Consider the following 139,017-nt stretch of genomic DNA (forward strand, 5'->3'; position numbering starts at 1 on the left):
ATTTGCGATTTTCATGAATAGTTAACTAACTAGGCTATAATTACGCTCCCGGATACGGGATTGCTCGTCGCAAAAGGTTAAGGATATGAGTTCAGGGGGTACCTGGGATAATGGGTATTCACGTGTTTGAGTTGTTGATGGTGAGGGCTGTTGTGGGGAGGTTTAGAAATATGTAACTTTCACACATTAACAAGTCCAATACAGCAAATGAAAGATAATCATCTTGTTAATCTACCCATCATGTTTGATTTCAAAAATGCTTTACAGCTAAAGCACAACATATGACTTTGTTAGATCACCGCCAAGTTGAAAAAACACAGTCATTTTTCCAGCCAAAGATAGGAGACACAAAAAGCAGAAATGTAGATCAAATTAATCACTTGATGATCTTCATCAGATGACACTCATAGGACATCATGTTACACAATACACGTATGTTTTGTTCGATAATGTGCATATTTATATCCAAAAATCTCAGTTTACATTGGCGAGTTACGTGCAGTAATGTTTTGATTCCAAAACATCCGGTTCTTTTGCAGAAATACTCATAATAAACATTGATAAAAGATACTTGTGTTATTCACAGAATTAAAGACTTCTCCTTAATCCAACCGCTGTGTCAGATTTCAAAAGAACTTTACGGAATTAGCATAAACTGAGAACGGCGCTCAGAGCCCAAAACAGCCAGAGGAATGTCCGCCATTTTGGTATCAACAAAGTTAGAAACAACACCATAAATATTCCCTCACCTTTGATCATCTTCATCAGAAGGCACTCCCAGGAATCCCAGTTCGACAATAAATTACTGATTTGTTCCATAAGTTCCATCATTTATGTCCAAATAGCCACTTGTTGTTAACGTGTTCAGCCCAGTAATCCATCTTCATGAGGTGCGAGCATTTCATCCAGACAAAAACTCGAAAAATTCCATTAATCAATCGTTAGGATGTTTTTAACATAAAACTTAAATAATGTTCCAACCAGGGAATTCCTTTGTCTTCAGAAAAAGCACTGGAACGTGAGGTAACTCTGTCGGGAGCGCACATCATGAAACCAAGGCTCTCTGCCAGACCACTGACTCTTTAAGAAATGTATTTCTTCTTGCCACTCTTCCATAAAGGCCAGATTTGTGCAATATACGACTGATTGTTGTCCTATGGACAGAGTTTCCCACCTCAGCTGTGGATCTCTGCAGTTCATCCAGAGTGATCATGGGCCTCTTGGCTGCATCTCTGATCAGTCTTCTCCTTGTATGAGCTGAAAGTTTAGAGGGACAGCTAGGTCTTGGTAGATTTGCAGTGGTCTAATACTCCTTCCATTTCAATATTATCGCTTGCACAGTGCTCCTTGGGATGTTTAAAGCTTGGGAAATATTTTTGTATCCAAATCCGGCTTTAAACTTCTTCACAACAGTATCTCGGACCTGCCTGGTGTGTTCCTTGTTCTTCATGATGCTCTCTGCGCTTTTAACGGACCTCTGAGACTATCACAGTGCAGGTGCATTTATACGGAGACTTGATTACACACAGGTGGATTGTATTTATCATCATTAGTCATTTGGGTCAACATTGGATCATTCAGAGATCCTCACTGAACTTCTGGAGAGAGTTTGCTGCACTGAAAGTAAAGGGGCTGAATAATTTTGCACGCCCAATTTTTCAGTTTTTGATTTGTTAAAAAAGTTTTAAATATCCAATAAATGTCGTTCCACTTCATGATTGTGTCCCACTTGTTGTTGATTCTTCACAAAAAAATACAGTTTTATATCTTTATGTTTGAAGCCTGAAATGTGGCAAAAGGTCGCAAAGTTCAAGGGGGCCGAATACTTTCGCAAGGCACAGTATGTAAGGAATCTCAAGTTTAGTTAAATTCTTCAGGGCAAATTCATTGACGTTTTTTACTTTATCGATTCAAAGAGAGTGTCTAGGTCTTCTGCCTTACATGAATTGACATGCAAGCCTCTTCAGAGGGGGGCGGCAGGGTAGCCTAGTGGTTAGAGCGTTGGACTAGTAACCGGAAGGTTGCGAGTTCAAACCCCCGAGCTGACAAGGTACAAATCTGTCGTTCTGCCCCTGAACAGGCAGTTAACCCACTGTTCCCAGGCCGTCATTGAAAATAAGAATTTGTTCTTAACTGACTTGCCTGGTTAAATAAAGGTATAAAAATAAAAAAAGAGAGGTTTTCATCTACATTGAGAAATCTCTTTTGGCCAAAGACCTCTCTCTTCAAAGCAGAGCGCTCCCCACCTGATACCAATCAAAGAGCAATAGAGAGAAGAGTCATTTGTTCCTGGAGGGACTGGCTTCAGGAGGTGGAAGGTTAGATGCAAAACCATGATCATTGAAGTAACATGGCCCACATCAGTAAAATATCACCTAATCACTCCCAACTGTGGGACAACATTTTATAGCCTTATTCTTCCATGGGCCCCCTAAGAATGCAATAGATAAATTAAATCACAAACTACTTTCACTTAGAGTATTGTGTTCTGCAATAAGTGTTACTTATGGACTTTAATGTCCCCCCCTTCCCTTTTTTCAGGGGCGAACACATTCCCTTTAACCATGGAGAAGGTGTTCATTTTCACTTCGGGGGATTTAGCATTCCTAGGCTGGGAGCCACAGCTACAGTTCTCTCTGCTATCGCAAGGCAAGCGGTACCAGAGCGCCATGTCTAGGTGCAAGAGGCTTCAAAAGAGATTCTACCCCAAAGCCATATGACTACTGAACATCTAAGCAAATGGCTACCCAGACTATTTGCTGCTACTCTATCTATGCATAGTCACTTTAATATCTCTACCTAGAGTACATGTATATATCAACTCAACTAACCGGTGCCCCCGCACATTCTCTGTACCGGTATCCCCTGGCAGTCTGTGCATATTTGTAAACAGCTGGTGCACGAAATTTAAGGAAGTCTCTAGATTTTGCTCGCCTGAAGTAGAGTATATAGGGATAAACTGCAGGCTACACTACTTGCCTAGAGAGTTCTCAGCTATACTTTTCGTAGCTGTTTATTTACCACCACAGACAGATGCTGGCACTAAGACCGCACTCAGTCAGCTGTATAAGGAAATAAGCAAACAGGAATCCACTCACCCAGAGGCGGCGCTCCTAGTGGCCGGAGACATTAATTCAGGGAAACTTAAATCAGTTCTACCAAATCTCTATCAACATGTGAAATGTGCAACCAGAGGGAAAACAATTATAGATCACCTGTACTCCACACACAGAGACGCGTACAAAGCATTCCCTCGCCCTCCATTTGGTAAATCCGACCACAACTCTATCCTCCTGATTCCTGCTTAGAAGGAAAAAATTAAAGCAGGAAGCACCAGTGACTCGGGCTATAAAAAAAGGGGTCAGATGAAGCAGATGCTAAACTACAGGACTGTTTTGCTATCACAGACTGGAACATGTTCCGGGATTCTTCCGATGACATTGAGGAATACACCACATCAATCACTGGCTTTATCAATAAGTGCATTGAGGATGTTGTCCCCACAGTGACTATACATACATACCCCAACCAGAAGCCATGGATTACAGGCAACATTTGCATTGAGATAAAGGGTAGAGCTGCCGCTTTCAAGGTGCGGGACTCTAACCCGGAAGCTTACAAGAAATCCCGATATGCCCTGTGACGAACCATCAAACAGGCAAAGAGTCAATACAGGGCTAAGATTGACACGCTCGTCGGATGTGGCAGGGCTTGCAAACTATTACAGACTACAAAGGGAAGCACAGCCGCAAGCTGCCCAGTGACACGAGCCTACTAGATGAGCTAAATCACTTCTATGCTCGCTTCGAGGCAAGCAACACTGAGGCATGCATGAGAGGATCAGCTGTTCCGGACGACTGTGTGATCACGCTCTCCGTAGCCAACATGAGTAAGACCTTTAAACAGGTCAACATACACAAGGCTGCGGGGTCAGACGGATTACTGTTGTCTACTTTTAATTAGGACGCTGCCACAACTGGAGGTCTGCTAGTTGAATTATTTTTATTTGCTCTGCACACGAAGAGACAACACACAATTGGCCTTGGCGCAGTCATAGCTCTCAGGCATTTTGCTATGCCGAAGGTCAGGCAAAAGAGAACGTCAAAAGGAAATAACAGGTGCTGCGTGCACACATTCAGTGCACAACAGCACACCATTACAATACAAGTAAAATGATACAGAATATAATTCAGACAAAAGAAAAGACACATGAAGAGACAATACACAATATGTTAGCCCTTGGCGCAGTCATAGCTCTCAGGCACCTGCACAAGCACATGGACACTCACTCAAACACTGTCCCATGTACTCACAAGTTACAATAGATACCCTAGTTAGCGAGCTTGGTGAAACTTGTTAACATAAATCTAAATCTTGTCCACATTGTAACAAACTTATGGTTGCATAACAGCACATTGTGTAACATTACCAAGGACAACATACCTTGCTATGCCGAAGGTCAGGCAAAAGAGAACAATAGGGGGGTATGGAAATACAGATAACCCGCGCTGGGCCAAACCAAAATATACAAAACTTTTACAATCACATGTATGTACAATATTGACTTGAAAAAGTGTTTGTACACCAAAGAATAACATTAGCTATGCAGCTGTAATTAAATAAAAAACACACTGAATTATAATTATAAAATTATTAACATCCCCTCTTGACCTGGCCTATTTGAATTTGGTCATTGTGTGCAACTTGGTGCATAATCTAGGGGAACAACATCACACTGCTTCATTAGCAAGGGTTTTACAAGGTTGTCACTAGCCAAATTTGCTTTATGTGAGCTTTTCAGTGTCTTCATGCTAATTGCGAGCTAGTGCGGCTAACGCTAGCATTGAAATGACAGCCAGTCAGGCTGAAGAAGTTGCCTACCTTCAGCTGTTGTTTTTCTTAAATACAATATTTTGGGCTAAACATATAACTTAAAAACATGTCCTGCTTCAGTACTAGCCGATAAGTCACATTTAGGTAGCTTGTCTTCCTTTAGTCAAAGATAAAGCAAAATAAAGACAATAGGCCAAACATTGAGAACTGCCAGGATGTTGAGCATCTCCATTGTCTAATCTATGTATGCCTAGCCCTGCATTCAAGCAACACAATTAGCATATTAAAGAACGAGTAAAATTAGCGTGTGTATATTTAGCAGCTGTAGGCTTAATTTGAAGTGTACTGGACCGCTTGTAGCCGTTTATTTAGCACATGTTGGGCCACCTGCAAGCACATTTGCACGCGCTTTTTTGACGCGTGTAGGCATTAATTTAACGCGTGAAGACTTAATTTAATGCGCGAACGCGTTAATTTAGCACCTGCCCCTGTTTACGTTACACTTGTAGCATTAAAAAGATTGCGTGCTTTAAGACCCAAATAGCGTTTCAGACATTTTTCTCTCATGCCGTCATGGCTGAAGCCAGCGCAAATTCCTACTATTTATGTGTCTCATAAACAAACGGTGCGTTAAATTCAAGGTTATTGCATCATTTTCAGATCTATTAGAAGCTATTTAATAGACGAAACAACAATGTAATTTAACCAATTGACTGGCCAAAGATCAGAGTATTCATCAGCCAAGACGCAGTTGCAAGCCGATAATATTTTGGACAAACAAATTGAAGTCAAAATGATTAATGAAATCTAAGTGTGTCAACTGTATGGTGATTTGCAATTTATAACTTACATTTTACTGGTACTAACAGTAGTAGTAGGCCAACTGACAACACCACTACAGAAAGAGTTTGAACAGAATTTGCGCCGCCGAGAACAGCTAGCATGTCCAGCAAAGTACTGTACATCGCCAGTGGCACGCACACACTTTGTGCAGATCAGCAGGTAGGGAGATTTTCATGGCAGCCAGACGAGACACTCGAAGGAGGATGTGGTGAATTTAGTCATGCTTGTGGTGGTGAATTTAGTCATTTAGTCATGCTTGCTCTATATCGATTGATGCTTCTAATTGTGCATGTTATAAACAACATTATTTTATTTTGATGATGATAGGTTATACTCTATAGCTAGATTTATGTATTTTATCCAATGCTACATTAATTTGGCAGACCTAACTTGATTGACCCTCTTTCTACAAGGCCTAGTCTATGAGAGGCCTAATCATGTTTGTATGAATATTTTGTTAACGCCTAGGCTATAGAGATGCATTCAGGTAATGAACTCATTATTATGCATCCATATTTTAATTTCAATACAATTATTTATTGTCAATCATTCTTGAATTTGTTAGGCTATACAATTAAGTAAATTAATGAATTGATAATACATTCATAACTTTTTCCCCTTTGTATTAATATGATAGAAAATTGCATTCTATTATACATCCTATGTGAATAATGTTCATTAATGTTAATTTCTGATTTATTAATAAATATTATAATCTGAAAATCAGTCTGAAATTGAATATTTCTCCTATTGTTCATGTCCAATGTATTTTTATTTTTTTGCTCGCTCGCCTAACTTTTCTTGGCGGAAATCCATTAAACAGTGAATCAATTTTGTCTGGCCTAAGTACATTTTACTCAAAGTACAGTTGAAGTCGGAAGTTTACATACACCTTAGCCAAATACATTTAAACTCAGTTTGACAATTCCTGACATTTTAATCCTAGTAAAAATTCCCTGTCTTACATGACATTCCCAGTGGGTCAGAAGTTTACATACACTCAATTAGTATTTGGTAGTATTCCCTTTAAATTGTTTAACTTGGTTCAAACATTTTGGGTAGCCTCCCACAAGCTTCCCAGAATAAGTTGGGTGGATTTTGGCACATTCCTCCTGACAGAGCTGGTGTAACTGAGTCAGGTTTGTAAGGCCTCCTTGCTCACACACGCTTTAACAGTTGTGCCCACAATTTTTCTATAGGATTGAGGTCACTCCAATACCTTGAGTTGTTGTCCTTAAAGCCATTTTGCCACAACTTTGGAAGTATACTTGGGGTCATTGTCCATTTGGAAGAACATTTGCGACCAAGCTTTAAGTTCCTGATGTCTGAGATGTTGCTTCAATATATACACATAATTGTCCTCCCTCATGTGTGAAGTGCACTAGTCCCTCCTGCAGCAAAGCATCCCCACAACATGATGCTGCCACCCCCGTGCTTCACGGTTGTGATGGTGTTCTTCGGCTTGCAAGCATCCCCCTTTTTCCTCCAAACATAACGATGTTCATTATGGCCAAACAGTTCTATTTTTGTTTCATCAGACCAGAGGACATTTTTCCAAAAAGTACAATCTTTGTCCCCATGTGTAGTTGCAAACCGTAGTCTGGCTTGTTTATGGCGGTTTTGGAGCAGTAGCTTCTTCCTTGCTGAGCGGCCTTTCAGGTTATGTCGATATATTTGACTCGTTTTACTGTGGATATAGATACTTTTGTACTTGTTTCCTCCAGCATATTCACAAGGTCCTTTGCGGTTGTTCTGGGATTGATTTGCACATTTCGCACCAAAACACATTCATCTCTAGGACACAGAACGCGTCTCCTTCCTGAGCGGTATGTCAGCTACGTGGTTCCATGGTGTTTATACTTGCGTATTATTATTTGTACAGATGAACGTGGTACCATCAGGTGTTTGGAAATTTCTCCCATGAATGAACCAGACTTGTGGAGGTCTACAATTTTTTTGTCTTGGCTGATTTCTTTTGATTTTCCCATGATGTCAATCAAAGAGGCACTGAGTTGAATGTAGGCCTTGAAATACATCCACAGGTACACTTCCAATTGACTCAAATTATGTCAATTAGCCTATCAGAAGCTTCTAAAGACATGACATAATTTTCTGGAATTTTCCAAGCTGTTTAAAGGCACTTAGTGTATGTAAACTTCTGACCCACTGGAATTGTGATACAGTGAATTATAACTGAAATAATCTATCTGTAAACAATTGTTGTAAAAATTACTTGTCATGCACAAAGTAGATGTCCTAACCGACTTGCCAAAACTATAGTTTGATAACAAGATATTTGTGGAGTGGTTGAAATATGATTTTTAATGACTCCAACCTAAAATGTATGTAAACTTCCGACTTCAGTTGTAGCTATCAGAAAAGTCAGAGCTAGTAAAGGGGGAAAAATGCAAGTGCAATTGTTAGTTCACGAAAAGGAGAGGGTGCGGGGGTGCTTTGGGATTATTTAAGATACTCTTTGAAGAGGTACGGTTTCAGATGTTTTTAGAAGATGGACAGGGACTCCCTTAGTGCAGTCGACTGTGGTATTTTGTATGCAGTAGTTACACTTCCAAAATACTGCAGTAAAAAAAAAAAAAATGGGACACAGCATTTACAGCATCCTGCAGTTATACAGTATTTGTCATATCCGAGTGAGATCCGAGTGAGCGTTTCGTGGTCAGTCTCTGTTATCTCTCCACCCCACAAAATGGGAGGCTGTGGCATTGTGAGGTGCTGAAATAATTGTTTTTGGGAAGCGCACAGGCATAGTTGGTTGGATTTACCAGATGGTCTACTAAAGTGTGACTTTGTCCTCGTGTTTCTTGGCTATTTACATCGTTTTGTTCATATGCTAGGTTGTTTTTTTATGTTGATTTTAATGCAACTGCTAATTTAGCCAAGAGGCATCTGAGATTCTCCACCTTTACCACAGCAACTTCCCGACCTTAAAGGGGCAGCTGAACATATTTGAGGGTACATTGGGCTTGATTAAGCGTGGAACACTCCAAAAACGTTTTATTCCTGAACTTTTATTAATTTCTTATCATTATAGGGGTGGCAGGTAGCCTAGTGGTTAGAATGTTGGGCCAGTAACCGAAAGGTTGCTGGATTGAATCCCAGAGCTGACGAGGTTAACAATCTGTCGTTCTGCCCTTGAACAAGGCAAACCCACTGTTCCTAAGCCGTCATTGTAAATAAGAATTTGTTCTTAACTGACTTGCCTAGTTAAATAACAATAAAAAAACACTTCCTCAAACACTTTAATTGTGCTTATGTACTCCTTGTAAAAATGTCAACACCTAGCAATGTATATGAGATGTGAGACAGGATTTGTTTTTTACTTTTCTTTATGCACCTCTATAGAACAACTTGTCAGATGCAGGTGCATTATAGACTGATGTATTTCTGTCTGACATTACATGTCATGATGAACCTTAAACTCAGACCTATGAGCCCAACTCCCCCCCACCCCAGGAAACTATTTTCAAATGTGTATTACAGTATGTACTTGTTATTCTCTGAAAATAATCAAATGTTCTAACACTTTTTCGCGCATTTCTGTGCAAATTATTTTGGGGAGCCCTCACCAGTTTGTATCCCTGAACAATACAGAATTCACTTGAGATTGTCACGTTCTGACCCTAGTTATTGTGTTTATTGTTTGTTTTAGTTGGTCAGGACGTGAGTTGGGTGGGCATTCTATGTTTTGTGTCTAGGTGTTTTTTCTGTGTTCGGCCTAGTATGGTTCTCAATCAGAGGCAGGTGTCGTTAGTTGTCTCTGATTGAGAATCATTCTTAGATAGCCTGGGTTTCACTGTTGTTTTGTGGGTGATTATTTCTGTGTCTGTGTTTTACACCACACGGTACTGTTTTCGGTTTTCGCATTTGTTGTTTTTTGTAAATTGAAGTGTTCAGTTTGGATTTATTATTAAATAAGATGAACACTAACCACGCTGCGCTTTGGTCCTCTCTTTCAACGGAAGAAAACCGTTACAGAGATTCTTAGTTCATTTCTATTTTATTTGTTTTACATTTGTTTTTTTCTGACTCTTTTAGAACAAATTAGTTTCCTTTCCAATAACCAAACCTTACCCTGACCTCTGTTAGCACGATGGCAGACATTTTAAGATTAAGATGGCCATAAGGAACATTATTTCTATTTGGTAGGATATTATTTCATTTATAAAGATCTGAGAATATTTCATAAGCATAGGTGCCACAATTAAGAATGCTGTTCCCTTTATCTGTTTAAGCTAAGTGAGGTGATTCCTCCCCCCCCCCAAAAAATAAACTCTGCCAACCGATGCTGAAAGAAATCATAGGGTTAACACTGTAGCCGTAATGAATGCATGACCACCTCAAAAATGAGCACCAGTATGTGATTTATGTGCTGGTATAGAGGCTCTCACTCATTAACCTTTTGTTTGCCTCTAATGCAAATCTCACTTCATTCTGCGTTGTGAATTGATGGAACTCTAACACAGAACGAGATGATCTTCAAGCGGCTGCACCTGGGGACAGTGTCCTATGGGACGGACACCATGGACGAGATCCAGAGCCATATAGTGCAGTCATATGCACAGCTGATCATACTCTAGGGTCTCATTCTTAGTATTGTCCTAAATGGTTCACTGAATTTGAGTAGCCTCAGTAAACATGTGCAAACATCACTTGTCAATTATAGGAATTAGCAGCAGAAAGATTAGCTATTGATCTCTTTGCTTTATTAACTTTCCAAGATCAGGAGAGATCATGGCTCACAACTCCTCATAAAGAGTCATTGCGTTAAACCTCTCTCTCCGCTACTTCTCCTCTTGGCCTTTTCATTGTTCATTCATGCTCAGTCCTTAAGCGTTACACCGACATACTTTCAAGACCAGCATTTCCTCTAGGTGGTTGAGTTTGATCTGTAGCTGAAGTCATGAAAGAATTATATTGTTCACACTCAGGCAGGCCGCTAACAGCTGTGCTGAGGATGGAACCGTCTGCCTGCACTCTGTTTAAGCTCTGCTAATGAAAGATGAGTCTTTTTAGCACACTACTCGTCAGCAGCTAACGCTTCAGCCCTAATGATTTGTAATGCTGGTGTGTTTCATGTTCCTTTTATTACAGAGATGACAGAGCGTGACAGAGATGGATTGTAACGCTACATTAAAATCTATCATAACCTCATTATAGGTCCCTGCATGACATGGTTTGTGAGGAACAAAGGGCATATAGATAGATATCAATGTGTGAAATTGTAGGCATCTGTAAACATGATGTAATTCATAGGAATAAATACATTTTAATATCACGTGCAGAGCTATGGTGATGCCATTGTTACGTTGAATGTACAGTATAGAGTTGCACAGATCTGCCAACTCAGGGGAAGTAATCTATTAAATGCAGAATTCAAGGTAGACATATATTAATATTTATAGAGGTTTAACCCTCAAAGGAGACCAAGCATTTACCCACCTCGGTGTAAGGGATTAAAACAGAGAAAATGAGAATGTAGCAGTGAAGGGTAGTCTGAAAGGAGGGTGAGATGAAGCATGAAGTTAAGGGCAGCTGGCAATAGAAGGAGCTCTCATAACTTGACTGGCTACCACTCCCATTTTTCATAGTGAAGTGAGCGCTCTGTTGTAGGCTATTCAATTCATATCTAAGGATCGCTAATCCCCCTCATATAGTACAGTGTTCCGGGCCACTGAGGTGTTTTTCACCCATGGAACAATGATTTTGTGAGGCCTTTGTGAAACTTACCTTGGCTTGCACTAGGCTCGAGCCCAGCCCAGACTAGAAGTCAAAATGAAGATGATAAGGTAACAAAAAGATGTATAGCTCGGTTTCCCTTTTTGTTTGCTCTGGAAATGCCTGCCTGCTCGTCCATCCTGTCTCACCTTGATGTGTATATTTATTTCCCTTTACACTTGGAGCTATCTAACTCTATTGTCTGGCACTGCTTGGATTGATCAATATTACATTTGCTCTGAGAGACAATAAGAGGGGTATGTGGTTGTTCAGTCCCCCCACCACCCCTATCTGTCGCCCTCTCTCTTTTCTGCTCCATCTCTCCCTCACATATGACTCTCTCTCACTCACTATTTTTCCTCCCCACTGTCTTTTATATTGGATAGAAAAGGTGGACCACAATGGGAGTACCAGGCAAAGGAACAATTTGTTTGGCTTGTTGAGTATTATCACTTGCGAAAGTATTCGGCCCCCTTGAACTTTGCGACCTTTTGCCACATTTCAGGCTTCAAACATAAAGATATAAAACTGTATTTTTTTGTGAAGAATCAACAACAAGTGGGACACAATCATGAAGTGGAACGACATTTATTGGATATTTCAAACTTTGTTAACAAATCAAAAACTGAAAAATTGGGCGTGCAAAATTATTCAGCCCCTTTACTTTCAGTGCAGCAAACTCTCTCCAGAAGTTCAGTGAGGATCTCTGAATGATCCAATGTTGACCTAAATGACTAATGATGCTAAATACAATCCACCTGTGTGTAATCAAGTCTCCGTATAAATGCACCTGCACTGTGATAGTCTCAGAGGTCCGTTAAAAGCGCAGAGAGCATCATGAAGAACAAGGAACACACCAGGCAGGTCCGAGATACTGTTGTGAAGAAGTTTAAAGCCGGATTTGGATACAAAAAGATTTCCCAAGCTTTAGACATCCCAAGGAGCACTGTGCAAGCGATAATATTGAAATGGAAGGAGTATCAGACCACTGCAAATCTACCAAGACCTGGCCGTCCCTCTAAACTTTCAGCTCATACAAGGAGAAGACTGATCAGAGATGCAGCCAAGAGGCCCATGATCACTCTGGATGAACTGTAGAGATCTACAGCTGAGGTGGGAGACTCTGTCCATAGGACAACAATCAGTCGTATATTGCACAAATCTGGCATTTATGGAAGAGTGGCAAGAAGAAAGCCATTTCTTAAAGATATCCATAAAAACTGTCGTTTAAAGTTTGCCACAAGCCACCTGGGAAACATGTGGAAGAAGGTGCTCTGGTCAGATGAAACCAAAATTGAACTTTTTGGCAACATTGCAAAACGTTATGTTTGGCGTAAAAGCAACACCCTGAACACACCATCCCCACTGTCAAACATGGTGGTGGCAGCATCATGGTTTGGGCCTGCTTTTCTACAGCTGTAATCGCAGCAAAAGGTGGCGCTACAAAGTATTAACTTAAGGGGGCTGAATAATTTTGCACGCCCAATTTTTCAGTTTTTGATTTGTTAAAAAAGTTTGAAATATCCAATAAATGTCGTTCCACTTCATGATTGTGTCCCACTTGTTGTTGATTCTTCACAAAAAAATACAGTTTTATATCTTTATGTTTGAAGCCTGAAATGTGGCAAAAGGTCGCAAAGTTCAAGGGGGCCGAATACTTTCGCAAGTGATAATACTCAACAAGCCAAACAAATTGTTCCTTTGCCTGGTACTCCCATTGTGGTCCACCTTTTCTATCCAATATAAAAGACAGTGGGGAGGAAAAATAGTGAGTGAGAGAGAGTCATATGTGAGGGAGAGATGGAGCAGAAAAGAGAGAGGGCGACAGATAGGGGTGGTGGGGGGACTGAACAACCACATACCCCTCTTATTGTCTCTCAGAGCAAATGTAATATTGATCAATCCAAGCAGTGCCAGACAATAGAGTTAGATAGCTCCAAGTGTAAAGGGAAATAAATATACACATCAAGGTGAGACAGGATGGACGAGCAGGCAGGCATTTCCAGAGCAAACAAAAAGGGAAACCGAGCTATACATCTTTTTGTTACCTTATCATCTTCATTTTGACTTCTAGTCTGGGCTGGGCTCGAGCCTAGTGCAAGCCAAGGTAAGTTTCACAAAGGCCTCACAAAATCATTGTTCCATGGGTGAAAAACACCTCAGTGGCCCGGAACACTGTACTATATGAGGGGGATTAGCGATCCTTAGATATGAATTGAATAGCCTACAACAGAGCGCTCACTTCACTATGAAAAATGGGAGTGGTAGCCAGTCAAGTTATGAGAGCTCCTTCTATTGCCAGCTGCCCTTAACTTCATGCTTCATCTCACCCTCCTTTCAGACTACCCTTCACTGCTACATTCTCATTTTCTCTGTTTTAATCCCTTACACCGAGGTGGGTAAATGCTTGGTCTCCTTTGAGGGTTAAACCTCTATAAATATTAATATATGTCTACCTTGAATTCTGCATTTAATAGATTACTTCCCCTGAGTTGGCAGATCTGTGCAACTCTATACTGTACATTCAACGTAACAATGGCATCACCATAGCTCTGCACGTGATATTAAAATGTATTTATTCCTATGAATTACATCATGTTTACAGATGCCTACAATTTCACACATTGATATCTATCTATATGCCCTTTGTTCCTCACAAACCATGTCATGCAGGGACCTATAATGAGGTTATGATAGATTTTAATGTAGCGTTACAATCCATCTCTGTCACGCTCTGTCATCTCTGTAATAAAAGGAACATGAAACACACCAGCATTACAAATCATTAGGGCTGAAGCGTTAGCTGCTGACGAGTAGTGTGCTAAAAAGACTCATCTTTCATTAGCAGAGCTTAAACAGAGTGCAGGCAGACGGTTCCATCCTCAGCACAGCTGTTAGCGGCCTGCCTGAGTGTGAACAATATAATTCTTTCATGACTTCAGCTACAGATCAAACTCAACCACCTAGAGGAAATGCTGGTCTTGAAAGTATGTCGGTGTAACGCTTAAGGACTGAGCATGAATGAACAATGAAAAGGCCAAGAGGAGAAGTAGCGGAGAGAGAGGTTTAACGCAATGACTCTTTGTTGACCACCCTAAATCAATTTTAGAAAATAATGTTTAGCAAGTGCTTTTAAAATCCTAGTTTTGATTGGTAATGACATAGTTGGAAGAATTGAGCTATTACAGATCCATTTTCATCATGAAATGCTTAGATGCTGTTCATTTCATTTTGATATACATGATCACTAGAATGTTGGGAATTGTATTCAAATGATTGATTGGGTAGTTTAAACTGGTCTGCCATTGTCGTTGCTGGGATCGGCTAAACTTTGAACATTGAGATATTAAATAAATGATAGAGAAAAAGCCTTGAATAGAAAGAGTTTGTAAAAAGCCAGAAGGCTTTGGAATGTGTTTTGATGGAAGAGAGGAGAGTGATGTGTTGATATAGGGAAGACAGATGGATATCTCTGGGTCAGGAGGTGAGGGGTGAGGTCAGTTCCCCTTAAGGGAGTAATCAGGGTTGTTATCTGGTTACCTTCTTTCCTGTGGAGCCATAAACTGTAAGGAAGAGAGAGGAGTGTCTTAAGTAGGATGCATATAAACTGTGATGTCTGAAATGTTTAGCTGCCTGTTTTCAGCTGTACAGAACCTTTGAGGAATGATTAAACTTGGATAAAGTTTATATTTTGTCCGTGAATTATTTACTCTGAAAAATAAGAACATAACATCTTAAAGTAGTCACGGGTAGTCTCTTAAATTCCTTATGTAACAGATGATTCACATACAGTTTGTATCAAAGTTGAAATGGCTTTAAATAGTTCCCAATGGAGCTGATAAACTAGATTGAGAAGGTAGGTATTAGATCCTGACTGTGTGCGCGCGCGCATACACACGTTCTTGCCACAGATGTGTATAAAGTACATATAGCCAGCCTAGCACGGACCTCAAAGGGGAACCAGAAAAAAATTGTGGGGTATTTAGCAATCAGTTCCTTTTTGTAACACAGGAGTATACAGTAATATCAACCTTTTGAGTGAGCAAATAAAAAATGAGGGCGTGGAGAATTGAGTCGTGTAGCTGAACTTGGTGGGAGGGAAAAGACAAATAGAAAAACACTCCTCTGTTTGTGAATGAACTGTGTCCAGACTCCAGAGATAAAGCACTTAGACCATTGTATACATAGTATTTGTAAGGCAACGAACTATCAATATTATGACAGTGGATGATGATTCAGGACTTTGGGTTATATCCAGTAAAGTGATGTACTGCGTGACAATTGTGTACTAAACACCATTTTGAAGCTGCGGTTGAGTGTATGCCCTATTATTATTGGGGGAAGGGACACGCACGCTAGCACACCCAAACCACAAAGATCCCCATTCATTATGATAAACCTCTTAGTTCAGTTACATGCAGAAACGCTCCGCCATTTCCTGGTTGCAAAATGTATATTAGTTTGCCTAATTTCAGTTTATGTGAATCAAAACAAGCAAAGTATAGTGCAGATAATCAATGTACCATCTAAACTGCTGTGAAATATTGTTTCAATAACAAAAAATATTGTATTTTCAGCTGTTTGAAGCTTGTGTCCAAAACCGAAAGTAAAAAAAAAAACAAGATCGGGAAGCATAGAAATAGCACACATAGAACATATTTACCACTTCTTAGACTTGCTTTCATTGAGAATGACCGATTCATATCGGGTCACTCAAAACATTACATATTGCCGCTTTAAGTGGAAGCCAGTTTTAGCACATGCCTTTCTGTTTCAATTATTGACCATGCATTTTGACCACAAGCGCTACTTAGGGTCATTTTATATAGATTATTGGACAAACAAATGATCAAAATGTGCATATTTTTCTGCTTATCTAGCATCGTAATGATCCTGCATAACACATTTGACAAATTGCAGTAGTGTACTTCCTGACATGAGTTTCCCCCTTGGAAACTGTCTATATATGTTATTGTCATTGGTAGGTATATTATTTTATATATATTACAGTAGGTATATTGGTTTTGGTCCCTTCACCATATGTCGTAATCTAAAGCATAGCCTATGACTTCAGGATTATTCACCATTCTGCTCCTTCTATTGTGTAATAATTGGCCACTGAGTTATAGTTAGTCCTTCTGTTACTATGAGGCTAACAACCTCGTTCTGTGTCTCATTGTATTCCCTCTCAGCTGTGAATGATACTTAACAATGAACCAGTTAATTTAATGTGTTGGATTTGTTTCAGGGCGATCAGGAAGTTGACCCTGTGAGCATACACAGAGCCCCTACCCTTGACCTGTGAAACCTCTATGTGGACCCATAGCCAGCCCCTAATGATAGGAGCAGAGTGCTTGGGTCTGTGTAGTAGTGCGGGTGTGTTCCTGACCTTACTGTGTGTGCGCTGTTCCTCTTTAGGTGGCACTGGTGCGGTGGACTGAGAGCGTAGGCCTGACTGGTGACTAGGGACCTGAACTCCCTGCTGCTGAAGACCCCAGCAGGACAAATCCTAACCTACTACATCCTGCAGACCTTCACCTCCAAGAGCAAGAGGATGGTCATCATCGTCAGGGTATGGACTTAGTTTTGGTGACCATTACATGTTTGGTAACTATGTGTGTGTGTTAGTCAGACCTGGGTTTAAATACTATTTGAAATCATTTAAAATACTTAAGCTGTGCTTGATTGAGCTATCCTGTTGCAATGGAATCAATAGAAAAGTCAGAAAAGTGCAAACCCCATCTAGGCAGGTTAACACAAACATTCAACTCATTTGAAGGATTTAAAGTAGTATTTTAATTCAGGTCTGTTGTTAGTATGATATGGCACTGAAATGCTTTTTATATGGTTAAACATCTAGAATTTTTTTCATACTTTGCTCTAGGAGGAGACCACAGGTGACATCACATGTTTATTAAGGGCACTGATGTTGCCATGGCGAGTATCGTGCAGTACAATCAGTGGCTGGAGGAGTAGGTAAGGCTGTATTATATGAAAAAAATGAATCTAACACATGCAGGCTAATTACCTCAATTGTTAACCACGACATTCATCACAAGATCAACAGGCCCACCCATGACTGGGTGTGGAGTACTGTATGTTCATAATTATATTGGCAGTATTGAGTCATTTATGACCAGAGGCTGTTTTCAATTTAATTAGTGACCTACATGAATTGCATTCCTTTTCTAGGAGCCATTAGTGTCTGCCTCCCAAATTGTGCCCTGTTCCTTATTTAGTGTACTATTTTTGACCAAGGCTGTGGTTTAATATAAATTTGTTCACTATATAGGGAATAAGGTGCCATTTGGGACACATCCAGTATGTCGTATTCCTAACAATAGTGTTAATGATGTTCCATTGACTGTAATATCCCGTAGACTGTCCAAGCAGTATGGGTACCATGTCAATAAGCAATCAGCGTGTCAGTTTCAGCTCATTGGCGTTTCATATAAAAAATAAACCGCCATCTGTGGATTTTGTGTCCTCTGAATTTAGCCCCTAGGTGGCTTTATTCCCCATTGATTTCTGTCGTTGTTGGTTGACTGTTCTGATGCAGCTGACTCTCAATTCGGCCCCCATATGACATTTGTTAAAACGTATTGTTTGTTGAATGAAAAATATCTGCCTGGAATATAGAGATTGAGTTGGTGTCCCTACAATTGTTCAGTAATTAATATTTTCATCATCTCTCCTAACAATCCCCTTTTTTGTTCTCAGAGTGGGAACATGGCCAGGGAAGGGCTTAGGACGGTGGCTAATAAATGCCTATCCAAGGAGCAGTAAATAGACTTTGAGGTACAAAACATAATGTCCCTGATTAACCCACTTGAGATGATTTCTGAGGTTCCACGGAAATCTAATTAGCATAATAATAAAACATTTGTCTGTTTAAGTTAGAGCTATCTGCATGGGCTGCATCCCAATCCACCACATCTGAGGTGAAAGGTTCAATAAAATGTATATATGTATATTGCTGCACTGAATGTAAAGGGGCTGAATAATTTTGCACGCCCAATTTTTCAGTTTTTGATTTGTTAAAAAAGTTTGAAATATCCAATAAAAGTCGTTCCACTTCATGATTGTGTCCCACTTGTTGTTGATTTTTCACAAAAAAATACAGTTTTATATCTTTATGTTTGAAGCCTGAAATGTGGCAAAAGGTCGCAAAGTTCAAGGGGGCCGAATACTTTCGCAAGGCACTGTAAGTAGTTTAGTGCCTAAAGGAAAGGGTTAAATGTGTGTGTAAAAAAAATGAATTGTTTCCTGATCTTTTTTTCTGTTTATCCATGTATGAATCTGTTATTCAATGTGTTTCTATGGGCTAATAGCAGTAAATCCAAATTCAATGCTTTGTCAAATAATGTTTTTATATACAGTACCAGTCAAAAGTTTGGACACACCTACACATTCTATTTTTTTCTACATTGCAGAATAATAATGAAGACATCAAAATTATGAAATAAAACATGGAATCATATAGTAACCAAAAAAGTGTTAAACAAATCAAAATATATTTTATATTTGTCATCTGTGCTCCCTCCGGCCTCTAGGTCACCATGCTGCTCGTTATGGCGCACACCTGTCACCATCGTTACGTGCACCTGCGCGTCATCAGACTCACCTAGACTCCATCACTTCCCTGATTACCTTCCCTATATACAGTTGAAGTCGGAAGTTTACATACACCTTAGCCAAATACATTTAAACTCGTAATAATTCCCTGTTTTAGGTCAGCTGGAATCACCACTTTATTTTAAGAATGTGAAATGTCAGAATAATAGTAGAGAGAATTATTTATTTCAGCTTTTATTTCTTTCATCACATTCCCAGTGGGTCAGAAGTTTACATACACTCAATTAGTATTTGGTAGCATTGCCTTTAAATTGTTTAACTTGGGTCAAACGTTTCGGGTAACCTCCCACAAGCTTCCCACAATAAGTTGGGTGAATTTTGGCCTATTCCTCCTGACAGAGCTGGTGTAACTGAGTCAGGTTTGTAGGCCTCCTTGCTCGCACATGCTTTTTTAGTTCTTCACACAACATTTCTATAGGATTGAGATCAGGGCTTTGTGATGGCCACTCCAATACCTTGACTTTGTGTGCAACAACCTAAAATGGCGCCGGAAGACATGGCAGCAGTTTTACGGGCGCTCAACCAATTGTGCTATTATGTGGGTGTTTTTCACGATATTTGTGAATTATTTTGTACATAATGTTTCTGCAACAGTATCTTATGACAGAAAAGAGCTTCTGGATATCAGGACAGCGATCACTCACCTCGAATTAGACAAAGATTTTTTCAACAACAAGCAAGACTCACATGATATTCTCCAAACAACCGGCAGGGCCAGCATCCCAGTTTTTCGTAAGAGGAAGCGACGCAGGTACAGAGGACGGATGCCTCGTCAGGACCCACAGAAGGCGAGTAGCTGCCGTTACCGTCAATATTACTCGCCAACGTGCAATCATTGAACAATAAATTAGATGAGGTACGATCACGAATATCCTACCAACGGTACATCAAAAACTGTAATATCCTATGTTTCACGGAATCGTGGCTGAATGACGACATGGATATTCAGCTAGCGGGATATACGCTGCACCAGCAGGATAGAACAGCACACTCCGGTAAGATGAGGGGAGGCGGTCTGTGCATATTTGTAAACAGCTGGTGCACGAAATCTAAGGAAGTCTCTAGATTTTGCTCGCCTGAAGTATATTGTGATAAATTGCAGGCTACACTACTTGCCTAGAGAGTTCTCAGCTATACTTTTCGTGGCTGTTTATTTACCACCACAAACAGATGCTGGCACTAAGACTGCACTCAGTCAGCTGTATAAGGAAATAAGCAAACAGGAAACCACTCACCCAGAGGTGGCGCTACTAGTGGCCGGAGACTTTAATGCAGGGAAACTTAAGTCAGTTCTACCAAATCTCTATCAACATGTTAAATGTGCAACCAGAGGGGAAAAAATTATAGATCACCTGTACTCCACACACAGAGACGCGTACCAAGCTCTCCCTCGCCCTCCATTTGGTAAATCCGACCGCAACTCTATCCTGATTCCTGCTTACAAGCAAAAATTAAAGCAGGAAGCACCAGTGACTCGGTCAATAAAAAAGTGGTCAGATGAAGCAGATGCTAAACTACAGGACTGTTTTGATATCACAGACTGGAACATGTTCCGGAATTCTTCCAATGACATTGAGGAATTCACCACATTCACCACAGTCACTGGCTTTATCAATAAGTGCATTGAGGACGCCATCCCCACAGGTACTGTACGTACATACCCCAACCAGAAGCCATGGATAATAGGCAACATTCGCACTGAGCTAAAGGGTAGAGCTGCTGCTTTCAAGGTGTGGGACTCGGAAGCTTACAAGAAATCCCACTATGCCCTGCGACGAACCATCAAACAGGCAACGCGTCAGTACAGAGCTAAATTCAATCATACTACACCGGCTCCGACGCTCGTCGGATGTGGCAGGGCTCGCAAACTATTACAGGCTACAAAGGGAAGCACAGCCGCGAGCTGCCCAGTGACACGGGCCTACCAGATGAGCTAAATCACTTCTATGCTCGCTTTGAGGCAAGCAACATTGAGGCATGCATGAGAGCATCAGCTGTTCCAGACGACTGTGTGATCACGCAGATGTGAGTAAGACCTTTAAACAGGTCAACATACTGCTGCTTGGCCAGACGGGTTACCAGGATGTGTGCTCCGGGCATGTGCAGACCAGCTGGCAGGTGCCTTCACTGACATTTTCAACCTCTCCCTGTCTGAGTCTGTAACACCAACATGTTTCGAGCAGACCACCATAGTCCTTGTGCCCAAGAACACAAAGGCAACCTGCCTAAATGACTACGTAGCACTCACGTCCGTAGCCATGAAGTGCTTTGAAAGGCTGGTAATGGCTCAAATCAACACCAATTTCCAATTTGCATACCGCCCAAACAGATCCACAGATGATGCAATCTCTACTGCACTCCACACTGCCCTTTCCCACCTGGACAAAAGGAACACCTATGTGAGAATGCTATTCATTGACTACAGCTCAGCGTTTAACACCATAGTACCCTGAATGCTCATCACTAAGCTAAGGAACCTGGGACTAAACTCCTCCCTCTGCAACTGGATCCTGGACTTCCTGACGGGCCGCCCCCAGGTGGTGAGGGTCAGTAGCAACACATATGCCACTCTTATCCTCAACAATGGAGCTCCCCAGGGGTGCGTGCTCAGTCCCCTCCTGTACTCCGTGTTCACCCACAACTGCATGGCCAGGCACGACTCCAACACCATCATTAAGTTTGCAGACGACACAACAGTGGTAGTCCTGATCATTGACAACGAAGAGACAGCCTATAGGGAGGAGGTCAGAGACCTGGCCGGGTGGTGCCATAATAACAACCTATCCCTCAACGTAACCAAGACTAAGGAGATGATTGTGGACTACAGGAAAAGGAGCACCGAGCACGCCCCCATTCTCATCGACGGGGCTGTAGTGGAGCAGATTGAGAGCTTCAAGTTCCTTGGTGTTCACATCAACAACAAACTAGAATGGTCCAAACACACCAAGACAGTCCTATAGAGGGCACGACAAAGCCTATTTTCCCTCAGGAAACTAAAAAGATTTGGCATGGGTCCTGAGATCCTCAAAAGGTTCTACAGCTGCAACATTGAGAACATCCTGACCGGTTGCATCACTGCCTTATATGGCAATTGCTCGGCCTCGACCGTAAAGCACTTCAGAGGGTAGTGTGTACGGCCCAGTACATCACTGGGGCAAAGCTGCCTGCCATCCAGGACCTCTACACCAGGCGGTGTCAGAGGAAGGCCCTAAAAATTGTCAAAGACCCCAGTCACCCCAGTCATAGACTGTTCTCTCTACTACCGCATGGCAAGCGGTACCGGAGTGCCAAGTCTAGGACCAAAAGGCTTCTCAACAGTTTTTACCCCCAAGCCATAAGACTCAAATGGTTACCCGGACTATTTGCAGGTAGAAACGTAGTTCACTCCCCAGATTTTGAAGTCAACACAGTCGCTACAGTCCCATTAGTTTTCTTTGCAGGCTCGTTTGAATTTAGCTTTTTTTTCGCACTATTGGTTAGAGCCTGTAAGTAAGCATTTCACTGTTGTTGCACATGACAAATAAACTTTGATTTGATTTGTTGTCCTTAAGCCATTTTTCCACAACTTTGGAAGTATGCTTGAGGTCATTGTTCATTTGGAAGACCCATTTGTGACCAAGCTTTAACTTCCTGACTGATGTCTTCAGATGTTGCTTCAATGTATCCACATCATTTTCCCTCCTCATGTTGCCATCTATTTTGTGAAGTGCACCAGTCCCCCCTGCAGCGAAGCACCCCCACAACATGATGGGCATTGAGTTTGAAGGTAGGCCTTGAAACACATCCACGGGTACACCTCCAATTGACTCAAAGATATCAATTACCCTATCAGAAGCTTCTGAAGCCATGACATAATTTTCTGGAATTTTCCAAGCTGTTTAAAGGCACAGTCAACTTAGTATACGTAAACTTCTTACCCACTGGAATTGTGATACAGTGAAATAATCTGTCTGTAAACAATTGTTGTAAAAATTACTTGTCATGCACAAAGTAGATGTCCTAACCGACTTGCCAAAACTATAGTTTGTTAACAAGAAATTTGTGGAGTGGTTTTTTATTTTCTTTGATTTATTTCACCTTTATTTAACCAGGTAGGCAAGTTGAGAACAAGTTCTCATTTACAATTGCGACCTGGCCAAGATAAAGCAAAGCAGTTCGACACATACAACAACACAGAGTTACACATGGAGTAAAACAAACATACAGTCAATAATACAGTATAAACAAGTCTATATACGATGTGAGCAAATGAGGTGAGATAAGGGAGGTAAAGGCAAAAAAAGGCCATGGTGGCAAAGTAAATACAATATAGCAAGTAAAACACTGGAATGGTAGATTTGCAGTGGAAGAATGTGCAAAGTAGAAATAAAAATAATGGGGTGCAAAGGAGCAAAATAAATAAATAAATCAAATAAATACAGTAGGGAAAGAGGTTGGTTGAAAAACAAGTTTAATGACTTCAACCTTAGTGTATGTAAACTTCCGACTTCAACTGTATGTCACTCCCTGTGGTTCCTTCCCCAGACATTATTTGTTTCTGTTCCTGTGTCATGTTTGTGCGTTGTTCGTGTTTCTTATTTTGTGTTTATTTATTAATTAAAACACTCACTCCCTGAACTTTCTTCCCGACTCTCAGCCCACTTCGTTATAATATTTGAGATTCTTCAACGTAGCCACCCTTTGCCTTGATGACAACTTTGCATTCTCTCAACCAGCTTTTAAATTAACAGGTGTACCTTTAAAAGTTCATTTGTGGATTTTCTTTTTTTCCTTAATGCGTTTGTGCCAATCAGTTGTGTTGTGACAAGTTAGGGGTGGGATACAGAAGATAGCCCTATTTGGTAAAGACCAAGTCCATATTTTGGCAAGAACAGCTCAAATAAATAAACTAAGAGCAATGTCCATCATTACTTTAAAACATGGTCAGTCAATCATTTGCAGTTACAAAAACCATCAAGCGCTATGATGAAACTGGCTGTCATGAGGACAGCCACAGGAAAGGAAGACCCAGAGTTAAATCTTCTGCAGAGAATACTTTCATTAGCGTTACCAGCTTCAGAAATTGCAGCCCAAATAAATGCTGCAGGGTTCAAGTAACAGACACATCTCAACATCAACTGTTCAGAGGAGACTGCGTTATTCAGGCCTTCATGGTCGAATTGCTTCAAATAAACAACTACTAAAGGACACCAATAAGAAAAAGAGACTTGCTTGTACCAAGAAACATGAGCAATGGACATTAGACTGATGGAAATCTGTCCTTTGGTCTGATGAGCCCAAATTTGACATTTCTGGTTCCAACTGCCGTGTCTTTGTGTGACACAGAGTGGGTGAACGGATGATCTCCGTATGTGTGGTTCCCACCATGAAGCATGGAGGAGGATGTGTGATGGTGTGGGGGGTGCTTTGCAGGTGACACTGTCTGTGATTTATTTAGAATTCAAGGCACACTTAACCAGCATGGATACCACAGCATTCTGCAGCGATACGCCCTCCCATCTGGTTTGCGCTTAGTGGGACTATCATTTGTTTTTCAACAGGACAATGACCCAAAACACACCTCCAGGCTGTGTAAGGGCTATTTGACCAAGGAGAGTGGAGTGCTGGATGAGATGACCTGGCCTCCACCCGACCTCAACCCAATTGAGATGGTTTGGGATGAGTTGGACTGCAGAGTGAAGGAAAAGCAGCCAACAAGTGTTCAGCATATGTGGGAACTCCTTCTAGACTGTTGGAAAAGTATTCCTCATAAAGCTGGTTGAGAGAATGCCAAGAGTGTGCAAAGCTGTTATCAAGGGTGGCTACTTTGAAGAATCTAAAATATATTTAGATTAGTTTAACCCTTTTTTAGTTACTACATCATTCCATGTGTGTTATTTCATAGTTTTAATATAAGGTGAAAGAAAAAACATTGAATGAATAGGTCCAAACTTTTGACTGGTACTGTATATTTTTACCTAAAGGAGTCTTAAAATGCAAAGTCAAATATTTAAATGAGTATGCATGACCGGGCTCTGAAGGTGTCAGCAGTGGTAGAAAGTCTGGAGAGGGAGATGGAGCTTCTGTGTTTGACTGGGGTTGAGGTCGACATCAGGCCAACCCTGGAGCTCCTCAGCAATGCTGGAATCAAACTGTGAACGTACTGTTCATGTTGGCTGCATTTATATTGTGCTGTTGTTTCCATGTACAGTATAATGTTAGCTGTGAAAAAGAGGCACTCCATAGAATTTGACTGGTCCTTGTATAATATGAAATACTGCAAGATGGTCCTTTGCGGATACTCTGTCCCTGATTCCTTGTCATGGTTTTGTTTTCTGTTCAGATATGGATGCTTTACTGGGGATAAGCTGGAGACAGCTACTTGTATCGCTTAAAGCTCCCATTTGGTGTCCAGGAGTGAAGATTGGTATGTTTCTCTTTCTTTTTAATGTTAAAATAATAATCTTTCACTTTATGAGTGTTTAAAGGGATGAGGAAATGGTCTTGTATCTGTCCTTCCACTGATTGTGTTGCCGGGCTCTCGAGCAGGTCTCCAACGGTGGAGAGGCCCATCTGGAGCTCAATGCCTTCAGAAGGAAACACGACTGTGCTCTGGTCATCTCTGGAGACTCCTTGGCGGTACTACAACACAACACACTTCTCACAAGCCTCTCAAGATGGTACTGTAGATGCAGCCAAAAATATTCTGGTGTCAAAACTAAAACCTTTTGAGTCCAAAACCGCAAGAAGAGCAACAAAGCACATCAGTTATGATTTTAGAAGCAAAACAAACTACATTTTATCACTGTTGATCTGAAGAGATGGTACAGTAAGTAATATGTGAATGTGCTTGTGGGTCCAGATGTGTTTGCATTTTCCAAATCCATATGTTTATCTTCCCACATAGTCTGCGGGACTATGAGCATGAGTTTGTGGAACTGGCGTGTCAGTGTCCAGCGGTAGTCTGCTGTCGCTGCTCCCCCACTCAGAAAGCCCAGATCGTCCACCTGTTTAAGCAGCACACAGCCAACAGAACCTGCTCCACCTATGGCACAGGTTTTGTAACAACTAACCACTCTCATCCTTTGAGACACAGACCTGCTACAATGATCTGTGTACAATGAATGCCAAATTATAAAATAGATTGTAGAAAATGCCTACCAGTAATATACCTGTATCTCACTATTGACTACTTTGTTTTGAAAATGAAGAAACTAGACCCAGTATGAGAAGGTACACCCCTATTATGTCCACAATCAAAGAGCATAAGCATCTCTGTTAACATTGTTTTGTCCTGGGGCATAAGCCTTATCTCCATATTGCTCTTTTACATGCTATTATTGAACCTGTGGCTGACATGTGGCTCTCTTTCTCTCCCATGTGATGGAGGTAATGATGTCAATATGATCTAGGCAGCAGACTGTGGTATTGGTATTGAAGGAAAGGTTAATAATCCATATTACGCCTCTTACCCAATCCATTTATTATTACATGAAATAGTAAAAACATGATTTTTTTTTACAAAAATGCAAAACCTGTTACCCCATATTTAGTCTGATATGGGGTGTGTCCTTTCCTAGAATATGCTCTTATGCTTTTCCCATGCAGGAGGAGAAGCAGGCACCCCTGACTGAAGATTTTTTCATCACTCAGTTTTTAAGCACATTGGTCTGCTGCTCGTGGTCCACGGCAGGAACAGCTACAAGCGCTCAGCAGCCCTGGGCCAGTTTGACAAGCACAGAGGCATTTGTTAATCAGTATTTACCAGAGGGTTGACAGGATACTCCTGTAGCTTTCTGAGTTAGATTTCCTTAACACAGTTCTAATGATGAATACTAACACACAGGGAAGGGTGCTAAGAAACATAATGGATATTAGGAATATAACAGGTGTTGGCCAGGTGCACAAACTCTTATATCCAAAGGATCCATCCGCACAGTATGGCAGCTTTCCTGAAAGCAATCTGAATGACGCGCAGCATAGTGGCTAAACCACATTTTTATTACTCACTGTTTGTCCAGGCAACACACTTCTATTTCATCATTTTTACTATGTGCAAAACTTCAGTCCACTGTCCCCTGACTCTCAGACAGTCCTGTTTCTCAGTAGCTTAGGTTACCAAGAGTCATCCACTGTTACATCCAGACTTTTGTCTGTTCTGTAAATCAATATTTCTGTAATCACTAAGCCATGCAGCGTGTTGAAAAAGATCTTATGTTCCTACTGAAGTGTACCTTCCTGACAGCTTTCGTTTTTTAATTAAAGGCCTAATACCAATGAAAAACAGGCCACGATCGTCAGTTTTAATTTATCATCTAGTTTAACTCTCAGCAATGCACTGTATGTAGACTGGATGGAAAAGGCAATTATGTGATCAGTTATAGGCAATTAAGCTCAATTCGCGAGCATTATGATTAAATGATATGCACAACCATAGAATAGATGAATGAGTGTCAAGCTACAGTACTCAGAGGGGTTTACCTGGGTGGGTTCGGGATACACTAGGAGACATTGTGTCTGTTCACCCTCATAAATAATATGATTGAGTCAAACCCCGTGTCTCCAGACTTACTGGACTGTCTGGTGTCTCAATGAATAACAGACTTTCAGTGAGCATTGAAGGGGCTAGGTATCCCTCTTTCCCCATTGGGGATCAAAGTAACTTAAAATAAATAAACCAAAATGAAGGCAAAATGTACATATTTCATCCCCTAAAAGAATAAACCAATTCATTGTATTTTTAGGTCTTATCATCATTAACTAGAAACAAATTGATTTTAGTTGATTACTAGAATACATTCTAGTTGAACCATTCTCTAGTTTCTTTCTCAAGCTGATTAAACAGTTACTCAACCGCTACTACGTCAATAACACTTCTTTTGAGGCATCCCCAGGTGGCATCCTGATGTACGGTGCACTGCTGTTGTTTGAGTCGGAGCTTGTACACGTGGTGGCCATCTCCTTCACTGCGCTGATCCTCACCGAGCTGCTCATGGTGGCGCTCAACATTTGTACCTGGCTCATGGTGCTAGCAGAGTTCCTCAGTCTAGGCTTCTACATAGCCTCGCTTGCCTTCCACAACGAGTACTTAGGTAAGCAAATATTCTTTACCTGAGGAGAAAAACAACTAAATTCAACTTTCTTTATCCCCCTTTATTTTTTTATTATGCTGTTTGCTATTGTGCTCAGAAGGGGAAATAATAGTTTTGTTATGTTGCTTTTTGTTATGTCGAAGGCAGGTTTGCCGAACACTTGTAGTAACAATATCACCCTTTGCACTACACTACACTGCAGCTTTTGTGTTTTAGTTTGATGCACTTTGCACTTATGTTTATGAGTTAACCCAATTAAACCTTGGAGGTTTGTGCTTTGCTTTGCTCTAACAATTTTTTCAGAATGGCACAAATTCCCCGATATCAGGGTACTCATGTCAACATGTTTGCTTTCAGAGCATATTTGATCCCAAATTATAAGGGGGAGAGATACCTCGGTGTGATACCTTGTTTCCACGAAATAATTTGAAAGACATTTACAATGGGGGAAAAAAAAAAAAAAAACTAGCTCTTGACAAATATTAAATAAAGATCACATGTCTTCTGTCTCTCTCTCTCGCTCCCTGTTTTCTCTCTCTCATGCTGGCACTCACCTTGAAAGTATGTGGACACCTGCTTGTCTAACATCTAATTCCAAAATCATGGGCATTAATATGGAGATGGTCCCCCATTTGCTGCTATAACTCTTCTGGGAAGGCTTTCTACTAGATGTTGGAACATTGCTGTGGAGACTTCCATTCAGCCACATGAGCATTAGTGAGGTTGTCACTGATGCTGCCCGTTTAGGCCTGGCTTGCAGTGGGAATTCCAATTGATCCCAAAGATGTTTAATGGAGTTGAGGTCAGGGCTCTGTGCAGGCCAGGCAAGTTCTTCCACACCGATCTTCAACAAACCATTTCTGTATGGACCTCGCTTTGTGCACATTGTCATGCTGAAACAGGACAGGGCCTTCCCCAAATTGTTGCCACAAAGTTGGAAGCACAGAATCGTCTAGATTGTCATTGTATGCTGTAGTGTTAAGATTTCCCTTGACTGGAACTAATGGGCCCGAGCCATGAAAAACAGCCCCAGACCATTAGCCCTCCTTCACCAAACTTTACAGTTGGCAATATGCATTCGAGCAGGTAGTGTTCTCCTGGCATCCGCCAAACCCAGATTTGTCCTTCGGCCTGCCAGATGTTGAAGTGTTATTCATCACTCCAGAGAACACATTTCCACTGCTCCAGAGTCCAATGGCGGCAAGCTTTACACCACTCCAGCCAACGCTTGGCATTGCGCATTGTGATCTTAGGCTTGTGTGTGGCTGCTCGGTCAAGGAAACCCATTTCATGAAGCTCCCGATGAACAGTTCTTGTGCTGACCTTGCTTCCAGAGGTAGTTTGGAACTCGGTAGTGAGTGTTGCAATTGAGGACAGACTATTTTTATGCACTTCAGCACTTGGCGGTCCCGTTCTGTGAGTTTGTGTGGCCTACTAGTTCACGGCTGAGCTGTTGTTTCTCCTAGACGTTTCCACTTCACAATAACAGCACTTACAGTTGACCAGGGCAGAAATTTTATGAACCTACTTGTTGGAAATGTGGCATCCTATGATGGTGTCACATTGAAAGTCGCTGAGCTCTCAGTAAAGCCATTCTACCAGTGGTGTAAAGTACTAAAGTAAAAATACTTTATACCACTACTTAAGATGTTTTTGGGGGTATCTTTACTTTACTATTTATATTTAAATTTCAATTTACTAAAGAAAATAATTTTTACTTCTTACATTTTCCCTGACACAAAAAAGTACTCGTTACATTTTTAAGGTAAAAAATAGTCCAATTCACTCACTTATCAAGAGAACATCCCTGGTCATCCCTACTGCCTCTATTCTGGCAGACCCACTAAACACAAATGCTTAGTTTGTAAATTTTGTCTGCGTGTTGAGACTGGAGTGCCCCTGGCTATTCGTAAACAATTTACAACAAGAAAATTGTGCTGTCTGGTTTGCTTAATACAAGCAATTTGAAATTACTTTTACTTTTGAAACTTAAGTATATTTAAAATCAAATACTTTTAGACTTTTACTCAAGTAGTATTTTACTGTGTGACTTTTACTTGAGTAATTTTTTATTAAGGTATCTTTACTTTTACTCAAGTATGACAATTGGCTACTTTTTCCACTGCGTTCTACTGCCAATGTTTGTCTATGGAGATTTCATGGCTGTGTGCTCGCTTTTATACACCTGTCAGCAACGGGTATGGCTGAAATAGCTGAGTCCGCTAATTTGAATGGCACACCAGTCTCAATGTCAACAGTGAAGAGGCGACTCCGGGATGCTGGCCTTCTAGGCAGAGTTCCTCTGTCCAGTGTCTGTGTTCTTTTGCCCATCTTAATATTTTATTGTTATTGGCCATTCTGAGATATTGCTTTTTCTTTGCAACTCTGCCTAGAAGGCCAGCATCCCGGAGTCGCCTCTTCACTGTTGACTTTGAGACTGGTGTTTTGCGAGTACTATTTAATGAAGCTGCCAGTTGAAGACTTGTGAGGCGTCTGTTTCTCAAACTAGACACTCTAATGTACTTGTCTTCTTGCACAGTTGTGCACCGGGGCCTCACACTCCTCTTTCTATTCTTGTTAGAGCCAGTTTGCTCTGTTCTGTGAAGGGAGTAGGTCACAGCGTTATACGAGATCTTCAGTATCTTGGCAATTTCTCGCATGGAATAGCCTTCATTTCTCAGAACAAGAATAGACTGACGAGTTTCAGAAGAAAGTTCTTTGTTTCTGGCCATTTTGAGCCTGTAATCGAACCCACAAATGCTGATGCTCCAGATACTCAACTAGTCTAAAGGAGGTCAGTTTTATTGCTTCTTTAATCAGAACAACAGTTTTCAGCTGTGCTAACATAATTGCAAAAGGCTTTTCTAATGATCAATTAGCCTTTTAAATTGATAAACTTGGATTAGCTAACACAATATTCCATTGGAACACAGGAGGGATGGTTGCTGATAATGGTCCTCTGTACACCTATGCAGATATTCCATGAAGAAATCAGACGTTTCCAGCTACGACAGTCATTTACAACATTAACAATGTCTACACTGTATTTCTGATCAATTTTCTGTTATTTTGATGGACAAAAAATGTGTATTTCTTTCAATAACAAGGACATTTCTAAGTGACCACAAACTTTTGAACGGTATTGTAAGTTATAACAAAATAATGTATATCAACATGTTAGTGTCTGTCACATATTGAATGTGCTGATATTTGGACAGATTTCTAACCTGTGTTGTTTTTTCACCCAGACCTGGCCTTCATCACAACGCCAGCCTTCCTGTGGAAGCTGTCAGTGATCCCCGTCGTCAGCTGTCTTCCTCTCTATATCATCAAATACCTGAAGCGCAAGTTCTCACCACCCAGCTACTCTAAGCTGTCCTCATAGCCATTTTAAGCTCTGTCCTACTTACACGCTTCCTCAAATTATTTTTCTTAGTCTCTCTACAATCCTTCTTTTCAGCGCTTCTTTCTGATCCACAGTAAAGGGAAACTAAAGAGGTCAAGGAACCACTAGAAGCAAAAACATGATGAGAAAATGTTCTGAATTTGTCACTGGAATGTGGTAATACTTGAAATGACTGTGTAAGCACAAAACCAAATTTAACTTTTTGTATGTTTTTTTTTATTACATTGAACATTACTGAGTAGAGATACTAGTATGATGGTTTAATTTGGATTTCTATTTGTGTTGTGATTCCCAAGCACTGTAAATACCAACATAACATGTACAGCGTTTTACTACTGTACCCTGACACTTAACTGTACTTACCTAGGGAAAAGTCCATGACTGGAACGAATTGCAAAAATCTCTGAAGCTGGAGACTCACATCTCCCTCACTAGCGTTAAGCACCAGCTGTCAGAGCAGCTTACAGATCACTGCACCTGGACATAGCCCGTCTGTAAACAGCCCATCTACCTACCTCATCCCCATACTGGTATTTATTTATTTATTTATTTTGCTCCTTTGCACCCCAGTATCTCTACTTGCAAATTCATCTTCTGCCGATCTACCTTTCCAGTGTTTAATTGCTATATTATAATTACTTCGCCACCATGGCCTATTTACTTCCTTAACTTACCTAATTTGCACTCACTGTATATTGACTTTTTGTTTTCTTTTGTTCTACTGTATTATTGACTGTGTGTTTTTGTTTATTCCACGTGTAACTCTGTGTTGTTGTATGTGTAAAATTGCTACGCTTTATCTTGGCCAGGTCGCAGTTGCAAATGAGAACTTGTTCTCAACTAGCCTAGCTGGTAAAACATTTTTTTTTAAGTACATTAACCAAAATTAGCTACATTTCCCAAATCATTTGTTCTGGGAACAACACCCAACTGGCGTAGGATGTTCCATCTTTGTACAACAAGTCCTTTACATTAAGTAAAATAAGTTGAATATCATATAAACTACCTCATAGTATGAAACCAGCATTCCATAGTTACTTTGATTTCGGCAATTGTGTTCTGTGCATCCTGTTCTTGAGCGGTGTATTATGCCATAGTGCTTTTGTGCCTCATTGTTTTGATTGTTGCGTTTTGATATCGTCTCTCATAAATCCTGATGTCAATCAGAGGATTAGCTGGTTTGTCCTGTCTTTTATTTGGAAGATCTCCTGGGCCAGCAGTTTGACCACAGGGGATCTACCTTGCTGTAACCACTCACTTCTGACAATGTTTTACAATGACAATACTGTTCTCTCTCAATCACAAACAACCACGGAATATTAAGGCTGTAGTTTTGTAGTCATCCTCTGACAATTACTAATATGACAGTTTCTTTATTAAGCTCTGATCATGTCTTCTGGGCTTGAGATGAAACTACCTATGGATGCAAAGACGAAACCTGACAGCGGTTTGTAGGAATAAGTTGTATCATCCTTGCCATGTGAGTTTGCGTTTAGATATAGGTTCCTAGTCCAAACACAATTTAATAAATGTATCATCATGCTCACACATCTCTTTTCCTGATTGTTTTTGTCTGTACAGTAAGTTGAACTCAGGTAAATCATTCCTGAATAATCTGAATAGAAATGTGGCAACCATATGTACTGTACATGGCAATGCTGCATGAGGCAGACATGGCTGTTATGTTTATTTATGAAGGACGAATGGACATGGCTGTGTCACTTTAATAGAAGGTGGTAACTTGATCCCAATCGTCTGACAATGTGTTTTCTGTTGATACTTGTGCTCTGTTTGTATGGTGTTATACGTGTTTAATCTGTTGAGGACTTGCGTTCCATGCCACAGACTGCAATTTCTAAAAGTATGACTAATTATGGTATATCCATTGATTAATGCAATAAACTGACATTTTACCAAATAATAGTATCATATGTTGTGATTGCTTAAAAAGGATTCCCCAAAGGCATGCTCAAGGAACTAAGTAGGTGTTTTATAGTTCAGTAATCTCTTCTGGTTAAATTGTTTCTGATTTGAGTGGTAAATGTTATATCAGAGTTTAGAAAGTACAGTAGCTAGGTTGTCTTTGTTTATAATACTGGTAACCCCCAGTATTGTTTGTATTCATGCAGCGGGAGAATAATTGTTGACCACAAGATGGTGGCAAAGACCTGACACTGAATATTTGATTAATTCAGGTAATAGTTACAAGGGAGAGGAATGAGCCAATTGGAAGCTGGGGATGATGATGAGGTGGACATTCACCAGGACAGCGGGGTTAACACCCCTACTCTTATGACGAGTACCATGGGATCTTTAGTGACCACAGAGAGTTAGGACACCCGTTTAAAGTTCCAGCTGAAGACTGCACCCTACACAGGGTAATGGCCTCAATCGCTGCCTGGGGCATTGGGATATATATTTTTAGACCAGAGGAAAGAGTGCCTCCTACTGGCCCTCCAAACCACAGCAGCATCTGCTCTCCCATCCAGGGACTGAGCAGGATCCACCCTGCTTAGCTTCAGCCAGCAGCGGGATGCAGGGTGGTATGCTGAATCTAAGAAGGTTGGTTAAGAATCAAGTCTTGTAGAGTATATTCGTTTGATTACACATTTGAAGTGTTTGCTTCGTCCTGCAACGAGCCATTCTAAACCATGGCTTGTGGGATGAAGCAATTGAAAATGAAAATTAGTGGTGGAGTATAAGTTCTGCAACTATCTTTGTGGTATGGGCCTATCAGGTTGCCTCATGTTAGTCTGTGGGCTCATCTATTCCTCCTTAGGTTCCTCCAGATAATCTGACTAACCTTCATCAATAAGTGCATCGATGATGTCGTCCATACAGTGACCATATGTACATCTCCCAACCAGCAGCCATCGATTACAGGCAACATTCGCACTGAGCTAAAGGCTAGAGCTGCCATTTTCAAGGAGCGGGATACGCATAGTCACTTACCTACATGTACATACTACCTCAATAAGCCTGACTAACCGGTGTCTGTATATAGCCTTGCTACTGTTATTTTCTTTTAATTAGCCTTGCTACTGTTATTTTCTTTTTACTGTTGTTTTATTTCTTTACACACACACACACGCGCGCGCACACACACACACACACACACACACACACACACACCTTTTTTTTGCACTATTGGTTAGAGCCTGTAAGTAAGCATTTCACTGTAAGGTGAATACCTGTTGTATTCGGTGCACGTGACAAATAAACTTTGATTTTATTTGATTAACCTGGACACTTATAAGAAATCCCGCTATGCCCTCACGATTCATCAAACAGTCAAAGCGTCAATACAAGACTAAGATTGAGTCCTACTACACTGGTTCTGACGCGTGTTGGATGTGGCAGGGCTTGGAAACTATTACAGACCACAAAGGGAAACCGAGCTGCCCAGTGGCACGAGCCTACCAACGAGCTAAATGCCATTTATGCTCGCTTCGAGGCAAGCAACACTGAAGCATGCATGAGAGCACCAGCTGTTCCGGACGACTGTGTGATCAAGCTCTCCGTAGCCAGCCGATGTGAGCAAGACCTTAAAACAGGTCAACATTCACAAGGCCGCGGGGCCAGACGGATTACCAGGATGTGTACTGGTCAACCTCTCCAAGACAAAGTCTGTAATACGTACGTGTTTCAAGCAGACCACCATAGTCCCTGTGCTCAAGAAAGTGAAAGTAGTCTGCCTAAATGACTACCACCCCGAAGTGCTTTGAAAGGCTGGTCATCGCTCATCATTCCGGAAACCCTAGACCCACTCCAATTCGCATACCAACCCAAAAGATCCACAGATGACGCAAACTCAATCGCACTCCACACTGCTCCACACTGCCCACACTGCTTAATGTAAGTCTGGAAGAAGAGTTTACAGTCTAATCAAACACCTAGCTATTTGTAAATGTCCACATATTCTAAGTTAGAACCGCACAGAGTAGTGATGCTGGACGGGCGGGAGGGTGAGGGCAGCGATCGGTTGAAGAGCATGCATTTAGTTTTACTTGCATTTAAGAGCAGTTGGAGGCCACGGAAGGAGAGTTGTAAGGCATTGAAGCTCGTCTGGAGGTTACTTAACACAGTGTCCAAAGAAGGGCCAGAAGTATACAGAATAGTGTCATCTGGTTTGAGGTGGATCAGAGAATCACCAGCAGCAAGAGCGACAACATTGATGTATACAGAGAAAAGAGTCGGCCCGAGAATTGAACACTGTGGCACCCTCTTAAAGACTGCCAGAGTTCCGGACAACAGTCCCTTCGATTTGACACACTGAACTCTGTCTTAGAAGTAATTGGTGAACCAGACGAGGCAGTCATTTAAGAAACCAAGGCGGTTGAGTCTGCTGATAAGAATGTGGTGATTGACAGAGTTGAAAGCCTTCGCCAAGTCGATGAATATGGCTGCACAGTACTGTCTTTTATCGATGGCGGTTATGATATTGTTTAGTACCTTGAGCGTGGCTGAGGTGCACCCATGACCAGCTTGGAAACAGATTGCATAGCGGAGAAGGTACGGTGGGATTCGAAATGGTCGGTGATCTGTTTGTTAACTTGGCTTTCGAAGACCTTAGAAAGGCAGGTTAGGATAGATATAGGTCTGTAACAGTTTGGGTCTAGAGTGTCTCCCCCTTTGAAGAGGGGAATGACCGCGGCAGCTTTCCAATCTTTGGGGATCTCAGACGATACGAAAGAGAGGTTGAACAGGCTAGTAATAGGGCTTGCAACAATTGCGGTGGATCATTTTAGAAAGTGGGTCCAGATTGTCTAGCCCAGCTGATTTATAGGGGCCCAGATTTTGCAGCTCTTTCAGAACATCAGCTATCTGGATTTGGGTGAAAAAGAAATGGGGGAGTTTTGGGCAAGTTGCTGTGGGGGTGCAGGGCTGTTGACCAGGGTAGGGGTGGCCAGGTGGAAAGCATGGGTAGGGGTGGCCAGGTGGAAAGCATGGCCAGCCGTAGAAAAATGCTTATTGAAATTCTCAATCATCCTCGATTTATAGGTGGTGACAGTGTTTCCTAGCCTCAGTGCAGTGGTCAGCTGGGAGGAGGTGCTCTTATTCTCTATGGACTTTACAGTGTCACAGAACTTTTTGGAGTTTGTGCTGCATGATGCAACTTTCTGTTTGAAAAAGCTAACCTTTGCTTTCCTAACTGCCTGTGTAAATTGGTTCATAACTTCCTGAAAAGTTTCATATCACGGGGCTATTCGATGCTAAAGCAGTACGCCACAGGAAGTGTTTGTGCTTGTCAAGGGCAGTCAGGTCTGGAGTGAACCAAGGGCTATATCTGTTCCTGGTTCTAAAACTAAGCTAAGGACCCTGGGACTAAACACCTCCCTTTGCAACTGGATCTTGGACTTCCTGATGACCGCCCCAGGTGGTAAGGGTAGGCAACAACACATCTGCCACTCTTATCCTCAACACGGGGGCCCCTCAGGGGTGTGTGCTTAGTCCACTCCAGTACTCCCTTTTCACCCACAACTGCGTGGCCAAGCACACCTCCAACACCATCTTTAAGTTTGCTGACCACACAACAACAACGATGAGACAGCCTATAGGGATTTAAGATCACCCATGTGGTGCCAGGACAACGACCTCTCCCTCAACGTGAGCAAGACAAAGGAGATGATCGTGGACTACAGAAAAAGGGGGGCTGAACATGCCCTCATTCACATCGATGGGGTTGTAGTCGAGTGGGTTGAGAGTTTCAAGTTCCTTGGTGTCCACATCACCAACAAACTATAATGGTCTAGTCACACTAAGACATTCATGAAGAAGGCACGAAGGCATATTTTCCCCTCAGGAGACTGAACATTTTTGCATGTGTCCCCAAATCCATAAAAAGTTATACAGCCTCACCATCGAGAGCATCCTGACCGGTTGCATCACTGCCTGGTATGGCAACTGCTCATCATCCAAATGTACGGCACTACAGAGGGTAGTGTGTACGGCCCAGTACATCACTTGGGCCAAGCTTCCTGCCATCCAGGATCTATATACTAGGTGGTGTCAGAGGAAGGCCCCAAAAATTGCCAAAGACGCCAGTCATCCAAGTCATAGACTGTTCTCTCTGCTACCACACGGCAAGCGGTACCGGAGTGCAAAGTCTAGGTCCAAAAGGCTTCTTAACAGCTTCTACCCCCAAGCCATAAAACTGCTGAACAATTAATCAAATGGCCACGTGGACTATTTACACTGCTACTACTCAGTGTTTATTATCTATGCAAAGTCACTTTACCACTACCTACATGTACAAATTACCTCGACTAACCTGTACCCCCGCACATTGACTCGGTACCGGAAAATATTTACTAAATAAATAATAAAATAAATAAAAAGTAACACAATAAAATAACAATACCGAGGCTATATACAGGGGGTATATAGCCTCGGTATTGTTATTTTATTGTGTTACTTTTTATTTATTTTATTATTTATTTAGTAAATATTTTCCTAACTCTATTCATTGAACTGCATTGTTGGTTAAGGGCTTTTAAATAAGCATTTCACCTGTTGTATTCGGCGCATGTGACAAATAAAATGATTTGTGTTGTGGAAAATCTACACAGGTGAGTGCCCTATGTCAAAGCTACTGTAAGCCCATTACACCCAATAATAGAGTTACCTTCATTAGAATGAAATAGAAGATCCTCCTATCAGTAATTGGTCAGCACAGACTAAAAGGGAGCATTGGAGCAATTTATCAAAGAGCTGTAATAAGTGTCAAAATCAGATTTGACATTAAATTCACGTAATCAATATGTCAGGTCTATTTTCTGTATGATGGTTGTGAATGAGATCATTTTAAATGCTGCAGGATCATGTATCTATTTGACATTTCTTGACAAAATTATGTTAGCCATCCCCTGGGTGGAACACTAAAGCATTTATATCGCAGAAATGTTAGCTGTGTGGAAGAACATTTTGTCATTTGTATTTTCTACAACATTTTCAGATTTGTATATGTGTTGGAAAGACCTACCATTTTGCTATTATGCTACTGTATCTTGTTAATAAATGGCCAAACGGCTTTTCTAGCCTAATTACATTTGACTGGGTTTGTTCTGGAATTCCAGTGCACCCTGTTTAAGTAGGAGTGACCAATGCAAATGAAATGACCAGCCATAATGGCCGGGCTTCTGGTTTAAAGATGTCTCCACAGTATTTCCACTATACTCTGTGCTCAAGGAAGATCTGCAAACACATAATAAAATGCTCACGCATGCTCTGTGTTTAGTGGAGATTGTTTTTGGTGCCACGTTAGCAAACTGTTGGTCAGTGTTGAGTTTGGGCTTCATGCTGGCTTTGGGGCCCATTAGCCCTATAAGCTGAACCCCACTCACTATGAGTGCTCTCTCAGCCTTGGGGGAATCGCTGCTTTAGGAAACTCCATCTCCACTGGAGGCCTGCCTTCGTTACCTGGCAACTGCCACACACAACAGGAAACAGACTGGGGGACTCTGTTACAACGCCAGAGAAAAAAGGAGCACATTGATGATGGGAGACAGGAAGGCTGAGTGGTAGGGAGGATAGAGTGTGGGTGGTGCACGGCTGGCCCTTAAATGTACACAAAGAGCTAACATAAATGACATGCATATCATTCTCTCCTGGGTCAAAGTAGAGGAGAGATTGACATCATCACTACTTGTCCTTGTGGTAGGCATGTTGAAAGCAACAAGCTGTCTGATTAAATGACTAGCACACAGCTCAGACACCCATGCATACCCCACAAGATATGCCAACAAGGGTCTCTTCACAGTCCCAAAAACCAGAACACATTTTCAAATGTTGTGAAGAAGGCTTCAGGGCACCCAAGAAAGTCCAGCAAGCACCAGGACCATCTCCTAAAGTTGATTCCGCTGCTGGATCGGGGCACCACCAGTACAGAGCTTGCTCAGGAAGTGAGGCAAATACTTTTGGAGGATGGCCTGGTGTCAAGAAGGGCAGGAAAGAAGCCACTTCTCTCCAGGAAAAACATCAGGGACAGACTGATATTCTGCATAAGGTACAGGGATTGGACTGCTGAGGACTGGGGTAAAGTCATTTTCTCTGATGAATCCCCTTTCCGATTGTTTGGGGCATCCGGCGCAAAAAGCTTGTCTGGAGAAGACAAGGTGAGCGCTACCATCGGTTCTGTGTCATGCCAACAGTAAAGCATCCTGAGACTGTTCAAGTGTGGGGTTGCTTCTCAGCCAAGGGAGTGGGCTCACTCACCATTTTGCCTAAGAACACAGCCATGAATAAAGAATGGTACCAACACATCTTCCCGAGAGCAACTTATCCCAACCATCCAGGAACAGTTTGGTGACAAACAATGCCTTTTCCAGCATGATGGAGCACCTTGCCATAAGGCAAAAGTGATAACTAAGTTGCTTGGGGAACAAAACATAGATATTTTGGTTCCATGGCTAGGAAACTCCCCAGACCTTAATCCCATTGAGAACTTGTGGTCAATCCTCAAGAGGGCGGGTGGACAAACAAAAATCCACAAATTCTGACAAACTCCAAGCATTGATTAAGTAACAATGGGCTGCCATCAGTCAGGATGTGGCCCAGAAATTAATTGACAGCATGCCAGGGCTGATTGCAGAGGTCTTGAAAAAGAAGGGTCAACACAGCAAATATTGACTCTTTGCATCAACTTCATGTAATTGTCAATTGTCAATGGTAGGCTTGATTACCAACAACGACGAGACGGCCTACAGGGAGGTGGTGAGGGCCCTCGGAGTGTGGTGTCAGGAAAATAACCTCACACTCAACGTCAACAAAATTAAGGAGATGATTGTGGACTTCAGGAAACAGCAGAGGGAACACCCCCCTATCCACATCGATGGAACAGTAGTGGAGAGGGTAGCAAGTTTTAAGTTCCTCGGCATACACATCACAGACAAACTGAATTGGTCCACTCACACAGACAGCATCGTGAAGAGGGCGCAGCAGCGCCTCTTCAACCTCAGGAGGCTGAAGAAATTCGGCTTGTCACCAAAAGCACTCACAAACTTCTACAGATGCACAATCGAGAGCATCCTGGCGGGCTGTATCACCGCCTGGTATGGCAACTGCACCGCCCTCAACCGTAAGGCTCTCCAGAGGGTAGTGAGGTCTGCACAACGCATCACCGGGGGCAAACTACCTGCCCTCCAGGACACCTACACCACCCGATGTCACAGGAAGGCCATAAAGATCATCAAGGACATCAACCACCCGAGCCACTGCCTGTTCACCCCGCTATCATCCAGAAGGCGAGGTCAGTACAGGTGCATCAAAGCTGGGACCGAGAGACTGAAAAACAGCTTCTATCTCAAGGCCATCAGACTGTTAAACAGCCACCACTAACACTGAGTGGCTGCTGCCAACACACTGACACTGACTCAACTCCAGCCACTTTAATAATGGGAATTGATGGGAAATGATGTAAATATATCACTAGCCACTTTAAACAATGCTACCTTATATAATGTTACTTACCCTACATTATTCATCTCATATGCATATGTATATACCGTACTCTATATCATCGACTGTATCCTTATGTAATACATGTATCACTAGCCACTTTAAACTATGCCACTTTGTTTACATACTCATCTCATTTGTACATACTGTACTCGATACCATCTACTGTATCTTGCCTATGCTGCTCTGTACCATCACTCATTCATATATCCTTATGTACATATTCTTTATCCCCTTACACTGTGTACAAGACAGTAGTTTTGGAATTGTTAGTTAGATTACTTGTTATTACTGCATTGTCGGAACTAGAAGCACAAGCATTTCGCTACACTCGCATTAACATCTGCTAACCATGTGTATGTGACAAATAAAATTTGATTTGATTTGATTTGAAAAGCCTTTGACACGTATGAAATACTTGTAATTATACTTCAGTATTCCATAGTAACATCTGACACAAATATATAGACACTGAAGCAGCAAACTTTGTGGAAATTAATATTTGTGTCATTCTCAACACTTTTGGCCACGACTGTACACAGAGCCATTACTACATGGAACTCTATTCCACATTAAGTAACTCAGGCAAGCAGTAAAATTAGATTAACCCCCCCCAGATAAAACTACACCTCATGGAACAATGCAAACTGTAAAGAGACACCCACACAGGCAGATATGTAGTGGTGTAATGATGGTATACACTCAAAAAATTAGGGGTTCAACAAGGGTTCTTCTTAGACCCTCAAAGATCTCCACGAAATATTCTTTCAAGAACCCATAGGAGGTGGAGTTCATCGAGGAACCTCGTTAGTTGGTGTGGGTACTTGCAGGAACTTCATTTCCCAACTAAAACATTTGGATTTGAAAGGACAGCAGGGGCAGGCACTTAACTGAACAATGTAAAGATCTCCTCAATTTAAGGTAAGGTTTGTCCCTTGTATGATCTACATTTATATTGTTTTCTGATGACACCATCTATCTTTTCGTATTTGTGCGAAACTTTCTAAAACAGAAAATGGACACAATTCAATGGATATCATTCAACAAAGAGGTAAGAATATGTTGAAGGCTAGCTTTATTGGTGCAGATGACAGAACTGCTCACGTTTGTGTATGTGTCTGCAGGTATAAAGACAAGGAGGCATACAAATTGGTATTGGTATGTAATGCAGATCAGATTTACCATCCTCCTCCCTTACCTCGTCAGTGAATTTACCCTACCGGTCAAAAGTTTTAGAACACCTACTCATTCAAGGGTTTGAATGAAATAACACATATGGAATCATGTAGTAACCAAAAAAGGGTTAAACAAATCAAAATATATTTTATATTTGAGGTTCTTCAAAAAGCCACCCTTTGCCTCTATGATAGCTTTGCACAGTATTGGCATTCTCTCAAGTAGCTTCACCTGGAATGCAGTCTTGAAGGAATTCCCACATATGCTGAGCACTTGTTGGCTGCTTTTCCTTCATTATGCGGCCCGAATCATCCCAAACCATCTCAATTTGGTTGAGGTGGGTCTTCCAATCCTGTGGCAGTCCTCACGAGCGCCAGTTTCATCATAGCGCTTGATGGTTTTTGTAACTGCACTTGAAAAAACTTTCAGAGTTCTTGAAATGTTCCGTATTGACTGAACTTCATGTCTTAAACTAATGATGAACTGTAGTTTCTCTTTGCTTATTTGAGCTGTTCTTAACATAATATGGACTTGGTCTTTTGCCAAAAAGGGCTATCTTCTGTAAACCCCTCCTACCTTGTCACAACACAACTGATTGGCTCAAACACATTGCAAAGGAAAGAAATTCCACAAATTAACTTTTATGAAGGCTCACCTTGTCACGCCCTGGCCATAGAGAGGCACCCTAGAGAATAAAATTATCTGTTTTGGGTATGCCAGGGTGTGACTAGGGTGGGCATTCTAGTTTCTTTATTTATATGCTTTCTGTTTCTGTGTTTTAGCCGGGTATGGTTCTCAATCAGGGACAGCTGTCTATCGTTGTCTCTGACTGGGAATCACACTTAGGCAGCCTTTTTTCCTTTGTATTTTGTGGGTAGTTGACTTTGTTAGTGGCACTATAGCCCTACTAAGCTTCACGGTTGTTTCTTTGTTTCTTGTTTTGTTGGTGACATTTATATAAATTAAAGGAAATTGTGTGCTCACACGCCGCACCTTGGTCCGGTCATTTCCACGACGACGTCCGTGACACACCTGTTAATTTAAATGCATTCCAGGTAACTACCTCATGAAGCTGGTTAAGAGAATGCCAAGAGTGTGCAAAGCTATCACCTAGGCAAAGGGTGGCTATTTGAAGAATCTCAAATTTAAAATATATTTTAAAAATGTAACCCTTTTTTGGTTACTACATTATTCTACATTGTAGAAAATAGTACAAGTAAAGGAAAAACCCTTGAATGAGTAGATGTTCTAAAACGTTTGACCGGTACTGTATTTATTACATTTTTTATTAAACCTTTATTTAACTAGGCAAGTCAGATAAGAACAAATTCTTATTTACAATGATGGCCTACCCCGGCCAAACACTAACCCGGACGATGCTGGGCCAATTGTGCACCGCCCTATGAGACTCCCAGTCATGGCCAGTTGTGATACAGCCTGGAATCGAACCAGGGTCTGTAGTGACACTGAGATGCAGTGCCTTAAACTGCTGCTCATCCCATAGGCTTCTACATTATTCACATTGACCACATTAACCAAGGTATGAATACTGTTGTGTGCATGTTTTGTTGATCATCTGTGTAACTACTATTTTTTTGGTTCACAGACTTTACCCTATCTACACTGAATATAACAGGAAAGCTGTTTGATCACCATGCACCCCAAAAATCATTCTGGCTATGGATTGGGAGAACATCAACACATTAACATCAACATGTCAGAGGATATACACATTGGAGTTGGGGCTCTGCTGGGTGTTTACCTCAAATTTGGTTTTTAATTCTGCTTTGCCACTAAAATCATAATAAACACTGAAAACTAAAATAGTGTGTTATTGTTATGCATATTATTATTAATAATAATAGGGGGGGTAGTAAAAATGTTCCCCAAAAGGTTCTTCAAAAGGTTAGGTTCTTTGAGGAGCTATTAAAAGGGGTTATTTGAAGAACATATAGGGGTCCCCCCACAGTTTCAATTTGAAGAACCCCTAAGGATACTCCAGGAAGCTTTAATATTTAGATTATAATTTTTTTGTAAATATGATTTTTTTGATAGGCCTTAATGTGTTTGAACCCCAGGAAGAGTAATAGGGATCCCAAAAAATACAAATACAAATGGCATATCCATTATCTGATCTTCCTTCTCATGCTCTTTACATGTAAATATTGCATTTCATTTTCCACTAGCCTGCAGCGCTCTCTGAACAGCAACTGTCGCTGCCAGCTCAGCTAATCAACCACGTGTGGAAGTAGCTGAAAACCCAGTGAGTGGAGTGAATCTCAATTAAACGTATCTGCTGGTCAGACATGGAGATGCATCACTGTCCAAGGGGCGGTGCGCTTGCGCTGAAGGTGATCCCGGGTTTATATTCGCCAAGGAGCTCTCTGCAACACATGCCCAGACCAGCTAGGATCCCCTTCCACAAAATCAATCAAGTATCACAAATCAGTCGCTCAAATAATATTTACTCTCCATGGGAATCACACATTGAATCCCGTCCCTGCGTTTTATTTCTTTACTCTATTCAATTGTATCACTCTGCAGATACGATTTGTATTTTTCTACGAGTCGCTTTTAAAATAATCTACATTCATTTTTTCTTTCTCATTAAACAGATTTGCCATAGTTTCGAAGTTTTGTTAGAATATAGCGAGAGCGCCTCAACATAATCATTAGAGTCCTAAAGCGAAGCTTTATGGCTATTGGATAACGCAGACCTGTGGCTGTCTTCAAAGTTCGATTTCGGACGTGCGGTTTCCTCGTCTGTAGGACAAAAATGAAATCTGCTGAAGAGGGTGAGTAGGCTTTTACTTTTGAATGTCAGCCTGCGTTTTAGAGTAATATTGCATTCATAAACGATAATTCCATCGACATGGATGATTTTGCGTGTTGGATAGCTGCCTGTCTTGTCTAGTGCTGCACTTTCTCTTCGGGTGTCTGTGAATGGGTTTCTCCTCTGTTTCGATGGCCTACTATTATAAATGTATGACAATGTAGAAGCCTACTGAATACTGAGATGATTATACGATATGTTAACAATAATGACAGCTTAATTTACCCGATCAAAAATATAAACGCAACATACTACAATTTCAAGTTATAGTTCATATAAGTAAATCAGTCAATTGGAATAAATTCATTAGGTCCTAATCTGTGGATATCACATGACTGACAATACATTCATGTGAATTGAAATTGAATTTAAAAAATAGGTAGGAGCATGGATCAGAAAACCAGTCAGTATCTGGTGTGAACCCCATTCGTGACACGTCTCTTTCACATAGAGTTGATCAGGCTGTTGATTGTGGCCTGTGGAATGTTCACCCACTCCTCTTCAATGGTTGTGCAAAGTTGCTGGACATTGTCAGGAACTGGAACACGCTGTAGTACTCGTCGAACCAGACCATCCCAAACATGTTCAATGGATGATATGTCTGGTGAGAATGCATGCCATGCTGAAACATGAGGTGATAGCGGTGGATAAATGGTACAACAATGGGCCTCCAGGATCTCGTTACGGTATCTCAGTGCATTCAAATTGCCGTCAATAAAATGCAATTGTGATTGTTGTCCGTAGCGCATTCCTGCCCATACCATAACCCCACCCCCACCATTGGGCACTCTTGATAACGTTGGCATCAGCAAATTTCTGGCCCACACGACCCCATACACGCTGTCTGCCATCTGCCCGGTACAGTTGAAACCGGGGTTCATCCATGAAGAGCACACTTCTCCAGCTTGCCAGTGGCCACTGAAGGTGAGCATTTGCCCACTGAAGTGGGTTAAGACACCGAACTGCAGTCAGGTCAAGACCCTGGTGAGGACAACAAGCATGCAGATGAGCTTCCCTGAGACGGTTTCTGACAGTTTGTGTGGAAATTCTTTGATTGTGCTAACCCACTGTCATCAGCTGCCTGGGTGGCTGGTCTAAGATGATCCCGCAGGTGAAGAAGCTGGATGTGGAGGTCCTTGGCTGGCATGGTTACACGTGGTCTGCGGTTATGAGGCCGGTTGGACGAACTTGGCCAAATTTTCAAAAATTAAGTTGGAGGTGGTTTATGGTAAAGAAATTAACATAACATTATCTGGCAAAAGCTCTGGTGGACATGCCTGCAGTCAGCATGCCAATTGCACACTCCCTCAACATCTGTTGCATTGTGTTGTGAGACTGCACATTTTAGAGTGGTGTTTTGTTGTCCGTCCCCAACACAAGGTGTACCTGTGTAATGATCATGCTGTTTAATCAGATTCTTGACAATCATCACCTGTCAGATGGATGGATTACCTTGGCAAAGGAGAAATGCTCACTAACAGGGATGTAAATAAATGTGTGCACAATTTGAGCTAAGTAATATTTTTGTGTGTGAAAAAAAAATCATGGATCTTTTATTTCAGCTCATGAAACATGGGACCAACACTTCACATGTTGCGTGTATATTTTTGTTCAGTATATATCCATGGTAGCTACTTACGTTATGAAATAATTATTTGGTTTCATCAAAAGGTTTATATAGTACCCATTAAAATTGTATGTATTGAGGGGAAAAATGGTTTATACTGTACATATTGGGGATATGTTTATATTGCCTTAAGGAATGATGAACTTTGAAACACATGGGTCTTTATTATGAGAGCTACATTACATTATGAGGCACCCCTCCTATGAGTAGGGAGTGGTGGGTGTGGCAGCGGTGGCACAAAAGCTCTCATTCAGGATGGTTTACTCAAATTGGTAATCCATGCCTCTGTCTTTTCTTGCATGAGTAAACATTTGAAGAGAAATTGACCCAAAATGTACAGTGTTTCAGTGTGTAAGTCTAGATTTAATACAATTCAGTCAGAGAGCTGAATTGACATGGAAACATTGCAAAGCTGTGACACCACTGTGATGTTAAGGTTATTACATTGTGATTATGTTGTGGGAGTCATGTGGTGGTGCACTGATGTCATGTCTTTATGGTTGCCTCAGTAGTCTCTTAATTCACAGCAGACAGGAGCTCTGGCGACTGCATGCTGTCTGAGACTGGACTGGTCTTAAGAGCTGACTAGTAAGATTACTCAGGTCCGTGTACCCTTAACCACCTCTTCCCCCATTTTCCTCTGTCTGTGCCACATGGGTAGTCAGTCTGGCTCTTATTCCCTCATACCCAGTAAGGGAGCTGGCATCTTGAACCTCCCCTGTTGGGTACAGATTGCACCTTTAGTCATGCAAACTAGCCATGTGGCACCCCATCATGAGCAACACCATCACAGCAGCTTTCTTTGTAATTAACTGGCAACTACAGTATGTCTTTCAGTGTGTGAGCCAATGAGAGTATTTATGGACCCTAATTCTAACTCATTCTATGTATTTGCTTTTCAGATGCATACAGCCACACCCCCAACACCAGTCTCTCCCTGGGCAAATCCTGCCTGCCCTCCCAGTACCACAGTCTCCATTCTGGCCCCACCATCTCAGTGTCCATCAGCCAGCCTCCCAGCTACAGTGCCCAGAACGACACGAGGACAGTGGGTTACTACTCATCCTCTAGCATCCATCCAACCGAGGCCCCGGTCCTCGAGAGCCCTCGTATTGAGATCACAGCCTATGGGCAGTTTCCTGAGGAGGAGGTGGAAGAGAGCAACAACCTTCCTGTACCTAAACAGGTCAACTCCATTGTGACCCTGACATTGCCCAACGCAGATGGCTACCGTGACCCCAGCTGCCTCAGCCCGGCCAGCAGTGTGTCGTCACGCAGCTGTCACTCCGAGGCCTCGTCCTACGAGTCGGGCTTCTCCTACAACTACGAAAACTCACCCCAGAACTCGCCCTGGCAGTCGCCCTGCGTCTCTCCCAAGGGCTCCTTCTCTCTCGCCCTGCCGGGTGAAGCTTGCACCCATGCGGGCTCCCCACATAACTCCCCCTCTACCTCCCCCCTTTCTAGTGTCATGGATGACAGCTGGATGGGCAAGCGGGGCTCCAGGCCCAACTCCCCTTGTGGTGGGAAGAGAAAATACAGCTTCAACGGAACCACAACCTCCAAGTTCCTATACTCCCCCAACCACTCCCCTGGGCCTTCCCCTCACACCTCCCCACGCCTCAGTGTCACAGACGAGTCCTGGATGCCTAACAACACCAACCAGTACACCAACTCAGCCATAGTTGCAGCCATCAATGCTCTGACCACAGACGGTGTGGCAGACCTGGGTGAGGGCATCCCTCTGAAGGCCCGGAAGACCAGCCTGGAGCCTGAGGCAGTTTGCCTGAAGGTCGAGCCTGGACGAGAGGATCTCAGCCCTGGGGAGCTTTGTCAGGATGAGTACTCCTCCTCCTGCCTGCCCTTAAAGAAGGAGAACTACTGTGGGGGGTTACTGGATGTGCCATCGCACCCATACTCATGGTCCAAGCCAAAGCAATATGTCAGGTAAGCTGAAGAAGACTTTGCCTGACTGAAATAATATTCATTATAAGGTTGACAGCTCCAGACAGCTAATCTTTATTGAGGTCAATATAAGTCAATTCAGAAATATCCATTATGAGGAAACATCCCAGCAAAGCACTGACAATCTACAGTTGTGTCTTGTTACATAGCAAACTTTAAATGTACCTTCTCCATCTTAGCCCATCTCTGCCAGCCCTTGACTGGCAGCTGCCATCCAGCTCCGGGCCATACAGCTTGCAGATCGAGGTGCAGCCCAAATCTCACCACCGTGCCCACTACGAGACTGAAGGGAGCAGAGGGGCAGTCAAGGCTCTGGCAGGAGGACACCCTGTGGTGCAGGTCTGCTATCCTCCTTATACTAACATACCGTACTGTAAACTAGAGTAGTCTACATGTAATACCATTAGCCCTATCACTTCTCGGGTTTACCACGTTCTCCAACTTATTTCTACGATTACGTTCTCTCCAACTTATTTATATCTCCAGCCCTTACATAGGTTAGTGGGTATGTGTTTTTTACATTTAAAAAAAATGATTACAAGTCTATAATGTTATTCGAAAGACGTCATAGTTCTGAATGAAATACCATAGGTATGCTATTAGACAGACCAGTCTGCTCAGTCAGTTCCTGTCCAGACGAGGGTGACTCAAACTTTTCCATTATGTCTCAAGTGCAGGCAGACAGTTGCAAAGCGAGGTAATGTGACCAGTAAAGCTTAGTCATGAGATTAAACCACAGTGACTTTGGTGGTCGAATCAGAAGTATTGAGTAATAGTAATTATTGGACTACAAGGCCGGTCTTCCCAATCATTTCACCACATCACTGACTTGACTTCAACTTCTGAATAAACCACCGAATCTACTGTGAGAAGGGAGTCATCAAAGGTGTCTGCAGGCAAAGTTAGAATGTGTAGAGTGGTATCTACACAGTTGAACATCTCTCATATTCTTGTGCGGTGACACCCCAACGTTTGCGACCACCTTGAGATTCCAACCAGTAGGCTACAGTGGGGCTGAATGGGAACCTGGGTGACGTAGCTAGCTAAGTATATTGAACAATCCCATGTGTCTAAACACCAGCATGCACATCTGTGCTGGGTAGTTTTTCTCTGTGGTTAGGTGCTAATGTTTTAATGACATGGGGTCTAGTTTACTCTCATCATGAAATAGAGAGTGTGCTCTTTTGAAAACCTCCACCTCCCTCCTCTTCCCTCCCTCCCCCAGCTTCTGACCAAACACACAGACTTCCCTTTGTTTAGGAAAGTTCCCGTCTGTAATGCTGACATCATCCACAGTGGCGTCCTATGGAGACAGCCTGACGAGGCCAGGCTCAAACCACACGTTTCTGGCAGTCTGATGGAGATGTTAGAGGAAACCTCAGACAAGGCCGCTCAATCTCCCTACACTCTTAGAAAAAATGGTTCCAAAAGGGTTCTTCAGCTGTCCCCATTAGGATAACACTTTTTGGTTGCAGGTAGAACCGTTTTATGTTCCATATAGAATCCACTATGGAAAGGGTTTTTACTTGGAACCCAAACGGGTTCTACCTGAAACCAAAAAAGGTTATCCTATGGGGACAGCCGAAGAACCCTTTTACGTTCTAAATATAGCCTCTTTCTAAAAGTGTATCTTCCTGATTACATGGTACATGGTACTCTGTGGGCTGTGGACACTGGCTGACTGGTTCTTCTTGCTGGCCTATGAGTCAAACCTTGACCAAACTGTGCAGAGTTTGTTCTGGAAGCTGCTTCAGTTCCCTCCTTGTCGAGCACAGCTTTCTGTTCTTTTCGAATGCCACGGCTGCTGCTGCAAGTCACATGCGCCATTTCGCAGATGGCAGACAGAGTAATGCTCTTTTTATGGTGAAAATCATTAAGTGATGTAAAATATAGTGAGTGAAAATATCTAGAACTGGCCAAAGATAATACTGTAAATGAGGATGTGTATTGTGTAACCATCCCTTGGAGCTGGAGGGGTGGAGAGAGAAATAGAGGGTTGCCCTCTTCCCTCTCTCCTTATTTTCCTCCCTCTCTGGTGCCATGAGCGGCCAGTCTTGACATTCCTCTAGTGGGTGATAATACGATCGAGGGAGGGGAGACTGCACTGCCAGTGCCAAAACGATCTACCTCTAACTCCATCACACACTCCCTACAGCCTAAATAAACAGCATTGCTAGGCAGCAACCCATTTCCGTACACAAATATACATAGCGTTTGCAGGCTCTTAACTTTCAAAGGGATGACATGTTTTGCTTATTGCTTTCCCAACCTAAGCTTAAGCTTGCTATAGACCACCTTCTGCCCCCAGTTGTGCCCTGGACACCATATGTGAATTGATTGCCCCCCATCCATCTTCAGAGCTCATGCTGTTAGGTGACCTAAACTGAACCTACCAGGTACAACCCCAAATCTGTAAACACAGGCACCCCCATAGATATCATCCTAACCAACCTGCCCTACAAACACCTCTGCTGTCTTTAACCAGGATCTCAGCAATCATTGCCTCATTGCTTGCGTCCGTAATGGGTCTGCGGTCAAACGACCACCCCTCATCACTGTCAAATGCTCCCTAAAACACAACAGAGAGCAGGCCTTTCTAATCGACCTGGCCCGGGTATCCTGGAAGGATATTGACCTTATTCCCTCAGTAGAGGATGCCTGGTTAATTCTTCAAAAGTGCTTTCCTCACAATCTTAAATAGGCATGCCCCATTCAAATTTAGAACCAGGAACAGATACAGCCCGTGGTTCATTCCAGACCTGACTGCCCTTGACCGGCACAAAATCATCCTGTGGCGTACTGCATTAACATCGAATAACCCCCTCGATATGAAACTTTTCAGGGAAGTTAGGAACCAACATACACAGGCAGTTAGGAAAGGGAAGGCTAGCTTTTTCAAACAGAAATTTGCATCTTGCAGCACAAACTCCAAAAAGTTCTGGGACACTGTAAAGTCCATGGAGAATGAGAGCACCTCCTCCCAGCTGCTCACTGCACTGAGGCTAGGAAACACTGTCACCTCCGATAACGCATTTTTCTATGGATGGACATACTTTCCACCTGGCCACCCCTGCCCTGGTCAACAGCCCTGCACCCCCCCACAGCAACTTGCCCAAGCCTCCCCCATTTCTCCTTCACCCCAATCCAAATAGCTGATGTTCTGAAAGAGCTGCAAATTCTGGATCCCTACAAATCAGCAGGGCTAGAGAATCTGGACCCTCTCTTTCTAAAATGATCAGCCAAAATTGTTGCAACCCCTATTACTACCCTGTTCAACCTCATTTTTTTTTGGGATCATCTGAGATCCCCAAAGATTGGAAAGCTGCCGCAGTCATCCCCCTTTTCAAAGGGGGAGACACTCTAGACCCAGACTTCCACAGACCTACAGTGCCTTGCGAAAGTATTCGGCCCCCTTGAACTTTGCGACCTTTTGCCACATTTCAGGCTTCAAACATAAATATATAAAACTGTATTTTTTTGTGAAGAATCAACATCAAGTGGGACACAATCATGAAGTGGAACGACATTTATGGGATATTTCAAACTTTTTTAACAAATCAAAAACTGAAAAATTGGTCTTGCAAAATTATTCAGCCCCTTTACTTTCAGTGCAACAAACTCTCTCCAGAAGTTCAGTTCTGAATGATCCAATGTTGACCTAAATGACTAATGATGATAAATACAATCCACCTGTGTGTAATCAAGTCTCCGTATAAATGCACCTGCACTGTGATAGTCTCAGAGGTCCGTTAAAAGCGCAGAGAGCATCATGAAGAACAAGGAACACACCAGGCAGGTCCGAGATACTGTTGTGAAGAAGTTTAAAGCCGGATTTGGATACAAAAAGATTTCCCAAGCTTTAAACATCCCAAGGAGCACTGTGCAAGCGATAATATTGAAATGGAAGGAGTATCAGACCACTGCAAATCTACCAAGACCTGGCCGTCCCTCTAAACTTTCAGCTCATACAAGGAGAAGACTGATCAGAGATGCAGCCAAGAGGCCCATGAGCACTCTGGATGAACTGCAGAGATCTACAGCTGAGGTGGGAGACTCTGTCCATAGGACAACAATCAGTCGTATATTGCACAAATCTGGCCTTTATGGAAGAGTGGCAAGAAGAAAGCCATTTCTTAAAGATATCCATAAAAAGTGTCGTTTAAAGTTTGCCACAAGCCACCTGGGAGACACACCAAACATGTGGAAGAAGGTGCTCTGGTCAGATGAAACCAAAATTGAACTTTTTGGCAACAATGCAAAACGTTATGTTTGGCGTAAAAGCAACACAGCTGAACACAACATCCCCAATGTCAAACATGGTGGTGGCAGCATCATGGTTTGGGCCTGCTTTTCTTCAGCAGGGACAGGGAAGATGGTTAAAATTGATGGGAAGATGGATGGAGCCAAATACAGGACCATTCTGGAAGATAACCTGATGGAGTCTGCAAAAGACCTGAGACTGGGACGGAGATTTGTCTTCCAACAAGACAATGATCCAAAACATAAAGCAAAATCTACAATGGAATGGTTCAAAAATAAACATATCCAGGTGTTAGAATGGCCAAGTCAAAGTCCAGACCTGATTCCAATCGAGAATCTGTGGAAAGAACTGAAAACTGCTGTTCACAAATGCTCTCCATCCAACCTCACTGAGCTCGAGCTGTTTTGCAAGGAGGAATGGGAAAAAAATTCAGTCTCTCGATGTGCAAAACTGATAGAGACATACCCCAAGCGACTTACAGCTGTAATCGCAGCAAAAGGTGGCGCTACAAAGTATTAACTTAAGGGGGCTGAATAATTTTGCACGCCCAATTTTTCAGTTTTTGATTTGTTAAAAAAGTTTTAAATATCCAATAAATGTTGTTCCACTTCATGATTGTGTCCCACTTGTTGTTGATTCTTCACAAAAAAATACAGTTTTATATCTTTAGGTTTGAAGCCTGAAATGTGGCAAAAGGTCGCAAAGTTCAAGGGGGCCGAATACTTTCGCAAGGCACTGTATATATATCCTACCCTGCCTTTCTAAGGTCTTCGAAAGCCAAGTTGACAAACAGATCACTGACCATTTTGAATCCCACCGTACCTTCTCCGCTATGCCATCTGTTTTCTGAGCTGGTCAGCCACTCTCAAGGTCCAAAACGATATCATAACCTCCATTGATCATCGATAAGAGACAGCACTGTGCAGCTGTATTCATAGACCTGGCCAAGGCTTTTTCGACTCTGTCAATCACCACATTCTTATCAGCAGACTCAACAGCCTTGGTCACTCAAATGACTGCCTCGTCTGGTTCACCAACTACTTATCAGACAGAGTTCAGTGTGACAAAATCGAAGGGCCTGTTGTCTTGACCTCTGGCAGTCTCTATGGGGGTGCCACAGGGTTAAATTCTCGGGTCGACTCTTTTCGCTGTATACATCAATGATGTCACTCTTGCTGCTGGTGATTCTTTGTCCAACTCTACGCAGACGATACCATTCTGTACACCTCTGGCCCTTCTTTGGACACTGTGTTCTCCAGGCAATCTTCAATGCCATACGACGCTCCTTCCATGACCTCCAACTGCTCTTAAATGCAAGTAAAACTAAATGCATGCTCTTCAACCGATCGCTACCAGCACCTGCCCGTCCGTCCAGCATCACTACTCTGGACAGTTCTGACTTAGAATATGTGGACATCTATAAATACCTAAGTGTCTGGTTAGACTGTAAACTCTCCTTCCAGACACATTACACATCTCCAATCCATAGTTAAATCTAGATTAGGCTTCCTATTTTGCAAAAAAAGCATCCTTCCCTCATGCTGCCAAACATACCCTTGTAAAACTGACTATCCTACCGATCCTTGACTTTGGCGATGTCATTTACAAAATAGCCTCCAACACTCTACTCAGCAAATTGGATGCAGTCTATCACCGTGCCATCTTTTTTTGTCACCAAAGCCCCATATACTACCCACCACTGCGACCTGTATGCTCTCGTTGGCTGGCCCCCGCTTCACATTCGTCACCAAACCCACTGGCTCCAGGTCATCTATAAGTCTTTGCTAGATAAAGCCCTGCCTTATGTCAGCTCACTGGTCACCATAGCAGCACCCACCCATAGCACGCGCTCCAGCAGGTATATTTCACTGGTCACCCCCAAAGCCATTTCCTCCTTTGGCCACCTTTCCTTCCAGTTCTCTGCAGCCAATGACTAGAACGAATTGCAAAAATCACTGAAGCTGGAGACTCATATCTCCGTCACTAACTTTAAGCATCAGCTGACAGAGAAGCTCACAGGTCACTGCACCTGTACATAGCCCATCTGCAAATAGCCCATCCAACTACCTCATCCCAATACTGTTTTTTTTTTCTTCTCCTTTGCACCCAGTATCTCTACTTGCACATTCATCTTCTGCACATCTATCACTCCAGTGTTTAATTGCAACATTTGACTTATATCGCCACTATGGCTTTTTTATTGCCTTACCTCCCTTTATCTTACCTCCTTTGCACACACTGTGTGTATATATATTTTTTTCACCTATTATGTTATTGAGTATGTTTTTTTTATTCCATGTGTAACTCTGTGTGTTTGTGTCGCTTTGCTTTATCTTGGCCAGGTCGCAGTTGTTAATGAGAACCTGTTCTCAACTAGCCTACCTTGTTAAATAAAGGTGAAATAAAAAATGAAATAAATATGGATACCCCCGCTGTTTTCAAATCAGGTAGAGGGCTTGGGCTATCACGTATAAACAAACAATTTTTAATGTCAAAGATCAACCTTCTTGATATCTGGGTGCATGAGCTTGGCTAAATAGCTCGATTTCGGATAAGGACATTGGCATTGCTGATTACAACATCTTCAGGTGTGACTGACTGAACATCGGTGGCTATATATATGTGTATATGTGAAACGAACCCAGCAAAAAAAGAAACATCCTCTCACTCTCAATTGCGTTTATTTTCAGCAAACTTGTGTATGAACATAAGATTCATCAACTGCGACATAAACTGAACAAGTTCCACAGACATGTGACTAACACAAATGGGATAATGTGTCCATGAACAAAGGGGGGAGCAAAATCAAAAGTAAGTCAGTATCAGGTGTGGCCACCAGTACTAAGTACAGCAGTGCATCTCCTCTTCCTAGACTGCACCGGATTTGCCCGTTCTTGCTGTGAGATGTTAACCCAGTCTTCCACCAAGGCACCTGCAAGTTCCCAGACATTTCTGTGGCGAATGGCCCTATCCGTCACGATCAAGCAGGTCCCAGACGTGCTCAATGGGATTGAGATCCGGGCTCTTTGCTGGCCATGGCAGAACACTGACATTCCTGTCTTGCAGGAAATCACGCACATAATGAGCAGTATGGCTGGTGGCATTGTCATGCTGGAAGGTCATGTCAGGATGAGCCTGCAGGAATGGTACCACTTGAGGGAGAAGGATGTGCTCCCTGTAACGCACAGCGTTGATATTGCCTGAAATGATGGACCCTCCACCTCCAAATTGATCCCGCTCCAGAGTACAGGCCTCGGTGTAATGCTCATTCCTTTGACAATAAACTCATCTGACATTTCACCCCTGGTGAGACAAAACCGTGACTCGTCAGAGAAGAGCACTTTTTGCCAGTCCTGTCTGGTCCAGCGACGGTGGGTTTGTGCCCATAGGTGACTTTGTGGCCGTTGATGTCTGGTGAGGACCTGCCTTATCACAAGCCCTCAGTCCAGCCTCTCAGCCTATTCCGGACAGTCTGAGCACTGATGGAAGGATTGTGCATTCCTGGTGTAACTCGGGCAGTGGTTGTTGCCATCCTGTACCTGTCCCGCAGGTGTGATGTTTGGATGTACCGATCCTGTTCAGGTGTTGTTACACGTGGTCTGCTCTGCGAGGACGATCGGCTGTCCATCCTGTCTCTCTGTAACGCGGTCTTAAGCGTCTCACAGTACGGACATTGCAATTTATTGCCCTGGCCACATCTGCAGTCCTTATGCCTCCTTGCAGCATTCCTAAGGCACGTTCACGCAGATGAGCAGGGACCCAGGGTATCTTTTGATGTTTTTCAGAGTCACTAGAAAGGCATTTTTAGGTTCCCTAGTTTTCATAACTGTTACCTTAATTGCCTACAGTCTGTAAGCTGTTTGTGTCTTAGCGACCGTTCCAATGTGCATGTTCATTAATTGTTTATAGCTCATTGAACACGCATGGGAAACCAGGGTTTAAACCCTCTTACAATGAACATCTGAAGTTATTTGGATTTTTACTAATTATATTTGAAGGACAGGGTCCTGGACAAGGGACCTTTCATTTTTTCTGAGGTTATATAGACACCCATGGGGGGGGGGGGGGGGGGGGTGGAATATGTGAAAGCAACACTTGTGGCATCACGTTCTCTAAATATCACCCTCCCAATTTTTTGGTTGTGCTTTTGGTTATAGAGTGCTTACATAAAGTATTCATAACTATGGACTTTGTTGTATTTCAGCCTGAATTCAAAATTGATCCGTTTCACCTGTCTTTGTGCTTGTCTCCACCCACCTCCAGGTGTTGCCCATCTTCCTAATTATCCCCAGTGTATTTATACCTGTGTTCTCCGTCTGTTGCCAGTTCATTTTGTTCATCAAGGCTACCAGTATTTTTCCCCTTGCTCCCGTCTTTGTTCTAGTTCCTGTTTTCAAGGTTTTGACAATTCTGCCTACCCTGAGTGTGCCTGCCGTTTCTGTACTTGTCACACCACCCTGGATTATTGACTTCTGCCTTCCCTGACCCCGAGACTGCCTGCCGTTCTGTACCTTTTGGACTCCCTTTTGGACTTTTGTCTGCCCACTGTTCTAGTAAATAACTTTTGTTACTTTGACACTGTCTGCATCTGGGTCTTCCCTAATATTTGAAATATAGACACACTATCTCATAATGACAAAGTAAATACATTTTTTTTTAGAAATCCTTGCATATTTTTTGTAAATGAAGTACATAACTATCTAATTTATGTAAGTATTCACAACCCTAGAAACACCTTTGGCAGCAATTAGAGCTGTGCGAATTTCTGGTTAAGTCTCTGAGCTTTGCACAATATTTGCACATTATTCTTTTAACAATTCTTCAAGCTCTGTGAAGTTGGTTGTTGATCATTGCTAGACATCCATTTTCAAGGCTTACCATAGCTTTTCAAGACGATTTGTCAGAACTAGGACGTGTACTCCAAGCATGAGCTGACCATCTGGCAAGTGTCTTCACTGTCCTTTTCAACCACTCCCTGTCTGAGTTTGTAATACCAACATGTTTCAATCAGACCACCATAGTCCCTGTGCCCAAGAACACTAAGGTAACCTGCCTGAATGATGACCGACCTATAGCACTCATGTCTGTAGCAATGAAGTGCTTTGAAAGGCTGGTCATGGCTCACATCAGCAGCAGCATCCCGGATTCCCTAGACCCATTCCAATTTGCGTACCGCCCAAACTGATCCACAGATGATGCAATCTCTATTGCGCTCCACACTGCCCTTTCACACCTGGACAAAGGGGACATCTATGTGAGAATGCTATTCATTGACAACAGCTCAGCGTTCAACACCATAGTGCCCTCAAAGCTCATCACTTAGCTAAGGACCCTGGACTAAACACCTCCCTCTGCAGCTGGACCCTGGACTTCTTGACGGGCAGCCCCCAGGGGGCAAGGGTAGGTAACAACACAACCGCCACGCTGATCCTCAACACGGGGGCCCCTCGGGTGCGTGCTCAGTCCCCTCCTGTACTCCCTGTTCACTCATGACTGCATAGCCAGGCACGACTCCAACACCATCATTAAGTTTGCCGATGACACAACCGTGGTAGGCCTGATCACCGACAATGACGAGACAGCCTATAGGGAGGAGCGGACAACAACCTCTCCCTCAACGTGATCAAGACAAAGGAGAGGATTGTGCACAACAGGAAAAGGAGGACCGAGCACGCCCCCATTATCATTGGCGGGGCTATAGGGGAGCAGGTTGAGAGCTTCAAGTTCTCTGGCGTCCACATCGCCAACAAACTAACATGGTCCAAGCCGATCAAGACAGTCTTGAAGAGGGCACGACAAAACCTATTTGGTGTGGGTCCTCAGATCCTCAATAGGTTCTACAGCTGCTCCATCAAGCGCATCCTGATGGGTTGCATCACATCCTAGTATGGCAACTGCTCAGCCGTCCGACCGCAAGGCAGTACTGAGGGTAATGCGTACGGCCCATTACATCACCGGGGCCAAGCTTCCTGCCTTCCAGGACCTCTATACCAGACTGTGTCAGAGGAAGGCCCTAAAAATTGTCAAGGACTCCAGCCACCTTAGTCATAGACTGTTCTCTCTGCTACCGCAAGGCAAGCGGTACCGGAGTGCCAGTCTAGGTCCAAGAGGCTTCTAAACAGCTTCTACCACCAAGCCATAAGACTCCTGAACATCTAATAACATTGCTACCCCAGACTATTTGCATTGCCCCCCCCTCCCCCCTTTTACGCTGCTGCTACTCTGTTTTATCTATGCATAGTCACTTTTAATCTAACTACATGTACATATCACCTCAATTACCTCGACTAACCAGTGCCCCACACTTTGACTCTGTACTTGTACCCCCTGTATATAGCCTCACTGTTGTTATTTTACTGCTGCTCTTTAATTATTTGTTACTTTTATTTCGTACTTAACCAACAATGCAATTTAAAAAAAAAATTTACCTCTTGAACCTCTGGGGGCAGTATTTCATTTTTGGATGAAAAACGCTCCCGTTTTAAGCGCAATATTTTGTCACGAAAAGATGGGCTTTACTTACAGTAAGCATTTCACTGTGAGGTCTACTACATTTGTTGTATTTGTGACGAATATGACGAATAAAATGTGTGACAAATAAAATGTGATTTGATTTTGATTAGTATTTTTGTAGTGACTGGCTGTATTGATACACCATTCAAAGTGTAATTAACTTCACCATGCTCAAGGATGATTTTGGGGGGCTTATTGACTCATGGCATGTCAGCTTTTTTAAATGATTTGTTAAAATTTCTTAACATAATTCCACTGAGACATTAAGGTGGTATTGTGTGTTGGCCAGTGAGACAACATGTCAATTTAATACATTTTACATGGTTTTTCCCCTCTTAAATTGCTTGTAAATATTGCGTGCTTTTATTGCGGTGTAATTGTAATATTGTGAATTTGTATGATTCTGTGCAGGGCTCCTTTGAAAAAGAGGCCTTGGTCTCCATGGGATTCCCTGTTTTAAATACATTTAAATAAAATAAAGTAAATAATGAAATGCATGAATAATTAAATAAATAAAAGTAGCCCTCTATTTCCTATATACAGTAGTGCACTACTTTATTTTATTTAACCTTTATTTACCTAGACAAGTCAGTTAAGAACTAATTCTTATTTACAATGACGGCCTACCCTGGCCAAACCCGGACAACACTGGGCCAATTGTGCACCGCCCTATGGGACTCCCGATCACGGCCGGTTGTGATACAGCTCGGGATCGAAACAGGGCCTATAGTGACGCCTCTAGCACTGAGATGCAGTGCCTTAGACCACTGTGCCACTTGGGAGCCTAAAAGGGCTCTGGTCAAAAGAAGTGCACTATGTAGGGAATAGGATTCCATTTGGGACGTAAGCGTAACCTTTAGTACACTGTAACCCAGGCTTAGTCCTGTCAGTGAAATACCAGGGTTGTTTGTCTCAGCTGGTTAACTGGCTCTTGGGCAGACAGTGGGACCCTGGTGATGGAGATGTGCCTCAGCCCATCAATACAGACAGGAACTGATATTAATGGAGGAAATCTGTGAATGGGTTGTTGGCCTTGGATAAAGATTCCTCAGAAAAATGTCAACTGTGTTTGAAAGGTATTTCTGGGTTTTTTAACCCGTTGTCAACAGTTTGTGTGTGTGTGTGTGGGGATACTTCGTTTTTGACTAGACATAAGTACTGGAGGAACAAATTCCTATCAACCATTGTTGATTGGCAATACATTTTTTAAATGTAATTATATGTCTTCCTTCCAGCTCCACGGCTACATGGAGACCAAGCCCCTGATCTTGCAGCTATTCATTGGCACGGCAGACGATCGTCTCTTGCGGCCCCATGCCTTCTACCAGGTCCACCGCATCACTGGCAAGACTGTCTCCACCCCCAGCCATGAGGGCCTGCAGTCTAACACCAAGGTGCTGGAGATTCCACTGCTGCCCGAGAACAACATGCGCGCCATGTGAGTACTGTGTGTGTGTGTGTGTGTGTGTATTTCTTTAGCCTTTGTCTGTTTTTTTTGTTGTGCAGTCAGTTAGACATTTAAGCTCCTCCTCAAGCAACTCAAATGATGAGTGAACATCTGTAGAGTTTTGTCCATGACGGCTGACGAGTACCAGCTGGATAGTGTGTGTGTGTGTGTGTGTGTGTGTGTGTGAGTGTGAGGCACCAATGCTGACATCTTAATTTGACTCAATTAGAGATCCATTCAACATGTGACAGCCCTCTTCCAATGTTTTTGTTACCAATGAGCGAATACACTCAAAAGCCAAACACTCTTTTTCTCCTGAGATTTGCATTGTGTTGATTCCTTGGCACAGCTGACTGAGACTTTATCTGTGTCCCAAATGGCATCCTAGTCCTTATATAGTGCACTACTTTTGACCAGAGCCTGGAGGGAGGGCTAACCAGCTGGGAATCCTTAGCCTCAAAACCTGATTGCCTCACCAGCGGCGCATCCCCCAGTGTCTGACAAAGACATTTCGGGAGTGTTCAGTTAGTGAAACAATTGACATTAACTCCTTTATAAGCAATGCAGCGTCGAGGAGCACAGCCATGGAAAAACTTTGGTTGGAAAGGCTAATGCCATAAAAGTCTGACATGTTAGAAGTGAGTGCACAGCATAGATGGTAGGGGGTGAGAAATTAGATATTTATAAAGTCTGACGAAGACTCTGTAAAAAGCATAGCTACAGCCAATAGGTTAGCTGGTAGAGCCGTAGAGGGATCAAGGCTAGACCAGTATCCCATGGGTGTTCTCTTTTGGTCCATTTAAAAAGCTATTTATGAAACTATTAACATTCACAGCATTTGAGCTGCTGGATGGTTGGGATTAGACCTGTAAGCAGTAGTTGCTGAGTACACAGGAAACCTTTCATTGGGGATACGTGTGATAATCTTCTGCTGAAATACTGTTGTCTGATGACTATAGCCATTATATACTGAAATCCCTTTGTGGTGCTAGAGAGAACTTAATAAGCTGAGTGTCTATGTATGTGGTAACTGTCACAGGGATAATGATTTGAGATCTCAATAATGATGGTGTCTATCGAATGTGTTTGTCTATGAGCCTCTCTAACGTTTAACTAAGTTTCTTCTGTTTAATGTAGAATTGACTGCTCCGGCATCCTGAAACTTCGCAACTCGGACATCGAGCTGCGGAAGGGCGAGACAGACATCGGGCGTAAAAACACACGTGTGAGGATGGTGTTCCGGGTTCACATCAACCAGTCCACAGGTAGAACATTGTCCCTGCAGACTGCAACCAACCCCATGGAGTGCTGTGAGTACACCTTCACTATCAGGCCTGGGGGTGGGGGTGGTTTAACATGGCAGATCATTTTGACTTTGGTAGATAAGCACACATTGCACCAAAGCGCTAGATAGAAATCTGAGCAGATCTGCTAATTTAATGGGTTTCTGGCTGGAATCACACCACAAAGATCAAGTGCTATGAGGAAAATGAGCAATGTGGTTAAACCATGATCTCAGCTCTTAAGAATAGATCATTGTTGGTCGCTGATACACTGCCACAAAACTGTTATTGACCAAGCCTCTTTTTTTTCATTGTCAAGGGTAATTGTCAGAAACATTCTTTGCCAGATCTATTTTTCATTTGTAAACATCTGAGTTTTATTAAAGAATATCACACACTTTACGGCGGTTGAAGTTAACCAGGAGGTGATAGCCAAGAATGATATTTTGTAAAAACAATAATTTGAGAAAATTATACAATAACAAATACTGAATGGATCCATTCCCTCACCGTTAGGTCAGAGGAATAATATGTCTCTAGAGCTAATGGCTCTTGGCATTGTTAGTGGTGAGGATTCTTTAAGAGTTGTCAAGCTCATGAAAATGACTTTGTCTGGATGGTCGGGGCTGAAGGGAGAGTGGGTTTGTAATGATTCTGTAGTGAAGACAGTGCTGTCCCCCTCCTGCAGCCCAGAGATCAGCCCAGGAGTTGCCCCTAGTGGATAAGCAGACTCTGCAGACGTGCCCTGCTGCTGGGGGAGAGAAGATGCTCCTCAGCGGACACAACTTCCAGCACGACTCCAAAGTGGTGTTCATGGAGAAAGCCCAAGGTAGGAGCTGAAGCCAGAGCTGGAGCTGGATGCAGATGTGTGTGGCTTAGTGTGCATATTTATGTGCGTGTGTGTGTTTGGTTTTACTATCCTTGTGGGGCCCAGAAGTCCTCACAAGGATAGTAAAACAAGGAAAAAGGCTATTTTAGGCTTAGGGATTAAATTTAGGGTTACAATTACGGTTAGAGCTAGATTCAGGTTAAGGGTTAGGGGTTAGAGAAAATAGGATTTTGAATCAATTATTTTGATCCCCACAAGGATAGGAAAACGAGTGTGTGGGTGTGTGTGTTTGTGCTCTAACTTTCTCTCCCTCTTTGCCCCCCTGGGTTTGAGAAACCCCAGGGCTACTCCCTCCCTCCACTTCCCCAGCCATCAAAATATCCCCCATCCTGCCAGAGTGCCACATGTGGTGCACATTAATGCGCTGTATTTTTAACCCAGCAGATTTACATTTGCAGAAGTTTCCATTGCCTGTTCAGAATAGGAATGGATCACAAATGCACTATGTGCCATGTAGGCTGCTGTGCTGTCCCTCACAGTTCAGTATTTGTTTCCTCTCTTCTCTCTAAGCCCTCTCAGTTGGGAAGGAGGGAGGAACTGCTCCCAGATGTTGATGCTTAGGGTTTACTAACAGCAATTTCCTTGATTAGCTTTAGAAAAGCAACATGAGGTATGGTTTGGGCCAAGGTTGTGCAATGTAAACACATCTGATCATATGGTTCATGAGTCACTCAGATCAGAGGGGAACCTGTTGCCATTGTGTGAGGAGAGGAATTCTACGTGGGTTGGGTGGGGGCTCAAGCACCATTATCATACAATAGTAGTGTGAGAGCTTTGCTATATCTCTTTCTACATCTCTTGATTTCTCCTAATCTCTATTGCTATTAATTTATGTATGTGAAATTCTAATTATTTTCAATATTTACCTTGCCCAGAATTCTAGATAACTCTCTTTTTGGTTTATAGTTTTGTGTGGCGCAGCGGTCTAAGACACTGCGTCTCAGTCCAAGAGGTGTCACACTGCAGTCCCTGGTTTGAATCTAGGCTGCATCACATCTGTCCATGTTTGGGAGTCCCATGGGGCGGTGCACAACTTGGCCCATTGTTGTCCTGGTTTGTTCGGGGTAGGCCGTCATTATAAATAAGAATTTGTTCTTAACTGACTTGCCTAGTTAAATAAAGGTTAAATGTAAAAAAATATATATTTTTAAATTTGTGTCAGTTTGAAGAAGATCAGTAGCCCCCTCAGATCTGTTGAAGCTAAGAAGACTGTCTTTAGGTCCTGGGGTGGTGTTGATGCTCCCATGGAAACACCCTTCAGCCAGCCTTAAGAAATGACGGAGCAATTTCTGCCTAGTGCATCTTTAATTGTAATGTTTTTTTTATTATTGTTTTGTCCATGCCAAGGCCGAGGTCTAAAAACGGTTTAACAATCCTTCTCATAAATCCTGAATAGGGGATTCTGTTGCCACAGAAGGTTTACCCATTTTACCAATGGATAATTTTCCAAAAAACAACTCCCAGATTTTTGAGACTCCTACACTTGAGAATAACTAGTGTGTATAACTTTGTGTATGTCAGTACGCATGTGTGTGCACACATTCGTGTGTGTGTGTGTGTACACAGGGGTAAGAGAGTGTTGTACTCAGTGACTCATAGCCTCCAACACTCTACTCAGCAAACTGGATGTAGTCTATCACAGTGCCATCCGTTTTGTCACCAAAGCCCCATATACTACCCACCACTGCGACCTGTATGCTCTCGTTGGCTGGCCCACACTACATATTCGTCGCCAAACACACTGGCTCCAGGTCATCTATAAGTCTTTGCTAGATAAAGCCCCGCCTTATCTCAGCTCACTGGTCACCCCAAAATAAAAAAAAACTCATACAGGAGGAATCCCTGTGTCCCTGTAGTGATGTACACTGACATTCACCTGCTTCTCAGAACCAGTCCAGCCCCATAAGCAGCACCTCATTATGACGACACAGTCCTGCCTCAGATCTCCTGTCCAGTCTGTTGCAGCACAGTTAGAGGGAGCAGAGAGAACATCAATGCAGTTGTCACCCGTGGTTACAGTGTAGAGTAGTGATGTTCAATCTTCTGGATCCAAGATGGCGTAGCAGTAGGACGTGTTGTTGTGTCGTGTCCCTTGTATATATCGTTTGTTTTCGTTTTTTTTCTTCACATATCTTTAAAACTTTTTGCTGAACCTCAACTTCTTCTAAATACTCTCCTGCAACCCGCCTCACCCAACGTAGCTATTTTTCCTAAAGTATTTATATTTACTTCGGATCTGGAACCCCTCAACTGAAGCTAGCCAACTAACTACCAGCTTCAGCAAAACATTGCTAGCGGTCTTCAGCTAACCGGTCATCAGCTAACCTTTAGCTCGGAAAGCTCTCGCCAGTTCGAACAACGCGACTCTAACCAGAGCATAACGGACCTATTTATTATTTTATTTTTATTTTTCATCCCCGGATTCCCATCGCAAACGGAACATTTTGAGCTCCTGGGCTACAATATCCAGACCCACGACCGGTCCATCGATGTCACCGCATGAAGAGGAATAAACAGACTCCCCCCATCGCGACGTCCCCAAAGGCTAACTCTCTAGCCCTTGCTATCTCCTTGCTTGCAAATTCGGCCTGCTAACTGCTAGCTTGTTTAGCCCGGTCCGCTAACTGCTACCGTGTTTAGCACCGTCTACTAACTGTTAGCTTGTTAGCACAGGCCTGCTAACCGTCTGAATCGCCGCGTCCCAAACACTCACTGAACCCATATTTACTTTCTATCCCTTTTCGATTTTTAATTTGTTTATACCTTCCGGTATCCTGCCTCACCCAATGTGATACGGAACCGCTATTATCTTTACATTTTTAGAACACACTCAAGAACCTCCAGAAGCTAACCAGCTAACTGGCTACAAGCTATTTAGTCATTGTTAGTTTTCTAACCTGGATAACACTCGCCAGTCCAGCTTCCCTGCCCCATCCACCGCTGCCCCTTGGACACTGATCACTTGGCTACATAGCTGATGCATGCTGGACTGTCCATTAATCACGGTAATCCATTCTGCTTGTTTATGTTTTATCTGTCGGCCCCAGCCGCACTTAGGCTCTGTGTGTAGTTAATCCGACCCTCTCTGCCTAATCAATCGCCATTCTACCTGCTGTTGTTGTGCTAGCTGATTAGCTGTTGTTGTCTCACCTACTGTTTTAGCTAGCTCTCCCAATTCAACACCTGTGATTACTGTATGCCTCGCTGTATGTCTCTCTCAAATGTCAATATGCCTTGTATACTGTTGTGCAGGTTAGTTATCATTGTTTTAGTTTACAATGGAGCCCCTAGTTCCACTCTTTATACCCCTGATACCTCCTTTGTCCCACCCCCCACACATGCGGTGACCTCACCCATTACAACCAGCATGTCCAGAGATACAACCTCTCTCATCATCACCCAGTGCCTGGGCTTACCTCCGCTGTACCCGCACCCCACCATACCCCTGTTTGCGCATTATGCCCTGAATATATTCTACCATGCCCAGAAACCTGCTCCTCTTATTCTCTGTCCCCAACGCCCTAGGCGACCAGTTTTGATAGCCTTCAGCCGCACCCTCATACTACTCCTTCTCTGTTCCGCGGGTGATGTGGAGGTAAACCCAGGCCCTGCATGTCCCCAGGCACCCTCATTTGTTGACTTCTGTGATCGAAAAAGCCTTGGTTTCATGCATGTCAACATCAGAAGCCTCCTCCCTAAGTTTGTCTTACTCACTGCTCTAGCACACTCTGCTAACCCTGATGTCCTTGCCGTGTCTGAATCCTGGCTCAGGAAGGCCACCAAAAATTCTGAGATTTCCATACCCAACTATAACATCTTCCGTCAAGATAGAACTGCCAAAGGGGGAGGAGTTGCAGTCTACTGCAGAGATAGCCTGCAAAGTAATGTCATACTTTCCAGGCCCATACCCAAACAGTTCGAACTACTAATTTTGAAAATTACTCTATCCAGAAATAAGTCTCTCACTGTTGCCGCCTGCTACCGACCCCCCTCAGCTCCCAGCTGTGCCCTGGACACCATTTGTGAATTGATCGCCCCCCATCTAGCTTCAGAGTTTGTTCTGTTAGGTGACCTAAACTGGGATATGCTTAACACCCCGGCAGTCCTACAATCTAAGCTAGATGCCCTCAATCTCACTCAAATCATCAAGGAACCCACCAGGTACAACCCTAACTCTGTAAACAAGGGCACCCTCATTGACGTCATCCTGACCAACTGGCCCTCCAAATACACCTCCGCTGTCTTCAACCAGGATCTCAGCGATCACTGCCTCATTGCCTGTATCCGCTACGGAGCCGCAGTCAAACGACCACCCCTCATCACTGTCAAACGCTCCCTAAAACACTTCTGTGAGCAGGCCTTTCTAATCGACCTGGCCCGGGTATCCTGGAAGGACATTGACCTCATCCCGTCAGTTGAGGATGCCTGGTCTTTCTTTAAAAGTAACTTCCTCACCATTTTAGATAAGCATGCTCCGTTCAAAAAATGCAGAACTAAGAACAGATATAGCCCCTGGTTCACTCCAGACCTGACTGCCCTCGACCAGCACAAAAACATCCTGTGGCGGACTGCACTAACATCGAATAGTCCCCGCGATATGCAACTGTTCAGGGAAGTCAGGAACCAATACACACAGTCAGTCAGGAAAGCTAAAGCCAACTTCTTCAGGCAGAAGTTTGCATCCTGTAGCTCCAACTCCAAAAAGTTCTGGGACACTGTGAAGTCCATGGAGAACAAGAGCACCTCCTCCCAGCTGCCCACTGCACTGAGGCTAGGTAACACGGTCACCACCGATAAATCCATGATTATCGAAAACTTCAACAAGCATTTCTCAACGGCTGGCCATGCCTTCCGCCTGGCTACTCCAACCTCGGCCAACAGCTCCCCCCCCCCCCCCGCAGCTACTCGCCCAAGCCTCTCCAGGTTCTCCTTTACCCAAATCCAGATAGCAGATGTTCTGAAAGAGCTGCAAAACCTGGACCCGTACAAATCAGCTGGGCTTGACAATCTGGACCCTCTATTCCTGAAACTATCCGCCGCCATTGTCGCAACCCCTATTACCAGCCTGTTCAACCTCTCTTTCATATCGTCTGAGATCCCCAAGGATTGGAAAGCTGCCGCAGTCATCCCCCTCTTCAAAGGGGGCGACACCCTGGACCCAAACTGTTACAGACCTATATCCATCCTGCCCTGCCTATCTAAGGTCTTCGAAAGCCAAGTCAACAAACAGGTCACTGACCATCTTGAATCCCACCGTACCTTCTCCGCTGTGCAATCTGGTTTCCGAGCCGGTCACGGGTGTACATCAGCCACGCTCAAGGTACTAAACGATATCATAACCGCCATCGATAAAAGACAGTACTGTGCAGCCGTCTTCATAGACCTTGCCAAGGCTTTCGACTCTGTCAATCACCGTATTCTTATCGGCAGACTCAGTAGCCTCGGTTTTTACGATGACTGCCTTGCCTGGTTCACCAACTACTTTGCAGACAGAGTTCAGTGTGTCAAATCGGAGGGCATGCTGTCCGGTCCTCTGGCAGTCTCTATGGGGGTGCCACAGGGTTCAATTCTCGGGCCGACTCTTTTCTCTGTATATATCAATGATGTTTCTCATGCTGCGGGCGATTCCCTGATCCACCTCTACGCAGACGACACCATTCTATATACTTCCGGCCCGTCCTTGGACACTGTGCTATCTAACCTCCAAACGAGCTTCAATGCCATACAGCACTCCTTCCGTGGCCTCCAACTGCTCTTAAACGCTAGTAAAACCAAATGCATGCTTTTCAACCGTTCGCTGCCTGCACCCGCACGCCTTACCAGCATCACCACCCTGGATGGTTCCGACCTTGAATATGTGGACATCTATAAGTACCTAGGTGTCTGGCTAGACTCTAAACTCTCCTTCCAGACCCATATCAAACATCTCCAATCGAAAATCAAATCAAGAGTCGGCTTTCTATTCCACAACAAAGCCTCCTTCACTCACGCCGCCAAACTTACCCTAGTAAAACTGACTATCCTACCGATCCTCGACTTCGGCGATGTCATCTACAAAATTGCTTCCAACACTCTACTCAGCAAACTGGATGCAGTTTATCACAATGCCATCCGTTTTGTCACTAAAGCACCTTATACCACCCACCACTGCGACTTGTATGCTCTAGTCGGCTGGCCCTCGCTACATATTCGTCGCCAGACCGACTGGCTCCAGGTCATCTACAAGTCCATGCTAGGTAAAGCTCCGCCTTATCTCAGTTCACTGGTTACGATGGCAACACCCATCCGTAGCACGCGCTCCAGCAGGTGTATCTCACTGATCATCCCTAAAGCCAACACCTCATTTGGCCGCCTTTCGTTCCAGTTCTCTGCTGCCTGTGACTGGAACGAATTGCAAAAATCGCTGAAGTTGGAGACTTTTATCTCCCTCACCAACTTCAAACATCTGCTATCTGAGCAGCTAACCGATCGCTGCAGCTGTACATAGTCTATTGGTAAATAGCCCACCCATTTTCACCTACCTCATCCCCATACTGTTTTTAGTTATTTTTCTGCTCTTTTGCACACCAATATCTCTACCTGTACATAACCATCTGATCATTTATCACTCCAGTGTTAATCTGCATAATTGTAATTATTTGCCTACCTTCTCATGCCTTTTGCACACAATGTATATATAGACTCCCCTTTTTTCTACTGTGTTATTGACTTGTTAATTGTTTACTCCATGTGTAACTCTGTGTTGTCTGTTCACACTGCTATGCCTTATCTTGGCCAGGTCGCAGTTGCAAATGAGAACTTGTTCTCAACTAGCCTACCTGGTTAAATAAAGGTAAAATAAAAAAATAAAAAATAAAAATGTTGGCATTTGTGGGGGAACTGCTGTGGGGTCGCCAATGAAATTATATATTTTTAATTTTTTGGGGGGGAGAGGAAACAAAAAATGAGGAGTACCGATTATGGTATGGGACAATATACAAATGTTTTTGAGAAAGATCATTTGACAAAGAAAAATGTATTGAGTAAATGTATTCAGATACAAATTCAATGAATTTAAGGTTTTGTTTGACTGATTTAAGGTTGTGCCATTAGATTTGGGTTGGGGTGGGGTCACAATAAATTCTTAGGGAAAAAATGGGGTCCTCTCTGAAAAAGTTTGAATACCGCTGGTGTAGAGCATGGAGATCCTTATAGGAGATTACACTACAGCCCTTAGATCTCCCAGACATCAGGCTGTAATCTGAAACTGCCTCAATCTGACCTTGCTTTCCATTCTCTCCAGCCTCAGCCTGCCCAGTGATGGGCTCTTTGATAAACCTCAGTACGTCTTAGAGAAATTATGAATCGCTTAGCCGTCACTTTTTCAAGGTTTTGCCCCTGAATTTGTTTTCAAATTGATGTTGGCGGCTGAAGTTTGTTGACTCCAAACACAACATTTATGTAAAGGTGTGAAAAATTGAGATTGCTTTTGTTTGGATTTGGATCTCCAGACCAAGATTGATAGATTAAGGTTAGTCACCAGATTCATTTGCACTTCTGACATTTTAATGAGGACTATAAGTCATGCAGAATATTATCCTTCAAAATGGTAAAACCTTTTTTTTTAAGCATGTGGAGTTGTGTGTCAAGTTGTGCTTGTGTTCACATTACAGTAAGACTATCTGCATGGTGTGTGTCTGTGTCTGCACATAAATTCCCAGACACCATGAGTTAAGACTGAGCGAGAGTGAGAGCAAAGGAGCTTTGAAGGAATCCTCCTAGCAGAAAAGAGACGTGGAGAGAAAGTCCCTTTATAAAAAAAGAGTGCTTTCACATCTGGGACTGGCTGGCTGCCTAGTTTACTGTAGGCAGGCTAGCAGTAACCATGGATAATTTGTCACTGTGTCAGAGTCAGACACCCACAGACCTCCAGTTTCACCAGTTTCCCCTGCCTGAACCGACCGACTACTTTGTGACCCATGACCCAAAGTTCACCGTCTCCCTATGAGTCAGAGCCAATGAGGAGAGTCAGTCCAACCAGGTACTGTACAGACCTAGACAGGCCTGGTTGTTCTTGGCCAGAGGTGTCTATTATGTCTACAGTATGATTGAGGACCTCCAAATAGAATTTTGTGAGAATTATCAAACTTCAAGAACCTTGCCAGGTGGTGTCTGGAATTACCCAAGAAAATTATAGATAACCATCCGTCTATAGAGGGGAAATCTGAAAGTGCCCGAGGAGGCTGAAAGTGGAGTGAATCGTGTTTCTTTCGACAGAGATTAATTGTATTTTTTTTGGTTAGCGGTTTAAGGGGTCTTTCTCCGAGTAACAGTTAGCCGTGGGAGGGGTGCTCTACTCTGTTACATGACTGGTCAGTGCTTCTGGATCCAATTCATTGCATTTACAAAATAATGACTTTAACTTTGAAACCGTTCAGCAGTTTGGCCGGCCTCGAACATTTCGGAGACCTGTGGCTGTTTTCATAAACAAATCAATTACGTGCACATGAACAGGGAGTTTACGTTTTATAAATTACAGCGCACTGTTCATAAAAACATATTTGAGGAAAACCAGAACTGATGATGGCACAGAGTGTAAAGTGATATATTGTAATGTAAACTCAGCAAAAAATGAAACGTCATTTTTTCAGGACCCTGTCTTTCAAAGATAATTGGTAAAAATCCAAATATCTTCACAGATCTTCATTGTAAAGGGTTTAAACACTGTTTCCCATTCTTGTTCAATGAACCATAAACAATTAATGAACATGCACATGTGGAACGGTCGTTATGACACTAACAGCTTACAGACGGTAGGCAATTAAGATCAATGTTATGAAAACTTAGGACACTAAAGAGGCCTTTCTACTTACTGAACAACACCAAAAGAAAGAACACCAGGGTCCCTACTCATCTGCGTGAATGTGCCCTAGGCATGCTGCAAGGAGACATAAGAACTGCAGATGTGGCCAGGGAAATAAATTGCACTGTGAGACGCCTAAGACAGCGCTACAGGGAGAGAGGGTGATCATCTTCGCAGTGGCAGACCACGTGTAACAACACCTGAACAGGATTGGTACATCCGAACATCACACCTGCGAGACAGGTACAGGATGGAAACAACAACTGCCCGAGTTAGACCAGAGAGGCTGGACTGAGGTCTTGTAGGCCTGTTGTAAGGCAGGTCCTCACCAGATATCACCGGCAACAACGTCGCCTATGGGCACAAACCCACCGTCGCTGGACCAGACATGACTGCCAAAATGTGCTCTTCACTGATGAGTCACGGTTTTGTCTCACCATGGGTGATGATCAGATTTGTGTTTATCGTTGAAGGAATGACCGTTACACTGAGGCCTGTACTCTGGAGCGGGAACGATTTGGAGTTGGAGGGTCCATCATGGTCTGGGGTGGTGTGTCACAGCATCATCGGACTGAACTTGTTGTCATTGCAGGCAATATCAACGCTGTGCGTTACAGGGAACACATCCTTCTCCCTCATGTGGTACCCTTCCTGCAGACTCATCATGACATGACCCTCCAGCATGACAATGCCACCAGCCTTACTGCTCATTATGTGCGTCATTTCCTGCAAGACAGGAATGTCAGTGTTCTGCCATGGCCAGCGAAGAGGCTGGATCTCAATCACATTGAGCACGTCTGGGACCTGTTGGATCGGAGGGTGAGGGCTAGGGCCATTCCCCCCAGAAATGTCCGGGAACTTGCAGGTGCCTTGGTGGAAGAGTGGGGAGATCTCACAGCAAGATCTGGCAAATCCGGTGCAGTCTATGAGGAGGAGATTCACTGCAGTACTTAATGCAGCTGGTGGCCACACCTGATACTGACTGTTACTTTTGATTTTGAACCCCCCCCCCCCTTTGTTCATGGACACATTATTCAATTTCTGTTAGTCACATGTCTGTGGAACTTGTTCAGTTTGTCTCAGTTGTTGAATCTTGTTATGTTCATACAAATATTTACACGTTAAGTTTGCTGAAAATAAACGCAGTTGACAGTGAGAGGGCTTTTCTTTTTTTGCTGAGTTTAGAAGACAGACGGTGTGCTGTGCTGAGATGCAGATTTCAAAACTGTGTTCTATTTAGTAGTAAACTTCACTTTAGCAGCCATTGATTGATTCAGTTTGAATAGATGGCTTGCCTCAATTACTGCCCTTCCCTGAGACAGTACGCTTGCATGCAATACCCACAATCCACGTGTTCTGGGGGTAGTGCTGGGAGGAAGAACTTAGTAATCAGACCAAGGACAAGGGCTCTCTTTCATCATTCCACATGGGCATGGATAGCGCATGTGTTTATATTCACTGTACGTTATGCAGTACACTCTGCACAACACCTCTCACCATCAAAGTAAAGGTAAATGTGATTCTCTGTAGAAACATTTCCTGGCAGATGCTCAACAACAAATTGCTCAATTTAATGTTTTTTCTCTGCATGAATGTGTGGCCAGTGAAAAAAATTGAGAGAGTGAGTGAGAGAGAGAGCAAGAGAAGAAAATAAAGTAGAAAAGGGGAGATGGGATCTGAAATGCAGTTTTTTTTTTTTATCTCTGGCGGCGGGTTGATGTAGCCTTCTAAGGATTCCCTTTTGGATTGGTTCCCAGAGCGAGAGTGTGGAGATGGAGCCGGAGAGGTTCCCTCCTGCCTCTAGTCTCCAGATATAATGGGAGGCATTGGGCATCAGTGTCAGCTTCAGGTTCTTCCTCTGCCACATCACAGCCCAAGCAGACCCAGGCCAAGTGTGCCCTGCGTGCAATGGGCTGTCTTCTTCCCAGCCTGTGTTTGTGTCTACCTCTCAGTTTCAATTCACAAGACCAGACAGACAGCCTTCAAGATAACCTGTCATAATATAGACCTAATCAAGAGTGAACAACATATGTGATGTTAAAGCTGCAATCCTTAATGGTGAAACTCTCACGTCCGTTTGCAATATTACAACAACAACAAAGGTTACTGCAAGCAACGAACGCAGTTTTTTCCCCTCGGACACCATTACACATGCAATAGAAGAGCACAATATGTACAGTGGTTGCTCCACGAAAAATTTTGCGATTTATAAACGTAAATAGAACCTGATAATTGTGCATGACTTCAGTATTACTTACTAAAACTGTTGTTACACTTAGGTTTCTGTTATTTTATTTTGTTAGGATTATTTTGCTCTTTACTGTAGAACTGTAGCTCACTCCCGACCGTCATGTTGTACTGAGTGGTGCAAGACACTGCATAGCAGTGCAAACCGTGTTGCTACAGATGCTGGTTCAATACCTGTGCCGGCCTCGACTGGGAGACCCATGAGATGACTGTAGGTTTTTGGTTTCTCTCCCTCTAAAAACAGAAATAAATTATTATAAATAACAAACTGGCTTTATTTACAAATTAGTAACAATATCTCACCCCATGTTCAAGAATTACCTTTTTCTCACTCATTTTACGTTATTTGAAAATCTTCAAAATATTGTTATTTTTTAAACAAAGCTTTTTTAAATTATTGTTATTATTAATTTAGAAATATATTAAAGCCTAATATTGTCATATTATTAACCCTGTTATTAGCAGGACAATATATATTGGTCATGGCTCCCGAGTGGCACACAATGCAGTTCTCCAGCTGTATCCACTGAAAGCACACAAGGTTCAAGGCACAAGGGCAGGCGGCACGGGATGAGCCACAGAGCCTCGCACAGAACACAGACCTAGCCCGTGGGGAAGGAAGAAGGAGGAAGGGGGGTGGACCCCCACCCCGCCACACTGGGTAGCACAGAGCAACACTTTAAGGGGCATTGCACTAACAATGACGCTGACTAGGGAAACGTTCCCACTGTTCTTGGTGCCAGTCTGCACGTTCAAACTAAAACAATGTAACTAATAATGCCATCTTTATGCTTTCGTTAATAAAATAATGATAAAAATACTCTTTCAAAATACCGACGTTTATTTAGTTATGGAGCCATAACTGATTAGTATGGGAATAAATGTCACTGAATTACAGAAATATCCTCCAATCCTCTATATGTAATTATTGGCGGAGAGTCACATCGTGTTTTTCAATTTGCTGTAGGCCTACCGTAGACGACATGAATCTCACTAGTGTTGAGTAATGTGCTGTTAAAAGTGGTGTGTCTTGTTTATTTAAAGAGCATATTGAAGTTAGAAGCAATAGGATTTGAAGCAATAGCCTACAACTATTTTAGCACTGTTTTACACTGCTCTGAGACGAGCATAGGGACTGGTCTTGATAAATCAATGAGATTTTTATTTTCACTGAATCTTCGTTTGGGTATTGGTTAGACTACAATTAGGGTGTAGAAATGTTATGCTCTTAGTGTAAACTTAATTTAACTAGGCAAGTCAGTTTAGAACAAATTATTATATACAAGGACAGCCTACTCCTTCCTCCCCATCGGGGAATTGATCGGTTTCACAGATCTCCGCTTTAAGAATGGTCAGAATTGTTAGCATGGCACTTCTTAGAAAGTTGAATTCTCACCAATAATTTTTTTTAATGTGATTTCATTTCTATTTCAGGTTTTGTTAACGAGTCATTGGTGTAAGAGAAAATAGTGCGGTGCTTACCCTTTTTCTTATAAACTATGTGAAAATTACTTTTTGTTGATGTCTCATAGAAGAATAGCAAAATAGGATATTTTTTAGGACCCATGTTTTCAACCCTATTAGCCCTATTTTATTGCCTGATGGGTAGCCAGTTTGTTACGACAACTTAAAATAAGTGCATTAACAGAATATAAAACAAATAAAACATTTAATAATACTTTAATAAGCATGACAAAAGGGCCGATATTTAAATATGAGCTATTTGAAAAGACTGACGGTGGCTTAGGGAGGGAGACTATGCCAAGGCTTCACTTTCCAGTTATTCACAGCCCACGGGTTATAGGAACCCCGGATTTTTAACTTTATTAACAAGCCCGCGAGTCACAATTGGTCATTACATTTGGGATTCCACAAAGGAATGAAGTCAGGGTTTCTCTCATCGACCAAAGACGTTACTCATCCCTTTGGTATGGCCTATGGATTGGGTCTCGGAGTTGCATCAGATCGGCCCCCTCGGCCCGAGTGGGTTAGCCTAGACTGAGACTGAATATATGAGCTCATCATCAGACTCAACTGATGTTGGTGAAAACCTTGGTTCTGTTGCAGCTGTTTTATAGATCACTGATGTCAGACAGAGCTAACAATAACACTGTTAACAGCATCATGGCTAATGATGTCAACATTGACATGAATGGGGATCTCATTAGTCTAGCGATTTATGGTGGTTACTCATTTGTGCAAGTCTGAATACTGGTACTTTTCTCACATATAATTTTTCCACATGATCACCCTCACTCTTCTCTACTCTCCCTTCTATAGATGGTCATCACCTATGGGAGACAGAGGCCAAGGTTGACAAGGACTCCTCCAAATCTGTAAGTCTTATAAGCATGACATTCTGCATTTTTATAGGTATTTCACAGCAATGTTTTATTAGTTGGAAGACACTCTGTTGTGTCTCTCTCTCTCTCTCTCTCTCTCTTGACCGGGTGAGTCACCAAGAGCACTCTGTTCTTCTGGGTAACTGGGTCTGAGACTGGGGGATTAGAGAGTATTTATATGTGAGGTACTGCACCTGCTCCCCGTATCCTCCCCTGCACATACACACACAGATGCGCACACACACAGATGCAAGCACACATGTGCGCACACACTCTTACTCTCTCTTTCTGACACACACACTCGTACACACAAACACTACCGTTCAAAAGTTTGGGTTCACTTAGAAATGTCCTTGTTTTTGAAATAAAAGCAAATTTTTGGTCCATTTAAAATACATCAAATTGATCAGAAATACAGTGTTAATATTGTATATGACTATTGTAGCTGGAAACGGCAGATTTTTAATGGAAGGGATATTTATTCCTTATATGTGAATGTATGAAACCTGTGCCGGTGGAAAAATATTTAGATGTTGGGCGCATGGCATGTTTTCGCCATAATAGCTACTGTAAATCGGACAGTGCAGTTAGACTAACATGAATTTAAACAGCCGATATAAGAGACTTTCAGTTGAAGTCGGAAGTTTACATACACCTTAGCCAAGTACATTTAAGCTCAGTTTTTCACAATTCCTGACATTTAATCCTAGTAGCAATTCCCTGTCTTAGGTCAGTTAGGATCACCAATTTATTTTAAGAATGTGAAATGTCAGAATAATAGTAGAGAGAATGATTCATTTCAGTTTTTATTTCTTTCATCACATTCTCAGTGGGTCAGAAGTTTACATACACTCAATTAGTATTTGGCAGCATTGCCTTAAACAATTTAAACTTGGGTCAAACGTTTCAAGTAGCCTTCCACAAGCTTCCCACAATAAGATGGGTGAATTTTGGCCCATTCCTCCTGACAGAGCTGGTATAACTGAGTCAGGTTTGTAGGCCTCCTTGCTTCCACATGCTTTTTCAGTTCTGCCCACAAATTTTCTATACGATTGAGGTCAGAGCTTTGTGATGGCCACTCCAATACCTTGACTTTATTGTCCTTAAGCCATTTTGCCTCAACTTTGGAAGTTTGCTTGGGGTCATTGTTCATTTGTAAGACCCATTTGCGACCAAGCTTTAACTTCTTGATGGATGTCTTGAGATGTTGCTTCAATATATCCATATAATTTTCCTCCCTCATGATGACATTTATTTTGTGGTGTGCTCCAGTCCCTCTTGCAGCAAAGCAAATCCACAACATGATGCTGCCACCCCCGTGCTTCACGGTTGGGATGGTATTCTTCGGCTTGCAAGCCTTCCCCTTTTTCCTCCAAACATAACGATGCTCGTTATGTCCAAACAGTTCTATTTTTGTTTCATTTCCTTGTTTGTTTGTTCCCCCCCCCCCCCCATAAATTTTCCTCGTGAGTTGGGAGTATTGAAATACATTTTCCATATGTGTCCTTATTCTCCTAGTCCAATTTCTGTTCAAAAACAATACAAATAAAAAAGTCATTCATTGCAGTTAAGGGAGAACAGAATAAACATAATTGAATGAGCACAGGTTTGCTTGATGTTTGTCTATGAGGACATTTCTCCAAAAAGTACAATCTTTGTCCCCATGTGCAGTTGCAAACCGTAGCCTGGCCTTTTTTTTTGTCGGTTTTGAGCAGTGTTGTCTTCCTTGCTAAGCGTCCTTTCAGGTTATGTCGATATAGGACTTGTTTTACTGTGGATATAGATACTTTTGTACCTGTTTCCTCCAGCATCTTCACAAGGTCCTTTGCGGTTGTTCTGGGATTGATTTGCAGTTTTCGCACCAAAGTACGTTCATCTCTAGGAGACAGAACGCGTCTCCTTCTTGAGTGGTCCCATGGTGTTTATACTTGCGTACTATTGTATGTACAGATTAATGTGGCACCTTCAGGCATTTGGAAACTGCTCCCAAGGATGTCCAGACTTTGTGGGAGGTCTACAATTTTTTTCTGAGGTCTTGGCGGATATTTTTTTGATTTTCCCATGATGTCAATCAAAGAAGGTAGGCCTTGAATACATCCACAGGTACACCTTAAATCGACTCAAATGATGTCAATTAGCCTATCAGAAGCTTCTAAAGCCGTGACGTCATTTTCCGGAATTTTCCAAGCTGTTTAAAGGCACAGTCCACTTATTGTATGTAAATGTCTGACCCACTGGAATTGTGATACAGTGAATTATAAGTGAAATAATCTGTCTGTAAACAATTGTTGTAAAAATTACTTGTCAAGCAAGTAGATGTCCTAACCGACTTGCCAAAACTATAGTTTGTTAACAAGAAATTTGTGGAGTGGTTGAAAAACAAGTTTTAATGACTCTTACCTAAGTGTATGTAAACTTCTGACTTCAACTGTATGTGTACCTAAATGTTTAAAATCAAAAAATATTATAATTTTTTTGAATTGTGCCTTCTCCAGTTTCACCGAAAGTTGTCCCGCTAGCGGAACCCCGATGTAATGTGAAGGTACCTGTGTGTACCTTTGACCTTTTTGTACCCTAGGGAACAACACTGTACCCTCATTTTGAGATTGTATGATATACTGTATGTTATTGGTAATAAAGAGTACCTGGTGGCACTGCTGAAACATTCATGCACATCTGCCCAAAAGCTTGCAAGTTCAAATCCCGAAAGCATTTATTTACTTTTAATTAATCAAGGAATTAACATTGAGACCAGTGTCTCTTTTACAAGGGAGCCCTGCATATACAATTTCATAAAATACTTAAAAAATACTTTTAAAAATATTTTTTTCTTTTTTTAAATCAAGGTATTTTTTATTTTTTTATTATGTTTTATTTATTTGACTGAGAACTTCAAAATGTGTTTTGTTGGTTGATTGAAAAACAAGAAAACTTAATAAAACTTTAAATTGAAAAAAAAAATACAATATAAACTGTATCAAATGCAACACATATTGCACAGACAAACATAAATATACACAAAACACAGTCAACTAAAACAAACACATTCTTCATTATAAAAAATCCTCTGTTTGTTGACTGAACTGTCCTAGGGACACACCCATCTATTCTAAATGTATTGTGGAGGTCATCCCAAACGTGTGGAGTATGAAAACAAAATGCTGAATTTCGTAACTCTGTAGACACCAAAGGATTCTCTAGAGTTAACCAACCCTGTGATGTGGTTTGATAACTTGTCATTTTAAATCTTAACAGTGAAGTTAGGTAACTCGGAAGCTTGTGGAGCAGGGATTTATAAACCAAAAAAAGCGTAATGATGTGATCAACGTGACTTCAAAGTGGTCCAGCCATAAAACTGTCTCCTGTGATAAAATGAAGGGCGCTATGAAAAACGGCTTCCAGTGATTTAAGAGTAGATGCAGCTGCACTTTGATAAATAGTATCACTGTTATGTGCCTCCTAAGAGGAGGGAGGTGCAGGAGAGCAAAGAAGTCCCGGTAGCAAAATCATTTATGAGAAGTCCCAAACTACACTACACAACAGGTGGAGGAACACGCCCAAACGAAGTCGCCACACACAGGGAAAAGACGCAACACACGAAGGAGAAACCTCTGCTCCTAAACAGTCCAAAACTGTACACCGACCGTGAGAAAAAAAACCTGTGGCGCAAAAACGCACCTCTAACCGCAACAATAGCAAATAATCCTGCAAAAGAATAGCAGGCAGCGGAGGTTAATAAACCCACTGAATTAAACGAATAGGACACAGGTGTAAAGAAAAACCAGACATACACAAACGAAAAGGAAAAATGGATTGGTGGCAGCTAGTCGGCCGGCGACAACGACCGCCGAGCACCGCCCGAACAGGGAGAGGAGCCATCTTCGGTGGAAGTTGTGACAGTGACATCGCACTGTGTACGCCGGGGCCCCCTCGATTTCCATGGGGGGCAGAGGGACCTCCAATACCTCAGCTTCTTGAAGCGGACCAGCTACCACCGGCCTGAGGAGAGACCCATGAAACGAGGGGTTAATACGGTAATAAGGGGGAGCTGTAACCTATAACACACCTTGTTTATTCTCCTGAGGACTTTAAATGGCCCCACAAACCGCGGACCCAGCTTCCGGCAGGGCAGGCGGAGGGGCAGGTTTCGGGTTGAGAGCCAGACCCAGTGCGAACACGGCCCGTTTCAGGTGCCTGTGGACGGCCTCCCAGGTCTCTCTCTCGAGCGCTTCACCCATTCCTCCACCACCGGAGCCTCGGTCTGGCTCTGATGCCACAGTACCAGGACCGGCTGATACCCCAACACGCACTGAAAGGGCGAAAGGTTAGTTGAGGAGTAGCGGAGTGAGTTCAAACCCTAAAAACAGCTGCACCTCCTTTACCGTGGTGGGAGTCGGCCAATTACGCAATGGCTGCAATGCGGTCACACTCCATCACCAACCCTGATGTGGAAATGCGATACCCCAGGAAGGAGACAGCCTTTTGAGAGAACAAGCATTTCTCAGCCTTGACGTATAGGTCATGCTCCAACAGTTGCCCAAGTACCCTGCGCACCAGAGACACATGCGCGGGCACGTGTGGCGGAATATATCAGAATGTCATCATTATAAGCCACCACACCCTGCCCTGAGAATCTCGTCTACAAAGGATTGGAAGATGGCTGGATCATTCTTCAACCCATACGGCATGACGAGGTACTCATAATGGCCACTTGTGGTACTAAACGCTGTCTTCCACTCATCTCCCTCCCGGATACGCACCAAGTTATACGCGCTCCTGAGATCCAGTTTTGTGAAGAAGCGTGCTCCGTGAAATGACTCAATCGCCGAATGTAATTTAGACCTCTATAGTCAATGCACGGATGCAGACCTCCCTCCTTCTTCACAAAAAAGAAACTCTAGGAGGCGGGTGACATGGAGGACCGAATGTACCCCTGCCTCAGAGATTCAGAGACATATGTTTCCATAGCCACCGTCTCCTCCCGTGACGGGATACACGTGACTCCTGGGAAGTGCAGCGTATACCAGGAGGTTTATCGCACAAACCCCTCGTCGATGAGGTGATAATTGGGTCGCCCTCTTTTTACAGAAGGCGATAGCCAAATCGGCATATTTTGGGGGAATGCACACGGTGGAGATTTGGTCTGGACTCTCCACCGTCGTTGCACCGATGGAGACTCCCACACACCTACCTGAGCACTCCTCTGACCACCCCTTTAGAGCCCTCTGATGCCACGAAATAGTGGGGTTGTGAAAGGCCAACCAGGGAATCCCCAGTACCACCGGAAACGCAGGAGAATAAAGGAGGAAGAGACCAATTCTCTCCTCATGACCCCCCTGCGTAACCATGTCCAGTGGAGCCGTGGCCTCCCTGACCACCCCTGACCCTAATGGTTGACTATCTAGGGAGTGCACACAGAAGGGTTTGTCCATCTGAACCAGGGGAATCCCTAATCTATGCGTGAAACCGCTGTCCATAAAATTCCCCGCTGCGCCTGAATCTACTAGCGCGTTATGCTGGGAATGAGGGGAAAACTCAGGGAAAGATAACAACACATACATGTGACCAACAGGGGGCTCTGTGTGAGCCTGGTGCTGACTCACCTAGGGTGTCCGAACAATGCTCGGCCTGCCGTCTCGACTCCCAGACGAGCTCCTCCAGCAACGGTCGTCAGTGTGCCCTCGCCGACCACACCTAGTTAAGGAAGAGGCTCCTCCGATCGCCCTCGCTGCAGCACCCCTTATCTCCATGGGGGTTGGAGCGGAGGCGCTGGGAGGTGGAACCAACAGGACCTGATCCGGGTGCCCGTGCATAGCCAGCAAGTTGTCCAACCTTATGGACCCTCCAGTGTGAGGGTAGCGTCTCTGCATGCTAGCTCCCTGCGGACGTCCTCACATAAAATGCACTGATAGTGGTCAATCAGTGTCCTGTAATTCCACCCAGCACCGGCTGCCAAGGTGCTGAACTCCAGAGCGAAGTCTTGTGCACTCCTCGTCTCCTGCCGTAAATGGAATAGACGTTCACCCGCCGCTCGACCCTCGGGTGGATGGTCGAACACGGCCCGGAAGCGGTGCGTGAACTCTGGATAGTGGTCCCTCGCCGAGTCTGGTCCAACCCAGACCGCGTTAGCCCACTCCAGAGCTTTACCTGACAGGCAGGAGACAAGGGCGTTCACGCTCTCACCTCCCGAAGGAGCCGGTGAACGTTTGCCAGGTAAAACTCCAGCTGAAGCAGGAACCCCTTGCACCCGGCAGCCGTCCCATCATACTTTCTAAGGAGCGCAAGCTGAATACCGCTGGGGCCGGATGACACCGGAGAAAGTGGTGGTGCTGGTTTGAGTGTGGCTGGTGGGGAGGGGTAGGGAGGCCACCCCTCTCCCATCTCTCCATCGTCGCCATCACTTGATCCATGGCGGTCCCCGGACGGTGGAGGACGGTGGTGTGGTGTTGCATGCGCTCCTCCATGGAAGTGGAGAGCGTGTCAGCTCCTGCTGACTCCATTTTGCGGTGCGGGATTCTGTTATAAGCCTCCTAAGAGGAGGTGCAGGAGTCAGGATCATAATCATTTATTAGAAGTCCCAAACTACACAACAACAGGTGTAGGAACACGCCCAAACAAAGTCGCCACACACAGGGAATAAATGCAACACACGGAGGAGAAACCTCTACTCCTAAACAGTCCAAAACGGTACAACGACCTTGAGGAAAAAAAACCTGTGGCGCAAACACACACCTCTATCCGCAACAGCAAATAATCCCGCACAAAGAATAGCAGGAGGAGGTTAATAAACCCACCGAATTAAACTAATAGGACACAGGTGTGAAGAAAAACCAGACAGACACAAACGAAAAGGAAAAATGGATCTGTGGCAGCTAGTAGGCCGGCGATGACGACCACCGCCCGAACAGGGAGAGGAGCCACCTTCGATGGAAGTCGCGACAATCACGATAATCAAAAACAGGTAGAAAGGTTGACTGCAAAATCTGCTTCCTACTGACTAGAGAGAGACAAGATCTGTTTCTGTAAAAAAAAAGCCCACTTTAAAATCTTAGTTTCTTAAACAACCTTTTATGTTTTTTAAACTTTAAATCACTATAAATCCAAATACCAAGGTATTTGTACGCAGGGACTTGTTCTATGATAGAACCATCCAATGAGCGAAGATGTAATCCATCTGAAACAATCTTACAAGAACTTGAAAACAACATTTATTTAGTTTGCCGTATTAAGCACAAGTTTTAAATCAGTAAAGGTTTCCTGCACAACTACAAAATCAGACTAACCAGCCAGGTCAGCACTTGTTTACATAATAGTATCATCCACATAGTATATGTTAAATATTTTTTTCAACAGATTGACCAATAGCATGTAAATAAATAATGAAAAAAAACAGGTCTAAGTATCGACACCTGCAGAACATCTTTGTATTTCAACAAATTCAGACTTAACCCCATCAATCACGGTGGCCTGAGTTCGGTCACTAGGATAATCATGAACTATCAAAATAAAGAAAGTCGCACACTCATATACAGTATATAACTCCCAGCAATTTAATGGGTATTTACCAACGTTTCGGCATCACTGTGCCTTCCTCAGGGTCAGTGATGCCGAAATGTTGGTAAATACCCATTCAATTGCTGGGAGTTTATATATAGAGTATGCAACTTTATTTATTTTGATAGTTTATTCGCCGTTAATCAGCACCTCCACACAAACACATTTTTCTGGGTGTGCTCCAGCTCATGTTTTTTAATCTACTAAAATAATCATGAAAACAAGAGCAGATGTAAGAGCCCAGACCAATCGAGGACAACTAGTTCAATAAAATAGCATGATCAAACGCTTTTGACAGGTCCAAAAACAAGGCAGCACAATTAATTTTATCATCTGAAGCATTGACAATATCATTAACAACCAATATGGTTGCTGTGCCCTGGCCTAAGCCCAGATTGATTTATATAAAAAAATGAAGATGATAAAAAAGCGATGTTGCTTATTTACCAAAGTTTTGAGAATCTTGGCTAGACATGGAAGCCTGGAGATGGAACGATGTGTTTTGAAGGGGGCACGGTTATCTACAATAGTATTGAAGACCTTACAAAAAACCTTAAAGCTAAATCACATTCCGAGACGGCTAAGATATAATCAATATAAAGATCATGTAAAAAAGCTTGTTCACTAAAGTTCCTCTTAGTGATGACATGACGCTTAGATGTATGCATTTTCACATCGCTGACACAGACAACTGGGCAGTGGTTACTAGAATTCAGTGGGAAAAACCCCACTCGCAATGTATTTGTCAACATAAAATCAGTAGATTTCGATGGATATTTAGGATTCAGACGTGTTGGCTCAGCTGAGACAGGTTTAGTTTAGAGAAAATATCTTTCAGTGTATCACTAGCGGCATGCCTGATAGGGCCTAAAATAATTTCCGGCCATGTTCACTGGCTTCCTCCAATCAATATTAAAATCGCCCATAATAAATAGTTCAGATTTACCAGACTTAGTAATTTACCAGACTTAGATAGTAATTCAGATAAATTGTTACGTGCATATGAGGGAGCAGAAGGAGAGTGATACACTCCTTCTAGTCTCAGCTGGTTATTATGACCAAGGCCCACATTAAGAACGCTTTACATCAAGTGTCCCTGAGCACTGCAATTTTTTATGTTGGTGTTGTCAGATAATCTGACAATTATTTACTTGATTCTGGGCAACTTTTAGCAAAGTGTAGAAATTTATTTTGACCATTAAATCTGTGGCCAATCTCTGTTATGACCACAGACCTGGTGGCGTAGGAGGACATTCAGGACATTAGCAACCAAGAGGTTTTGAATTCAAATCCTAAGTGAGGTATAGTTTCAAGTAACCAGCATTCAGCAGCATACTGCCTTTTACAGAAATAACACATGAATTCAGCTGTAAAAATTCAGTAATGTGTTTTCCATACTTTCACTGTAACCAAATAGCCTGTGGTATACCCTAAAAATACAGGAATGTTTTAAGTGCAGCATTTTATTGTATAAAAGGAAAACAGAGGAGAGGGAAAGCACAGGATGGTTCTTCACAACCATCAAAGCAGTAAAGAACATTTACTGAAATGCAAATAAGAAATTGTTACACATATCAACCTCACCACTGACCAGGACCCCTCAATAACCTTTTATTTGTGTTAATTTTTTTTATGCTGAGTGTATGCTTTTCCAGCATGGTCTGGTCAAACTGGTCTGCAAAACCACGCCCATTATTATCGTATTTCTCAGCACGCTCTATTGAAGTTTGACTTTTAGAATTGTTTATGTCAATATCTATGTTTTGGCAAGTACATTGATTGATTAATTCATCAATGAATATCTTATGCCACAAAAAGATAGATAACATACATTTTTCTAAACTAATCCAATCTGTTAGTTGCTTCCGTTACTGAAATGTTTTTTCCAGTTTAGATGGTTTAGCTAGTCTCATTAATTTATCTGTCGAACCCTGGCAATCATTCTGATTGCAACTTGCCAGTGGTTTCTTTGAATGCGCTAGAGGAATTTGAGCGCAGTTGTTCTTGTGAGGAGAAAGATGGTGGAAGAGGATGATGAAGTAGATTCTGAATCTAATGGTGGTAGAATCAAGGAGAATTAGAATATTGTCCAAAAGAATGGAAAACAGAGAAAAGTAGTGTATAATGTCCCTTCGTATCTTGTAGGAGTATTTTTTTTAATGAGGAACATCTGATCGGATTACCAATCCTAACGAATCCATTTGAGATATCCAAACTGGTGGAGCGAGTGCTGGGTAAAGTGAAGGCTGTGAGGATCACGAGACGCGGGCTTGTTTAGATATTTTGTGCTTCTGCAGATCAGAAGGAACGTGTGTTGTGTCTCACCTGATTTGATATGTTTGAAGTGTTGTGTGTGTCTCTTTGAAGCAGAGCACCCACCAATGGACTTATATCTGGCATCTCGCGGGAAGTTGATGTTGAAGAAATTATACATATTCCTAGAGTGATTGAAGCAAGTTGGATGAATCGTGTGGTGAATGAAGACAAAGTGAAGTCTATCTGTTCTATCTGTCTCTCCCTACTCAAGTGCAGTTGAGGTATATAAATTACAGATTCAGAGCATTTATCCTAAGACCAATACAGTGTGATCATTGTAAAGCTTTTGATCATGTTTCAAGTGTTTGCAGAAGGGAGAAGCCGAGACATTTTAAAGGGTAAGAAGGTGGACTTTGTGGCCTTTATAGCTATAGTGATTAATGGCACTGCCAAGGTGGAGAGAAGGTCCAGGAAGATGGATGTCATTGTGGATGCGGCGGAGCGGTTCCTGGGACTGAAAGATTTCTCAGCTGAGGAGTTAGAGCCTGAGACCCTAGAGCCCTTAGAGCCTGAGGCCCTAGAGCCTGAGAAGGGAGATATGGGAGATTTGAAAGAAGGAAGAAGTGAGTTTTGGTTCGGTTTTTTCAATGTACTATTTTTATTTGGGTGTATTAAGTTAGTTTCCCTATCACGTATGGGTTTTGTTTTTTTCAACCCATCCAGTTGGTGGCGGCAATATACCTTTTTGGGTTGTAGTCAGCCATAAAACCCACCGAAGAAGAATAATCATTCTGATTGTAGATTGTCGGTGAATAAATGTTCCAATTGTTGAATATTTCCACTCAGGCTTGATTCAAATAGGAATTCGCCATCACTTTGCAAGCCAGTGTTGTGCTGTATGTTAGTTTGTTTTTGTACTATATCTGATTTAGATTTGATGTTATCTTGTGAAATGTATGGGCAGGGCTCCCTTCTGAAAATGGTGACTCCGTTAAATAAAGGGAAAAATAATAATTATGTGACTTGATGCTGGTTTTGCAGGTGAAGGCTGGTCTCCAGCTAAAACATAATGAAGGCTGGTCACCAGAGAAAACACAGTGAAGTCTTGTCACCAGCCTATGCTTGTTTATGCAGTTTTTTTTCAGTAGGGCACACACTCACTGTTGCTGTTGGGACACATCTGTGTGAATCTCAAATAAACAAGTGTCTTTCGTTACAGGCCAAACTGCTGGATCAGTCCCATTCTAAACGACAAACCCCTGGCCAGGTTTAACCTCTGCCTATTGTGCTACGAAATGGCACATTCAGCACTGAGGAATTTTAAACACGGTGACGCATCAGTCGATGTCCTGCCTTCCCCCTAAGGAAAGACTCAAAGAGGAGAATAAACCATAATTTAGACGTGTTACTTGTGAATAATTTTATGATCAGGCCTATTTTAACTTCTCCAACTCAGCTATATCACTGTTTAGTCTAGGGTTAGTCATAAAGACAATTTTCTTTTGTGACGGGAGTTACACAAATTAGGTATATGGTGTGCAATTGAACATGTCATTGCAGATTAACTCAAACGTTTTTTGACAAATGGAAAAGTAGTGGTTGTAGCACAATAGCAATCTGGTAGGAATTTAAAAATTATGAATTAATGTGTATGTTTTTGTTTCTCTCAATACCTACCTCCCTGTTAACTTTCTTATTGTTTTCCCCCCTCACTATAATATAAATGTTGTCCACGGTCCCTAGCATCCCAGACACAGTTCACGACTGAAAGTATGATAGATTAAAACAGTAAACTCTGTTTTGAACCTTTTTCATTAACTAATCCTCTGATGTATTATCAGGGTGGACCAGGCTAGAGTGGAGTGAAGCCGGAGCATGCTATGCAACAGAAAGTGCTTCATCTGGCTTCACTTTAGTTTACGGCTGTACTGATTTCATATAAAGTGTGTCAGGCCTCACCTGAACCTGTCAGGGCCAGCCTTCCTCCAAAGCCTAATGCCAAGATAAATAACTTCCAGTCTGGCTACTGCTCAGCACCTCCATCAGTCTGCAATAGATTGAGTTAAACTCCAGACATGGGTTCAAATTATATTCAAAATTAATTTCAAATACTTGAGCTGGGCTTGACTGAGCTTTCCTGGTGCAATAGATCCAATAAAATAGTCTCAAAACTGCACCAGCACGAGTCCCACCCATTAGGCATTCCAGGCAGGTTAAAGTGAACACAAAGTATTTTAATGATTCCAAATAGTATTTGAACCCAGGTCTGTAAAACTCCATGCAGCGCAGCACTGTTGTCTCGTCACAGACTGAGCTGAACCCAATCACACACGTTCAGTTCTGGCCTGCATTCACTTCGTAGACAGCAGGGAGCAGTGCTGGGGGAAATTAAACATCTGGATACTCCCTGGATGAATTTATAGTTACTCACCATAAAAACAACCGTGGTTTACTGTATAAGCTTACCTCACCTACGGGCTGCCACTGTATTCCCCATCTGGACTGGAGTATCACATGCACTCCATGAATGGCATATAAAATGACATGGCAGAATAAAGTGGCTGTTGTGCCAACACAAATAAAAGCATGATTTAAAGACCTGATGGCTATCCTGTGACATATCTCAGATGTGTCCTTGGTTGGCAAAATACATCTTTTAAAATATTTGATAATTTTTGTGTGTCTGAATGTATGTGTAACTAACAGTCTCTGTTTGCATCTCTGTGCATGTGTATGGGTCTCAGTTGTGTCTCACTATGGCTGGCATTGCCCTTGACTTTGCATTGCAGACATCTCTTCGCATTGAAATCCCTCCTTATCGGAACCAGAGGATATCCAGTCCTGTTCAGGTGAACTTCTATGTGAGCAATGGCAAGAGGAAAAGGAGCCAGTACCAGGGATTCACCTATGTACCTGCAAATGGTAAACTCTCATTCATTCCCTCTGTCTCCGTCTCTCTCGCTCTGTCTCTACCCATCACCCTATCACCTACTCCTCTTTTGTCTATCCTTGTTCTTTCATATCCCAGACCAATAATACAACTTTAAGCACAATTTTTACATCTGAAGAAAAGAACACAAACATTCTGATTCATTTTGATTGATTCTCATTGTAAAAAGGCACCTCAATAAAATCTATTATTGTCCATACCTAAGAACACATGGAGTGGACTGCACCAGGGTGGAGAAGGGATATGGGAATGCTGTTGTTATTTGACTAGCCAACCTGTTGCCAGACTAAATGAAAAAAGCCACACCAGCTCAAATGTTTAAAAAAAATAACAATAAAACACTTGGAGCTAGCTAGCATCCAGTGGGTGGTTCAAAGCTCTGATTTAAAAGTGGAACAAGCCCTGTATGTGGGCACTGATGTGGCTCAGTCTCTGTCCCCTCTGAAAGTGCAACATTGTCCTCAGCCTCCCGTGAGAGTCACAGAGGGGAGAGAGAGGTGACTTTGGGCCTGGTCAGTATCTCTTAAAGGGTTAGACTCTAGAGTCTCTTCACGACACAAGCAGTGTGGTCTGTCACGTTTGAAGGAGCACAGCACTATGTTGTATATTGAGTAAAAATGTTTTTGTGTGTTTTTGAGAGCGCAGTCATTTATTTCAAGTTGTAGATCTCAGTGAGGTACAGTATGAAGGTTCTGCAGCAGCAACATATTTCATAATGCACATTTGTGCAGCTGTACACAGCCCATCTGTAAATATCCCATCCAACTACCTACCTATTCCCCATATTGTTTTTATTTACTTTTTTTGCACACCAGTATTTCTACTTGCACATCCTCATCTGCACATCTATCACTCCAGTGTTCATTTGCTAAATTGAAATGACTTTGCTACTATTGGCCTATTTATTGCCTTACCTCCTTTCTCCATTTGCACACAGTGTGTATAGATTTTTCTATTGTGTTATTGACTGTACTTTTGTTTATCCCATGTGTAACTCTGTGTTGTTTTTGTCACACTGCTTTGCTTTATCTTGGACAGGTCGCAGTTGTAAATGAGAACTTGTTCTCACAACTGGCCTACCTGGTTGAATAAACGTGAAATAAAATGTTTAAAAATATATCTTTAAACTAATGGCAACCATGGCATCCGTAACAGAAAGGGAGTAGCTAGCTAGCTAGCTACCTACTTGTCTTAACAAAAGACTCCACTATGCAAGTAACCATTTCAATAGAATGTTCATGATGTCACTTGGACAACTGTTGATAGCCAGAGCAAATTTACCAGCTACTTCTATCTACTCTGATTTCAAAACCCTCTTGTCTGAATGTGCCAGAGCACAGAATAACTGACAAATTTACGAATGCTCAACGTCCGTTGAATATAGCCAGTGTGAATAAACTTTGGCAAAAAGCATAATTAAATTGTTGCCAGCAGCACAGTTGCAGTCACCAATGCTCTGGATAATGTAGAAAACAGCATAACCAGCTCTGCTAGTGTGAGTAAAATGGTCAGAGTGAGCTGTTCTCTCATTTGTGTCTGGAAGTAGCTAGCAAGCTAGCCAACATTAGCCAGTTAGCTTGGGTGATTGACTGCTGTTGTTAGGACAGAATGCTCAGATCAACCCTACTCCTCAGCCAGAGCGTCCGACAGCGAAATGCTCTAAATTTACAAACGGACAATCTGACAACGCTGTGATACGAATGTCCAGAGCACACTCGGACACTTCAGATTAAATTTACGAACACACCCGTAGACTGTGGTGATTTTAGCATGTAAATCTCGCTGGGGCAAATATTTTTAAATGTGGGATGCATACCAGCAAAGTCACTACACAACACTAAACAATACATTGATTGCACTATACCACTGCTACACCTGGCTATCAGCAGAGCCGTCTGGCAGCGAAACTGTTCATTCAGTCTTGTTTACTGCCTTTTCAAAAAAACATAGTTGATATGTCTGACTTGCTTAAATAAATGTGGTTTCTAATGACAATTGAGATGTACAAACTTTGGCATAAGAGGACGACAAGCGGATAAGTGGCAATCCGTAATTAAGATTATTATTATTAAGATTATCGATTAAGACGTTAATGAGCGAGCTAGGACGGAAGTAGTCATTAACTATTTATTCAGCACATTTGAAATGTACAGAGACAGAATTCAGAACATGGGTCGTTCTTACAGTGTTCTGCCTGTACACCAAGTCAGAACCGCAGGATAAATAAAGGGGGCATAGAAACAGACGATGAAAGCTCTTGCAATATTCAATGATTACATTTCACAAAAACATGTGCACCACCAAGTCAGAACAGTAGGTGAAATTAAGAGGTGACAATAGACCAAATTATTAGGGTCGGCTACTAACAGCTTACTACACAACATACACTTAGTGTTACTTTCTTAGCTACAGTATACATATCTCCTTGGCATATTACATTTATGCAGCAGCATTTTTTAACTCACCCTGTTGTGCTCTGCTCACTTGAAGGTTTGCTCGGCGGTCCTTCGTGGGCAAACTTTGTCATCAAAGTCTGGCATTCTTTGGATGTATGGTACTTTCAAGACAACTGAAAAAAGGTTCAATCATGATGTTGTCAGTGATCTTCAGGTCGTACCTCTAGAAAGAGGCAAGAGGTCCCAGTTGTCTTGAACTCACTAAAGTCCGATATTGCAGTTCCGAGTTAACAGTTGTTTTGAGCACGGCACAAATCATGCTCATTGACAATGGCCAATGTTGAATGCTTATAATTTTAAACTAGGAAAAGAGACCCTTAATCTTAGACTTGGGACCACACAGCATCTCCACTGAATAGCAGGTTAATAATTGCTTTGCAAAGCTTGCAATTAGCCACTGATTCCTTCCAAATCAGTCAGTTGAATTTGCAATTTCCAACTTGTTGTGTAATGTTGATGTCCAATGGATGATGAGCACCAATACGTTGTATCTATAATTTCTATTCATTATGTCTCTTCATATGACAAGGATTAACAAGGATTTGCCAGTAGATTGTCAACTTGATTCATGATGATGACTGCTAGCTAAGATTTAGAAAGTATGAGCTACCGTAGATATAACGGTAGCTACCGTGATTTGACGTAATTGATCTGTGACCAATGACCTTGAGCCTTCTTGGATGGGCACTTCTATTGTAACTCTATGGCAGCAACCAAGGGGCTTGAATTTTCAAGCTCTACCCGTTAGACTTGGCGGAGATGTAGTGTCCCTATGAGTGACAGAACACTGAGCCTGCTGACTTGCCCTACCACCACAGAAAGCACTGAGGTAGGCTGAAACACCTGTATTTTAGAACTGCCTTACTCAACAAAACAAAAGAGACTATGTTTGTATGAGGCTTTATTAACTCAGTGATATATATATATATATATATATATATATATATATATTTACATATATATATATATTTATATATATATATATATATATATATATATATTTACATTGTTTGCAAACTGATATGTGATCTGTATTAATGCCAAAATAACATGCAAAACAGGCAAGCCCATTTCTTCCAAAAAATGTGGGGCTCAAAATTGTTGGGGCTCTGCCCCACCTACCCGGAATGACGGGTCGCCACTGCCGTAGTGTAAACCAGCCTTTAGTCTTGAAATCTTTGGTTGTTTAGTATATGTCATCACATCTGAATCCTTAAAGGGAGCGTTAGAGATTAAGCGGGTGTGAACGATGCTGAATAGGCGTAGACAAAGTGGAGCTCTCCATTAGGTTTACCAAAACATTCATTGGCCATTTTTTCAAAATTGATGTTACTTGAGTTTATTAACATTCAAAGCAAAATTACTTTCCTATTGTTCCTCAACTGTACTGTATGATATACAATGTTCTAGCTCTGACTATATTTTTATCCAATGTAAAAAAAACACAATTTCAAATTTTGCTACATAATACCGAATCAAGCCGATCGGTCACATTTACAGGATACTAGTGCTTGGGTCAGATCCAAGGAAAATAGGCCTTTTTATTATAGAACCAGCTGGAAGCCTCTTGTGGTGATGATTCATCCCTTTTTTCTCTTTTTAAAATATTTTCAGCAGGGTGGGAGTGCTTATGCCCAGACACAGAGTCTCATTGATGAGAGTGTTTGTTTGTCTGTGGGTATCCTAGCCACAAACCCACTCACTCACTCACTGACACTTGCTCACTCTCTCACCCGCTCACACTCGACAGGAGATCGAACCACATGTTTATACATTTTTCTCCTTTTCTTCTAATTTTTCTCATTTGTTCAGTTCCAATGATAAAAATGGAGCCACATGATGACTGCGACCCCCCTCAGGTGTGTCCCAAGCATTGCCCTGGCCTGGCGCTACACCCCAAGCCCTACTACACTCCACAGGTGATGACCTCCATGATACCCACAGAACTCCGACCGTGGATGGGGGGTGCTTACCCCGCTTGCCAACAGAGACTGGGAGGGAAGCCTTCCTCACTGTCCTGCTCATCCTCCCCCAGCACCAGTCCCAAACTGCATGACCTGTCACCCACCACGCCCTTCTCCATGTGCCTGCCAGCAGGCCCATCCCAGTCTCCGATCCCACATGTCTCCATTATACAGGAGACTCCTGGACGCTACCAGCCACAATCTGTCCTCTGCCCACCCAGTAGTGCCTCATCCTCCCCAGGCTCGCAGCCCTCCACCCCTGGCACCAGCAGCCCAGAAGCCCCATTCTCCCCCACCCACTGCCTGACGCCGTCCCAGCCCATCAGTGGCAGCTCTAGCCCAGTGACCGAACAGTTACCCAAAGTGCCAGAGAGAGGCGGCCGCTCGTCGAGCCCCACGCTGGCTAACAACATCAAACAGGAGCCACAGGAACTGGACCAGATGTACCTAGATGATGGTGAGTTATTAATCATACACCTCTCCAGATGATCCTATTACATTGTGGATCACTGTGACAATCAAAGCCACCATTGAAACATACAGTAAGTCATATTCTTGTCATATGGTAAATTATTTATTGTATAGCCAGGTGCTTAGAAGTTACCTAAATGCACACTTGATATACAATACTATGTTATTCTACTCTCTGTCACTATTTACAGTAATTGCCTTCTCATGAACTTGGTGAGGCAGTATTTTATGATTAACACCCTCTGGTCCTTGTCCTCCCACTGCTATCAGCTGACTAAAACAGGGATTTACAGTTAAATCATAGAACCCTGGTAGGTCTGTGGTGGAAATATTGTACTTTGAAGCCCATGAATAATGGCCAGGCCTTTTAAAAGCCCTGATAAAATAAACATATCTCCTCCTCTACCTCTTTTATTCCTCCCAATTAGACTGCAAGCTGGGGATTTTTAGAAACCCAGTATTATAATCTCACTGGTCTAGGATTCCAGCATTCACCACCTCTAAGGGTTCTGGGCTGTGTGCTGCTGATTTGAAATAAATGGGATACATTCTCTACCCTGGGATTAGCTAGACAACAGTGCTGCCTGTCCCAATATCAATCACTAGGAGGAAACCATCCTTCAGAGCTGGAGATGTGGAGTCGCTAACCAGCAGCGATCAGCAGCAGTGAAATTAGAGTTCTTTGACCAGACCCCAACCCACACTGAACTGAGCTCAAATTTTGGGGTGGGGCTTCCTGGCCCTGGATTGGTTATTATGCTGGCACTACGGTCCAACCATTCTCATGGTCCCCTTCCTGCTAACAGTCTGGGTAAATAACACACTGACTGAAGCTCTGTTAGGCTGCTGTCTGGGGGAAATCAAGCAGCAGAACTCATGCTGTGGTGGGTTATTTACATTGCTCATCTAATATTTTTTAATATTTTTTTTATTTGACCTTTATTTAATTAGGCAAGTCAGTTAAGAACAAATTCTTATTTTCAATGACGGCCTAGGAACAGTGGGTTAACTGCCTGTTCAGGGGCAGAACGACAGATTTGTACCTTGTCAGCTCGGGGATTTGAACTTGCAACCTTCCGGTTACTACTTGGACAGGATGTGAGAACAGGATGTGAGTTTCTGAGGAGAACGGCCTCCCAATTACACAGTGTATTTTGGCAAATAGGATTTTTAGAAACACTAGGCGTTCCAATCAAATGTGACTTCTCACTTCAGTAAATGTTTTTGGCACGGTTACATGTGGATTTGTATTTTATAGACTCACTCAGGTGTGGTGTTATGTTAATTAATTGTCAACCATACATGTTAAAGCCCACATAAACAAATAGAAAGTGTTTTATCTTGTGCAAAGAATCCTACTGTCCAATGGTTTGTAACTTATTCGATTCAGCACTAAGAGGAAATTTGATTTGTGAAAATTCTCATTAGGGTTGGCTGCTGAAGTCATGCTTCCTGGATTTGTATTAGTTTAAAATGGTGAGATACTGTAGATTAAAGCATGGGCTCTCAAGTGTTTTACTTGGGCCCCCCATTGGGGAACATGCACACACTGCACTGTCTATTTCTATGGGCACAAGCATTGTTCCTTACACAAACTGTTCACACCCCTTTGTTGGTGGAAAGAATTTTGCAGGTTTAAAGTTTATTTCCTGTAATTATACACATTTTGTCATGGGGTACAAAGAATATCTTGCAGTTTTACAAAACATTCCGTTCTATACATTTAGCTATGTCTAATGTCTAATTTCAGCTAAATCTATGGGCTAAGTTATTATTATTAAAAAAAAAATGTTTTTAAAGTTATTTAACTGATATGGGCTTGCTGATCTGGACATTTTTAACAGATTATAAATAGCTCTCAATGACTAACATGACGAGGAATTGATGATGCACTACCCAATTTCGAAATTGAAACTTGTGCGTTCTAACTATTACAACTTTCAAGAGTAAGTTTAATACCGGACTGCGTTCCTTCAGAAAAAATATATATATACACTACCAGACAAATGTTTTAGAACACCTACTCATTCAAGGGTTTTTCTTTATTTTTACTATTTTCTACATTGTATAATAATAGTGAAGACATCAAAACTATGAAATAACCCATACGGAATCATGTAGTAACCAAAAAGTGTTAAACAAATCAACATATATTTTATGTTTGAGATTCTTCAAATAGCCACCTTTTGCCTTGATGACTGCTTTGCACAATCTTGGCATTCTCTCAACCAGCTTCACCTGGAATGCTTTTCCAACAGTCTTGAAGGAGTACGCCTATGTAGATATTTCATAAAAATTCAGCCATTTCCAGCTACAATAGTCCTTTATTTCTGATCTATTTTATGTTATTTTAATGGACAAAACATGCTTTTCTTTAAAAAAACAAGGACATTTCTAAGTGACCCCAAACTTCTGAATGGTAGTGTATATATGAAAAAAAATGTGGGGGTGGGGGGGCCCGTGCCGACCCCTTGTTCCCCCACTGGGTTAGAGTATGTTTGTGAATATATTAATGGAATGCCCATACATTCAACTTTAGTCTGAAGGAAAGATGTATACCATAGAGCTCTGATATTTGGACCTCCATACTTGCTTAATATCTGTCATACCACACCATTAAGAGGTATCCCTGTCTTCCATCATCCCAGTATCTCCCTCACCGTGCTTCCTTCTAACATGCAGTCCCCCGTCTGTTTACTATTTATCATGGAAACTCTGAGTGACTAGACTAGTCTGGCCCAGTGCCTGGGCTATAGGTCTACTCTTCCAGAGACTGTGTGTGATAGAGGGACCCCACCGGCTATAAAAGCTGCTGACTGGAGATAGAGCGGTCTGGATGCTGCATGAGCCTGCTGGCACTGTGGCCCTGAGGAGTAGAGGACCAGGGCGAACAGTGTACTGTTACTGTAAAGTCACGCCTGAGAGGCAGGTGTAGTAGGTGAAAGAGACCTGAGATGAAAAGGAAGGAAGGAAGGGAGGGAGATTAGGTTTTTACCTTGAGATTGTGCTTCCCTCAACCTTTTCTAGATATTCTTAACTTAATGAAGGACACAAAACCTACTTTACAGTTTTGGTTAGGAGGTGTGATGTGGTCACAAAGTGCTTTTGGATTACCATGATCCAATATTGAATGCCTATACATTTTAGAGCATCTGGAAGTTGAAATCAAGATATATTTAATTTTTCCATTGGCAATTATTGACTTTGCATGTCTTGTGCAATGCTGGATAGCTATTTAAGTGCAAGAAATGCATCAACCCATACGCTGACAAGTATTACATAACATATTTGTCACACATGAAAGTATTCAGACACCTAGACTTTATTTCACATTTTTTCAGGTTACAGCCTTATTCCAAAATTGATTAAATATTTTTTTCCCCTCATCAATCTACAAACAATACCCCATAATGACAAAGCAAAAACAGATTTATTGAAATTTTGGCAAATTTATAAAAATATGAAACTGAAATATTACCTTTACATAAGTATTCAGACCCTTTACTCAGTACTTTGTTGAAGCACCTTTGGCAATGATTACATTATAGAGTCTTCTTGGGTATTGTAAGGTTCTGCTTTTCTTTTCTTAATCAACTTTGTGTTCTTTTTCTTTGTGTTCTTGAACGTAGCCCTGTTACTTTGTGTTCTGGAACGTAGCCCTGTCTTTCATTTTTGTTCATTGATTTCACCTGTGTTCGTTTCTCACCTGGTCTCATCAGCTCCCTATTTAGTTCAGTTCCTTCTGTTTGTATGGTTGTGAGGTATTGTTTGATTTTGACTGCTACCTGTGTTTGACCATTGCCTGCATGTTACCACGATTCCTGCATTCTGCGAAGGCTTAATAAACATCTGCGCTTGAATCTCCACCTTTTTCTCCCTGAGTATTCATTACAGGTATGACGCTATAAGCTTGGCGCACCGGTATTTGGGGAGTTTCTCCCATTCTTTTCTGCAGATCCTCTCAAGCTCTGTCAGGTTGGATGGGGAGAGTTGTTGCACAGCTATTTTCAGGTCTCTCCAGAGATGTTCGATCAGGTTTAAGCTCTGGCTGGGCCACTCGAGGACAATTAGAGACTTGTCCCGAAGCCACACCTGCATTGTCTTGGCTATGTGCTTAGGGTCGTTGTCCTGTTAGAAGGTGAACCTTCACCCCAGTCTGAGGTCCTGAGATCTCTGGAGCAGATTTTCATCAAGGATCTCACTGTACTTTGTTCCGTTCATCTTTGCCTCTGGTCTCCCAGTCCCTGCCGCTCTGCCACCACCATGTTTCATGTTTTAAGTTCCTCAGTGTGCGTATCAGCGTCAAATTGAAATGGTCCACTCACACAGACAGTGTGGTGAAAAAATGTGGCTTGTCACCAAAAACCCTCACTAACTTTTACAGGTGCACAATCGAGAGCATCCTGTCGGGCTGTATCACCGCCTGGTACGGCAACTGCACTGCCCACAACCAAAGGGCTCTCCAGAGGGTGGTGTGGTCTGCACAATGCATCACTGGTGGCAAACTACCTGCCCTCCAGGGCACCTACAACACCCGATGTCACAGGAAGGCAAAAAAGATCATCAAAGACAATAACCACCTGAGCATGTTCACACCGCTTCCATCCAGAAGGTGAGGTCAGTACAGGTGCATCAGAGCTGGGACAGACAGAAAAACAGCTTCTATCTCAAGGCCATCAGATTGTTAAACAGCCACCACTAGCATAGAGAGGTGGCTGCCAACCTACAGACTTGATATCATTGGCCACTTTAATAAATGGAACACTAGGCACTTTAATAATGCCACTTTAAGAATGTTTACATATCTCGCATTACTCATCTCATATGTATATACTGTATCCTTCACTATCTATTCTTTACTATCTATTGCATCTTAGCCTCTCTGTCACTGCTCATCCATGTATTTTATACTTATATATTCTCATCCCATTCCTTTACTAGATTGTGTGTATTAGGTTTTGTGGTGGAATTTGTTAGATATTAGGTTTTCCGATGCTATATTGTGTATGTATTAGGTTTTGTTGTGGAATTGTTAGATATTACCTGTTAGATACTGCTGCACTGTTGGATCTAGAAGCATAAGCATTTCGCTACACTCGCAATAACATCTGCTAACCATGTGTGACCAATACATTTTTTATTTTATTTTATAGGGATGGTGCCAGGTTTCCTCCAGACGTGATGCTTGGCATTCAGGCCAAAGACTTCAATCTTGGTTTCATCAGACCAGAGAATCTTGTTTCTCACGCATTTAGAATAGTGTGTCATGCTTTATAAAGGGTTCATAAATGTGGCATAACTGTGTGACATAACCACAAATGTAAAATGTGACATAACCCACTCTTTTGAATATGATATTAACATGTGCTTCATAAAGGGTGACTTGTTGTGCTGAAGGATTGGTTAAGCATAAAGGCTTGTGCTCCTTTTTTTCGTGTTGCGCTGTTGGCGGTAGGTGCACTTGATTTGTAAACCCTGCGCAGCCGGGTAGGCAAAGGGTTTTCATTTTGAACCATTTCGTTTGTTTGAAAGACGAACTCCGCTTACCCGGCGGACCGGGAGATCTGTGGCTAAATCGAGTGCTCTTACTGAGCTGGCCAATCTGATAGCTAAAATCACTGTGCCTCCCTACAGCTTCCACGACCCCAGTCAGAGCAAAGTTTGATACTAGCCTACGTGAGATTTCATAACTTTTAAAACCATAGATACACTATCATGACCAGAGATACACTATCAGAGAATACAGCAAAAACCTGATGTTTTTATGATGGAGTTCATGCCTGCCTTCAACCCTGTCAACACTGTTTTTATTCATCACTATTTCAAAACAGTAAACCCGCTTCTCTCTACTTCCACTCTCACTGCAGCTGCAATTAATGAGTAGCCAACTGTATCGATAGCCCTGCATTTTTTATTATTATTAGCAGCTCATCTGGTCTATTTTAACATCGAGAAGTATTTCACTTTCTCTGGTCATAGGAACAACATGAATTTGTTCCAGAGGCAGATCAAATTAAACTTTGTCACGTGTAGACCTTACCGTGAAATGCTTACTTACAAGCCCTTAACCAACAGTCAGTGTGCGGGGTACAGGTTAGTTGAAGTAATTTGTACATGTAGGTAGGGGTGAAGTGACAAATGGGGGGGTGTCAATGTAAATAGTCCGGTGGCCATTTGATTCATTGTTCAGCAGTCTTATGGCTTTGGGGTAGAAGCTGTTAAGGAGCCTTTTGGTCCTAGAAAAGAGTCTATGACTTGGGTGACTGAAGTCTCTGACAATTGTATGGACTTTTCTTTGACACTGCATATTATAAGGTCCTGGATGGCAGGACGCTCGGGAACCAGATGCGGTGCGACTTGAGTTTCGCCATTAGGTTCCCTCAGCAGGGACAGTCTTCCACATCCCTCCCTCCACTAAGACTAATGCCATGTCCAAAACAACTGGGAACTCGTAAATTTCCGACTTCAGTGCGTTCAAGATAATTGGGAACTATATCAGTCTGGGGAAAATCATTGTCAAAGGCAATCAAACTCAAACTCGGGCATCTTTCTAAAGTTTAGACCTCCGTACCTAAAGTTCACTGACGTCCTTATTTGACCTCGTTTTTTCCGAGTTCCCACTTGTCTTGGTCAGCACCAGGTACCATCAATCCAGTAAAATATTAAATACAATTTTTATTTCAATTTATGCTCAGCTGTGCCTCGCAAGTGCTACACCAACTGATCTATGCTGAACAGAAATATAAATGCAACATGCAACAATTTAAAAGATTTTACTGAGTTACAATTCATAGAAGGAAATCAGTCAATTGGCTGACCCACTGGGGAGCCAGGCCCAGCCAATCGGAAATAGATATTCACTTCAATAGGGCTTTATTCCACCCAGACTATGCCGCAGGTGAAGACGCCAGATGTGGAGGTCCTGGGCTAGTGTGATTACAAGTAGTTTGCTGTTGTGAGGCCGGTTGGATGTACTACCAAATTCTCTAAAACAACGTTTGAAGTGGCTTATGGTAGAGAAATTCATATTCAACTCTCTGTCAACAGCTTTGTTGGACATTCCTGCAGTCAGTAGGCCAATTGCACGCTCCCTCAATACTTGAGACATCTGTAGCATTGTGTGACAAAACTACACATTTTAGAGTGGCCTTTCATTGTCCACAGCACTAGGTGCACCCGTGTAATGATCATGTTGTTTAATCAGCTTCTTGATGTGCCACACCTGTCAACTAGATGGATTATCTTGGCAAATGAGAAATGCTCACTAGCAGGGATGTAAACAAATTTATGTTCAACATTTGAGAGAAATAATATTTTTGTGCCTATGGAACATTTCTGGGATCTTTTATTTCAGCTCATGAACATTGGACTAGCACTTAACATGTTGCATTTATATTTTTGTTCAGTATATTTAGTTATCAAAACTCGAGTTTTGAAATACAATATGGTCTGAAAAGGACAATATTGTCAGGCCAGGCATATAGCCAATATTCTGTGATAATATGCAGTGGTTCGTCTTTTAAAGGTTGCAGCGTACTGCGGCACAGCTTGCATAGTGCTGCAGAATTGTATGGCACAGTTATTTAAGTGTGAACCACTGATACCATTAATGCTAGTTTGATCACAAGAGGGCATATTTGAGAAGCATTTGATAGCTTTTAATAGTGGCTGTACTAAAGTATTTAAAACCTTTTTTTGGAAGAACGTAGTATATGGGACTGATTTTAAGAAATGTTGCTTAATTAATTTGATTCATTTTATGGTGTTTCTATTCCAAGAAAAACAAAACACCCTCTGGGTTTCCGTAAGGATGGAACGAAAAATATGGCGCTGTACAACGTGACCGTCGGGAGTACAGTACTGGGCTATTTAGCTAAAGTATTCCCATGTCTTGTGGGCATGCGGAGGCCAGGGTTCAATTCCCCGATGGGGAGGAAGGAGTAGGCTGTCCTTGTAAATAAGAATTTGTTCTTAGCTGACTTGCCTAGTTAAATAGAGGTTTCACTAAGAGCATAACATTTCTACACCCTAATTGTGTAATTGTAGTCTAACCAATACCCAAACAGAGATTCAGTCAAATTAAAAATCTCATTGATTTATCAAGACCAGTCCCAATGCTTGTCTCAGAGCAGTACGAAATGGTGCTATAATAGTTGTAGGCTATTGCATCAAATCCTATTGCTTCTAACTTCAATATACTCTTTAAATAAATAAGACCTACACCGCTTTTAACAGCACATTACTCAACACTAGTGAGTCTCATGTTGCCTACAGTATATCGAAAAATATGACGTGACTTTCCGGCAATAATTGCATATAGAGGATTGGAGGATATTTCTGTAATTCAGTGATAGTGATTCGTTATGGATTCATAACTAAATAAACATCAGCATTTTGAAAGAGTATTTTTATCTTTATTTTATTAACGAAAGCATAAAGATGCCAATATTAGTTACATTGTTTTAGTTTGAACGTGCAGACTGGCACTAAGAACAGAACAGCGGGAACGTTACCCTGGTCAGTGCCATTATTAGTGCAATGCCACTTAGTGTTGCTCTGTGCTACCCAGTGTACTGGGGTGGGGGTCCACCCCCCTTCCTCCTCCTGCCTTCTCCATGGGCTAGGTCTATCTTCTGTGCGCGGCTCTGCGGCTCATCCCGTGCCCCCTGCCCTCGTGCCTTGAACTTGCGCGCTTTCAGTGGATACAGCTGGAGAATTGCAAGGCAATTCCATTGTGCGCCACTCGGGAGCCATGACCAATATATATTGTCCTGCTAATATCAGGGTTAATAATATATCTGTGAGAACATCCAATGGGCTTTTATATAATACTAAATTAACAATAACAATAATTCTAATAATCATCGCTTTGTTTAAAAAATAACATTTTGGAGTTGATTTTGTTTTCAAATAGCGTAAAATTAGCAAGGAAAAAGTCAAGACCAGCACAGGTATTGAACCAGCATCTGTAGCAACACAGCTTGCACTACTGTCCAGTATCTTAGACCATTGCACCACTCAGACGCTGTACAATGTGACTGGTCGGGAGTGGACTACAGTTCTACTGTAAGAGCAAAATAATCCTGACACAATTAAATAATAAAAACCTTAGTGTAACAACACTTTTAGTAAGTGATACTGAAGTAAATTAACAGTTTCTATTTAGGTAGGACCCAAAAGCATTGTCACGTTCTGACCATAGTTCTTTTGTGTTTTCCTTGTTTTAGTGTTGATCAGAACGTGAGCTGGGTGGGCATTCTATGTTGTGTGTCTAGTTTGGCCGTTTCTATGTATGGCCTGATATAGTTCTCAATCAGAGGCAGGTGTTAGTAATTGTCTCTGATTGGGAACCATATTTAGATAGCTTGTTTTGTGTTGGGGTTTGTGGGTGGTTGTTTCCGTGTCTGTGTTTTTCACCACACGGTACTGTTTCGGTTTTGTCATTTCACGTATTCGTTTATTGTTTTTGTATTTCATAGTGTTCAGTGTTTTTGTTATTAAAAACGATATGGACACTTACCACGCCGCAGATTGGTCCTCCGATCCTTCTCGCCTCTCCTCTTCAGACGAAGAGGAGGAAAACCATTACAGAACCACCCACCACAACAGGACCAAGCAGTGTGGTGACAGGCAGGAGCAGCGCAAGGAGGAATGGACATGGGAGGACGAGTTTGACGGAAAAGGACCCTGGGCTCAGCCTGGAGAATATTGCCGCCCCAAAGAAGAGCTGGAGGCAGCGAAGGCGGAGAGGCGGTGGTATGAGGAGGCAGCACGGCGGCGCGGATGGAAGCCCGAGAGTCAGCCCCAAAAATGTTTTGGGGGAAGGCACACAGGGAGTGTGGCGAAGCCAGGTAGGAGACCTGCGCCAACTTCCTGTGCTTTACCGGAGGGCGAGAGAGACCGGGCAGGCACCATGTAATGCTGTGGAGCGCACGGTGTCCCCAGTGCGGGTGCATAGCCCGGTGCGGTACATACCAGCTCCTCATATCGGCCGGGCTAGAGTGGGCATCGAGCCAGGTGCCATGAAGCCGGGTCTATGCATCTGGTCTCCAGTGCGTCTCCTTGGGCCGGCGTACATGGCACCAGCCTTTTCTGAGTCAAGATCACTTTCGCAGTCAAAAAGAAAACCAAGATCTAACTCTCAGATTTTTTTTTTAAATGACTTAAAAATAACATTAACCTATTAAAAACTGTTCTGTAGGAATGAGGTTTGTGCATTAGGCCCAATAAAGTGGTTGCTCCACTAAAAGTTGTGTGATTATGCTGCGGGATTTAGAGGTAATTTGTGGTTTAGTACAGTACACTGCGTCACCACTTCATTGCTCCAGACTAGCGCAATGGGGAGCTAGAGCACAGATTATGCTTGTAACGGCTGATTTCCTCCTCTTCGTCTGAAGAGCATGGTGTCCCCGGTTCGCCTGCACAGCCCAGTGCGGGCTATTCCACCTCGCCGCACTGGCAGGGCGACCGGGAGCAACCTGCCCAACCAGGTAAGGTTGGGCAGGTTCGGTGACCAAGGATCAAAAGTTAGTCATGATAATCACTTTACACCTAATCTCGTTCCCAGACACTTCCGCCCAAATGGGTGGAAGGTCTGGCGGACCAACGCAACAACTTGGCCTTCTAGGTTTCTCCCATAAAATTATATCGTCACACCAACTAATGCCAACTTTCAATGGTTAATATCCCAGGCTTAGATGTGCTGTGTGCGTAATAGCCGGGGGGCGACATTACACCAAGAAATACTTACCTTGATAAAAGCAACATAAGGAAATTGAAAGTGTCTTTCTTTTGGAAGTTACATGTTCCTCAGTAAACACACACACACACAACAACAATAATAACGAGCTACACCGTGCGGTGCTGGCTCCACCCACTTCCCTGCTGAAAATATTCATATTCATGAAATCACAAGTGAAATATAGCGAAACACAGCCTAGCCTTTTGTTAATCACCCTGTCGTCTCAGATTTTGAAATTATGCTTTACAGCAAAAGCAATACAAGCGTTTGTGTAAGTTTATCGATAGCATAACAAAACAATAAGTACACCTAGCATCAGGTAACTTGGTAACAAAAATCAGAAAAGCATTCAAATTAATCGTTTACCTTTGATGATCTTCGGATGTTTTCACTCACGAGACTCCCAGTTAGACAACAAATGTTCCTTTTGTTCCATAAAGATATTTTTAATATCCAAATACCTCTGTTAGTTTGGTGCGTTATGACCAGGAATCCACCGGAAAGAGCGGTCACGACAACGCAGACAAAAATTCCAAATTATATCCATAATGTACACGGAAACATGTCAAACATTTTTTATAATCAATCCTCAAGGTGTTTTTCAAATATCTATTCGATAATATATCAACCGGGGCAGTTGGCTTTTCACTCGGACCGGGAGTAACAATGGCCGCCTCTCTCTTTTGCGCACAAATCACTCAGAGCCCCCACCTGTACACTTACGCAATGTGGTCGTTCATGCTCATTCTTCAAAATAAAAGCCTGAAACTATGTCTAAAGGCTGTTGACACCTTTGGGAAGCTATAGAAAAGGAATCTGGTTGATATCCCTTTCAATAGGCAATAGGGATGCATAGAAACACAGGGTTTCAAAATAAGAGTCACTTCCTGATTGGATTTTTCTCAGGCTTTCGCCTGCAATATCAATTCTGTTATACTCACAGACAATATTTTTTACAGTTTTGGAAACTTTAGAGTGTTTTCTATCCTAAGCTGTCAATTATATGCATATTCTAGCATCTGATCCTGAGAAATAGGCTGTTTACTTTGTGGAGGATATTTTTCCAAACATAAAAATAGTGCCCCCTAGCTTAAAAAAAATAGATAAGTTAAAAATAGCAAATAGTTAAAGAGCAGCAGTAAAATAACAGTAGCGAGGCAAAATACAGAGGGTACCGGCACAGGAGTCGATGTGCGTGGGCACAGGTTAGTCAAAATAATTGAGGTAATATGTACAGTCGTGGGCAAAAGTTTTGAGAATGGCACAAATATTAATTTCCACAACGTTTGCTGCTTCAGTGTCTTTAGATATGTTTGTCAGATGTTACTATGGAATACTGAAGTATACAAGCATTTCATAAGTGTCAAAGGCTTTTATTGACAATTACATGAAGTTGATGCAAAGAGGCAATATTTGCAGTGTTGACACTTCGTTTTCAAGACCTCTGCAATCCGCCCTGGCACGCTGTCAATGAACTTCTGGGCCACATCCTGACTGATGGCAGCAAATTCTTGCATAATCAATGCTTGGAGTTTGTCAGAATTTGTGGGGTTTTGTTTGTCCACCTGCCTCTTGAGTATTGACCAAAAGTTCTCAATAGGAATAAGGTCTGGGGAGTTTCCTGGCCATGGACCCAAAATATCGATGTTTTGCTCCCCGAGCCATTTAGTTATCACTTTTGCCTTATGGCAAGGTGCTCCATCAAGGCAAAATGTTCCTGGGTGGTTGGGAAAAGTTGCTCTTGGAGGATGTTTTGGTACCATTCTTTATTCATGGATGTGTTCTTAGGCAAAATTGTGAGTGAGCCCACTCCCTTGGCTGAGAAGCAACCCCACACATGAATGGTCTCAGGATGCTTTACTGACACAGGACCGATGGTAGCGCTCACCTTGTCTTCTCCAGACAAGCTTTTTTCCGGATGCCCCAAACAATCGGAAAGGGGATTCATCAGAGAAAATTACTTTACCCCAGTCCTCAGCACTCCAATCTCTGTACCTTTTGCAGAATATCAGTCCCTGATGTTTTTCCTGGAGAGAAGTATCTTCTTTCCTGCCCTTCTTGACACCAGGCCATCCTCCAAAAGTCTCCACATCACTGATGCAGATGAACTCACACCTGCCTGCTGCCATTCCTGAGAAAGCTCTGTACTGGTGGTGCCCCGATCCCACAGTGGAATCAGCTTTAGGAGACGTTCCTGGCTCTTGCTGGACTTTCTTGGGCGCCCTCAAGCCTTCTTCACAACAATTTAACTGCTCTCCTTGAATTTCTTGATGATCCGATAAATGGTTGATTTAGGTGCAATCTTACTGGCAGCAATATCCTTGCCTATGAAGCCCTTTTTGTGCAAAGCAATTATGATGGCACGTGTTTCCTTGCAGGTAACCATGGTTGACAGAGGAATACCAATGATTCCAAGCACCACCCTCCTTTTGAAGCTTCCAGTCTGTTACTCAAATTCAATCAGCATGACAGAGTGCTGACACTCACACCTGTGTTAACGAGAGAATCACTGACATGGTGTCAGCTGGTCCTTTTGTGGCAGGGCTGAAATACAGTAGAAATGTTTTTTTTATGATTCAGTTCAAAGAGGGACTTTGCAATTAATTGCATTTCCTCTGATCACTCTTCATAACATTCTGGAGTATATGCTAATTGCCATCAAACAAACTGAGGCAGCAGACTTAGTGAAAATTAATATTTGTGTCATTCTCAAAACGTTTGGCCACGATTGTACATGTAGGTAGAGTTAAAGTGACTATGCACAGATAATAACCAGAGTAGTAGCAGCAGCGTAAAAGAGGGTATCGGGGGGGGGGACAATGCAAATAGTTTGGGCAGCCATTTGATTAGCTGTTCGGGAGTCTTATGGCTTGGGGGTAGAAGCTGTTAATAAGAATAGTTTTGGACCTAGACTTGGCGCCCCGGTACCGCTTCCCATGCGGTAGCAGAGAGAATTTTGGACAATTTTTAGGGCCTTCTTCTGACACCGCCTGTTATAGAGGTCCTGGATGGCAGGGAGCTTGGCCCCAGTGATATTCTGTGCAGTACGCACTACCCTCTGTAGTGCCTTGCGGTCGGAGGCCAAGCAGTTTCTGTACCAGGCAGTGATGCAACCAGTTAGGATGCTCTCAATGGTGCAGCTGGAGAACCTTTTGAGGATCTGAGGACCCATGCCATATATTTTCGGTCTCTTGAGGGGGAATAGGTTTTGTCATGCCCTCTTCACGACTGTCTTGGATTGTTTGGACCATGGTAGTTTGTTGGTGATGTGGACACCAAGGATCTTGAAGCTCTCAACCTGCTCCACTATTGCTCCGTCAATGAGAATGGGGCGTGCTTGGTCCTCCTTTCCCTGTAGTCCACAATCATATCCTTTGTCTTGATTACGTTGAGGAAGTTTGTTGTCCTGGCACCACACGGCCAGGTCTCTGACCTCCTCCCTATAGTCTGTCTCATCGTTGTCGGCTGTACTTGGTATAAGTCAGACACCTTTGTTCATTCATAACCTATACATAAACACCTTTTATCATATGATGCTGTACTTACTATAAAGTCAGACACCTTTAGTCATTCATAACACATACATAAAGGCTTAATGATGTGAACACAAATGTATTAACACTTAATTAAGGAATGATCACTAACAGCTAAAACAAATTAACATTAAAGACATGTTTAAACCATTTCATTTTTGTTTTAACATTTTTAAAACAATACACATACAAATTCAGTTGAAAAAAGTATAGTAATGCAATTACATTGTACTGTAGCTTGTCCCTGAGCTGGCAGATCAATGATAGATCAACATAGAAAGTAGGAAATTCCTTTGTCATACAATCTGGATAAGGGCATTCCTGTGCTGCGTCAGAAATACTCTAAATGGAGAATTGGGAAACTCTGTTTGATTTGTATTATTACATTCCTCTTTCATTTACAAATATTATGACGTGACTATGAGATGTGACTGTATCTAGAGGGATTTATATTTAGATGAGCCTGCTAACTAGCTAAATTTCTTTATTTCTGTGAAGTCACAAATTATTTCAAATAAGGATCTGTAATCTAACTCAACTATTTCAAATTAATATAAATTACAATAAATAAAGGTTAAATTGTTTTTCACTTTCCAGTGACACATCAAGTGGGCATTTGAGTTGCGAACTCATCCTGTTTGCTTACTGCATTACAGAAACACAGCTAATCAAACAACAGTGCAGGGCATGCTGAATTAAAGGGCAACTACACAAAAAAATCCAAGTTTCTTAGATTTTTCCAAGAACTTTAAAGTCCTCCCCTGATGTGGTTTAAGCATTGTTGTGGACACGGAAAATGTATTTCTGTTTTTTTTCTATAACAAATTTGCGACAAATATGTGGGAAATACAGAACAAATTGGGGGAAATCCGAAGCAACAAAAAAACTGAATTTAGGAAAACTGAATTACGAAGATTTTAAAATGCCTTCCAATTTGGGGAAAGTTGAGGTCAGGTCCAATATGGACTATGCACCCAAGAGGGAAAGAGGTTGCATCATCCTAGAAATGTTTTAGAGTAGTATAATATATACAATTTAGCAGATGCTTTTATCCAAAGCGACAAAGCGATATGTGCATACATTTCTACATATGGGTGGTCCCGACAATTGAAACCACTGTCCTGGCGTTCCAAAATGCTTTGTGAAGCCTCAATTTAATATGATTTATAAAGCCTTTATTAAGCATTGCTTATGCCACCCTTTTATATAGCACAGGTTTATTATATTTGAAATAGTGGGTTATGTCACTGTCACACCCTGACCTTAGTTATCTTTGTTTTCTTTATTATTTTTGTTAGGTCAGGGTGTGACGAGGGTGGTATTTTGTATTTCTATGGGGTTTTGGTATTGTCTAGGTAATGTAGGTCTATGGTGGCCTGAATTGGTTCCCAATCAGAGACAGCTGTTTATCGTTGTCTCTGATTGGGGATCGTATTTAGGTTGCCATTTTCCATTTTGGTTTTGTGGGTTATTGTCTATGTGTAGTTGCATGTCAGCACTCGTGCTTCACGTTAGTTTTGTTTGTTTAGTGTTTGTGTAATAAAAGAAGAATGTATTCTTATCACGCTGCGTCTTGGTCTCCTCGTTATGACGAATGTGACAGTCACACAGTTATGCCACATTTCTGAACTCGTTATAGTGCATAACATACGGTTATAGATGATTTGTGACACTTATGTAGTGTTTGAAGCCTTTAAACGCTGCACGTCATTTAAGGTGGCCCTTCATATTAAATTGTCAAACATTGTGTCGTCTTGATAATGTTGTCTTGAAAATGTATTGGGGCCTGTTAAACAAGACTGAAAACATTCATACATGTTTCTATGATTTGGTGTTTCACATTGTGTAAGGATCGACGTTGGAGATGAGAAGCAGGTACAGGGAGTGAACATTTAATGACCACGGACAGGAACAGAATACGGACAGCGTCTGAACAGGGGAAACGGAAACAACAATAATGCTGACACGGGGATGAAACAGAGGAAACAGATAGATATAGGGAAGGCAATCAAACCATGAAGGAGTCCAGGTGAGTCCAATGAGCGCTGATGCGCATAATGATGGCGACAGGTGTGCTTAATGAAAGGCAGCCTGGCGCCCTCGAGCACCAAGGAGGGAGAGCGGGAGACAGTATACTCCCTCCCCTAGGTGAGCCTGGGCGGGCTTGATGGGCCGGCCCAGGCATGGGCACTGGAAAAGCCGACTGGGGCGTAGAAGCCCGACAGGCTGGCTGGGATGTGGGAGCCTGACGAGCTGACTGAGGCATGGGAGCCTGACGATCCCGTTGAGGCGTGGGAGCTCGACAGGCCGGCTGAGGCGTGGGTGGCTGATGAGCCGGCTGAGGGATGACATGGGATGGGAGTCCGCTGATGCGTAGTAGCCTGACGAGCCGGCTAAGACATGACCTGGGATGGGAGCCTGCTGACCCAACCGGGGAAAGGAAAGTTCTCGAGCCAGCTAAGGCGTGAAAGCCCGACGAGCCAGTTAAGGCACCATTTGCGGCGGCAGCACCCGGACCCGACGTCACCAACAAAACAAAAACCTCCCTGATGCTTCGTATAGTGGTGTCAGCATTCTGTAAGGATCGACACTGGAGACGAGAAGCAGGTTCAGGGAGTGAACATTCAATAACCAAAATAATCCAAACGTGAAAGAGTCCAATTGAGTCCAATGATCGCTGATGCGCGTAATGATGGTGACAGCTGTGCGTAATGAAAGGCAGCCTGGCGCGCCCTTGAGCTTCAGAGAGGTAGAGCGGGAGCAGGTGTGACAAATTGTGAATAGTGTGACTGACTTAGTTTCTCTAGCCATGCAGAGTCATCGTTTTGCACCATTCCTTCAATAGTGGTCCTTGCCATTCACACAATAAGTTCCCATCTGGGGTGTTTGGACAACACATTGTTTTTCTAAATGTCTCTATCGCCAGATTCTGTATTGAACATCATCAAAGTAATCAGATCCACATGCTACTGATGTTTGTTTTACGAGAGGCAATTTTTTGTGTTATGCTGAGGGCGGGGAGCCTGAGTCATCCGTAAACATACACAGATCAATGGCTAGCGTTTTTTAATTAGATCCCTCACATGAAATGAAATGAAGTCTGTAGTCCATGGCAACGTAAGTAAAGAGACAACATTATGGGCTCACTGGGGGTAACCAATGTTTTCTGCTTGTAGTCAGTAGGTCAGCTTGCTTTTGCAGGGAAGGGGACATTGTACTTGCTACAGCACTGTAGAGTGTTAGTGTTAAACTCAACACTTACCCTTAAATAATCAATCCCAGATTTTGATTAATGTAAACTTTTGTCAATGTGTCTTTACAGATTTAATCAACTTTCTTTCTACACTGAACAAAAATATAAACGCAACATGTAATGTGTTGGTCCCATTTTTCATTAGCTGAAATACAAAATCCCAGAAATGTCCATATGCCCAAAAAACATATTTCTCCCAAATGTTGTGAACAAATTTGTTTGCATCCGTGTAAGTGAGCATTTCTCCTTTGCCAAGATAATCCATCCACTTGATAGGTGTGGCATATCATTAAACAGCATGATCATCACAAAGGTGCACCTTGTGCTGGGGCCACCTTTCTTGCTGACAAAGACTAAGAAACTTAATGTGGTGCTCTCAATTTAAGATTATGCTAAAAGTAAACTATGCACCTTGTATGTATCAGAAAATGCCATGATGTATATTGTACCTACACCTCAATAGAGTTAGATGTTAATCAAATTGAAGCTGAGTCCTAATATGGTACATTATCCACACTGAAGCACAGAGCTTCAATCTTATTGATTTGGAATACTCCAAGGTCTCTTTCATCAGACAGTCTTCTCTTCACAAAAGCCCCAGCTCTCATAGCACATACCTTATTCATATCTGAAAGATGGGCTTGGAAACCGTCTGTTGGTGATGTACTGTATTACACAGATTAAACTGTAGCACTGAGGTGAACCTTTGGAAACTGAATAGCCATCCATTTTTTTCTAAATACCCTATTATGACAGATCAAGAAAAGGTGATTTAATGCAGCTGAATATAAATATTATAACTCTAATGACAAGTATCTGCTCTTGCCAAGTTACTCATGAAGTCGTATCACATTGAAATACACCCCTGTCCTCAAAGACACATTATAGGTTCAGTGTGTCTGTGTTTCTATGACACACACGTGTGAGAACTCTACTCCTTCATTTAGCCAACACTCAGATCCTATTTCTTTATTAATAGCAGTCAATCAGCTGGCCAAACACATTAACTTTGTCTCGACAACTTAATGGCTCAGATTCAGAGGGAAGTTTTGTACTGTACTCTAGCCAAAATAAAATAGCTTCACTATTTTCAAAATTCTAGTGATTTGTCTTCGAGATCCCTGTACATGTTATGGAATACCTCTTTAGTTATTTAGTTTAGTTTATTGGTTGCTTATGTGGAATGAAGTTTTAATGTTTCACATTCAGCTGTGGCGACCATTTCAAATTAGTTGGACCTGCACATGATTTGGACCACAAAGACTTCCATGTTAACACCTCCGGGGTTTGTCCTCTGAGACCAGCCAAACACTGCAAGGCACACCCAGTCACTCTTCTTTTGGAGGGAACTGAAGGAAAAACACTGAGTGGAAGTGACTGTGTCAGTGCTCGGTCACACAGGGAAGGGTTGCACCGCACAACCTCAAATGAACAAGCACCACTCCATTGTTTGGAGGAAATCTCACATTTCCAGGTTGCTTTTCCAGGCCCCAGCTCCTGGCTGTGGCTGGAGCGAGCTAACACCGCAGATCCTGTGTTCGGTCAGAGGGAATTCCTCTGTAAGATTGTGCGCTTGGCTTCCGCTGCCAGGCTCCAGGGGTCTACCCCTCACCCATTTCCTATATGGCTGATCTCTGGTGGAGCAGTGAGACATCCTGGGCCTGTTGCTAGATTCATGGAGGACCCGCTGCCCAGGCAGTTAGATGCTTAGTACCAAATATTACCCTATTCCCAATATAGTGTAATACTTTTGACCAGGGCCCCAAAAAATAAATCAAGACATTTTAGAGCTCCTCAATCAGCCGTCTGTCTAAATTTAAAAAGTGCCTTGTACCATTGACCCATTACCCTATCATCGTCATAGGAAAATAATGTATTGTTTTTATTCCGATACTGAAGCTATAACTATAACACAGATGAAGGAATGTGGTCTTATAAGTAATAAAGGGGAATTGCTTATTATAATACAAAGGAGACCCTTTCTTACTACAAACTCTTGGTTTTTCAGATGTTACCAAATTGTGAAATATTGCCAGACTCCTCTATAGAGCTGATGAGGCTTGCCAAAAAACAGCACTGTAAGGGTGAGCGGTTCATGGTGGACTCCTCAATCCCGATGGCTGCCTTTGCCATCTTCTTCTTGATCAGAAGGCCCACACTGGCACATTATTGTTTATTTATCTCCAGTTGGTCCCTTTGGTGTTTGGTCACTTCCTCCCATCAGCCAAAGAACACAGCTGATTAAAGGGGACAGGGCTCTTCAAGTGTGGGAACACTGAAAGAGTGGCAGTAGGCAGGAAAAGGGGAGAGAAGTGCATTTAGATCTTTTGTAGAGGGCAAGAAGCTGTATCCCCTCCAAACCAAACAGTCTGAGACTGCTGTTCATCTGTGTTAACATGGCTCCATTTATTTTCCGCTGTTTGAACAAATGACTATTTTTCACACTGAAAGTATTATGACGTATTACCTGTTAAAACACATAGCTCTCAAATACTATGAACTCTACCGGAGATGCTTTGATGTAGATTGTGAGATATTGACATCTTCCTTCTCCTTTCTTCACAGTTAATGAGATCATCAGGAACGATCTCTCAAGCATCTCTGTCCACAGTCATGCGTAACACTATTTCATTAAGGACACAGAAGGACTGAGGGGGAAGAAAGAGGAAAATACCATACCAATAATTTTTACAACATCTGCATGCAGTCTGCCCAAAAGAAATGTGGAACATACAAGAGATTCAGCATCCTGAAGATCAGAATCCAATGTGTGCCTTTCAGAAGGTTCCGTTTCAGAGGATTTTCCAATGTACAGAAATGGAAAATTAAATTAAATGGCTGACCTCTAAGAAAAAAATGTATGTAGCACCACCCCTTCCAGGCTCAATCCCAAGAAGTATGCTTTTCAGTTGACCAAGGAGTGTTTTTTAACTTCTGTCTGCAGATATTGTAAATTATTGAATGCCTAAGTGTTTGTTTTGTGAACAGAGCTTCAGATTGCATTCTTGGCTTTACAATGAGATAATTTCAAACAAAAGAAGTGCCTTTGACTGGAAATAAATAAGAGTATAGGGAAACTAACCAAATTTAAGGTCACGATTTTTCATTCATGGTGAGAATTAAACACTCATTCACACTCACCACTGATAGCTTTACTTGCATGTTACATTTGACTTTGGATCTGTTTTGTACCGCTTTGTATGTTTGTGACTTGAGTCATCTCTTCAAGTGGCCTAAGGACTGAGAAATGGCATCTACATTGAGTCCTTGAGTATAGTGAATTAAAAGCACATGCCTTGAAAAGAGACCTCAATCTGTGCAGCTGTATATTTATTTTAAGGAAATAAAACTATGGAAATGCGTTGCTAAGACGATTTTGAAGATATTCAACCAAGCTAGTGCCTTTTGGAAAGCCACAATTTCATCTAAAGTACCAGTGCTGCCTCTGTCCTGTTAGAACAATGGAATGTTTGCATTTCATATTCTTGATTAGCTAATGGTCAGTTTGTGATTGCAACACTGTTGCTTACAGGCTAATGCTTGATTTGCAGATGCTTCATATGGTTGCCATATGATAATTAAAATGTATTGCCTTTACATAGTTGTTACATAGTTCTGTAGTTATTGTCTACAAGATACTAAAAATAATTATGCTTGAAAAATAAGTGAATGGGAAAGAGCAACTGCAGCAGGTTTTCTCCACCCTGAAACTCGGTTTTGTTAGGTTTGTTTTGCTTGTACAGACAGTGGGGGGAGCTGATAATACGTACATTAGCAATAATGATTTTTCATTGATATGAACGGAAGGAATCATCACACTTTGGTTAAATTGTCAATTAAATTGTCAATAAAATAATACCTTGATACCTATGCAATATGCAGGTATAGTGTTTATCTCTCAAAGAATGTATGCATTTAAGATTGTAATAGGAAAAGCTTTGTCTCTTCTGCACAACTATTTAATCCAAAGAATAGGTAACAATTGTGAAAAACAATACATTCTCATGTTGGAGATCAAAAACCTCCAAGATTAATGTATGTATTTATTCTTATAGAATGTACTCTGTTTATTCAAGTGTGTCATGTTGCTCCTCATATAACTAAATGGTTAACTGTATAATACACTACAATACCAATATTCTGTTTGTAGAATGCACTATAGCTAGACTGAATTAAACCTTCCTTTTTTGCTTTATACTTCCAGCTTTGATTGTATCTTTAGCTAGCACAAGTTCCCTTATTAGAACTGCATATGTTTATGTGTATTTATTTTAAGTCTTAATCCACAAACTTAAAAGCCATAGAGCCATGTTTACTGAAAAATGACTATTATATTGTTCAGATATGTAGATTCATTGTTCAAAGCTTTTTTTGTGGGCTCCTATTCTGCTTCATGTACTGTCAATAAATAGTATTTTTTTGAATTATACGACTATAGACTCAATTATTTGCATCAAATAATGTGCATTCGTGTAGTTTAGCTTTTACAAAGTTATATTTAGTTAATTCATTATGCACTCATAGTCATATTTAGTATAGAGTACCAGTCAAAGGTGTGGACACACCTACTCATTCAAGGGTTGTTCTTTATTTGTACTTTTTTCTACATTGTAGAATAATAATGAAGACATCAAACCTATGCAATAACACATATGGAATCATGTAGTAACCAAAAAAGTGTTAAATATTGGCAGCTTCCTTAAATTGTACCTGCAAAACACAACTCTCAATGTCAACAGTGAAGAGGCGACTCCGGGATGCTGGCCTTCTTGGCAGAGTTCCTCTGTCCGGTGTCTGTGTTCTTTTGCCCATCTTAATCTTTTATTTTTATTGGCCAGTCTGAGATATGTATTTTTCTTTGCAACTTTACCTAGAAGGCCAGCATCCCGGAGTCGCCTCTTCACTGTTGACGTTGAGACTGGTGTTTTGCATGTACTATTTAATGAAGCTGCCAGTTGAGGACAGTTGAGGGCATCTGTTTCTCAAACTAAACACTCCAGTGTACTTGTCCTCTTGCTCAATTGTGCAACGGGGCCTCCCACTCCTCTTTCTATACTACACAATGTTGCACAAGATCTTCAGTTTCTTGGAAATTTCTCACATGTAAATAGCCTTAATTTCTCAAAACAAGAATAGACTGATGATTTTCAGAAGAAAGTTATTTATTTCTGGCCATTTTGAGCCTGAACCCACAAATGCTGATGCTCCAGATATTATTAAGAATGCCAGTTTTATTGCTTCTTTAATCAGAACAAAATTTTTCAGCTGTTTTAACATAATTGCAAAAAGATTTTCTAATGATTAATTAGTCTTTTTTAAATGATACACTTTGATTAGCTAACACAACAGGGAGTAATGGTTGCTGATAATGGGCATTTGTATGCCTTTGTATAGTAGATATCCCATAAAAATCTGATGTTTCGAGCTACAATAGTAATTTAAAACATTAACAATGGCTACACTGTATTTCTGATCAATTTGCTGTTGTTTAAATGTAGATTTATTTTGCCTTTCTTAAAAAATAAGGATATTTCTAAGTGACCCCAAACTTTTAAACAGCAGTCAAAAGTTTGGACATCCATTGCCTTGATGACAGCTTTGCACACTATTGGAATTCTCTCAACCAGATTTTCCAATAGTCTTGAATGAGTTGAATGCTTGAATGCTTTTCTTTCACTCTGCGGTCCAAGTCATCCCAAACCATCTCAATTGGGTTGAGGTCAGGTGATTGTGGAGGCCAGGTCATCTCATCCAGCACTCCACTCTCCTTGGTCAAATAGCCCTTACACAGCCTGGAGGTGTGTTTTGGTTCATTGTCCTGTTGAAAAACAAATGATAGTCCAACTAAGTGCAAACCAGATGGGATGGCGTATCGCTGCAGAATGCTGTGTTAGCCATGCTGTTTAAGTGTGCCTTGAATTCAAAATAAATCCCTTACAGTGTCACCAACAAAGCACCCCCACACTTTCACACCTCCTCCTCCATGCTTCATGGTGTGAACCACACATGCGAAGATCATCCATTCACCTACTCTGCGTCTCACAAAGACACGGCCGTTGGAACCAAAGATCTCAAATTCAGGCTCCAAAGGACAGATGGTCCTCATAAGAGTCAGTTTCATCATAGCACTTGATGTTTTTTGCCACTGCACTTGAAGAAACTTTAAAAGCTCTTGAATTGTTCCGTATTGACTGACCTTCGTGTCTCAAAGTAATGATGGACTGTTGTTTCTCTTTGCTTATTTGAGCTGTTCTTGCCATAATAAGGACTTAGCCCTATTTGGTAAAAGACAATCTTCTGTGTACCATCCAGTGGCGTAAAGTACTTAAAAATACTTTAAAGTACTACTTAAGTAGTTTTTTGTGGCAGCTCTACTTTACTATTTAGATATTTTTATTTTACTCCGCTACATTCCTGAAGAAAATACATTTCGAATGCTTATTAGGACAGGAAAATAGTAATTCACACACTTATCAAGAGAGCACCCCTGTTCATCTCTACTGGCTCTGATCTGGCGGACTCACTAAACACAAATGCTTCGCTTGGAAATTAGTCTGGATTGCATATAAGGAATGAGAAAGTGTTTATATTTGTACTTTTACTATACTGTATTGACTGACCTTCATGTCTTAAAGGGACCTTCATGACTGTTGTGTCTCTTTGCTCATTTGAGCTGTTCTTGACAGAATATGGACTTGGTCTTTTACCAAATAGGGCTATTTCTTGTACATACCCCTAGCTTGTCGCAACACAACATATTGGCTCAAAAGCTTTAAGGAGGAAAGAAATTCCACAAATTAGCACATGCATTTCAAGGTGTCCTTCCAGGTGACTACCTCATGAATCTGTTTGAGAGGATGTCAAGAGTGTGCAAAGCTGTCAAGGCAGTTTAATATTTTTTGGGTTACTACATGATTCCATATGTATTATTTCATAGTTTTGATGTATTCACTATTATTTTACAATGTAGAAAATATTTAAAATATATAAAAACCATTGTGTCCAAAGTTGACTGGTACTGCATATAATATGTAGGCTATATTATCATGACACAAGGCGAGACCCAGATGCAGACACAGGAGGCAGATGGTTAGTCTTACAATATTTATTAATCCAATAGGGTAAAGCAAGAGAATGGTTGTAGACAGGCAAAAGTGTCAAAACCAGTACAGATTCAAAAGGTACCGAAGGGCAGGGAGATTCAAGGTCAGAGTAGGCAGGATGATCAGGCAGGCAGGAAAGTAGTTCAGAGTCAGGCAGGGGTCAAAACTGGGAATTCTATCAAAAAGAGAACAGCAAAAGGAGTATGGGAAAAACACACTGGTTGACTTGACTAACATACAAGACGAACTGGCACAGAGAGACAGGAAACACAGGGAAAAATAACTGGGGAAAATAAGCAACACCTGGAGGGGTGGAGACAATCAAAGGAACAGGGGAAACAGATCAGGGCGTGACATACCTTAAGGGAACATTTTGACATTTCGTGTATGGTTAGTGAGAAAGTCCATATTGCAAATGTACGGTCCCTTACTAGACGTCCGAAAACATTTGTAAAACTCGCGGTCGGCGTCGGGCCGTGCGTTAGGGCCGGACCTACCGGGAAGTCATCGAATGAACTTTGTCGGACATTCGGTTTCCGTTTTATAAAATAAACAAGTTTTGGACCATTTTTCCGCTATCCCGGAAATTCCCACAAGAGGGCATAAGGAATCATATGGCAATTTGGCAAAACATCACGAATCACGACGGGGCCTTATCTCGAAAACTGAAAATATTTTGAAGCCGAAACTTGGTGAGCGTAGGTTCGGGGCAGTTGGCCCCGAACAAGATGGCGTCTAGGCCTCAACGGTTTTTGAGTTATGGCCATTTTTCTGGGATTAAAGGTCCAAAATGGAAATAGAGAAATTATTTTTCCACTTCAGGTCAAAGTCAAGGAGCCTCCGGTGTCAATAAAAAAAGAACCATCCATTTATCTATCGTCATTTAAGAGAAACGGAACAATGACAAATTGGTGATGTTCACAAATAGGCGTTTTTTTTTTTCAACGGTTACAGATCCAGTTGCAGGGTGTTCATACGAATCTTTTTAAAGTGTGCTGCGGAGCTCTGCGAGATTTCTGTGATTTTCTATGATTTTCTGAAATAACACACACATACTAAACCCTCCGTAAATAACTCAGTTCTTAACGTAAAGACTTAAAACTCAGGATTATGTAAAGGCATACCCCAATCAGGATATTAGTTTATTTATAGCTTCCTGTGCCAACCAGAAGTGCCTTAAATGGTGTCATAGTGGCTGTTTCCAAGGTTTAAAAAGGTCAGATCTTTTCAAAACTTCATATGTGTGATTAGGCAATCCCCCATAAACTGTAAATCAGTCATTTCTCCCAACAGATGTCAAAGAAAAGCTCTCACACACACACACACAGCAAGGATGGAGTGACAAAGTGCGGTGCTTAAAGACACAGAGAGCAGGCATTACCATAATCCCTAGGCCGTGCCGAGTTCAACGAGATATCCCGCTTGACCGTAGCTCGCTCGGTCTAGGCGCAGCGTCCATTAGAATAGTAGGCCCAAAATGAAGCCTGCCCCACAATGTCATTTGCTTTTGGGTGACAGTGAAAGAACCGTTAGGGTGAGAAGAAAAATTCCACCACAGGAATGTTCCTAAGGTCCTCCCGATCTGTGCAAGCCTAACCTTGACCGTGTGGCATTAACCCTTAACAGTAAAACAGGGTTTTTTGATCTCACAGATTACAATGACATCTCTCCCCATAGGAATACATTGCCTGCACCCCTAAATTCAACCTGAAGCCTATATGGGTTATGAATGCCGTATGAACCTGTCTTCGGTACCAGTCCATCAGGCCACTATGAGGTCTACCTGTGTTGATTCTAAGCTTCCTGGACCAACCGGAAGTGGTTAAAAACAACCTAAAAGTGTATATCCATACCCTGCCTGCAGTTTGACAGACATAGTGCATTCAACCCTGTGTAAATCAGTCAATTCTTAACGTAAAGACTTAAAACTCAGGATTCTGTAAAAGCATACCCCAATGAGGATATGTGGTGGATATATAGCTTCCTGTGCCAACCGGAAGTGCCATAATTGGTGTCTCAGAGGCTGTTTCGAAGGGTTAAAAAAGTCAGATCCGTCCAAAACTTCATATATGTGATTAGGCAACCCCCATGAACTGTAAATCAGTCATTTTTCCCCAAAAAATTCAAAGGAAAAAAAAATCAAGGCATGGAAAAAAGTGGATTTTCAGCACCAATTAGGGTTTTGCTCGGACACCAAATGACCTATCGAGCCGAAACTCGGGACTCAGCGCCTCACATAGGCCTTCACATAATGTCCGAACTGGACCCGCAGCTAGAACGTAACTATGTGTTTTACCTTTTTATCATGTTTTAAACTGAAGGCGCTGTGAATTATGGGCCTGCTCTGACATATGTGATAGTTGGCTTCTAAATGAGTAGGAAAAAGTGGGTTTGGTGTCAATTGATATCAGTTTGGTGTCATAATGACATCTAATTGACTGATGGACACTGACTTGCTAGTCTGACTTGTGCATTTGCAATATGTTTAAACGGAGAGGGACCATCACCAAAATGGCATTCTGAAATCAACACAAAAAATGGCATCACCATAGTCTCCAGACTGTGCCGAGTTCAACGAGAAGCCCCGCTTGACCGTAGCTCGTTCTGAGTGCAGCGAACTTGAAAAAAAGAAGGCTAAAAAACAACTTAGGGTTTTTCTCGGACACCAAATGACCTATCGAGCCGAAACTTGGGATTCGGGGTCGCCTCAGCTAGGCCAACACATAACATAAGAAATGGACCCGCAGCTAGAACGTAACTACGTGTTTTATGTTTTTTTTTATGGTTTGAACCGAAGGCGTTGTGAATTTTGGGCCAGCTCTGAAGTATGTAATAGTTGGCTACTAAACGAGTTGGAAAAAGTGGGTTTGGTGTCAGTTTGTATCAGTTTGGTGTCAGAATGATATCTAATTGACTGATGGACTCTTGTCCACTTGACTCTTGTCCATTTGCAATATGTTTAAACAGTGAGGTACCATCACCAAAAGCGACATTCTGAAATCTACCCTAACGAGCGATTGAGATGAACCAGAATCACTGCAAAGCATCCCGAGTTCATCGGGCAAGTCAATTTCACATTCCTGCAGGATTTTTATAGCATGACAAATTCGTGATGGTACCTGCCCATTAAAACATATTGCAAATGCACAGTGACTTTGAAAAAGTAAGTAAACATAAACAAATGGACATAAGGAAATCACCATATTTTTATTTTTGGGTTACCAGTTGCACATTTCAGATCACCAGTTGCACGGAGGAAAATCACAATCTGCGATGGCCCCCATGGATAGAGGGCCGTAGTAGGGTACTCCCATAGCGGGCATGGACAATAGGAGTTCCGGCAAATGCATTTACAACAATATTTTTTATTTTTGGGTTACCAGTTGCACAACAATGCACGTGCATTTGCAATATGATTCTATAGTGAAAAAACATCACCAAAGTGACATTCTGAAATCAATCCTAACGAACGATTGAGATGAACCAGAATCACTGCAAAGAGTTCATCAGGCCAGTCAATTTCACATTCCTGCAGGATTTTTATAGCATGACAAATTCGTGATGGTAAATGCCCATTGAAACATATTGCAAATGCACGTGCATTTGCAACATGATTCTATAATGAAAAAACATCACCAAATGGACATGATGAAATCAACACAACGAGTGATGGAAATGAACAACTATCACTGCCCGGCCATCCCGAGTTCATCAGTTCAGTCAATTTTGTCCCCAAAAATTTTTACTTTTGACTTTGACTTTTGACTTCCTATGAAATCATATTGCAAATGGACAAATCATATTCCTTATGCACAAGTTTAAAAAAAAATTATGATAATAACATTTTACAAAAGTATATTCATACAGTTCTTACACATTATTAATTGTCTTAAAATCGAAACAATTTCGAAAAACGGTCCAGAAAGCACTTTTTTTAGTTTTTAAAGTTTTTAAAAAAAAATCACATTTTCGACTTTTGCCTTCCTATTAAATCATATTGCAAATGGACAAAACATATGCCTTATGCACAAGTAAAAAAAATAATAATAATAATGATAATAAAATACGAATAAAGTATGTTGATACAGTTCTTATACGTGTGTAATTGACACAAAATTTGAAAGAATTTTGAAAAACGGTCCAGAAAGCACTTTTTTAAGGGTGTGTGAAGTTTTTTATAAAATTTTGACATTTTTGACTTTTGACTTCCTATGAAATCATATTCCAAATGGAGAAAACATATGCCTTATGCGCATGTAATTTAAAAAAAAACAATTATGATAACAAAATTGGACAAAAGTATATTCATACAGTTCTTACACATGTGTAATTGACAAAAAAATCTAAAGAATTTCGAAAAACGGTCCAGAAAGCACTTTTTTAAGGGGTGATAAGTTTTTGACAAAAAAATCATTTTTTCAAAATTTTGCTTTTGGATGTTGACTTGGGTTGCATTTCCAATATGAAAAACCCCGGTGGAGCGCACTCACCCCCTGTTGGATTTTTGAAGTGTTACAACTGGCAATTGCCATATGGCATTTGCAATATACTTTGCATGAATCAACGTTGGGTGGTATTGGACATCGTGTATATGGTTTGTCCAATGCCAATATGTTGCCATTCATTTTTGTCCATTTCAGGGGGGTATTCCCTTACATATATAGATATACAATTGAAGTCAAAAGTGACCATACACTTAGGTTGGAGTCATTGACTTCTTGATGCTACCCATCCCTTAAACGAGATAATTGTCATCAGCAACCGCTGAATAGCATAGCGCTTCAGTCAAATGATATTACTAAAAATATTCATATTTATGAAATCACAAGTGCAATATTGCAAAACACAGCTTAGCCTTTTGTTAATCCACCTGTCGTCTCAGATTTTGAAATGATGCTTTACAGCGAAAGCAATCCAAGCGTTTGTGTAAGTTTATCGATCGCATAACAAAACATTAACCTGTTAAGCCTATAGGGGCGCTATTTCATTATTGGATAAAAAAACGTGCCCGTTTTAAGCGCAATATTTTGTCACGAAAAGATGCTCGACTATGCATAGAATTGACAGCTTTGGAAAGAACACAGTCTAACGTTTCCAAAACTGCAAAGATTTTATCTGTGAGTGCCACAGAACTCATTCTACAGGCGAAACCAAGATGATACGTCTAACAGGAAATGAGCAGAATCTCTGAAGCTCTGTTTTCAAATGTCTCCTTATATGGCTGTGAATGCAGCAGGAACGACCATGTGCTTTCTGTGGTTTCTTCAAGATGTCTGCAGCATTGTGACGTATTTGTAGGCATATCATTGGAAGATTGGCCATAAGAGACTACATTTTCCAGGGGTCCGCCCGGTGGCCTTTATCTAAATTCGTGCGTAATCTCCAGTTGCGGTCATTTTGTCCTGGGATTCAGAAGGATATATCATCGAAGAGATATGTGAAAAACACCTTGAGGATTGGTTCTAAACAACGTTTGCCATGTTTCAGTCGATATTATGGAGTTAATTTGGAAAAAAGTTTGGTGTAATTGATGACTGGATTTTTGTTTTTTTTTGGTAGCCAAACGGAGCGATTTCTCCTAAACAAATAATCTTTTAGGAAAAACTGAACATTTGCTATCTAACAGAGTCTCCTCATTGAAAACATCTGAAGTTCTTCAAAGGTAAATTATTATTTGAATGCTTTTCTGGTTTTTGTGAAAGTGTTGCCTGCTAAATGCTAACGATAATGCTAACGCTAAATGCTACGCTAGCTAGATACTGTTACACAAATGATTGTGTTCCTATGGTTGAGAAGCATATTTTGAAAATCTGAGATGACAGTGTTGTTAACAAAAGGCTAAGCTTGAGAGCTAGCATATTTATTTCATTTCATTTGCGATTTTCATGAATAGTTAACGTTGCGTTATGCTAATGAGCTTGCCGGGATAAATACACTCCTGGATACAGGTTTTTTTGGTAGCCAAACGTGACGCACCAAACGGAGCGATTTCTCCTAAACAAATAATCTTTCAGGAAAAACTGAACATTTGCTATCTAACAGAGTCTCCTCATTGAACACATCTGAAGTTCTTCAAAGGTAAATGATTTTATTTGAATGCTTTTCTGGTTTTTGTGAAAGTGTTGCATGCTAAATGCTAACGATAATGCTAACGCTAAATGCTACGCTAACTAGCTACTGTTACACAAATTATTGTTTTCCTATGGTTGAGAAGCATATTTTGAAAATCTGAGATGACAGTGTTGTTAACAAAAGGCTAAGCTTGAGAGCTAGCATATTTATTTCATTTCATTTGCGATTTTCATGAATAGTTAACGTTGCGTAATGGTAATGAGCTTGAGTCTGTATTCACGATACCGGATCCGGGATGGGTAGATCAGAGAGGTTAAGTACACTTAGCATCAGGTAGCTTGGTCACGAAAATCAGAAAAGCAATCAAATTAATCGTTTACCTTTGATGATCTTCGGATGTTTTCACTCACGAGACTCCCAGTTACACAACAAATGTTCCTTTTGTTCCATAAAGATTATTTTTATATCCAAAATACCTCCGTTTGTTTGGCGCATTATGTTCAGAAATCCACAGGAAGAGCGGTCACAACAACGCAGACAAATTCCAAATAATATCCGTAATGTCCACAGAAACATGTCACATTTTTTTATAATCAATCCTCAGGTTGTTTTTAAAATATATAATAGATAATATATCAACCGCAAATGTCTTTCACAGTAGGAGAGGGAAAAGCGATACCTATCCAAACTCTGTTGCGCAAGCAAAACTCATGTGACCACTTGACGCGATGTTATCGTTCTGGCTCATTTTTCAAAATAAAAGCCTGAAACTATGTCTGAAGACTGTTGACACCTTGAGGAAGCGATAGGAAAAGGAATCTTTAGTGCTTTAGTGGAAATCACTTTGAAATCATGCTTCTAATACCGAAAGACATGCCCAAAATACTTTGTGGCTTAAAAGGATCCGTCCCTTTTTTTACATTTCGCCTGAAAATACATATCCAAATCTAACTGCCTGTAGCTCAGGACCTAAAGCAAGGATATGTATATTATTGATACCATTTGAAAGGAAATGTTAAATTAATATAGAAAAATATAACACATTTGATCTGGTAAAAGATAATACAAAGGAAAAAATGGTGTTTTGTTGTATTTGTTTGTACAATCATCTTTGAAATGCAAGAGATAGGCCATAACGTATTATTCCAGCCCAGGCACAATTTAGATTTTGGCCACTAGATGGCAGCAGTGTATGTCTACAATTGTAGACTGAACCAATGAACCATTGCATTTCTGTTCAAAATGTTGTATCAAGACTGCCCAAATGTGCCGAATTGGTTTATTAACACATTTTCAAGTTCATAACTGTGCACTCATGGTAATCTTTTACTGTAATAGCTACTGGAAATTGGACAGTGCAGTTAGATTAACAAGAATTTAAGCTTTCTGCCATTATCAGATATGTCTATGTCCTTGGAAATGTTCTTGTTACTTTCAACCTCATGCTAATCACATTAGCCAATGTTAGCTCAACCGTCCCACGGGGGACCCACCAAGCCTGTAGAGGTTCAAGTTAATTGTACACTGTCAGGGTTGCATTTCCTTACTTTACTTAAAATGTCACCATGAAGCAGCCAAAAGACAACATTGGTTACTTATATAAGTATTGTATAACTACTATGAAAACATCTTAGCAGGATATTGTTCTGATCTGGTACAAAACAACATTTATGGAAAACAATAGGAAATTCTACTCAAAAGTACAAAAAAACTACATCACATATCTGTAACGATTTTCTGTATGAGAAGGAGAGTCGGACCAAAATGCGGCGTGTAGATTGCGATCCATGTTTATTGTGACTATAGCAACACGAATCTAAATACCAACAGTGCAAAATAATAAACGTAATGAAAACCGAAACAGCCTAAACTGGTGCAAACTAACACTAAGGACAATCACCCACAAACACACAGTGAAACCCAGGCTACCTAAATATGGTTCCCAATCAGAGACAATGACTAACACCTGCCTCTGATTGAGAACCATATCAGGCCAGACATAGAAATAGACAAACAAGACATCCAACATAGAATGCCCACCCAGTTCACGTCCTGACCAACACTAAAACAAGGAAAACACACACGAACGATGGTCAGAACGTGACAGTACCCCCCCTCCAAGGTGCGGACTCCGGACGCACAACTTAAACCTATGGGGGAGGGTGTGGGTGGGCATCTGTCCGCGGTGGCGGCTCTGGCGCTGGACGTGGACCCCACTCCATAACAGTTTTAGTCCACCTCCTTAGCGTCCCTAGATAGGTTACCCTCCTTAAAGACCGCTCGGGACAGAGGGGCAGCTCGGGAAAGAGGTAGCTCGGGACTGATGGGTAGCTCAGCACTGAGAGGAAGCTCAGCACTGAGAGGAAGCTCAGCACTGAGAGGAAGCTCAGGCAGGTGGTTGGATCCGGCAGATCCTGGCTGGCTGGCGGTTCTGGAAGATCCTGGCTGACTGGCGGATCCGGAAGAGTCTGGCTGACTGGCGGATCCGGAAGAGTCTGGTCGACTGGCAGATCTGGAAGAGTCTGGTCGACTGGCAGATCTGGAAGAGTCTGGTCGACTGGCAGATCTGGAAGAGTCTGGTCGACTGGCAGATCTGGAAGAGTCTGGTCGACTGGCAGATCTGGAAGAGTCTGGTCGACTGGCAGATCTGGAAGAGTCTGGTCGACTGGCAGATCTGGAAGAGTCTGGTCGACTGGCAGATCTGGAAGAGTCTGGTCGACTGGCTGCTCTGGCTGCTCCATGCTGACTGGCTGCTCCATGATGACTGGCAGCTCTGGCTGCTCCATGCTGACTGGCTGCTCCATGCTGACTGGCAGCTCTGGCTGCTCCATGCTGACTGGCGGCCCTGGCTGCTCCATGCTGACTGGCGGCCCTGGCTGCTCCATGCTGACTGGCGGCCCTGGCTGCTCCATGCTGACTGGCGGCCCTGGCTGCTCCATGCTGACTGGCGGCCCTGGCTGCTCCATGCTGACTGGCGGCCCTGGCTGCTCCATACTGACTGGCGGCCCTGGCTGCTCCATACTGACTGGCGGCCCTGGCTGCTCCATACTGACTGGCGGCCCTGGCTGCTCCATGCTAACTGGCAGCTCTGGCGGCTCCTTGCAGACTGGCAGCTCTGGCGGCTCCTTGCAGACTGGCAGCTTTGGCGGCATCCTGCAGAAAGGCAGCTCTGGCGGCTCCTTGCAGACTGGCAGCTCCTTGCAGACTGGCAGCTCCTTGCAGACTGGCAGCTCCTTGCAGACTGGCAGCTCCTTGCAGACTGGCAGCTCTATGCAGACTGGCAGTTCTGAACAGGCGGGAGACTCCGGCAGCGCTGTAGAGAAGGAAGGCTCTAACAGCGCTAAACAGGCGGGAGACTCCGACAGCGCTGGAGAGGAGGAAGGCTCTGGCAGCGCTGGACAGGCGAGGCGCACTGTAGGCCTGATGCGTGGTGCTGGCACTGGTGGTACTGGGCCGAGGACACGCACAGGAAGCCTGGTGCGGGGAGCTGCTACCGGAGGGCTGGGGTGTGGAGGTGGTACTGGAAAAACCGGACCGTGCAGGCGCACTGGAGCTCTTGAGCACCGAGCCTGCCCAACCTTACCTGGTTGAATGCTCACGGTCGCCCTGCCAGTGCGGCGAGGTGGAATAGCCCGCACTGGGCTATGCAGGCGAACCGGAGACACCGAGCGCAAGGCTGGTGCCATGTAAGCCGGCCCAAGGAGACGCACTGGGGACCAGCTGCGTAGAGCCGGCTTCATGGCATCAGACTCGACCCTCAATCTAGCCCGGCCGACACGCGGAGCTGGAATATACCGCACCGGGCTATGCACCCGCACTGGAGACACCGTGCGCACCACTGCATAACACGGTGCCTGTCCGGTCTCTCTAGCCCTCCGGTAAGCACAGGGAGTCTGCCCAGGTCTCCTACCTGGCGTAGCCATACTCCCTGTTAGCCCCCCCCCAATAAAGTTTTGGGGCTGCCTCTCGGGCTTCCTTCCGCGCCGCCGTGCCTGCTTCGCCAACTCCATTCTCTGATAACCTTCCGCGCACTGCTCCATCGAATCCCAGGCGGGCTCCGGCACTCTCCCTGGGTCGGCCGCCCACCTGTCGATCTCCTCCCAAGTAGTATACTCCATGCCATTGCTGTCCATAACGTCCTCCTTTCGCTGCTGCCTGTTAACACGCTGCTCGGTCCGAGTGTGGTGGGTGATTCTGTAACGATTTTCTGTATGAGAAGGAGAGTGGGACCAAAATGCGGCGTGTAGATTGCGATCCATGTTTATTGTGACTATAGCAACACGAATCTAAATACCAACAGTGCAAAATAATAAACGTAATGAAAACCGAAACAGCCTAAACTGGTGCAAACTAACACTAAGGACAATCACCCACAAACACACAGTGAAACCCAGGCTACCTAAATATGGTTCCCAATCAGAGACAATGACTAACACCTGCCTCTGATTGAGAACCATATCAGGCCAGACATAGAAATAGACAAACAAGACATCCAACATAGAATGCCCACCCAGTTCACGTCCTGACCAACACTAAAACAAGGAAAACACACACGAACGATGGTCAGAACGTGACAATATCGAATACGTAAAAGGACTTGACCATATGCATATATCATAATCCAAAATAAAAATATGTATTTCTAAATATATTCCATCTCTTTGAATTATATTTCACGCCTTTGCATTGTGCTCAAAATAAATCATAAGAAAATAGATTGTGCACTTATTTTTTTAAATTAACAGTAAGAAGAGGAAAGCATGCATCTGTGCACATAGACAGCAGGGAGTTCAGTCAGAGGTTCAGCAGAGCAGAGACGCCAAAGTCCTATGTATGAGTCTTGCGGTGAGGGATTATTCTGAGGGAACCTGGGGATTATAGCCCCATTCCTTGATGGGTGTGTAATTGATAACCAACCAAGGCACATATTTCATCCACAGTGAATATGCACATTTGCGGACATCACATGTAATTATTCACAAGAATCACACCACCAACAATTTAAATGTTTCATTTCAACTTGTTATAGCTCAATCAACACATTCTTGTATGTAAACATCTCTGTAATTATATCTAAGGAGCTAAAGGGGACTAGCTAAACTGGAAGACGGACATTTAGTTTTGTTTTTCCATATACACAAACAAATTCCATTCATTTCTCCAGAGCTCAAATTCGTTTTTTAAGTGGTTTGATCTTTAACTTTTGTTGAGGTAATACTGAATTACTTTACTCATTTCACTTTTTCTTTAGTTCACAAACTGCTTTGCAGAGGAAGTTTAATTGGTGATGGATCTTGAAATGTAATTCATAAACACATGTGAAAAATGTACCAAATCAATAAAGCAAGCCAGGCAGTGCTTTAACTTTATCTATATAGCGCTATCTCCTGGAATGTTGACTAAACTACACTAAGGACTAGGCAAAACTTTTCTGAATGTAGTAACAAAAGATCTAGAAAAAACAAATTCTTAGGAAAACATTATACATAGTGAATGACTCAAAGAAATATCATTAAGGCAAAAATACCATCCTGCTTAACTTGCACATGCAACATTTCATTCATATGATATCTTGATAACAACTCTTCTGTAACATTTCCTAAGAATGCATAGCAACAACATAGTGAGACCTGTGCTTCGCATTAGGGCTTTGTTCATTCATGTCTAAGAAACAACAATGCAACTTTAGATCATAGAAGGAAACTCCTGTGGTGAGGAGTAATAATGAGTCTCAAGAGGCAACAGAAAGCCTGCTACCTCCACCCTTCCTGTCATCTGAGCCAAGTAACAACTACCATGCCATATGGTCAAAGCTTACAAAACAAGTAGCTACCGTAATTTCCGGACTATAAGCCGCTACTTTTTTTCCACGCTTTGAACCTCGCGGTTAATTTATGGATTTTTCCCGCTTTCACAAGATTCATGCCGACAAAAAACTGAGCACCATCACATAATGTGACGTAAATCGACCGTGCTTAAACTTCCCATCATTCTGATTACGGTAGTCATTTGGCAAAAACTTTACGTTTATTGTTTTGTATTGTTTTGTATTGTTTGTGTTTATCGTTTATTAAATATGTATCGAAATAACCACGCTGCATTTTGGTCCTCCTCTCCTTTGACGAAAGAAAACCTTAACCTTAACCTTAACCTTAATTCAAAATTACAATGCTTGTCTTTCATAATCATAAATTGGCCAGGTATATTTTGATGTGTAGTGTCATCATTTGTTGCTGGCATAACATGCCTAAGTTTGCTAAACTTGCATATTAAAAAAAACATTAAATTAGTTGGCAATATCAGTCGGCTTTGTGATGAATGAGCCATGTGATTGATGGAGCCTTTTTTCCAAAAATGTAATTTAAGGTGCTTCAAAGTTTTTCACTATCATTTTTTACGTAATTTATCTTTGTTTCATGGTGTAGTTTCTTCTTTTTATTAAGTTTAGTCACATGATTTCTCAATTTGCAATATGTTTGCCAATCGGTTGTGTAACCAGACTTACTTGCCATTCCTTTTGCCTCATCCCTCTCAACCACACAATTTTTCATCAATTTTCTCATCAATCCATGGGGATTTAATATACTTTGACATATGACAATGTTATGAGGTTGACTTAAAAATAATATTTTAATGAAATATCTCCTACTGTAGATGTACATGTAGTGTCAGTAGACACAAGTTACTTCCCAAGTCACTTAAGGACGTTGAAATGAAGGGGGCCTCTGAATGTCTAATGACATAAGACATGTCATTTAATCTACCCTGAACGTATCATGTCGGTAGGTGTCCACTGACAAAGTATACAAAATTCCAGACAATAATTTTTTTATTTTTTTTATTTTTAGAAACTATCACAATAGATAGGGAAACAAAATCACAGCAATAAGCTAACAAAACAAGTCAGTAAAAACATCAACACTGCACTCCAATCAAGAAGTGTAAAACTGCTTGAAGCTAAAAGTTAACTATGTAATGTTTATTCAGGCGCTGCTGCTGCTCCGTCCTCATCCACAGTCGCTTCCTCGAAAATCGCTCCCGGAAGTCACAAAAGCACAAATTGTTCATTATTTTCAGTAAACAAATTATCAAAATGCCGGTTTAACATACTGCATTCCTTTTGTACCAGCACAATAATTTAGCTATACTGACCGACTGAATTAAAGTGAAGTAAAAAAATGTATAATCTTATTTTTAATCATACTCTTGAGCCAAGCTTGTGCAAGTTTGAGAGTGTCTGCTATTTTGTCATCTAACTCTTAGTATGTAGCCTTGTGGTGTGCTTTCAGGAACGCTCCTATGTTGTGAATTGTTTTTTGACATGGTATATTCCATGTCATATCACTACTTTTCCACCTATGCTGGCTGAGACAGAGGTTAGGTATTGTCCTGCTCTTCCCTCATAGGCAGTTTTGGCCATGAGATCTCTCTCCTTTGTCCTCTCTCCGGTCTTAACAGGTGGTAGGATTTCACATTTAGTTAGTAACTGCCTTGTTACTACTTTAATTCATTTGAAATTGTAATAAGTACACATTTGACTTACCATCACTTGACCAATAATACTATGTACTAAATAATAATAAATAAACTATCTAAACCTGTGCATTTACTTACTTTGATGGTTCGTCGCAGGGCATAGCAGGTGTCTTCAGTGACATTTTCAACATGTGCCTGATTGAGTCTGTAATACCAACATGTTTCAAGCAGACCATCATAGTCCCTGTGCCCAAGAACACGAAGGCAACATGTCTAAATGACTAAAGACACGTAGCACTCACGTCTGTAGATTTGCCTACCGCCAAAACAGATCCACAACCGCCCAAACCACCCAAACAACCACCCAAACAGATGATGCAATCTCTATTGCACTCCACACTGCCCTTTCCCACCTGGACAAAATAAACACTTATGTGAGAATGCTATTCATTGACTACAGCTCAGCATTCAACACCATAGTTAGTCCCCTCAAAGCTCATCACTAAGCTAAGGATCCTGGGACTAAACACCTAACCTAGCAACACATCTGCCACGCTAATCCTTAACACTGGAGCTCCCCAGGGGTGCATGCTCAGTGCCCTCCTGTACTCCCTGTTCACACACGACTGCATGGCCAGGCATTACTCCAACACCATCATTAAGTTTGCAGACGACACAACAGTGGTAGGCCTGGTCACCGACAACGACGAGACAGCCTATAGGGAGGAGGTCAAAGACCTGGCCAGGTGGTGCCAGAATAACAACCTATCCCTCAACGTAACCAAGACTATGGAGATGATTGTGGACTACAGGAAAAGGAGGACCGAGCACACCCCCATTCTCATCGATGGGACTGTAGTGGAGCAGGTTGAGAGCTTCAAGTTCCTTGGTGTCCACATCAACAACAAACTAGATTGGTCCAAACACACCAAGACAGCCATGAAGAGGGCACAACAAAGTCTATTCCTCCTCAGGAAACAAAACTTTGGCATGGGTCCTGAGATCCTCAAAAGGTTCTACAGCTGCAACATCAAGAGGATTGTATCACTGCCTGGTATGGCAATGCTCGGCCTCTGACCGCAAGGCACTACAGAGGGTAGTGCGTACGCCCCAGTACACCACTGGGGCTTAGCTGCCTGCCATCCAGGACCTCTACACTAGGCGGTGTCAGAGGAAGGCCCTAAAAAAAACAGCCACCCCAGTCATAGACTGTTCTCTCTACTATCGCATGGCAAGCACTACCAAGTCTAGGACAAAAAGGTTTCTCAACAGTTTTTACCCCCAAGCCATAAGACTCCTGAACAGGTAATCGAATGGCTACCCGGACTATTTGCATTGTGTGCCCCCCTAACCCACCCATCCCCTCTTTTTACTCTGCTGCTACTCTCTGTTTATCATATAAGCATAGTCACTTTAACTATAGATTCATGTACATTCTATCTCAATTGGGCTGACCAACCAGTGCTCCCGCACATTGGCTAACCGGGCTATCTGCATTGTGTCCCACCCGCCAACCCCCTCTTTTACGCTACTCTGTTATATATGCATAGTCACTTTAACCACATCTACATGTACATACTACCTTAATCAGCCTGACTAACCGTTGTACTGATAACAAGTTCAAACAGGTGCCATGAATACAGGTAATGAGTGGAGGACAGAGGAGCCTCTTACAGAGGTCTGTGAGAGTCAGAAATCTTGCTTGTATGTGACCAAATACTTATTTTCCACCATCATTTGCAAATAAATTCATAAAAAATCCTACAATGTGATTTTCTGGATTTTTTTCCCTCATTTTATCTGTCATGGTTGAAGTGTACCTATGATGTAAATTACAGGCCTCTCTCATATTTTTAAGTGGGAGAACTGTAGGTGACCAAATACTTATTTTCCACCATCATTTGCAAATACATTCATAAAAAATCCTACAATGTGATTTTCTGCATTTTTTTCCCTCATTTTATCTGTCATGGTTGAAGTGTACCTATGATGTAAATTACAGGCCTCTCTCATCTTTTTAAGTGGGAGAACTGTCACAATTGGTGGCTGACTAAATACTTTTTTGCCCCACTGTATGTGATATACAGTAGATTTAAAAACAAATACAAACATTTTAAATGGCCATCCCTACCATTTTCTTTCGATGGTGGGAGTATTTTTATAAAAAACTGTATTATTTATTTTTATTTCACCTCTATTTAACCATGTAGGGCAGTTGAGGACAAGTTCTCATTTACAACTGCAACATGGCCAAGCACAGCAGTTTGACACATACAACAACACAGAGTTACATATGGAATAAACAAACAACACACAATAGAAGAAGTCTATATACAGTGAGTGCAAATGAGGTACGATGTGGGAGGTAAGGGAATAAATAGGCCATAGAGGCAAAATAATTACAATATAGCAATTAAACACTGGAGTGATAGATGTGCAGAAGATGAATGTGCAAGTAGAGATACTGGGGTGCAAAGGAGCAAAAAGAAAAATAACAGTATGAGAATGAGGTAGTTGGATGGGCTATTTACAGATGGGCTACGTACAGGTGCAGTAATATGTGAGCTGCTCTGACAGCTGGTGCTTAAAGGTAGAGAGGGAGATATGAGTCTCCAGCTTCAATGGTTTTTGCAATTTGTTCCAGTCATTGGCAGCAGAGAACTGAAAGGAAAGGCGGCCAAAAGAGGAATTTGGTTTTGGGGGTGACCAGTGAAATGTACCTACTGGAGCGCGTGCTACGGGTAGTTGCTGCTATCGTGACCAGTGAGCTGAGATAAGGCGGGGCTTTACCTAGCAGAGACTTGTAAATGACCTGGAGCCAGTGGGTTTGTTGACAAATATGAAGCGAGGGCCAGTCAATGAGAGCATACAGGTCGCAGTGGTGGGTAGTATATTGGGATTTGGTGACAAAACAGATGGCACAGCATCCAATTTGCTGAGTAGAGTGTTGGAGGCTATTTTATAAATGACATCGCAGAAGTCAAGGATTGCTAGGATAGTAAGTTTTACGAGGGTATTTTTGGCAGCATGAGTGTAGGATGCTGTTGCGAAATAGGAAGCCGATTCTAGATTTAATTTTGGATTGGAGATGCTTAATGTGAGTCTGGAAAGACAGTTTACAATCTAACCAGACACCTATGTATTTGTAGTTGTCCACATATTCTAAGTCAGAACCGTCCAGAGTAATGATGCTGGATGGGCAGGCAGGTGCTGGCAGCAATCGGTTGAAGACCACACATTTAGTTTAACTTGAATTTAAGAGCCACAGAAGGAGAGTTGAATGGCATTGAAGCTCATCTTGACATTAGTTAACACAGTGTCCAAAGAAGGTCCAGGTGCGGCAGGATACCCTAGTGGTTAGAGGGTTGGACTAGTAACCGAAAGGTTGCAAGTTCAAATCCCCTAGCTGACAAGGTACAAATCTGTTGTTCTGCCCCTGAACAGGCAGTTAACCCACTGTTCCTAGGCTGTCATTGAAAATAAGAATTTGTTCTTAATTAACTGACTTGCCTAGTTAAATATTTTTTTTTTAAGTATACAGAATGGTGTCGTCTGGTTTGAGGTGAATTAGAGAATCACCAGCAAAAAGAGCGACATCATTGATGTATACAGAGAGAAGAGTCGGCCCGAGAATTGAACCCTGTGGCACCCCTATATAGAGACTGCCAGAGGTCAAGACAACAGGCCCAATTTGACACACTGAACTCTGTCTGAGAAGTAGTTGGTGAACCAGCGAGGCAGTCACTTGAGAAACCAAAGCTGTTGAGTCCACCATGTGGTTGACGGAGTCAAAAGCCCTGGCCAGGTCGATGAATACAACTGCACGGTATTGTCTCTTATCGATGGCGGTTATGATATGGTTTAGGACCTTGAGCGTGCCTGAGGTGCACCCAGATTCACTGAAACCAGATTGCATAGCGGAGTAGGTACGGTTGGCTTTCGAAGACCTAGAAAGGCAGGGTAGGATAAATATAGGTCTGTAGCAGTTTGGGTCTAGAGTGTCTCCCCCTTGAAGAGGGGGATGACCGCGGCAGCTTTCCAATCTTTGGGGATCTCAAACTATACGAAAGAGAGGTTGAACGGTTGTAACAATTTTGGCGGATAATTTTAGAAAGAGAGGGTTCAGATTGTATAGCCCAGCTGATTTGGAGGGATCCAGATTTGCAGCTCTTCCAGAACATCAGCTGTCTGGATTTGGGTGAATGAGAAATGGGGATGCTTGGGCAATTTGCTGTGGGGGGTGCAGGGCTGCTGACCGAGGTAGGGGTAAAGGTGGAAAGCACGGTCAGCCATAAAAAAATTCTTACTGAAATTCACAATAATCGTGGAATTATCGGTTCCCTAGCCTCAGTGTAGTGGGCAGCTGGGAGGAGGTGCTCTCATTCTCCATGGACTTTACAATATCCCAGAACCTTTTGGGGTTTTTGCTACAGGATGCAAATATCTGTTTGAAAAAGCTTTCCTAACTGCCTGTGTATATTGGTTCCTAACTTCCCTGAAAAGTTGCATATCGCGGGGGCTATTTAATGCTAATGCAATACACCACAGGATGTATTTGTGCTGGTCAATGGCAGTCAAGTATGGAGTGAACCAAGGGCTATATCTGTTCCTGGTTCTAAATTTTTCTTGCTTATTTAAGATGGTGAGGAAAGCACTTTTAAAGAATAACCAGGCCTCCTCTACTGACGGAATGAGGTCAATATCCTTCCAGGATACCCGGGCCAGGTCGATTAGAAAGGCCTGCTCTCTCTTTTAGGGAGCGTTTGACAGTGATGAGGGGTGGACGTTTGACCGCGGACCCATTATGGACGCAGGCAATAAGGCAGTGATCGCTGAGATCCTGGTTGAAGACAGCAGAGGTGTATTTGGAGGGCAGGTTGGTTAGGATCATATCTATGAGGGTGCCCGTGTTTACGGGTTTGGGGTTGCACCTGGTAGGTTCATTGATAATTTGTGTGAGATTGAGGGCATCTAGCTTAGATTGTAGGACTGCCGGAGTGTTAAGCATGTCCCAGTTCAGGTCACCTAACAGTACGAGCTTTGATGATAGATGGGGGGCAATCAATTCACATGTGGTATCCAGGGCACAGCTGGGGGCAGAAGGTGGTCTACAGCAAGTGGCAAATGTCAGAGACTTGTTTCTGGAAAGGTGGATTTTTAAAAGTGTACACTCAAATTGTTTGGGCACACATCTGGATAGTATGAATGAACTTTTCAGGCAATCTCTGCTGTAGATTGCAACTCCGCCCCCTTTAGCAGTTCTATTTTATCTTAATCTTATCTTAATGTTATAGTTAGGGATGGAATTGTCAGGGTTTTTGGTGGCCTTCCTAAGCCAGGATTCAGACAAGGTCTAGGTCTAGGACATCCGGGTTGGCAGTGTTCTAAAACAGTAAATAAAACAAACTTAGGGATGAGGCTTCTCTTGTTAACATACATGAAACCAAGGTTTTTACTGTTACAGAAGTCAACAAACAAGAGCACCTGGGGAATGGGATTGGAGCTAGGTGCTGCAGGGCCTTAATTAACCTCTACATCACCAGAGGAACAGAGGAGGAGTAGGGTATTGATGGGATTGATTGGAGCAGTGGCTATTGAAGCAGTGGCTTCTTCCTTGCTGAGCGGCCTTTCAGGTTATGTCGATATAGGGCTCGTTTTACTGTGGAAATAGATACTTTTGTACCTGTTTCCTCCAGCATCTTCACAAGGTCCTTTGCTGTTGTTCTGCGATTGATTTTCACTTTTCACACCAAAGTACGTTTATCTCTAGGAGACAGCACGTGTCTCCTTCCTGAGCGGCATGACGGCTGCGTGGTCCCATGGTGTCTATACTTGCGTACTATTGTTTGTACAGATGAACGTGGTACCTTCAGGTGTTTGGAAATTGCTCCCAATGATGAACCAGACTTGTGGAGGTCTACAATTGTTTTCTTGGCTGATATCTTTTGATTTTCCCATGATGTCAAGCAAAGAGGCACTGAGTTTGAAGGTTGGCCTTGAAATACATCCACAGGTACACCTCCAATTGACTCAAATGTTGTCAATTATCCTATCAGAAGCTTCTAAATCCATGACATCATTTTCTGGAATGTTCCAAGCTGTTTAAAGGCACATTCAACTTAGTGTATGTAAACTTCTGACCCACTGGAATTATGATACAGTGAAATAATCTGTCTGTTTACAATTGTTGGAAAAATTACTTGTATCATGCTTTAAGTAGATGTCCTAACTGACTTGCCAAACTATAGTTTGTTAACAAGAAATTTGTGGAGTGGTTGAAAATTAGTTTTAATGACTCCAACCTAAGTGTATTTTACTTCCGACTTCAACTGTATATTTATTGTATTATTATTACTAATTGTATAACACTTATACATTTTTTTATGAAATGTATAAAATGCATATTCATCGTTACCATGTATTCAATGCAGATATTTGTATAATGTAATGTGTTTTACAATAAATTTGCATCGATTATTGAGAGTGGTGTACATCATTGGGGTTCATTACTGTGTGGAAAGATACTGATAATAAGAACGGTGGACAGACCGTGGACCGCCAACAAATACTTATTATGAACCAGCGGCCCAGTAGTTAATATGAAATTAGCAGAAGTTATTATTTTCTGTTGAAGTCTGATTGCATTTCAGGTTCTCATTATCATTAACATCCCACTGTAAACCGATAGTGCCCCAGTCCTGCCCTCATCTCCGCTCACTCAAGCTGTCATACTGTACAGGCGTGACGGAGATGGCCTTTCAGAGCCTTAGTGGCAGCTGTAGGTAA

General features: G+C 42.3%; 2 protein-coding genes across 6 annotated transcripts; both read left to right on the forward strand.

Annotated features, from left to right (window-relative positions):
* The first annotated feature begins 16,738 nt into the window (after positions 1-16,738).
* On the forward strand, positions 16,739-33,442 carry LOC139392006 (probable phospholipid-transporting ATPase IIB). 5 transcript variants are annotated; one of them, XM_071139639.1, is made up of 8 exons: positions 16,754-16,984; positions 17,297-17,388; positions 18,133-18,210; positions 25,370-25,453; positions 25,576-25,665; positions 25,934-26,471; positions 26,635-28,118; positions 31,367-33,442. In XM_071139639.1, the coding sequence occupies exons 7-8, from the start codon at positions 27,932-27,934 to the stop codon at positions 31,501-31,503; spliced, it is 324 nt and encodes a 107-aa protein (XP_070995740.1). In that variant the 5' UTR covers positions 16,754-16,984; positions 17,297-17,388; positions 18,133-18,210; positions 25,370-25,453; positions 25,576-25,665; positions 25,934-26,471; positions 26,635-27,931; the 3' UTR covers positions 31,504-33,442. The 5 variants fall into 5 exon arrangements, with proteins under 5 accessions (XP_070995743.1, XP_070995740.1, XP_070995744.1 ...); XM_071139642.1 differs by having other exon boundaries at positions 16,739-16,984; positions 25,576-25,706; positions 25,934-28,118; XM_071139643.1 differs by lacking the exons at positions 16,754-16,984; positions 17,297-17,388; positions 18,133-18,210 and adding exons at positions 23,957-24,459; positions 24,588-24,844.
* Positions 33,443-44,932: 11,490 nt separating this feature from the next.
* LOC139392053 (nuclear factor of activated T-cells, cytoplasmic 1-like) lies at positions 44,933-115,602 on the forward strand. Its single transcript, XM_071139713.1, has 10 exons — positions 44,933-44,951; positions 47,519-48,560; positions 48,758-48,917; positions 60,588-60,790; positions 61,937-62,109; positions 62,771-62,911; positions 76,341-76,396; positions 89,002-89,134; positions 93,431-94,039; positions 114,146-115,602. Exons 1-10 carry the CDS (start codon positions 44,933-44,935, stop codon positions 114,199-114,201), a joined length of 2,592 nt encoding a protein of 863 aa, XP_070995814.1. The 3' UTR covers positions 114,202-115,602.
* Positions 115,603-139,017: the final 23,415 nt, after the last annotated feature.

Source organism: Oncorhynchus clarkii, chromosome 32, assembly GCF_045791955.1.
Source record: "Oncorhynchus clarkii lewisi isolate Uvic-CL-2024 chromosome 32, UVic_Ocla_1.0, whole genome shotgun sequence".
Lineage (NCBI taxonomy): Eukaryota > Metazoa > Chordata > Actinopteri > Salmoniformes > Salmonidae > Oncorhynchus > Oncorhynchus clarkii.

Excerpts from the sequence above, each read along its gene's own strand:
- LOC139392053 (XM_071139713.1), top strand. Across the intron at positions 62,110-62,770 it reads AACCAACCCCATGGAGTGCT|CCCAGAGATCAGCCCAGGAG; the intron begins GTGAGTACACCT and ends CCCCTCCTGCAG. Across the intron at positions 62,912-76,340 it reads GTTCATGGAGAAAGCCCAAG|ATGGTCATCACCTATGGGAG; the intron begins GTAGGAGCTGAA and ends TCCCTTCTATAG.
- LOC139392006 (XM_071139642.1), top strand. The coding sequence starts at position 27,932 with ATGTACGGTGCACTGCTGTTGTTTGAGTCGGAGCTTGTACACGTGGTG. Across the intron at positions 28,119-31,366 it reads CTTCCACAACGAGTACTTAG|ACCTGGCCTTCATCACAACG; the intron begins GTAAGCAAATAT and ends TTTTTCACCCAG.